Source organism: Homarus americanus, unplaced genomic scaffold (assembly GCF_018991925.1).
Source record: "Homarus americanus isolate GMGI-L3 unplaced genomic scaffold, GMGI_Hamer_2.0 scaffold25860, whole genome shotgun sequence".
NCBI classification, from domain to species: Eukaryota; Metazoa; Arthropoda; class Malacostraca; order Decapoda; family Nephropidae; genus Homarus; species Homarus americanus.
In genome coordinates, this window is record NW_024724693.1 from 1,033,514 (window position 1) to 1,148,513 (window position 115,000).

At 46.6% G+C, this 115,000-nt stretch overlaps 3 protein-coding genes across 8 annotated transcripts; 2 read left to right on the forward strand and 1 right to left on the reverse strand.

The window, feature by feature from the left end:
• The first annotated feature begins 6,412 nt into the window (after nt 1-6,412).
• LOC121864487 lies at nt 6,413-40,750 on the forward strand. 4 transcript variants are annotated; one of them, XM_042363523.1, is made up of 4 exons: nt 6,413-6,939; nt 11,014-11,168; nt 40,168-40,283; nt 40,535-40,750. In XM_042363523.1, the coding sequence occupies exons 1-4, from the start codon at nt 6,840-6,842 to the stop codon at nt 40,692-40,694; spliced, it is 531 nt and encodes a 176-aa protein (XP_042219457.1). In that variant the 5' UTR covers nt 6,413-6,839; the 3' UTR covers nt 40,695-40,750. The 4 variants fall into 4 exon arrangements, with proteins under 4 accessions (XP_042219457.1, XP_042219454.1, XP_042219455.1 ...); XM_042363520.1 differs by lacking the exons at nt 6,413-6,939; nt 11,014-11,168 and adding exons at nt 13,420-13,459; nt 14,085-14,552; XM_042363521.1 differs by lacking the exons at nt 6,413-6,939; nt 11,014-11,168 and adding exons at nt 13,439-13,459; nt 14,058-14,552.
• A 2,422-nt stretch (nt 40,751-43,172) lies between these two features.
• LOC121864485 (beta-1,4-glucuronyltransferase 1-like) lies at nt 43,173-53,365 on the reverse strand. 2 transcript variants are annotated; one of them, XM_042363516.1, is made up of 6 exons: nt 53,092-53,365; nt 46,359-46,514; nt 45,303-46,022; nt 44,917-45,114; nt 44,525-44,641; nt 43,173-44,085 (listed from the first exon to the last, which is right to left on the reverse strand). In XM_042363516.1, the coding sequence occupies exons 1-6, from the start codon at nt 53,137-53,139 to the stop codon at nt 43,888-43,890; spliced, it is 1,437 nt and encodes a 478-aa protein (XP_042219450.1). In that variant the 5' UTR covers nt 53,140-53,365; the 3' UTR covers nt 43,173-43,887. The 2 variants fall into 2 exon arrangements, with proteins under 2 accessions (XP_042219450.1, XP_042219451.1); XM_042363517.1 differs by having other exon boundaries at nt 46,359-46,528.
• Nucleotides 53,366-61,989: 8,624 nt separating this feature from the next.
• On the forward strand, nt 61,990-71,529 carry LOC121864488. 2 transcript variants are annotated; one of them, XM_042363524.1, is made up of 4 exons: nt 61,990-62,069; nt 64,394-64,841; nt 65,130-65,318; nt 68,100-71,529. In XM_042363524.1, the coding sequence occupies exons 2-4, from the start codon at nt 64,512-64,514 to the stop codon at nt 69,555-69,557; spliced, it is 1,977 nt and encodes a 658-aa protein (XP_042219458.1). In that variant the 5' UTR covers nt 61,990-62,069; nt 64,394-64,511; the 3' UTR covers nt 69,558-71,529. The 2 variants fall into 2 exon arrangements, with proteins under 2 accessions (XP_042219458.1, XP_042219459.1); XM_042363525.1 differs by lacking the exon at nt 61,990-62,069 and having other exon boundaries at nt 64,692-64,821.
• Nucleotides 71,530-115,000: the final 43,471 nt, after the last annotated feature.

The following is a 115,000-nucleotide window of genomic DNA, read 5'->3' on the forward strand; positions in this document are numbered from 1 at the left end:
TAAAGAAACTAAACTTGCATTCCTAGAAAGACGAAGAGTGCGGGAGATATGATAGAAGTATTTAAGTGGGTGAAAGGAATCAACAAAGGGATATAGATAAAGTTCTTATAATATCCGATCAGGATAGGACTCGGAGCAACGGATTTAAGTTGGATAAGTTTAGGTTTAGGAGGAGATAGGAAGAAACTGGTTCACAAATAGGTGGTGGACGAGTGAACAAGCTTAGCAACTTTGTAGTAAGTGCGAACTCGAAAGTTTCAAAGGAGGCTAGATAGATTCATGGATGATAGAGGTGGTTGTAACTCTCGACAGGAGCTGCCATGCACAGGCCAACCGGCCTATTGAAGACCCCTTATTTTCTTATGTTCTTATTACCACCACCACCACCACACTCACTACCCATTACCACCACCACCACTACTACCACATTACCATCATAACAAGTACTCCCTCCCTCCTTCTCACTCCCTTCTTTCCCTCCTTTTTTCCATAGATAAAGAAGGGGTGAAAGATCAGAGGTGGGGAAGGAAGTAATTCAGAAATTGAAGAAGTTTAGAGGAGGTAAGAGAGGGCGGCCTAATGGTGTGTTAGGGTTGTGTCATGGGTTAGTTATTGTCTGTCGGTACAGGCACTAGACATCCTACCCTGTCCCATATATGGTTGCTCCTCCCTCCTTCCCTCCCTCCTCCCTCCCTCCTTCCCTCCCTCCTTCCTTCTCCCCGTCCCTCCACTCGCCTCTTGTCTTAACGGTCAACTGTTTTTGCTGTTCATAACGCTGTTGCTTGTTGGGAGCGTACCTTCATCCTCTTCCTCCTCCCTCACGACCCTCCTCCTTTCCTCCCTCTACACGACCCTCCCTCTTCACGACCCTCCTCCTTTCCTCCTCCTCTACACGACCTTCCTCCTTTCTTTCACGACCTCCTCCTCCTCTTCACGACCTCCTCCTCCTCCTTCACGACCCTCCTCCTCCTCTTCACGACCTCTCCTCCTTTCACGACCCTCCTCCTCTTTCACGACCCCTTCCTCCTCTTTCATGACCCCTCCTCCTCCTCTTCACGACCCCTCCTCTTCCGCCTACCCAAGAACGAGGACATCGCTCCAGGGTATAGATACGTCCCAACCTCACAAAATATATCCATTAGTTGGTAATCTTCTTCAGACCGCAGGATGAGGGGAGAGAGGGGTGGGGGGAGGATGTTTGGGACGACAGATGGGGAGGGGAGGAGAGAAGGAGGATAAGATGGGGGAGAGAGGTAGGGGAGGAGGATATATGAGGATAAGATGGGGAGAGAGGGGGAGGGAGTTGGGACGACAGATGGGGAGGAGGAGAGATGAGGATAAGATGGGGAGAGAGGTGTAGGGGGAGGGAAGGTTGGGGACGACAGATGGGGAGGTGGGGGAGGATATATGAGGATAAGATGGGGAGAGAGTGGGGAGGGATGTTTGGGACGACAGATGGGGAGGGGGAGGATATGAGAATAAGATGGGGGGAGAGAGGGAGGGAACTTGGAGAGAGAGAGAGAGAGAGAGAGAGAGAGAGAGAGAGAGAGAGGAGAGAGAGAGAGAGAGAGATGGAGGTAGACTCACATACTTATGGTCAGAGTCCTGCTCGTGCACTAGTGAGGGCCGCACCCGCCAGTGTCTTGCACGCCGGGGACCAGAGGTATACTGTAGTGCTCAGGTGGTGTCTTGGTGACCAGGTGAGGTCTTGGTGACCAGGGGGAGGCTTGGTGACCAGGTGGGTGTCTTGGTGACCAGGTGGGTGTCTTGGTGACCAGGTGGGTGTCTTGGTGACCAGGTGAGTGTCTTGGTGACCAGGTGAGTGTCTTGGTGACCAGGTGAGTGTCTTGGTGACCAGGTGAGTGTCTTGGTGACCAGGTGAGTGTCTTGGTGACCAGATGAGGTCTTGCACCAGGTGAGTGTCTCAGACCAGGAGTGTCTTGGTGACCAGGTGAGTGAGTGTCTTGGTGACCAGATGAGTGTCTTGGTGACCAGGTGAGTGTCTTGGTGACCAGGTGAGTGTCTTGGTGAACAGGTGAGTGTCTTGGTGACCAGGTGAGTGTCTTGGTGACCAGGTGAGTGTCTTGGTGACCAGGTGAGTGTCTTGGTGAACAGGTGAGTGTCTTGGTGACCAGGTAAGTGTCTTGGTGATCGTGTGAGAGCCTTAGACAAAGTTAATATAAATAAATAACATCGTTCAACAGACTTCCTAACCTGACCTGGCCTAACCTAACCTAACCTAACCTAACCTAACCTAACCTAACCTAACCTAACCTAACCTAACCTACACCACTACTTCACTACCACACTAACACCTACACTACCACTCATACAACTTCACAAACAGCACGGGACCCAGCAACTAATCCTGCAGCCAACCAGAGAGTCAATAACTTTTTGTTTACCTTTTCCCTCCCTTAACCTATCATTTAATCCATTAAAGTTAGGTCAGGTCAAGTTAGGTTATGCTTAAGTGGTTATTGAAGTAAGTTTTTTTTTGTAGAGATATCTGTGTTGTGTTTATCAGCCGAGTGTTATAGTATGGCCCGTGTGTCTCACTCTCTCTCTAACTCACACACTCTCTCTCTCTCTAACTCACACACACTCTCTCTCTAACTCACACACTCTCTCTCTAACTCACACACTCTCTCTCTAACTCACTAACTCACACACACTCTCTCTAACTCTCTAACTCACACACACTCTCTCTCTAACTCTCTAACTCACACACTCTCTCTCTCTCCAACAATATCTCCCTTGTTCTGTAATCGGGACGCTCTCGTCTCTGTTGCAATGTTTTATATATTTTGAACTGATAACATTTTCCTACCACACATGTACTCTCTCCACTTACCTGCCAAAAGTGCGCGTGTGTATGTATAATAATAATAATAATAATAATAATAATAATAATAATAATAATAATAATAATAATAATAATAATAATAATAATAATTAACGGTTTATTGAAAAAGTCGGCTGCCCGAAGGCTGAAAATATACATTGGACAAAAATGACTTATTACATACAAAGACATGGGGTGGGTGGGTCGTTTAACAAAAGCTTTCATTACTGAAAGAAGGAACAATGATTGAACATACAAATTATTATAGTTTACAGTTAATGGCCCGGGCCTGGGCTGATCATAGAGACACCGGGTGGTGTGGTGTTCAGGTGGTGTAGTAACTCGTCCTCGGGTGTTGATATAAGAACATAAGAACATAAGAATGGAGGAAACTGCAGCAGGCCTATTGACCCATACTGGGCAGTCCCGTTTACACCCAACCCCTATTGCTCATATGAGCATCCAACCTATGTTTGAAGCAATTCAGCGTATTCGAGTTAATGATGATATTTGGTAACTTGTTCCATTCATCCACTACTCTGTTTCCAAACCAGTGTTTACCTATTTCAAGCCTAAATCTAAATTTGTCTAATTTAAAATCATTGTTACGAGTTCGCTCCTGGTTGGATAGTTTGAGTACCTTTGTAATATCCCCTTTGTTTAGCCCTGACTTCCATTTATACACCTCTATCAGGTCGCCCCTCGCTCTACGTCTCAAGGGAGTGCAGATTAAGATGCTTTAACCTGTCTCTATACTCAAGGTTCCTAATGCCCGGGATTAGTCTTGTCATTCTCCTCTGAATTCTTTCCAAGGATTCTATATCCATTCTGTAATACGGTGACCAGAACTGAACTGCGTAATCCTGTGTGGTCTCACTAGAGCAAGATACAGTTTTAGGATGACCTCGCTAGTCTTGTAACTAACACTCCTTTGTATGAACCCAAGTACTTTATTAGCCTTGTTACGAGCAAAAACACATTGTTTACTTGGCTTAAGGTTCCTACTTATCATTACTCCTAAATCTCTCTCGCAGTCGGATTTCTCTATGGCATCGTTGTTCATCTGGTATCTGGTTTCCCTGTTTACATCTCCTATACTGAGTACTTTACATTTGTCCACGTTGAATTTCATCTGCCATTTTTCAGACCATTCGAAAATTTGTTTAGATCTTCCTGTAGTTTTGCTGAGTCCTCGTCAGATTTAATAACACGTCCTATTTTAGTGTCATCAGCAAATTTACTTATGTTGCTGTCTATGCCGATATCTATGTCGTTTATGTATATAATAAATAATAATGGTCCAAGTACTGAGCCTTGGGGAACTCCACTTGTGACGTTGCTCCAATGGGACTTAGTGCCGTTAATGCTCACTCGCTGTTTCCTGTCCTGTAACCACGCCCTAATCCATTTAAGGATGTTACCTTTGATGCCATGAGCTTCTACCTTTCTAATTAGTCTTTCGTGGGGGACTCTGTCGAAGGCTTTGCTAAAGTCGAGATATACCACATCATAATTGTGCCCCTCGTCCACCGATTCGAAAACTGATGAAAAGAATGTTAATAGATTAGTTAGGCAAGAACGCCCGCTTGTGAAGCCATGCTGGGAATCATTGATCAATCCGTGCTTCTCCAGGTGATTTCGAATAGAGTTTGAAATGATTGCTTCCAGTAATTTGCCTACTATTGATGTTAGACTGATTGGGCGGTAGTTAGAGGATAGTGATCTATCCCCCTTCTTGAAAATCGGTATTACATTCGCTATCCTCCAGGATTCTGGTACTACACCTGTTTTTAATGACATGTTAAACAACTTTGCTAAGGGCATACTAAGCTCTTCCTTACATTCCTTTAATACTCTGGCAAATATCTCATCGGGACCAGGTGACTTATTAGGCTTTAGTTTGTCTATTTGCTTACTAACATCGTTACTAGTCACTACTATCTCACTTAATTTGTTTTCTTCACTATCTCTGAATAGAGTCGGTGCCTCGGGTATCATGTTTAAATTTTCGGTGGTGAAAACTGTTGAAAAATATTTATTCAGATTATTGCTCATTTCTCCGTCGCTATCAGTGAGCTCGCCGGAGTCTGACCGTATTGGTCCAATCTTTTCTCGTGTTTTAGTTTGATACATTTGGTAGAATCCTTTGGGGTTTGTCTTCGCCTCCCTTGCTATCCTTACCTGGTACAAAGAACCACTTATTCTGGAGCAGTTTGGAATGTTATTGTTTATCGAGTCTTGTGGGACGGAGAGTCAGCAACTAGGGCTGGTACCGTCTCATCTGCCGGACCCTGGAGTATGAACCAGGTATTGTATGGGATAAGTTTGACATCCATCAGTATTTCTGACTCGAACCCCGAGCCCCTGACGTGGTGGGGGCGTGGATGTGGGAGCGTGTGGAGGGTGTAGGAGTGTGGGAAGTATATGGGGATGTGTGGGGGTGTGGGAGTGTTTAGGCAAAGACCATAAATCGAAAACAGGAGAGGACGATAAAAATGAGTCATAATCGCTATTTGGCACCTCCATCTAGTGTGACGTCTGTGCATGGTGCGTGACTTTGTTTATAATGCTTAGTCATGTTCACCTTATGTCTATCTTGAGTATGACAAACTGTCTACTCAGGCAACATGAGAGGTTAGGTCAGTCACAGTCTAGTGTGATGGCGGCACACCTCGATGATGATAATTCACATTTCTAAGCTACTGTAAGTGTTTGTAGTAGGGTTGAGCTGCATGTGCTGCCTCTACCGCACTGTACTGTAGAGCCAAATTCTATTTAACTTGACATAAAGATTAAAGTAATGAAGGTAATCTCTAAGAATGTTTTCTTTGTTTACTCAACGATGTTATGAAACTAAACATTATATATTTCATAGATTTGTTTGAAGACAAGACTAGAAAAATAATTGTGATATATGACACTTAAATCAGTTTTAAATAGAAGATGTAGGATGTTCTAAAGAAACAAATATTATAAAAAAATTCTCAAATACTGTAATTCATATTTGTAGGTTTATAAAAGATTGATAACTATAATACAAGTAAATAGTCTTCTTAGTATTGAAAAGCATCGATGACATCATACATTACCTCTGACGTCAGAAGTAAGCATGGACTATGCCAACAGATGGCGCTATTATTGAGGTATCTGGTATCTATAACGCCTACCTTCGATTCAGTTACTCTAATTAGAACGTTCCTCTCTTCCATTTATAGTCTTTGGTGTAAGGGCATGTAAGGGTGTGGGCGAGTATGTGGGAGTGTGTAGGGGCGTGGGAGAGAGTGTGTAGTGTGTAGGGGTGTGGGAGAGTATGTGGGGTGTGGGGTGGGTCAAGGATATTCAGTAATGTACACCACACCTCACACCTGCCGCAAGAGTACCTCACACCTGTTCTGCCCTGTATTGAAACCATAAGATAAATCACAATACCTAACCCATAAAGCGAACCCCTGAGACGCACCCCTATATTGATACCCGAAGATGAACCCTCTGAAGCCCATAACACTTAGCTCGCAAAACAAAATTATTTTATCTTTTTACAACAACTTTCTCTTCTCTCTTTACAGGTGAGAGGAAGATTACGGAGGTGAGGAGGAGGAGGAAGAACCCCCCAACCCTAGCCAGCCTCACCCTACAACACTCAACTTCTCCGATATCAATTACAACTCGGTGACATGTGATTGTAAACAGCGAGAACCACGAAATTAATCAAATACATCGGTTTATGTTTATTTCGTGTACCTCAAGTGCATCCGACATACTTAATTTATAGTGATGTTAGAAAATACGTGAAATAAGTAGTACTTTGTTTCAATATTTTCTCAATACTACAATTGGTTCACTTCCGTTTTTATTGGTGATATGAAAATAAAAAGTGAACTGATATTATTGATTTTATCCTATGTATCAAAAAGTGAAGTGAAATAATAACCTGGCAACACAAACAACTACCAATAGTGATATATTACCACCCCAGTGTTGAAGAGGAAGAAAAATGGATGTTTGGTGGTTGTGGTGGGGGGTGGCGCTATCCCCGGCCTTCCTCATCGATCAGTGCCAGGCAGTGTTCGAAGATGCGGAGATAGAACTAGGCGGTAAGTGGCACTCCTCCTGGTAGTTTTATTGACGTCACGACATCCTGGCACTCGTACTAATCATAATATCTCTGGCATTTTACTAGTTTCAAGACCTCTGGCCCTCTTACTAGGCACAAAACCTGGCCCTCTTACTAGCCACAAGACCTGGCCCTCTTACTAGGCACAAGACCTCTGGCCCTCTTACTAGGCACAAAACCTGGCCCTCTTACTAGGCACAAGACCTCTGACCCTCTTACTAGGCACAAGACCTCTGGCCCTCTTACTAGCCACAAGACTTCTGACCCTCTTACTAGGCACAAGACTTCTGACCCTCTTACTAGCCACAAGACTTCTGACCCTCTTACTAGCCACAAGACTTCTGACCCTCTTACTAGCCACAAGACTTCTGACCCTCTTACTAGGCATAAGACTTCTGACCCTCTTACTAGCCACAAGACTTCGGACCCTCTTACTAGCCACAAGACTTCTGACCCTCTTACTAACTAAAAGACCTATCTGCCTTAAGTGACTGTATCTAGGTAGGTATAGTCTAAGTAGTAATTGGATGTAGCTCTTTGTGTTACACTGTAGGCAAACTTGTAGTACAGTCTTACAGTGTCACGTATCAGGAATGTTTGAGAATCATGTCCTCGTCTTTTCACTTATTTCGTCTTTATTTTTTCGATATTTTACTTTACTTTATTGAGATTTTAGTCAGGTTTGTTATTAGATGTAAAATTCACAATATTAAATGACCATTATGTAAATGATGTATGTTTGCTCGTCTTGAAATATTGTTCTTTACATTTGTATTGAATACGTCTTGTGACACCCAGGGAAAAGTGAAACATAAACAAAAGTATAATCTCGTGGTTAAGTACTGTGTCTGTATTCGTTCCATGTTAAAATTATAATTAAGAAAGAAATCTGTGGTTTATATGAATGATATCTAGTGATTGAGTGACAGTAGTACCAAAGGGTTGTCTTATCTCGACCAGTGTGTGTGATACATGACGCCTGGACTGATTCATAAAACCCATGGTATATTAAGCCGGGCTAGCTTCATTGTCAGGGTAAATCTTCATGTTTACTTCTGGAGTGAGTCAGTGAGGCTGAATCCAAATATCCACGTCAACAGCGTCTTTAGTAGTGGTTACAAATGTTTATAAGAGTTTCCCTTGAAGACCCATTTAAAGAAAATGGTTTCTTTGCGTGGTGTAACTCAAGCCTTTGTTGATAAGACATTATACGCTGAGAAAATGTTTGTTAAATAGGTTTAAACTATCGAGAGATGGTTCTGTATTATAATTTAGCCCACAAGATAAAGACTCCACGAGTAAAATAAAACTATCTCCGCTAACTTCTTTGGAGTGAGAGTTGTGAGGTGTTGTAATAACCTGCCAGAGAGTGTTGTCACGGCACCATCTTATTTAAGATCAAACTTGACCAACACTGGCGCAGTTACAGATATATTCTAGAGTAATTGAATAGCGTGTAGTGTCACGTGTGTAGATGTGCCGTGCTGGGCCTTGCTAAGAAAACAATTGTCATTCGAAACATTTGAAGACTTTAAGACTCGGGCAATGAATTAATAATACCACCAAAGTTATCCTGGTGAGACACCGAGTAACACCAAGACCAACGCACTACAATAAGAAACAGGGATAATGAACGAGAGAAAATCAATGACCTGGTAACTCGTGCATCACAGGTCACCGCGGTGCCAGGTCATCAAGTCGTGAAGTTTTAGTGTGTTACAACAACGGTAACAGCGAGAGTTGTATCGTGGAACATTAACAGTGAGGTAACTGAACCAGTAAACTGAAAACGTGTATTATAGGCACCTGACCCCTCCTGGACCACGCACCCCCCCCTGGACCCCACAAACCCAGGAACCCACCCCCCAGGACCCCACACCTCCTGGACCACGCACCCCCTGGACCCCACAAACCCAGGAACCCACACCCCCAGGACCCCACACCCCTGGACCACACACCTCACACCCCTGGACCACACACCCCCGGACCCCACACGCCCTGGACCCCCAGGAACCCACACCCCCCTGGACCCCACACAAGGAACCCAGGAACACACACCCAGGAACCCACACCCCCAGGACCCCACACCCCCTGACCCCACCCCCTGGACCCCACACCCCCTGGACCCCACACCCCCTGGACCCCACACCCCTGGACCCCACACACCCTGGACCCCACACCCCCCTGGACCCCACACCCCTGGACCTCACACCCCCCTGGACCCCACATCCCCTACCCCCCCCCCCTGGACCCCACCTCCAGGACCCCACACCTTCAGGACCCCTCACCCCCTGGACCCCACATCCCCAGACCCCACACCCCTGGACCCCACACCCCTGGACCCCACACCCCTGGACCTCACCCCTGGACCCCACATCCCCTAGATCCCACCCCCTGGACCCTCACCTCCAGGACCCCACCCCCCCCCACACCCCTGGACCCCACACCCCCCTGGACCCCACACCAGGGACCCCACACCCCTGGACCCCCCACAGGACCCCACACCCCAGGACCCCACACCCCTGGACCCCACATCCTGGACCCCACACCCCCCCCACTGGACCCCACCTCCAGGACCCCACACCTACACCCCTATTAAGAGCGGCTGACACCCCACCACCTCTACCACTAATTTAATTGATAAGTCACTACCTTAAGGGATAAATGAGTGTTTACCCATAAGCTGGACAAAAACCATTAATTATGATTAATTATCGAACAGTGGAAGAGGTGGTCGGGGGAGACGGAAACTGTTATTAGCTAAGCTTAGAAACAACGTAATGAACCACCAGTCAAACAGATCCTGAGAAATGTGGTTGACTTTGTAGACGAGTTGTACATCACAAGTGTAGAGAGACTTGGTCAACGCTCAGTCCACAGGAGGAGATACTAAAGAAGGCACAGAACCTCGAGAGAGTAACAGTATAGTTGTGTGTACATAATCCCTGTACTGACAATTCACCAACAGCAATAAAGAGCTCGGGGACAATTGGCAACAACACGAGGATATTTGGGAAGATAACAAGTCAAGAGGATGTCAAACAATGCAAAAAGACCTGAATGAGCTGTTTAAACGTGTCTCGAGAATGGTAAATACTCTTTAACATTACGAAATGCAAGACCCTACACGTAGGATACAACAACCCTAATCACAACTATTCTGTTAATAAACTTTCCTGAATACTGTGGATGAGGGTTTGGTAGCGTCCTCATAAAACTCTTAATAAAATCCTCTGAAAATATTACATCTGCTCCGAGAACCAAGGACAGGCGGCAGTAACCATCACCTCCATGAGACCTGCAGGAGAGATGCAGCCTCCTGAGGTCCCTCGCACTAGGGCACTCGACCAACATGTGTTTCTTAACGAAGGACACCATGCAGTCGTCACATGCTGGCTGTTGCTCTGTCATTAGGTGGCCATGTGTTAGCCTACAGTGGCCATGTGTCAACCTAGATGGGCCAGAGTTAAGCCTAGGTATCTGGGCCAATAGGGTTATCTCAGGTGTTTACCCGACTGCTTTAGTTTAATGATCGAGATAGACTCCTGCATCTTGTGTTGTGGCACAGTCACTGCATCAGGATGTTTTGGATCCAATTTAATACACTGTCAATTATGGCTGTCTGTCTGTGGTCCAGTTCAGAAGACTGTCAAGTGACCTGAGGCGGAGTATAGTTGGAAGGGTCACATTAGCAACAACTATGCTGACTGCTGAGTTATTATCACACTTAAGCAGCATAATGAGGTGTTGTTTTTGTTGGCGCCATTAATGACGGTGAGAGGAGCAGAGTGACCACAACTTGGCGAGCTGCTGGTAGGAGGGAGTGGCGCTCTCTACGGGACAACTTGGCCTCCTTCACCATGGGAAAACCACGAGATAATACTTTCGTTTGAGTCTGATTAGTATTATTAATTTGAACTAATCAATAAGTTTTACATCTCGATACACTATGCCAAACACCTTCTGTATAAATCCAATAATACACAATCCACAAGACGTATACAGGTTAGTCAGGATATAAGCTGTAACCATAAACATCTCGTCTCATCCTCAGATTTCGTCGACTTCGGTAAGCTGAATTTGATGCAGTTTAGTCTGGTAGCTGTGTCGACGGTGGTGTTCGTGTTGATGTGGGCTGTGGGCCTCATTCCCATGAACATCAACCTCGGACGACGAACACGACGACACCCACACACCCTTCCATCTACGGTGAGTACTGACTGTAAACACTTCTGGCTCTCCCTCTACCTAACACACACACACACACACACCCTCCTATCTACGGTGAGTACTGACTGTAAACACTTCTGGCTCACCCTCTACCTAACACACACACACACACCCTCCCATCTACGGTGAGTACTGACTGTAAACACTTCTGGCTCTCCCTCTACCTAACACACACACACACACCCTCCCATCCACAGTGGTACTGACTGTAAACACTTCTGGCTCACCCTCTAACACACACACACACACACACACACTCCAGTGAGTACTGACTATAAACACTTCTGGCTCTCCCTCTACCTAACACACACACACACACCCTCCCATCTACAGTGAGTACTGACTGTAAACACTTCTGGCTCACCCTCTACCTGGCAAAAATATTATGGAAGGCTGAAGACGAGGAGGAGGAGGAGGAGGAAGAGGAGAGACTGGTAAGAATATTGTGGAAGACTGTAGAGGAGGAAGGGGGGAGAGGAGGAGGAGGAAGAAGGGGAAGGGAGGGGGTTTGTAAGGCTTCCAAGAACAATTTAGTGCCTACAATGCCCCCATACACGTGGAATTTACTTAATAATAGCGTGGAACAGGAGGCAAAAAATACGTTCCTGTCATCCATGGAGGCCAGATCAGGAGTTCCGTCAGGGTGGAGGTAATAGGAAGGTATACACGTCAGCCGTGGGTGTTTGGTGAAAGCCTGATGACAGCTGTGACAGATGATACCAGCTCCAGGTAGCGAGGCTTTGTGTGTTGGGTTGGTGTTGTTATGGTGGCCCTAGTACCCGGCCCTAGTACTGTATCCTTGTACGCTGATCCTGCACCTAGTACCCGGCCCTAGTACCCGGCCCTAGTACTGTATCCTTGTACGCTGATCCTGCACCTAGTACCTTGACCCCTTGAGGACGATGACTTGACCCCTTGAATGTGATAACACACACACACACACACACACACACACACACACACACACACACACGTAATATAGGTTCTGCATAACGACAGAAAACCAGAAATATCGTTGAAAGTGACCCATAACTACCATTACTGTCGACAAGGCTTCATCTCACAAACGCCACACTGACACCACAAACGCCACACTGACACCACAAACGCCACACTGTTATTAGTAGACTCACGTTGCAGTGAGTCTGAAATCCTGAATACACAAATACAAAATAATTAATAATCGGTTCATTTTGTATTTGTAATGTATTGAAGGTAAATATGAAGTGTTTTAATGATGCGCTGTGACTATTGTCTTCCCTCCTCCTCTCACCTCTTCCCTCCTCCTCCTCTCACCTCTTCCCTCCTCCTCTCACCCTTCCCTCCTCCTCTCTCTCTCACACACACACTACAGTACCAAAGCTACACCATGCATCCCCGAGGTACAAGCAATCAAGAGGTACCGCCAGTCACACATCTGGACCACCACCTTGTACCGGGACCTACACACGCTCGCTTGGTTCCGGTTCACATGATAAATATATCGGGGAGTGAAATGCAAGAATACAACTAACTGCTTCATTTAACATAAAAACACAATAATAGTTAACATAATCTTCGACTGTATACAAAGCCTATCACTCGTTAACTATATCCCGTTACTGGGTGAATTTGGCTTCGATAACTTAGAGAATTAATAAAGAAATACTCAAAAAAATTATATTCCAAGTTGGGCAATGATGGTGGATTTTTAAACAACACTTCGGAAAAACACCTCTGTGATTTTTAACTTTGGATACTAATTTTTACATACGTGATTACTGTATTCTACGAGACTATGACCCATGACCTGTGTTTTTGACCTATGACCTGTGTTTTGGATCTGTGTAGGGATCATGGACCGTCATTATGTCGTCATAAGGTCACAATACTACATAGTTCCATTGATATTTTATCCAATCAGAGCTTAGTAATAATACCGTAACGTCATCAAGCCTCTCTCTCTGCCCATTGGTTGGTGTGTTGAATACAGAATCATGATGCAATATGCATACGTGATTGGCTGTCATCCTGTATACAGTGCCTTCAGTATATTTGTGTGTATATCTTGTATATTTAACACACACATGGAGTCAAATACTTCCAGAATACATCAAACTTGTTAAGATTTAGATGAAGATATACGCTATACACACACAGCGATGTATATATGCGTGTGTGTGTGTGAATCATTACGCGCAACGTTGCCCGCGCCGGAGACGCTAGTTGTGTTGGAGAGGCTTCAGTGTGTGGTGAGCGGCGGTCGTGGTTACAGTGTGCTGGGTGGCTGAGTTAGTGTGCTGGGTGGCCGAGTTAGTATGGTGGGTGGCTGAGTTAGTGTGGTGGGTGGCTGAGTTAGTGTGCTGGGTGGCTGAGTTACAGAGTGGTGGGTGGCTGAGTTACAGTGTGGTGGGTGGCTGAGTTAGTGTGGTGGGTGGCTGAGTTACAGTGTGGTGGGTGGCTGGCTGAGTTAGTGTGCTGGGTGGCTGTTACAGTGGTGGGTGGCCGAGTTACAGAGTGGTGGGTGGCTGGTTAGTGTGCTGGGTGGCCGAGTTAGTGTGCTGGGTGGCTGAGTTACTGGTGGTGTTAGTGTGGTGGGTGGCTGAGTTACAGAGTGGTGGGTGGCTGAGTTAGTGTGCTGGGTGGCTGAGTTACAGTGGTGAGTGGCTGAGTTGCTGGGTGGCTGAGTTACAGAGTGGTGAGTGGCTGAGTTACAGTGTGGTGGGTGGCTGAGAGTTACTGTGCTGGGTGGCTGAGTTACAGTGTGGTGGGTGGCTGAGTTACAGAGTGGTGGGTGGCTGAGTTACAGTGTGGTGGGTGGGTAAACCGATCGAACTAGGTGGTCGACTACTATGTCCGTGTAAATATATTTGTGGCGTCAAATTTCAGAGTTTTTGTTGACACTTTTTGCTACAGGTGAGAGATCGAGAAGTGAAACACCAACACCTCGCTGTCTTAAAACTTATCTCGGACGACACTTGAAGCTATTACAGGTAGTTTAAGTCCCCGTGGAAAAGCTAAAACTTTGAGAGAGAGATGAAGGGTGACCGTGGACTGTGGACGCTGTTGTTCCTGGCCCTCTTCCTGGCACTATGGGAGGAACCCGCTGGTGGAGTGATAACTAGTGTGTCCGTCACCCCCAGCAACACACTCGGGTTCGCCCTAGGTGAGCTGTCGGCGGCACAGATGTTTCTCCTCGCTATTGCTTTCCTCAAGATCGTGATACTGTATGCTGGTGGGGTCCTGCCCATCCCTGTCGACCTGAACAAAATCTGGAGTCCCTTTATTTACCTCATCAAGGGCTTCGGCAAACAAGAAGAAGAAGACCCTTATCTGCAGTACGTCGAGCTGCCGGGCGCCCACTACGGTCGAAGCCTCCAAGACGTAAGTGTGATCAGTGACAATGTTTTGTTTTTTTTATTACTTGTCATCCTCAGTTCCCAACACACACCGACATCCACTCACACAACCCCGCGAATTCCATTTCTAATTTATGTAAGATTTCTTGCACCGCTTGGCCTCATTCCTCCCTACACTCGCCTGAGATATGTTGCAGTATTTTACTTGTGATGAGGGACACTCTTCTTGTCATGGCGGATCGTCTGTTTGAGGTCTAACTCTACAAGGACGCTACAGATGATGTCTCCTGTGTACACTTGCCGCAGCATCGATACAAATATATCTTACTAAACATTACATCACTACATGTATAGAGGAGGAAGATAGACGGAAGATCTTGTGTTCAGAGCAGGGGTGCACGAGCAAGCAAGAACGTGTGTCTGGCAGGTTGTCGACACCCCCAGACCGCTGGTAACTGCACGACACAACTGAGATTCTGTGGCCCCTGCAGACCTTCACTATTTTTTTTTCTATTTTTTTTTACAGGAATTAACCCACCCGGGCACAGGTCAAACGAACCATAACAGGCCTGAGGGGCGAACAAATAAGAACAGAAAGAAATTGAAAATAGAGAAGAAAAAGGTTATACTGTGTTAATCTACACCACAAAGATGCCGGAAAACCAGCTTTTTAAAGTGAGACAGTTTGGCTGTGTGAGGAAAGAAGGATGTACAGGGTACTATAACAGGTTATTCTCGTGTAACCGACATCCACAGAGAAACGGTGGGCACCACGATCAAGACGTGTGTTACGAGCCCACGGCCTTGCCGGCGGTACACAGGATGCCAAATCCACCGAGCACTGCCCGTTAAAGTACCTGTAAAAGAGAGAGAGTGAAGCAACATTGAGGTGAAGAGAAAGGGAAGAAAGATTATCAACTAAAGGAGGAGAGTTAATAAGATCCTATCTAATAGTTGGACAGAAGAAGAGGCATGTGAGAGCAGTACTCTCCTATTTTATCGTAATTGTTGTGTTATAAATCCGCATTCATCGTGTTCCCCAATTCCTTGACTCTGTGTTAGGGCTCAGGGACCCGGGGCTACATTACACCAGCCATTGCTAACCCCCAGCAGTGTATCCCCATCAAGGTTCCCCCAACAGGCAGGTAATGTCTTAATACTTCTACTTCAACAAACGAGAAATGGCTTCAGCTATTTACGACCGAACACAACCTCCCTTTCTCAAAGTAATTTTTCTTTGGCGGGTTACGTGAAGTTTAGACACCCACAGCTTATTTCACCTGATGACTAAACACCCTAACACAAGCGAAAGGGTGCGATACCGCCACTGGTGCCCGAACTTATCATGACATGCTTTAATCAATGCCTCCTGCAACCTTGGCGGTAATGCTGGCACCGCTCTCCATAGATTCATGCCTCCCTTCTTCCAATACCACACGGCTTCCTCCTTAACTATCAACGACTGCCTCACTCGGTACAACCTACGAAAATCATCATCTTGAAGTTCCACCTGTGCATCTTTCTCCTGAAGTTCTCCTGCCATCCATCTCCATATCTCTTTAAAACACTCTATGCTTTATTGTTCCCTACACAGCCCATCTACCGTCCACAGTTCATTCCTTCCAGCTACAGTCTCCTCCACGACATTCATTGCCGTGTATTCCTCATCACTCTTTCCTTCCTGTTCCGTAGGGGTCATAGATAGAGTATCTGCCACCGTGTTGCTCTTTCCCGTCTTGTACTTGATAGTGAAATCAAACTGTTCTAGATCAGCATTCCACCTACTTTCCACTGTCCCTAGCTTAGCATTCACTCTGACTAAGTGGGTTGCTATCTGTATAGACAGTGAAATGTTTTCCCGTCAAGTAATCCCTGAACTTGTCCACTACTGCCCATTTGAGTGCTAACATCTCTAACTTACATGAGCTATAGTGTGTCATATTTCTTTCTGATTTCGTAAGGCCACGGCTTCCATAGCACACAGGATGAAGCTTGCTATCCTTCATCTAGGACAGCACTCCACTTAGCCCACTGAACCTGACATCCATTTCTAAGATGGAGGTGAAATCTGGACAGGCCAACACCGGCGACTGCGTCACCACGTCTTTCATCTTCTCGAACACCTGTTGCTGCCTCTCTCCCCACTCACCACCTACTAGATCCTTAGACTTCCCATGCATCAGTTCATATAATGGAGCAGCTATTTGGGCAAACCCTCTAACAAACTCCAACAAAATGATGCGAATCCCACAAAGGACCGCACATCTTTCACTGTCTGAGGGACTGACCAGTCTTTTAGTGCCCTAACTTTCTCTGGATCAGCTGTAACACCTTCAGCGGACACCTTGGAAGCCATGATTTCACACTTTTTAGGTTTAAATCTTAGATTGTTCTCCCTCATTCTGAAAAACAACTCTTAATCTGATTACATGCTGGTTTATTGTACTCGAAAACACCATCACATCGTTAAGGTATACAGGCAACAAGGAGAAGATCTTATCACTAGGATCTGTTCCACATATCTCTGAAAGGTCCCCGGACAACACCAGTGTTAATCGCCTGTACTCATTGTCCGAAGCTAGTGCTGAAGACGGTCTTCGGACGGTCTGGTACCCAGCTGCTAGATCGAAAGCCGAGAGAAACCGGGCCCCGTTAGAGATTCTAGGTCACATGTATGGTATGTATGTTGTGTATGGTATGTGTGTATCTTATGTATGGTATGTATGGTATGTATATGTGTGTGTGTGTGTGTGTAGGTCAGACACCGGTGTGTATCCCTACCAAACTTTCTGTACCTGTGACGTGTCACTTAATCACGTATCACCGTCTTGGGCACAAGGAGCTTCTCCATAAGTTATTCGCCGCGTCATCTTGGTTAGCGCCTTGATCGTATTCACAAGTAACTAGCGGGAACACCGTCCACAGAATTACATAGTCCCCATCCAGCTGGTGTCCAATACGCTTAGTTCCTGTTTAATGGAGGGACACCAACCAATCGCTCTTCTCTCTGTCTATGAACTCTTTCCATTGTGTGTGTGGGAGGGAGGAGCACCACACGAGAAGGTGTCAATACTTTGAAGTGTGTGTGTGTGTGTGTGACGCACCGAGCTAACTGTACGAGTGCATCAGCTTTGGGGGGTGTAACTGAGTCCTCCACCTGCCACCTAGGTACGGCGACTACATGACACAGTGGCTACATGACACAGTCAGTGGCTACATGACACAGTCGGTGGCTACATGACACATGACAGGGCGAGAATATTTTTACCTTATAAAATGCAGAAATTTTATCGAGAAGGAAAAAAGAAAAATATTCATTGTAATATCGCGACCTGACCTGACCTGACCTGACGTAAACTAACCTAAAGTTGGCCAGTCGATGTTGTCTTAAGGGTATCAGTGTGAGGTGTATGTGGGGGGTAAAGGTAGGTAGGATTATGGGAGAGAAGATCTTCGTCTGGCGGAAGAGTATCGCCAGGCAGGTGTGTTTGGGTTGTTGTTCCGGATGAGATCAAGGAACAGTTTGATGATGGAGCAATTTTAGGAGCAACACACACACACACACACTCACACACACACACACACACACACACATACACACACACATTCTTCTCAGTATTAACACAACAACAACTTAAATCATTGTTGACTCGTCCACCATAGCAAATCCCAGAGTGAGGTGAAAGGAGGGAAGGAAGGAGAGACGGAAGAAGGTTGGATATAGGGAGGGAAGGAGAGAAATATGGATAGAGTGAGGTAGTGAGGGAGAGGAAGGGAGGAAAACAATGATAGTGAGGGAGAAGGAAGGAGGGTGACAGTAAAGTGAGACGGAGTGAGGAAGGAGGGAGAGAGATGAATGAATTGAGAGAAATAATAACAGAATAAACAGGTATTATCTAATGAAGAAACTGAGTTACCGGTAAAACACTTCAATCTCCGCTGCAACAACACCACAATAACAACACCACAATAACAACACCACAATAACAACACCACAATAACAACATCACAATAGCAACACCACAACAACACCACAACAACAACACCACCACCACATTCCTTCTACCTTATCCCTCACGCCGACAAGGTTATCACTGGGGCCACTCTTACCTCGATAACAGGTTAACACATTCAGTTATCTTGATCTAATAATACGATAAATCCCTTAATAATTACCAATTGTGTTAGGGTCTGTCTGTCTAATGTCTGTATATTAGTGAAATCCGGCCCAGGTGTACCCAGGCGTGAGGTGTAACTGAAATGTGTCGCCAGAGGGCTTATACACACTCTGATACACCTCTCTGATCCTCATAGACTTAAAGGGGATGTGTGTGTGTGTGTATGTGTTGATTAAAAATGTGGTGGAGAAGGAGAGGGTTCTGTTTGTCTCTCTCTCTCTCTCTCCACCAGCGACCTGTATGTCTCTACTCCACCTCTGGGTCGTGTTGCTGCTGTTGTTAGATGGTTCCTGGTGTATGTAATATATTAAATAGTGATTATTATTAAGAACTATAATGCATACTGAATATCCTAAGACCTAAATCAGAAGTCCTTGTGTTTGGGTGTTAATAGACGATATCCTCTGCCTGTGTTGGTGTCCAAACCTGACAAGATATACACAATACTATTGAAGAAAGAGAGCAGTGACGTAATGGGACCTTGGTAGTCAGCTCGTTCATGGAACATAAGAACATGTTAATCATTCATAGCTTTGTTTATTCTTGTTTATCTTCCGTGTGTTATATCATGTTTGTGTTATGTTATATTTGTGTTATGTTATGTTTGTGTTATATTATGTTTGTGTTTTGTTATATTGTGATATGTATTGTTGTCGGTGATATAAGATATAGTTGTACTGTAAATTATGCGTTACTTGTGTCAATGTTTACGTCCTTGTAGTGAGTAATAAACAACCTGGTAACTCTAGAGGTTAGTTGGTATGGCTACCAGCAGGTGTGACCAACTCGCTACTCGAGTTTCCTGGTGTGTTCTGATCTGATCTGTGTACACGTATCCGGTGTCTCTGAGCGTTTTGTGTTTGTGCAACTGAGTGGTCACCTCACAGCTAAGTTTACTTTGTTTATTTGGATTAGGATTATAATTATAAAGCATATTGTGATCGGTAACACTTATGAAGATTAGATATTTATGTCTTTTATCCATGTTGTTAGTTTCTCAGTTGTAGTTGGGCTCTCATTTTCACCTTTGTGTATATAGTGTAAATATGTTTAATACTTAATATATTATAACCGTTTATAGTGTATTATGAATATTGCTGTTTATCTTCCCTTGTGTTGTGGAGCATTACAATAACCCCTAGACCAGTATGTCCCGTAACAGTAATGTTTGGGAGGCGGGCGCTCTACTCTTAACCAGACCCTGAGCAGACGTAACCCTTGAACCCTTTGAGGACGATGATTTAACCCTTTTTTGAGGACGATGATTTAACCCCTTTTGAAGACGACGATTTAACCCTTTTTAAGACGATAATTTAATCCTTTGGGGACGATGGTTTAACCCTTTCGTCACCAGAGGGCCAAAATAAAAAAAAATCTGAAACTATCTGAGTAAAAAACAACCTCAAACTAAACAGCTGAGGCGAATGGGTGTTTAAATTACATGGCTAAGAGGTAGTCTAGATATAATGTCGGTCGGTAAACACGCACAGTGAGCCTGGAGAAACAATTACTTCCCGCTACACCAGAATCACTCAAGCTGAGGTCTGCGGTAAACCTTCAGTAGTTTGTAATGTTTCCTTACTTATAAAAAAATCTAGTTTAATCGTCAGATTTAGGTATCCAGTGCAGGCACTAGCGCACCCAAGGGGTGGGCCCATGGGGCCTGGACCCTCCCTTTAAGCACACGGTTCCTTAACCGTCCGTGGTCAGATGCTGGAATGCTGTATGTCACCCCCTGGTCAGGCAAAGCTGATTTTTTTTCTGCCTAATAGGTCCCATTTGGTCCGAAAAATAAAGGAAATAAACCTCAATTTGCTCGTAATTGTCAATTTAAAGCTCCCGCGCGCGCCCAAGTTGCCAAGGCAGGCCTCTGAGGTGACGTCCCGCGGATTTCCTTACCACAGTGGTGCCCCTGTTACATGTTTTTTCGTGTTTCCCGCATTGTTCTTATTGTTGCTCCTTACCTAATTCACTTACTTTTATAACTAACTAGCGGAATCGCCGCCCTCCGGGCGGCTCTTTCGCTAGGCCACGGTAGGACGCCACCTTCCGGGAGGCTCCACATTGTCTCACTGTAGTGCATTAAGGTAGACCACATTTTTGGTTTTGCCATTAGCAGCAAGTATGTACAGATTTGTGCCAGTTCCCACTCTGGAGCATCCAACATAGAACTGTTCATGAGAGAACAAAGGAAACACCAGGTTTAGGCCAACCATCTTTAGGGACTGTCCCTGGCTTTTGTAGATGGTCATGGCAAAGCTCACTTTAACCGGGAACTGAAGTCGCTTGAACTCAAATGGCAGGTCAGTGGTGTTGAGAGGTATCCTTGGTATAAAAACGTCCTCTCCTTTCGCTTTTCCTGTCAGTATTGTAGCTTCCAGTACATCATGTTCTTCACCACCAGTCTTGTGCCATTGCAGAGGATTGGTGGTTCAAGATTTCTTAAGAGCATTATAGGAGTTCCAGTCTTGAGAGTGAGGTGGTGAGGAGGCATTCCAGCGGGCTCCAAAGAATTAAGGAATTCTGCAGGGTACTGGACTGCTTGGTCCTGGTCGATTACTGTATCAACAGATTTGAAAGAGGTCTCACTGCCTGGAAGCTGTCTGAGTAGAGTCATGTTGATTTCAGCCACATTTTCATTATTTGGTGCCAGAATTACCCGTTCACGCAGCCACTTGTGATCCTTGTAGTGGTGGATAATGTTTGGGTAGACCATGTTAGTGAGCTCAGTTGAGGACTTTACAACATTTCCACATCCTTGAGGAATGATTATTTGTCCTTCTGAATCAACAGGGAAAGTTCCATTCCCAATCTGTAGTAGAAGGTTTGCAAACCGTCCAGTATCCTGATCTCCTTGTAGATGTACTCTCATGTTTGTGGGTAGGGTGAGTGTTCTTTTCACTTATTCCAGGAGTGTCTCGAATCACCTCTATCGTCATTATTTTCATTATTAGTCTCTGCTTTGATTTTGTTTATATTTACAACGTTTGATTTTAGTATTAAGATAGTTTTGTCACGGCTGAGGTCATCGAGTTACATCAATCTGCTGACGAGAGCCTTTATTTAGATTACAATCTAGAAAAGGGAATAAAATAATAGTTATTCCTCTATAATTATCGTTTTCTCTAAGTATTTTAAGAGAAAATGTTACCGTTTTGGGGGTAACTTTTTTGTCCATCGCTCCTCCGTTTTCTTTCTTTCCACGTATACTTTATCATCTTTGCCACTGATCTGCCTGTTACCAATTTGGGCGGTCGGTCACGTCTGTTACACACTGCTTGCCTTCAGTTTTCTGAACTTGTGGTTTCTTCATCCTTAAGCTTGACCTCTAGTGGGGCGGGCGTCAAGCAGTCCAGGTATGACCACGACTGTGTAAGGTGAAGCGCTTAAGCGTTTACAGGGAAGCATGCTAAGTTCGTGCTTGCCTTTGTTTCGTGAGTTAAGGGCGTAGAAGCCTGAAGAGTCGATGTTTTTTGGCATCAAGTTATTGGAAGTTCCAACAACTTTCCCTGAATACAAATTCGCAAATTTCGATTTACACCAGGTACCTACTTTACTATTAGGTGAACAGGGACTAATGGGGGCTAGGAAGTATGTCCAAACACCTTCCACCGGCCCGGGAATCGAACCCGTAACATCTCGCTTGCGAGGCAAGAACGGTACTGCTGTACCACCAGCTCCCCCTCGACTGAGTAATGACTTCTTGAGATGTTTATAAACTTCCATTAAGTCACCCCTTGCCCGCCTATAGCACAAGCTAGGCAACCGCAGGCGTTCTAATCTCTGGGTAACTGAGGTGCTGTAGTGCAGGCAACAGTCTGGTGGCTTTCCTTGGACAGTCTCTCGAAGAGCGTTACGAGGGACGAATCGTCTAAATATCTGAACGACCTTCTTATAAGACCTACTGGTTTAGTGGCTTGATTCACCTTCTTCTCACAGTGCTCCGAGAACTTCAGATCGTCGTCAACACACACACCCAGGTCCTTTTCACATTTCGTCTCTGTTAATGATGTTTCTTGGTTCCGTTGGAACATATTCGTGCAGCAAAGGAGGATCCCGCCCCTTTATCATATTTTAAATACATAAAAGTAGCACCTAAAGTCACGGACAACCAACACGTTATGAGCGCTGTAGAAGTGATAGAGGACAAAAACTAATTTCATGTTTAGGGGGGGGGGGGTGTTAGAGAAAAAAGAAATTAAAAGTGGAAGAAAAACAACTAAATTAATCTACACCACGAAGATGCCGGAAAACCAGCTTTTTGAAGAAAGACATTGTATGAGTATTGAAACACAGAAGAAGGCACAGCATTCCACAGTTTGGCTCTGTGAGGAAAGAAGGATGTACTATAACGGGTTATTATAGTGTGACCGACATCCACAGAGAAACGGTGGGCACCGCAGGCAAGACAAGTGTTACGAGCCCATGGCCTTGCCGGTGGTACACACGTGGAGGTATTCTACCTTCATGAGTACACAGGATGCCAAATCTACCGAACATTGTCCGTTAGGTGAAAGAACAGAACCCTGTGGGACACCACTATTGGTAGAGAAAGAGCGAGAGATCGATCCCTCGACAACTGCCATGGAACGGTTCTCAAGGAAGCTAGAAATTAGAAAACAAAGTTGGGGAGAGAAACCATAAGAGGGAAGTTTAGAAAGCAAAGACTTGTGCCATACCCTGTCATTTATAAGAGCTGCGTTTCTCCTAGTCTTGTCTTTTTTTTATATCCCTGTAGTTAATTTTTAAACTCTTCAACCTGGTTTTCTCTTAATTTCTTACTTCATTTATTTTCTCCATTAGCTTTGTCTAGTTATTTAATTTCATATAGTTACTCCATAACCTCTGACCTTTGGTAGAGTGGCTCGAGGGTTATGACACGTGGGTACATTGTAATTCTGGTATCAATCTGGTATCTGGTGTCCTTATTATAGAATGGACATAGATTCTTTGGAGAGAGTACAAAGAAGAATGACAAAAATGATCCATAATATTAGAAACCTTCCATATGAAGAAAGACTGAAAAGCTTAGGCTTGCATTCATTAGAGAGGCGTAGAGTTAGGGGAGATATGATAGAGGTGTTCAAGTGGGTAAGTGGGATTAACAAGGGTAAAATGGAAGATGTTCTGAAGCTCAGTAATAACGAAATAACTAGAACAAATGGCTTTAAATTGGATAAATTCCGATTCAGAAAGGATATAGGCAAGCACTGGTTTGGTAATAGAGTTGTGGATATGTGGAATAGGCTACCGAGTGCTATAGTAGGATCGGGGACGCTAGGGAGCTTCAAGACGAAGTTGGATAGGCACATGGAAGTGCTGGGATGGGTGTGAAAGGGATCTGCCCTGTATGGGCCAGTCGGCCTCCTGCAGTATCCCACTTTCTTATGTTCTTATGTTTATGTTCAAGCAATGGGAATGAATGACGGTAAAATAATGCAGGTAAATGATACTCCTAACAAACAAATAAAATGGTTTATTAAGATTATAAAATGGTTTATTAAAATGAAGTTATATTTTAAGAATAATTTCAGTAACACTCAACTACAGGGGTCAACTCCCTGGCTTTACTTATTTTCGACTGTTAAACCTAGGTACATTCTCCTCTTACACCATGACTGGGTGGACGTGTACAAGAACACACACACAATACTCTTACATAGCTCCTTTGAGCACCATTATTACAAGTGACGATGATGCCAGCTACTCTTGCTGACTCCAAACACTCATACAATTTAGGTGAGTACATACAGGTGTACTCGGAGGAATAACACAGCCACCATATAGCCCTACTGAGTAGTGGACTCGTCCATAACAATGATGGGGGCTGGCAGTGTTTGCTCGGCCTGTGATATCAACAAGCTGGACAGTGAACGCGTCAGATGAGCGACAAACAGCGTTTGTAGGGGAGAATTCCACTACACGCTGTTAACACTAGTTCTCCCAACATAAGCGAATTTCTTACTTAACAAGTGTTTTGATAACAATAAAGACAGTTAAAGCTTTCAACATCACTCACAAAAGGATCTTGTATGCTTTAACTGTAATCGGGCATATCTAAGTTGACTCAGAACAATGGTGTTTTCTCTCACATTCAGGTTTACTTTATAGAGAGGTTGGGTTCAGGAAGTAAGAGAAAATGGGAAAACGGGGGACTCAGGCGTCTTGAAGTGGTGAGAAAACGGACGCCTCAGAGGGGAGACTCAATAAAGAAGGCATAGCTACATGTTTTGTGGGATATTGAGCGTAATATGAATCGTCTCATTTTACGTTAACTAACGTGTATGACCGTGGACATTACAGTGCGGTGTGGCAGCCCTGTGTTTTACTTTAGACGGAAGGAAACTCGCAATAGTAAACAAACTATGAAATCAGATTAAAACCCCATTAAAACAAATATATCAGACAGTGTATTGTGATATATTTATGACAAGCTCCTGTAAACTCACTAAAGGGGACTGTACATTTAAGAGCGTGTTGGCGCCCAGTGCCTGCCAACACCGAGAAGTTACCGACCGGCCAGTAAGGTGATGAAGATGACAACTACGTCCAGTACTGTTCCTCGGTGTAGTAAACTGAGTGATATAGTTTTCTTACCAGATAGAATTACAATTACTATACAGTGTATGGAAGAGCGCCTTGACCTGTGTTATCTCAAGCTCTGTGAACAGAATATATCTCCCACTGACGACTTTAGTGTTGTCGTTGTTGTATCCTTGGTGTGTTTCTTGACCACCAGTTTGGTAGTCCTCTCCTCACAACCTTCCATTCGTCATTCACTGGCTTTCCATGTCTCGTTTCTTCCTTCATCCTTGCCATCTCTTCCATTAATTTCAAGTTTTCTTCCTCTAATTTCAGTTTTTTTTCCTTGGTATTCTCTAACTCTGCCCACAGAAGGGCATAACCCCATGTGCTAGCCAGTTTGTCTCTTTTATACATTTCGTCAGCGCCATCTACTGAATGAATCGTTAAGGTGCATTGCGTGACGGTGATTGTTGATAGTAATGTGTTGTGAAAAGTAATGAACGTAGGAATTAAGGAAACTGCGGGTGGGGGGAGGTGGGGCCCAGCCTTTATCAGTTGTTTTATTTAACTTGTATTTGTAGTTTTCCAGCGAGTTTGACTTGACCTCTTGAGTGCGGTGACTTGACCTCTTGAGTGCGGTGACTTGACCTCTTTAGTGCGGTGACTTGACCACTTGAGTATAATGAGTATAATAATGGAGGGTCACTCATAAGGCTCACTTATTATGCTAGGTAACCCACAACAGACACACCCATGATTTAGTAGGTGTACACCCATGATTTAGTAAGTGCACACCCATGATTTAGTAAGTGCACACCCATGATTTAGTAAGTGCACACCCATGATTTAGTAAGTGTACACCCACACCCATGATTTAGTAAGTGCACACCCATGATTTAGTAAGTGCACACCCATGATTTACACCCATGATTTAGTAAGTGCACACCCAGTATTTAGCAAGTGTACACCCATGATTTAGTAAGTGTACACCCATGATTTAGTAAGTGTACACCCATGATTTAGTAAGTGTACACCCATGATTTAGTACACCCATGATTTAGTACACACCCATGAGTTTGATTTAGTAAGTGTGTACACCCATGATTTATGTACACCCATGATTTAGTACAGATTTACACCCATGATTCACCCATGACACCCATGATTTAGTAAGTGTACACCCATGATTTAGTAAGTGCACACCCAGTATTTAGCAAGTGTACACCCATGATTTAGTAAGTGTACACCCATGATTTAGTAAGTGTACACCCATGATTTAGTAAGTGTACACCCATGATTTAGTAAGTGTACACCCATGATTTAGTAGGTGTACACCCATGATTTAGTAAGTGTACACCCATGATTTACACCCATGATTTAGTAAGTGTACACCCATGATTTAGTAAGTGTACACCCATGATTTAGTAAGTGCACACCCATGATTTAGTAAGTGTACACCCATGATTTATTAAGTGTACACCCATGATTTATTAAGTGTACACCCATGATTTAGTAAGTGCACACCCAAGATTTAGTAAGTGCACACCCATGATTTAGTAAGTGCACACCCATGATTTAGTAAGTGCACACCCATGATTTAGTAAGTGTACACCCATGATTTAGTAAGTGTACACCCATGATTTAGTAAGTGTACCATTCACTCGTAACTTACCTGGTCTACGTGGTAAACAGATCACCTGAGGAGTAACCACCTTGATGCTATCATAACATAAAACATCATAACATAGCATAACACAACATAACACAGCATAACACAGCATAACACAACATAACACAGCATAGCATAGCATCCCCAGGTAGCGTTAGGGTGTTTAATCATCAGGTGAAATAAGCTGGTGGTCTAATCTTCAGTAAAGGAGATAAAAGCTTATTCCTTCTGTGGTTTAAGCTTAATTTGTATAAAGCTGACTGTAAAAGCTGCAGTTTAACGTATTTCATGAGCGTTACTACAGAACTTAAGTACAGTGTGACCTTCTGAACTTAACTGTAACCCTTAACACGACGAAGTGCTATGACTGCGTGTGTTGGCAGGTAATTGTCACTCCACACAGAGGTCTGAGGGCTACTTGCATCTCTCACCTCCCAAGCTATATTCTCTCTCACTTATGTAAGAATCTCTAATAACTCGACCAAATGAAGGAAATGTTTGTTAATATCTTAGCTTGAGGGGTGAATTAGGTCACATTCCCCGCGGACGTCCCACCGTAAAAAAAAAAAACCCTCCCCTAGGTGCTTCCACTCACTCTTGTTCATGTTGTATTTTCCATATTACGAGTCTTTCTTTTATATCTGTATTGTTGTTCCGACACTGTTGAGTATCCTACAGGTTCTCATAAATATTCCTGTAGATATCCTCAGGCGTGGTTGGGTTCAGTAAATAGCTGGGAAATAATGATTGGTAACACAGTGCGTGTCGTCTCGCCTCCTCCCGCCAAGTTAACGGTTCGGCGTCGGAGGTAAACACGAATTATCGATGGACAGTAGGAATGATTGAAACTCTTATATGAACAAACTTCTTTAAGTAATGTGGTAGTGGTAATTAGTAGCCAGAAGTGTAACTGACAACCAGTGTAGTTTGTGTAGGTTAGTAGGTCCAGGGAGTCTGTGGAGGGGCGTAGAATAAGGTCAACAGGAGACTAGTTTTTGTGAAAAGTCATGTGTTTAAACCCCTACAAATAAACCTCTTACGAGATTCTGCCTGCTGCCATCTCTTCCTCCTATGTCTTCTCCTCCCCATGGCCACCTCTACTGCCCACTGTACAACTAGGGATGTAAAAGTATGCCAGGGTAAGGAAGGATACTTGATTAGTAGTTATGCCGGTGTAGAAAGAGGGTTGATAGGCAGCCCAGGTACTTGTGTAGAGGTTTCCAGAGAATGTTACTGAGTTTTCTTTTGTTTCTTCTCGTTTGTGTTTACCAGAAGAATAATTGTTACTTAAGAAACCGTATTTATCGTAAACACCATAGGTTAAATGATCATTTTAGCTGATCATCTCGATAATCTTGGAGGCTAAAGAGAGACAAGACAAGTGTTGCAGGTGATCGACCTTCACTGGCTGCCTCTCCAGTACCCCGTGTGAGAATCCTGCCAGCCCGGCCCGCATCAGTGACCACCACGCCCTCGCCACCTCTCAGCTCAGTCTAGGTCCTCGCCTCCTGCCCGCTGGGTAACGTCTCACACTACCACCGCCCGCTCTCCCTCTCACACCCATATTACTCTGGTGTGGTCAGAACCTCGGTGATAACACAAGTTAAAAAAGGATAATTGATAAAGTTAATCGCATCAGTGTATGGTGGTGAAAGAAGTGATATTTGGTGTTATCAGTGATTAATGTACGTCAGGGCCCAGGTCACTCACCATCCCGCCCTCTGATGGGAGACATGTGTGGAAAGCGCTGACCTCCAGCTGCTGCTCACGAGGAAGCTGCCGCTGTAGCAGTTGGTGCAGCAGGATAACTCGGGCAGCATGTGGGGCAGCGGGCGGGCGGGCGATGTGCTTCCGCTGCTGTTGGGATGCACGTGGTTGACCCTCGTCCAGGCTGTAGTTGAGGAGATCGAGGTTGACCCCAGCAACACCAACGGCTTCGAGCTGGGAGAACTGTCCTTCCTGCAGTTCGTCCTCGGCTGTGTTATTTTCATCAAGATTGTGGCACTCTACGCCGTCGGGGTTCTCCCCATCGAGGTTGACCTTGGTTTCAACAGCGACAGCTTAGCCAGCAGGAGGACGTTCACTGGTAGAGACGTGAGTCACTCTTTCCCTCACTGTACAGCTCACTGGGCAGCACACTGGGCAGCCGTAGAGTTAGTTACAGAATAACAGGGAAACCCGTATACAATTGAGTTAATTGCAACAAACATTTGGGGCATCTCCTTGTTTTTGTGACAGATTGACGCACAGTACAAGGTAAAGGTGTGTTGTGATGGGTCATAGTCAACTTAACACATCATGGATACAAAAGTAAAAAATACATTATATAACTGTATGAGTTACATGTGTGATGTGTATGTTGTATGAAGACGCGAGAGAGAAGGGACGTCCATAAACGAGGAATGGTGATGAAATACGAGTTGATGGAACTTACGAAAGAGGACACCATCTTCTTCCCTTTATTCTTAATAATATTAGATACAATGTGGTGCCAAGAGATTATATGTAAGCACTGGTGGCTGTATGGTGGCACTGGTGGCTGTATGGTGGCACTGGTGGCTGTATGGTGGCACTGGTGGCTGTATGGTGGCACTGGTGGCTGTATGTTGGCACTGGTTGCTATATGTTGGCACTGGTGGCTGTATGGTGGCTTTGGTGGCTGTATGTTGGCACTGGTGACTATGTTGGCGCCAAGAACAACATGAATGAGGAGGTTGAAGACAGATAACATCCGGTAAACTAAAACATGAGGTCAGAGATGAAAGATGAAGTTAAACAGATGGAAGTTGTAAACACATTACTAACACACTAATAAGATCACGGGAGCTGTCTAGAGGAGGGGGGGGGGAGAGATTACCCCTCTCCTCCACCCCTCTCCTTTCTTCCTTCCTTCCTTATTCCCTCCCTTACCCTCTACTCTTCCTTTCCTCTCTATCCTTTCTTCTCCATCCTCTCTACCTATTCCTCTTTTCCTCCTCCCCTCTACCCCCCTTCCTCTCTTACCTCTCCTCTCCCTCCCTCCCTTCCTTCTTCTTCCCCTCCCCTTCTTCTGCCCCTCCCCTTCTTCTGCCCATCCCCTTCTTCTTCCCCTCCTCTTCTTCTTCCCCTCTTCTTCCATTTCTCTTTCCCCTCCCATCCCTCCTCCACCCATCCCAACTTGATTGAAGAAGAAGTACGTTGTGATGACAGACTAGGGAAATAAGTAGGGATATAGACGATTATCTGGGGATTTTGTGTGTGTGTGTGTGTAACAATGTGTGTGTGTGTGTGTGTAGCAATGTGTCTGTGTAGCAATGTGTGTGTGTAGCAATGTGTCTGTAACAATGTGTGTGTGTAACAATGTGTGTGTGTAACAATGTGTGTGTGTAGCAATGTGTCTGTGTAACAATGTGTGTGTGTAACAATATGTGTGTGTGTGTGTAGCAATGCGTGTGTGTAGCAATGTGTGTGTGTAGCAATGTGTCTGTAACAATGCGTGTGTGTAGCAATGTGTGTGTGTAGCAATGTGTCTGTAACAATGTGTGTGTGTAACAATGTGTGTTTGTAACAATGTGTGTGTGTGTAGCAATGTGTGTGTGTAGCAATGTGTCTGTGTAGCAATGTGTCTGTGTAGCAATGTGGCTGTGTGCGTCTTTGTCTATCTGCAAGTTATGAATAAGTTATATATGAACCAACATATATCTTTATAAATTAACCAAAATAATGACATAACGAAAGGGTGACGTAACGAGAGGTTTGGTTTATATAGGGCAGATGAGTGACGTTGTGAGGCAGGTAAGCCACGTACTTCAGGTAGGAGGGGCCAGTGATAAGAGGCGTAGTTGTGTGGTTTTGTGTTAGTTCCTGTAGCCATTGAATTACGTCTGTAGGGTTTGAGTACGATGACCTAATTCTCTTGAGTACCAGGACCTTAACCTCTTGAGTATGACGACTTTAACATTTTGAGTACAATGACGTAATATCCCCTGGAGTAAGATGACTATAGTACTTATGGTTATCGTACTCAAGAATTTGGCATCCATACTCAAGGGGTTATCGTACTCAAATAACTACCATCATATCAAAAAGCTTCCCGTCGTACTCAAGGGATTCCCACACTCAAAAGCTCCAGTCAACACAAGATTCTTTTCACTTAAATGACACCTAATATATAGTGACTGACTTGATGCTCTGAATATCCTCCTATTGTGTCTATTGTAGGTTTGTGTAAGACTGGGTGTATCATAGCCGAGGAAATGTGTATTACGTGAGCTATGTACGTGTCTTGAAAGTATGTATTTGGGTATATTTGTGTTGCAACATCCAGTATGTATAATCTCTGAAGGGTGTTATAGATATTTTGATTAGTTACCCATAAAATTTGTTTGTCAAGTATCCGTTTTCTTTGATTTGTGTTTATGTTAATCTGATCTAGTGTTATTATGTCCTATTCCGTGTGAGTTTATGTTCTCAGTGTTATTTTATTCTCGTTCCTGCTGTTCTTAGTGTGGTGGAATGGGCAATTGTAAAACTCGACGTAATTCTTTTTTACTTTTATCCTCTCTAACACTGATAGGCTCGTTAGCCGTTTGGGCGGTCGGTTACGTCACTTGTTACACACTGTTAGCAATTCTGGGCATGCACCGGCTCTTGAATATATCGGAACCTGCTCCTTTGTTGGTTAAGTCTGGTCTTGAATGAGCTCACACTCGGTGCAGTTGTAGTGGATTCCTCCCCCACAAACGCCGTTTGTCGCTGAGTAGCCGACCCTCTTCGAATTCCCCAGCCTGCGCGTCGTGGTCAAAGTCGGCAACCAGCGCCGCCTTACATAGTGGAGGTCAACTATCAAGCCACGCCTACCCCCGCTATATAAGACCTCACCTCGTGGTGACCTACCTCTTTCTATCTACAGCCACCAGCAAGCAACACCTCCTTCTCCGCTCCTGCCTGGTGGCCCTCGCTCCCGCCGGCGACCATGGCGACGCACAAGCTGCTGTCCTCCTCTGAGCATCCTCACCAACCAGCTCTCACTACACTCACGCTTGAACTCATGCTGCCACCCCCCAGCACCAAGCTGCATTGTACATCCAATACAATATGTATACAGAGAGCACATTGTGAGTTTCCTTTCTCCAACCCATCCTGAGTGTGAACCAATATCTCATAACCCCACAAATGGTGACCCCGGAGATTCACACTCCCACAGGATGGAGGAGAAACTCATAACCCCACACCGTCACAACACTCTCTAGCAGATTGTTCCAAGAGTTCATAATTCTCACTCCGAAAAAGTTCGCCTCACAGTTTTCTGGACTTTTGGCTTCTTCAACCTTGAGCCGTGACCCCTTGTGGGCCGGACGTCCGCCAGCTCCAGGTATGTACATTCAATCGAGTAGAGCCCCTGAGATGTTTATATACTCGGATTTGGGCGCCCCTCGCCCGCCTGCAGTATAAGCTAGGTAGTTGTAGGCACTCCAATCTCTTCCAGTAACTGAGGTTCCGTCGAGCAGGCACCAGTCTGGTGGTTCTCCTTTGGACAGTCTCTAGCATACTGTATCTCTGGGACCAGACGGGGTGACAATACTCCAGACGGGGAAGCACTTCACTCTTGAAGATCGTGACGAGTGACGGACCATCTAGATATCTAGATGACCTTCTTATAAGACTTAACAGTTTCGTTGCCCGATTCACCTTCTCAATGGTCCGAGAACGTAAGTTCATTGTGGACATACACACCCAGGTCCTTTTCACATTCGGACTCCATTAATGCAGTGCCTTGCTATTGGTGCGATCCAGGTGAAGCCTCTTACACTTTATTACATTGAATCTTAGCAGCCATTTCCTCGACCATTCTTGAAGCTCATAGATCTTTCTGCAGCTCTTCACAGTCTGTTTGGTTTTTAATTTCGCTAAATAGCTTGGCATCGCCCGCAAACATCTGTACGGAGGAGTGTATAGCATCTGGCATGTCATTAATGAAACTCAAATAACAACGGGCCCTGTGGTACCTCGTGTTGCAGGCCCTTAACCATTGATTCTTAATGAGTTAATGGAACCTGAACATGTAAATGTTGGTTGGGATTTAGTAGCGAAACCCAAGTAGTCCTTTTCTTAATTTATTTATGAATATATATTGTATACAGTTTCAAGTGTATATCATCGTAACTTAAACACTGTAGCTACGAGTGTTAAATGAGGACGGAGGCTATAATAAAGTAGCTCAACTAAATATGTCCTATTGGTGTGAGAGTTGTAGTGATAGTCATCGCTTGCCGGCTTCTTCACAGCTGACTTAGCATTTTAAAGCCCCGCCTCAAGGGTGGAGCTTACCCATCACGTTATGTGACCATGTCCCCTCATAGCCAGTGGAAAGTTACAGGGGGTGATATGATTATATAAACTTAATGTACTACCCCACATTTATATAAAGATTAACGGGCTGATACATCGCTCGGTCACCACCTTCCGAGCTTCTACTAGCAATTAACTAGTCTCGCAAGCATTGTGGGTGCAGGGTTGGGATGAGTAGTTTCAAAGCTAGTGCCTGTGAAAAGACTTCTTGAATCATTACATACAGCCAAGACGAGTTATCATTTAACTCTAATTTTCACAGATCATGAGGTAGAATATTATTACCCTCTGTTGGAGTCAACTCCCACACACAATGCTATTCTTATCCACATACCCATGCTAGGGCAACGCAAATTTAATGCATGGCATTTGGAACCCTTCCTTTTGTATTTTAATGACACACTGTTTACTCTGGATAGACCAAAAGAACTTTTGCTAATTGATGAAGATTACTCCTTGTTAGCATTGGATGATCCTAGGGTATTATCACGGAGTAAATCTTCATATTTACAGTTACATGTATGTCCAGCATATGTATTCTCATTTATTCTTGCTGTAGAAGGTATATGTGAATTGGCAGTCATACAAACTAACATACGCACAGCGTACATGACAAAGATTAAGGGGCTAATACACCCGCTTGTCACAGGCATACATGACGATTTCGCACCATTTATCACCACACACTGTTTGCGGTCATGCAGTAAGTGTCGATCCACGCTAGAACACTTCCCCGATTCCCATAGCCTTCCAGTTTAATTCTCGGCCTTTCATGGGTACACTGTCGAAAGCCTTGGCATTACTACATGTGTTGTGCTGTGGTGTCAGCTTCCCACGTTTAACTGCAGCGCTAAACAGGTGACCATTTTTTTTTACTAAACTGGGGACACTAAAAACTGGGAACACTAAAAACTGGGACACTAAACTGGGACACTAAACTGGGACACTAAACTGATGTGTTCGAGGTTTGAAAGGACTGTTGTAAGCGACCTTTTCAGAATGCAGAGGAGAGAGCACCCTGAGTAACGGAAGGGCTTTCTCTCTACACACGTTGTCCGCCATACTCACTATCTGGAATAACTCCACACACACACACACGTTCTTCTACATGATGGACTCAGGTGCGATCCTGTGTCCGAATTCCGGTTCTCTCTCTCTCTCTCTCTCTCTCACATATCTCTCTCTCTAATGTTATCTCGCCCCCATTTAACTGGCTTCCTGCGCCCTCGGTGAAAATAACATCAAATTGTAACTGGTAAACAGTCTCTGTCAGTTAGTCTCTCATTCCCAGTCGGAGAAGAAATGACTGTAGACCCTCTCCCAGCAAGCTAGAGGGAGTACACTGGTTCCCACCCCTGCCATGTAAACAGACAACAGATATGCACTGCTAAAACGACAGCACCTGATTGGATGATTCGCTAACCAGTTAAACGGGGGGAAATATCGTGTGTGTGTTCTGATAAAATGAAATCTATAATATAAACTGATTATTGGTTTACTAGAGAAGGGTTGTTTAGCCAGTCAGACTCGTCGATATGAATAGACCATAGCTGTTGTGTCTGAGGTTGAGAAGCGGGTACCAGCCGAACATGCCTGATGAGGCGAGCATACCAGCTGGCCACACACTGTACCTACCTACCTACCTCCTTCCCTCCCTCCCTTCCTCCTTCCCCCCTCCTTCCGTACCTACCTCCCTCCCTACCTCCCTCCTTCCTTCCCTCCCTTCCTCCTTCCCTCCCTCCCTTCCTCCTTCCCTCCCTCCCTACCTACCTCCCTCCTTCCTTCCCTTCCTCCCTCCAGTATCACAGACCTCCGTGTTTACATAGCGGGCCGTGTCTCAGACCTTAACACTACGTGACGTGTTCTCTCTTAAACCAGACTTGTTGATAACTAATGTATTTGTTAATGTATAATACGTGATTAAATTTGTTGAAGGAAAACAGTGTTATTATGTTAAATTACTTACTGGTTAATGTGTGTGATCAAGAGAGGAATTATGTTAATGGTAACGATTATGATAATTACAATAATTGATGATAACAAATATTAATAACTAAAATATTTGTTTTTCACCTGTGAGATGATGATGTACACACACACACACACACACACACACGACTGTCACCTGAAGGCTAATGAAACAGACAGGTCACCTACATACACTCACACTATCTAGGTCAAACTTCTCTACACGACACTCGAGCATTATACACTGATGAAGAACAAGAAGAACAAGAACAATAATAAGAAAAATAAGAAAATAAGAAATGACAATATTAAAACTAGGAAAAAAGATATTTGACCAAAACAGACTCAAAGTACCGTCCCACATCCTAAGCAACAAGTACTGTATATTATTACCCAAGTCTTATAAACTGTACAAATAATATCAGTAACATTCAGAATTAATTTATATGAAGTTGGGTGTCGTTAGCAATACATGGGGTTTGGGGTTCAGGATTCGGTTTTGGGTTCGGTTTTAGGATTCAGGTTTCGGAGCTCGGGGATCAAGAATTCAAGAGTGACATTTAACGCCTGAATAATCTCACTTGATTTCTCTTACCACCGGTTTAAACTATTTTTCTCCGATTAATCCTTCATTATCCACTGCAAAAATTTATTCATTGTTTTACACCCGTTGTTCAGATGTTAAATTGTTTTCGTCTTTTAGTAGGAGAAAGTTATGGCCTGAGATTGAGATAAATTCTTTTCTTCTCAGTCTCGGGCAGTTAATCAAGGTGTAAAAAAACTGTGTGGCGCGTTAGGTGGACTGTGTGACGCGTTAGGTGGACTGTGTGGCTCGTTAGGTGGACTGTGTGACACGTTAGTTGGACAGTGTGGCGCGTTAGGTGGACTGTGTGGCGCGTTAGTTGGACTGTGTGGCTCGTTAGGTGGACTGTGTGAACGTGTTGGTTGGACAGTGTGACGTGTTAGTTGGACGGTGTGGCGCGTTAGGTGGACTGTGTGGCGCGTTGGTTGGACTGTGGCGCGTTAGGTGGACTGTGTGGCGCGGGTGGACTGTGTGGCGCGTTAGGTGGACTGTGTGGCGCGTTGGTGGACTGTGTGGCGCGTTGGACTGTGGCGCTGTGTGGCGCGTTAGGTGGACTGTGGGCGCGTTGGTTGGACTGTGTGGCGCGTTAGTTGGACTGTGTGGCGCGTTAGGTGGACTGTGTGGCGCGTTAGGTGGACTGTGTGGCGCGTTGGTTGGACTGTGCGCGTTAGTTGGACTGTGTGGCGCGTTGGTTGGACTGTGTGGCGCGTTAGGTGGACGTGTGGCGCGTTAGTTGACTGTGGCGCTGGACTGTGGCGCGTTAGGTGGACTGTGTGGCGCGTTAGGTGGACTGTGTGGCGCTGTGTGGCGCGTTAGGTTGGACTGTGGCGCGTTAGGTGGACTGTGTGGCGGTGGACTGTGTGGCGCGTTAGGTGGAGCGTTGTGTGGCGCGGTGGCTGGACTGTGGCGCGTTGGTTGGACTGTGTGGCGCGTTGGTTGGACTGTGTGGCGCGTTAGGTGGACTGTGTGGCGCGTTAGGTGGACTGTGTGGCGCGTTAGGTGGACTGTGTGGCGCGTTAGGTGGACTGTGTGGCGCGTTGTGGCGCGTTGGTTGGACTGTGTGGCGCGTTGGTGGACTGTGTGCGCGTTGGTTGGACTGTGTGGCGCGTTAGTTGACTGTGTGGCGCGTTTGGACTGTGGCGCGTTAGGTGGACTGTGTGGCGCGTTAGGTGGACTGTGTGGCGCGTTAGTTGGACTGTGTGGCGCGTTGGTTGGACTGTGTGGCGCGTTAGTTGGACTGTGTGGCGCGTTTGGACTGTGTGGCGCGTTGGTTGGACTGTGTGGCGCGTTGGACTGTGTGCGCGTTGGACTGTGTGGCGCGTTAGGTGGACTGTGTGGCGCGTTAGGGACTGTGGCGCGTTGTGAACTGTGTGGGTTAGGTGAACTGTGTGACGCGTGGCGCGTTAGGTGGACTGTGTGGCGCGTTAGGTGGACTGTGTGGCGTTAGGTGAACTGTGTGGCGCGTTAGGTGAACTGTGGCTCGTTAGGTGAACTGTGTGACGCGTTAGGTGGACTGTGTGGCGCGTTAGGTGGACTGTGTGGCTCGTTAGGTGACCTGTGTGGCTCGTTAGGTGAACTATATGACGCGTTAGGTGGACTGTGTGGCTCGTTAGGTGAACTGTGTGAAAAATCCATCTCAAATGATCCCCAAATAGACGCTAAATAGTATTGTGTAGAGGGAGTTTTGTTCCTAACCTGACCAGTTAACTTATTATTTGTGTCAGATTCCGATGATAAACAAAACTGGTATAATTGTCAACGTGTTGTATAATTTACGTAAGAATGAACCAGTTAGGAGAAAAAATATATTGTGAAGTGATGTTTATAGATAATTGGTTGGAGATGATAGGTGTTGGTGAGGGGAGGAAAGAACTAGTAAGAGTCATCCAGTTTTTATTTGTCGTTACGGAAATGGCTGTCAGGTATGCTGCCAGATGACGTCACTTGTATTTCTACGTCAAGCGATGATAAATAATAAATACATGAATGAATAAATAAATAAATTAAGAAATAAGTAGAAAATTATATCAATAAGGTAATAAATGAAGATAAGTGAAGAAAATAATGAAGTTTGTGGGTCGTCTGTGTTGAGGACTAGACTCGTCTCTGTTACGGTATAAACAGCTTCTTCTTCCTTATCAGAATACTCAAGGTTGACAACTAAGACAACAAGTGAGATCTGAATCACCGTTATCTGAGTAAAGACCCACCCCCCACCTCTCCCCCCGCCACCCCCGCTCTCCCCACCCCCTGCCCCACCCCAGCCACCTCCCCCAAAGAATTAGAGGTTGGTCACACATTCGGGTCAATTTTATATCTAGTCTTATAATTCCGTGGAATTGAATGTATATAAACTTCTAATTCATATATCTATCCCATAGATACAGTACACCCACAGACACACACACAGACACACACACACACACACACACACACAGAAGCACAACTTAGGAAATCAAACCTCCATCTGATTTTATCCTGGAGTTGACAGTGAAAGTGGGTTCCATAGTCATGAGTAGCCGTTAGGGACGGTGAGGATATAGCACACTGCATACTAAGCCTTCGGTACACAAGGAGGCAGCATGGCCGATACTGCTTTCCACCGCCTTCACTTCCCCAAGCTGTGGACTTAGGTACCCACTTACAGCTGGATGAAATGGTAGTGCCTGGGGATCGAACTACCGACCTCTGGAACAGGAGGCGAGCGATTTAACCACTCGACTGCTACATTCCTTTAATAGTAAATAAGTATGACAAGATGCCAGTAGGTCAGTGGTTACATTACTGACGCCAGAAGATGCTTGAGGTGAATTAATACCTCGCCTCCGTCCCTCGAGAAATGAATCCGGAAGTTACCGGTACTGACTGCCATCCCCCACCGCCCTCCCCATGCACCGCCGCCCTCCCCAACACTCAACCACCATCCGCCTCCCCCACCCACCATCCGCCGCCCCCACCCACCTTCTCTCTCCCTCCTCGAAGCAGTAGACACTGATGCATTATTCTGTTCATAATTGTTTCGGGTTCACGAGTCTGAATCTCGGGGTTCGGGTGGAGAGGCGTTTGGACATTGACCATAATTATGGAGGTTCTTCTGGCTAAATAAACTGTTTCAATATCGATACAGGATCATGTAAGGTGTTGAAGATGGCATCCGTCCTGATGTGTGTTTGCCGAGTCACTTAGCACTCGATTACGATGTAGGAAGATTTGTCGAGTCTCCGGTTACCTGTTGGTGAGGCGTGTGTATGACCACCTCCAGACAGGTGAGCTGTGAGCACATCAATAACCAGTGCAGCAGAAGCTACACTTGTGAATAATAAATACAAGAGTGTCCCCAGTGCCTGTCCCGGGGTATTGAGAACAGTTGGACGGGAAGCGCTGTGAATAATAATAATAATGTTACGTTTTAAATGCAGGAAAGTAGTTTTCTTACCGTAGAACTCGGATACCTTCACACTGGTTACTCACCCAAGAGATTATGGTGTATCACTACGTAGAATTTCGCTCTGCTTCAAGCATTCAATGAGTTGTGTACTTGATAAATGATGATTTAATTAATTCCATTAACTTCCAACATCCATCTACTGTAAGTTATTGGTTATACTTTGTCATAACCAATCAGTCATTACCCTTGGTAATAATAATAATAATAGAGGGATCACAGATACGGGCAGATGATTGCACTTACGTTTATTTGGCACAATTCCATACACTGGAAATTATAATTTGCATGGATAGGTCAGTCACTCGCATTCACGCCACAGTACCGTAAGTTATAAGGGAGAGTTTGTCAGCCTGGAGAATTAATCGTTTAGATCTATTAGGCCGGCCTGGAGTGCTCTTGTAGCAACAGGCCCTCACCATTGATCACTTCCTTTACAGGGTGTGTTAACTTGTCGCTGGACTTAACAACAATCTCGGGGATTTGCACAGACAGACCCGTAGCACTGGTAGGACTGTATGGCCCCTGTTCTTAAGTCCGCGGAGCAGGAGGTCTTCTCTAACCCAAGGTCTAAAGCCCACTGGCTAAATTGGTTTTTTGAGGCGTGAAGTGATGAACAGTACACCACTGTCTCACTGGCCTGCCCCCCCCCCTACATGTTCCAGTCATGGCTGGCCGGTTACTTTATCTCTACCGTAAACAAACATTTGGGATGGGTTGTGCGGGAGGCCCAACGCAACCCATGACAAATAATAATAATGATAATAATAATAATAATAATAATCATCCCGAAGCCATGCCGGAGGCCTTTAACACACCCTCAGAGTCTTGAGATCGCTACAGTTAGCTTACGACACCGTGTGCTGTATCTTTGGGAGTTTACCATACACTATATGTACAGTATGGTTCACCACACACTAACACCCTGGTTCACCTCCACAGATGGACGCGTCAACATTCATGCTGGACTGTCCAATGCAATTTGTATGTGATGTTGACGCCTGGGCGAACAGAGACCACCAACACCTCACAGAGAGACTCATCGCTTCTTGGTTCAGGTAAGGGTCCCCCCTGCTACTGTGTTCCGGGTTCGATCCTCAATCCGGGTTACTTTAGGTTAGCTTTGGGGTGTTTAATCATCAGGTAAAATAAATTAAGGTGATTAATCATTGGGTGATCCTTTAGTGAGTTAGAAAGCTGGGAGAGTATTTGATGTACTGTTGGGTTCTAGACGAATCCAAACAACCGGGAACACAAAGCTCAGTCAAGATTTTGTAAGGGTAACATTAACTCCTCCTACCTCCTGCAGGAATCCCAACCACACATGGACGAAGCCCGATGCCCAAGTGTTCGCCGGCGTAGGAACCTGCAAGGAGATGTACCCATGCCCCTTCAACGTGCAGGACGTGGTAGGATTTCATATTCCCGGTACCAACCAACTTGCCAATACCCAGGAGGACGCTTTGTGAACCATCTAACCAACATAAAGGAAAAAGGAAGTCCAGGTTCTTCTGCTGAGTGTGTGATGGGGTGTTGATACACGTCATACCTCTGGCCTCACAACAAAGTCTTCCACCTAAGGATAACAGTATGACTAAAACAACACCACTGAGACCATACTGTACCTCTGGTGGCTGCAGTGGTGTTGTGTTGTGTTGTGTCGTGTCGCCACTCTTGGGCATTTATGCATTTCTCACTGTGGTGTAAACTCGTGTTCGTATTCCATGATCTGTTCTGTAAATTCTATTTATTATTTTATTTTTTCAACAGAGCAACTATTTATTATTCAATGTAGTGTAGTATATATTATAATGGGTGCGGTGGTCGAGTGGATGTGGTGCTCGACTCCAGTCCTAAGGGACGCTGGTTCGTACCCGGGGCACCCCCAGTACACCCAGCTGTGAATGGGTACCTAACTCCATAGTTGGGGAAGTGAAGGTGGTCGAGTCAAGTGCCGACCTTTAATGTTTCTTTGTGTACCGAGAAGTAGCCTTCCGTGTGCTGTACCCTCACTGCCCCTCACTGGTCTAGAGGAGTAGCCTTCAGTGTGCTGTACCCTCACTGCCCCTCACTGGTCTAGAGGAGTAGCCTTCAGTGTGCTGTACCCTCACTGCCTCTCACTGGTCTAGAGGAGTAGCCTTCAGTGTGCTGTACCCTCACTGCCCCTCACTGGTCTAGAGGAGTAGCCTTCAGTGTGCTGTACCCTCACTGCCTCTCACTGGTCTAGAGGAGTAGCCTTCAGTGTGCTGTACCCTCACTGCCCCTCACTGGTCTAGAGGAGTAGCCTTCAGTGTGCTGTACCCTCACTGCCTCTCACTGGTCTAGAGGAGTAGCCTTCAGTGTGCTGTACCCTCACTGCCCCTCACTGGTCTAGAGGAAGTAGCCTTCCGTGTGCTGTACCCTCACTGCCCCTCACTGGTCTAGAGGAGTAGCCTTCAGTGTGCTGTACCCTCACTGCCCCTCACTGGTCTAGAGGAGTAGCCTTCAGTGTGCTGTACCCTCACTGCCTCTCACTGGTCAAGGAGAACTACTTTCACTTTTCTTAATGATTAATACGAATATATATTTAGCAGAGGCTGGTAGCCCTGTGGTACCTGGGTGTCAGGTACAGAGGTTGACAGTCCTTGTGTTTACGTCTTGTGTGTTGGTCAGGTCTGTCACCACTACACAACGCACGCGGCAGGTCACGGAGCCATGATTATAAATTACTAAAACTTTACAATATTTATAACACGTCACTTAATATCTAGACCCGAACAAACAAACATTTCATCTGGACTTAGGAGATGGAAATTCATGGAAAACTTACAAGACGAGACATTTCTCATAGTCCAGGTGACCTAATAATAAAATAATAAATACTAATACTAAAGATAAATAATAATACTGTATAAACCTTCAGAAAATTCACGATTCGTTACTTAAAAAAAAGGCTTCATTATCACCGCCAATGGTTCGCGGTTCCAGGGATTCAGGGGTTCGGTAGTGGGTGTCAGACTTGAACTTGTACTGCGCCAGTGTTATTTCACATCATCTCTCAAGCTCAGACGGGAACTGTATATAGAGATGTGGCTCTACTCTGAACTGCATCAGTCAAGTCTATCAATACCATTACTGGCTGACTCGCTGACTACTTTGCTGACTGAATCACAGACTGGCTTTCTCAATTACGGACTGACTCGCTGACTTCTTCACTAACTGATCGACTTTCTCACCGAGTGACTGACTTCCTCACTCACTGAATGACTAAAACTCGCTCACTCACTAATTTAATAAATAACTCGCTGACTGACTAACTTATTGACTGACTTCTTCACTGACTGTCGTAGCTTATACTACATGTACTTGTTATCCTTCATATTTTGTGTACGTCTCTATTTATTAACTTTTATACCACAAAAACAATAAATAATTATCATATTAAGTACTTTATTTTATATCCTTGAGTACATTATCTTATAGCCTTTTTAGCATTGTGTACTTTATAGGAACCGTGGCAGTTCCTAGAAGCTGATTGATTTCTGGTAACTAAGAGACAGGACATCACATCAGCGAAGACTTTAACAATGTATACTTTGATAATAACTCTTTGTGGTGCAGTGGTGTATTGGCTAGTGCATCAGAGTACCACTTTATGGGATGAGGTACACTTCCAGGTACTCCAAAAATTCGATTATAGACGAAAAAGATGATTAAATAACAGAGGTGTTAAATTTTATATTTCTTATATTTCAACGAAACCAAACTTTTATATAATCTTCTATGATATAAGATTGAATAAATAAAGAGCGTCAGGTAAGGTGTGATAGAGGTAGCGTATATTCATTTTAGTTGATTTACTGCTAGAAGCTATGACGTTTTCTTTTAAACAATTGTAGCATAAAAGAAAACGTAACGCTTTGATGCGAAACGGTTCAGTACCAGGAAAGTTTTAAGCATAAACTAAATTATTTTTCCTTCGTCCTTCAATTTATTGGTTTCTGATTATACTCACTTTGACATAAATTATATAAATATATTTTCCAACTGATGGTGTAGATGTAGAGCAAGATATAAACGAGTTACACCCCAGCGTGGAATTCTTCAAAGTTTACAGAATAAATTTCCCTAGTGATTAAGGATATTACTAACCTTTTACTTTTATTTGACTTGACTTGACTGAAGATAAAAACACATGAGCCAACGATTAACAATCACATCAAAATAATAGCTTCCAATTAAACAACATTTATTTAAATTTCCAACTAGTTATGGTACGAAACTAACATTACAAACTTTCTACATAATTTACATGTTAATTTTGCCTCCTGACAGGTGCTACGTGAACGTTTCTGGTTACAATAGAGATTTTGTGTAATTTTGATGTCATTTTTTACCCTAGCCTCTGTGTTTAATCTTAAGTCAACCAGTTAGATATGTTCTCACACTTCCAACGAGGAAGAATATCCATCGTATGAACCTTGAGCCGTGGTCAGAAGCTTCAACAACCAGGGTCTTTAAGCACTGTTCACCAAGTCTTAGTTTATTCACTTAGATAGGGACTTATAAGACCACGCAAAAGGCACTGTTATTTTTTTATCGTGTTCAGGTACTTCAACGAACGGGGTCTTAGTCTTAGTCTTAGCCTTAGTCCCTTACACTAGACAACTTGACTTTAAACGCTCAGTGATCTTCTTTTGTTTTGCTTTGGTCAGCTGGAGGTAGTTTCCTAGGGGAGGAGATCCTGGTGGTGTGGTGAGAGCGAGACTTGTGGGCGAGGAGCTGCTGACGGAGAGGAGGTCCTTTCAGTGGTGACGGTGGTGACAGGCCGAGACTGGCGTGTAACTCTCTCTTGAACATCTGGTAGCGCACTTTGTTGATCTGTGTATAAGGTAAAAATCTTAGGCTCTTCAACACCATTTTGTTTCTATTTATTTCACACTAATTTGTCTCGAGTTCACGTGATTGTTATTGAATTTGCGTAAATCTACCTTAATTTTACGCGAATCTGTCTTAATTTCGCGAAACTACCTGATTATACATAAAATCTACCTCCAGGAAAGAAAAATAAAACACCTCTTGAGTGAGAAACGTGCAGGTCAGGTCAGGTGGACACTGAAAACTACATTAATCACTACAGTTATACATGACGAAACTGATCATCTTGCCAATTATGATACTGTACAGGGATCTGAAGTACTAGTAGTAGGAGTTGAAATGATAGTAGTACAATGACAACCGTAAAAGTAGTAGTTTTTGTAGTAGTAATAACAATAATGTACTACAGCAACAGGAAGTGGACAGTGCAGTAACAACAAACCTCAATCTGGGCGAGGCGAGTCGGGGGGTAGTTGGAGGTGGTCTGGAAGTCTCGGTGCGTGAGGAAGGCCTTGTCCAACACATGAAACTGGAACCCTCGGCAGTGCATCTCATACACCTGTGGCCCGGGGGAAAGGTGGGGGGAGATATATCACACGTTAGTCTCACTCTCAAACCCACGTCTAAAACCTGAATCCTGACACCGAACCCGGAATCCCGTAGAAAGATGTTGCATTTATTTATTCTTGTCAGTAAGTAGTATTGTTTATAAGACAGTGCGGGGGCAGCCTGTGGGGAAAGAGGAGGAAGGAGAAGAAAAAGGTAAAGGAAGAAGAGAAGAGGAGAAAGAGGAAGGAAGAAGAGAAGAGGAGAAAAAGAAGGAAGAAGTAGTACCTGGCTGCTTCTGGTAAAGCCGTAGCCTATAAAGCGCTCATCGAAGAGAGGCGCTGTGTAGGGTAGGACCATGATGGGTTCCCAGAACTCCTGGTAGGTGGTGATGTTGTAGAGGATGTTGTAGTGGCCGGAGTCTGTCTCACGAGGCTCTATCTCCCACTTCTCCAGGTGAGAGTTACCCTGATTCTTGACATACACCTGAAGGAATGTCAGGGATATAGTAACACAAAGGCCCACATACTGTACTTAACCTAACCTCTGAAAGCAAAAGCAACGTTTCAAGTTCTACATTTTTTATAATAGGAATAGTAGTTAAGACTCCTGAGACTTGGTATATGAAACACTTATTAAGGAAGCGTTATGAGTCGAGGATAATATTATGTTACCTTAAGGTGGAAACGTCGCGCGAGGCCCTTCAGTACAAGCCTGAGCAGCTCCATCTTGTCCTCCGGCGGGTAAGTGACTGTGTTGTGCAGCTCGTATACGGGCACGACGAAGGCACACTTCCAGCACGGCTCTCCACTCCTCACGCCGGAGAGGAAGCCGGTGAGGTTATCGGCCATATAGGGCGGCGTCAGCATGTCAACGTCGACAGTGATGGAGTACTCACAGGGGCAAGCTCTTCTCGCTATGTTCCTCATCAGGTTCTGCGGGTAGCGTCGCTCCCTCGGCTCGTTTTTATCCCTAAGGGACAACAGGACGTTATTAGAGTCTTCGGGCTCTTCACAGGTGAGGTGGAGCATCTCTAGGTGTGGAGATGATCGGGGAGGCCGCGTCCTGGTGTGCACCAAGTGAAAGGACACTCGCTCCTGGACGCTGGGGAAACACCTCCTCAGGTAAGACACCATAGCTGCCGCCACGGCGTAGTCAGACCCTGGCACGAAGATGGACACAGACATTGGTCCCGTCCAGGTCTCCGCCTGCCACGCCACCCAGAAGAGATGTTCCACGGAGGCTTGGGTGGCCAGACACACGCGGGACTCGGCAGTGACGACATCCCACTCCTGTGCTGGCCACACAAAGGCATACGTTGTGTAGTTACCGCTACTGTCCATCACCCCGTACGCCGAGGGCAGCACACCTCCAGCACCCAGCGGTGACGTCGACTGTCCGCCAAATAAAACAACTGTTTTGTTTTAATCACGGCTCGTGTTTGACAGAAAAATTCAGTAAACACACCTACCAGCCATCCACCAGCTCAGCCTTACACCTCCTGCTACAGTTACTCAGACCAAGAACTGAAAGTAGTCACGTAGATAGATAGCCCAGCGGCTTAACTCGCCGGAAGAATACCATAAAAGTTAGTAATGAACTGTGAATATATGTAAAGAATAACAGACAGAGGAGCTTTAAAATAAAGGGGAGGATTGTAACTCGACTGACATCACTCTTACTTCCATTCAACTCCCCATCACTCACCAAACTCAGAGAAAGAGACTCACCAGGGAGACGTTGCCAGCATCTATGGGGAAGGTGAGGTAGTGGTGACGCCTGAAACTGGTGTTGGTGAAGGCAGCAATGTTCACCAGGATGCCCAGACCAGCGTTTAGGACCACCACCAACACGTTCACCAGCAGGAACTTCTTCTTTGAACCCAGCTGTTGACAAACATCTGTTACTGCTCATTTGTGATGTATCGTTACCCTAAGGCTGTGTCCCATGTGCCAGCGTCCTGCGGCATCGAGCGACCACACGAGTAAACGAGCTACATTAGTGTAGCGGACAAACATGTTTCTCTAATGTGTCCCACGTAGACCCGTGAAGCGTTTGCGAGCAACCAGGAAGAGGGAACTAGACACGCGACCAGGAAGAGGGAACTAGACGCGCGATCAGGAAGAGGGAACTAGACGCACGATCAGGAAGAGGGAACTAGACGCGCGACCAGGAAGAGGGAACTAGACACGCGACCAGGAAGAGGGAACTAGACGCGCGATCAGGAAGAGGGAACTAGACGCGCGATCAGGAAGAGGGAACTAGACGCACGATCAGGAAGAGGGAACCAGACGCGCAATCAGGAAGCGGGAACTAGACACGCGACCAGGAAGAGGGAACTAGACGCGCGATCAGGAAGAGGGAACTAGACGCACGATCAGGAAGAGGGAACTAGACGCGCGATCAGGAAGAGGGAACTAGACGCACGATCAGGAAGAGGGAACTAGACGCACGATCAGGAAGCGGGAACTAGACGCGCGACCAGGAAGAGGGAACTAGACGCGCGACCAGGAAGCGGGAACCAGACGCGCGACCAGGAAGCGGCGATCAAATATTCTGATCTTTGCTTCCTCAGTCGCGCTAATCCTCGTGTTAGGAGCAGACGGTCATCCACCCACGGTCAAGGATTTTCTTGAATCTTTGATTACTGAAATATTTCAGAGACTCGTTTTGATTATAACATCTTGGGTAATATAGTCCTAGGCCTGTTACCGAAAATATCAAGGTGATCATAACTATCGAATAAAATTAGGCAGAAAAATGTTTAGTACCCCTGGCGGTGGATTATTGGCAAGGATGCAGTCAACCGTAGTGGGATACTTTCTGGCGTACTCATGAAACTTTGGATCTTGCCGAAGTTTCTCGTAGAGGTGGTGAGACTCGCCTACTGCCTGCCATCCTCCTCTGATATATGGGAGGTTTTCTCCTGGGCACTTCAACACGCTGGCAGGTGGGACACAGGGTCGCTTTGGAAAGTAGGTGACGCGTCTACGCCCTGGTCGCTCGATGCCACAGGACGCTCGCACATGGGACTCTGTGTATCGTGAACCTTCAGTGTTGTCTACCACCAGTACGGAGGAGTTATAGCGTTATTCATTTCCTGTCTGACTGACTGTGTTTGCGTGTTAATGGTCACTCATTAACAGCGACGGGTGCACTGACGCAGTCCTCAAACATTTCCTCACACGTGCGGGATATTTTTAGTCCACGAGCTACAGTAGTTCCTGTACGGGCCTCAGTCAAAGTGTTCTCTCAACCCTCACCACGTAAAAGATTTGACTGTACTGTATTATTCTGTTCCGGTAGTCCTTCCTTCTGTGTCCAGTAGCCTAGACTAACTCCTACACCCTGATAGCTGCTGCAAGTACTGGCTCTTGTATTCTGCACCATAAATTTATGTTTAATAATAATAATAATAATGTATTGTTATTTTTTTACCCATTTAACCTCACTGTTTGGCATAACTGAATTGTGTGGTTTAGTGATTCTGTACCGGACAGCTGCCAACTGAACTGTTTTAATTCACATCAAAATTATATTACAATAAATATATATTGGCCTTCACTACTTTGTGTTTTCATCTAATTTATTCTGGTTACCGCCAGATGATTTTTTTTTTCAGCTGGGGAAGTTCCATCTCGTGGTCAAGGGGTTAAACTTGGTTCCTTCTACAACACATCAATATTCAAACATATCCATAATCCATTTGCTCATAAACGCCGCTTTACAAGAGAACACACAACTTAGAACATGAATTCATCCTATTGTAAGTAAATTATTTTCGTCTGGTAGAATGGTGCTGGACGATTACTCCCCGTTGAGGAAATCCTGTTGTTATTTTTTGTCGAAGCGTTTATCTGTATTGTAATCTATCCCAACTGATCCACACTTCCTCCGACCCAGAACCTTGACCCCCCTCACAGAACATATCTACCCCTCCCCCCCCCTCTCCCTCCTGCTCACTAGTGAATGCTGTGAATTCGCACTTTAAAGTTCACACCGCAGGGAGAGAGAGGATTGGTAACGCTAAGTGGTAAACGCAGCAGTGGAGCCAACTGTACTCTAAAGTACACAGCGAGGTCTACATACAGTACACCTTGCTGTACAGCACATAGGACAGGCAGCTCAGCTCGGGTGAAAATCCTAGTTGGCAACATTTTTTTTTTACTTTGCTCCCCCCAAGGGCCGTTTTTCTTACCCAACTTTACGGGAAGAAACGCAATAAAATGGATAATTTTCACACACACACACACACATATATATATATATATATATATATATATATATATATATATATATATATATATATATATATATATATATATATATATATATATTTATTTATTCATTAGGAAATATACTATGTACAGTATATTGTGAAAACGATAAAATTTGTGAGTTTTTTCTGACAATGGAAGTGTCAAGATTATAGAAAGTAAAGTAGAAATTATAATAAAAACTTTATTTATTATGTAAACTATGAGTCATTGTTATAGTTGAGATGGTCAGTCTTGTTATTAACACTACACTCAGGTGACCCCACACGTTGGACCCCCACTACACTCAGGTGACCCCACACGTTGGACCCCCACTACACTCAGGTGACCCCACACGTTGGACCCCCACTACACTAGGTGACCCCCACACGTTGGACCCCCACTACACTGAGGTGACCCCACATGGACCCCCACACTGAGGTGACCCCACACTGACCCCTACTGCTGAGGTGACCCCACACACTGACCCCACTATACTGAGGTGGCCCCACACACTGGACCCCACTACACTGGGTGACCCCACACACTGGACCCCCACTACTGGAGGTGACCCCACACTGACCCCCACTACACTGAGGTGACCCCACACACTGGACCCCCACTACACTGAGGTGACCCCAACACGCTGGACCCCACCCACTTTGGGGTGACCCACACTGGACCCCACCAAACTGAGGTGACCCCACTACATTGAGGTGACCCCACTGGTGGATCCCCACACTGAGGTGACCCCACACACTGGACCCCCACTAAACTGAGGTGACCTGTTACATTGGAGGTGACCCCACTACATTGAGGTGACCAACACGCTGGGACTACGTGAGGTGACCCCACACACTGACCCCACTATACTGAGGTGACCCCACACACTGGACCCACTACACTGAGGTGACCCCACACACTGGACCCCCACTACACTGAGGTGACCCCACACACTGACCCCCACTACACTGAGGTTGGACCCCACTAATTGGAGTGACCCCAACACGCTGGACCCTCCCACTACACTGAGGTGACCCCACACTGACCCCACTAAACTGGGAGGTGACCCCACTACATTGAGGTGACCCCAACACATTGGATCCCCACTAATGGTGTGACCCACACACTGGACCCCACTGCGAGGTGGAGGTGACCCCCACTACATTGAGGTGACCCCAACACGCTGGACCCCCACTACACTGAGGTGACCCCAACACGTTGGATCCCCACTACACTGAGGTGACCCCACACACTGGACCCCCACCATACACACACACACATTAATAAAGGTCTAAAAATAGCCACTATATTAACGTTATGTTTTATATCATAATAAAAAATAAGTCTGGGGGAACATTTTTATATATACCCTTAACTGAAGCTATAAAGTGAAGTGCTGCGTGTTTATTACATATAATAAGTTAATTATAAACCAAGTCAGTTCTCATAGGAATATTTATATATAATAGCCACGTCACCTACACATTTATATTCCGTAATACATATAAAGATTTTCCCAAGTTATTTCGACTTATGAGTATCATCGTCTTCCTTATTTTGTTTACGGTGTTGGAAATAATTCACTGACCTGATCACTCTTTAAGTGTTTAACCCGACCACTGACCTGGGATAAGTGACTACTGCAGACGACCCTTACCGCTCTACTACTACTACTGCTACTTCTGACAATAATAGTATAAATGGTGTGACGTCAGCAGGTGATTGGGTTAGGTTAGGCTGCTAGGGTGACAAAGTTACCTCGGCAACAGTGGCCGACCTCCTCACTGGACCAAAGCCAACAAGAGAACAAGACACTGTTTACTCAAGGCTGTCTGTCACCTTATTCTCTGAGCTCTTCTTATGAATGACTCCGCCTCCCGGTGTGTGTGTGTGTGTGTGTGTGTGTGTGTGTGTGTGTGTGTGTGTTCCTTCGTTGTAGAGACGAGATGAATCTAGTGTGATGAAGAGGTAGAGTCTACAGCAGGTCTTGTAGTGGTTTAAGTTAAAGGATTAATCTCCCTCGTAACCTAACCCCGTAAACCATGAACACACAAGTAAAGTACACAACAAAACCTTCATATCCCAACTGTTTAACGTCAGAGTTGTGATAAATATCACACACAAAAACTCTTTTTGGCAACGTTCTCAGCCAGTGTAAACAGACGATACGCTCCCAGGATATTTGGCGAGCGGGAGGGAATGCAAACTGTGTGAAGGAAATTCTGCTGATACTTCGACCTGCAGATCAGCTTTTACAATCACGTGACTGATCATTGCAGTAAGTGTATAATTAATAATAAGTCAGCTCTGGCTTATTATTGATCAGGTACTGTTAATAATGATAATAATAATGCAAAATATCCTTACACATTACTGTGCAGGCTCATATCTATGACCTTTAAAGAGAAAGGGTAAATAATTTCTTGAGTAACTCCACATCGTTGATAATGAATATATTTTTCTACAATAGATATTCACTAATGTGTCTCTTGGATACACGAATGCGCTGTCATTGGTCACTGCCTCTGTGTCTGCATACTTGGGGGACTGAACACAACTATAGTATTACCGAACTTTGTGTGATATTCGCTAAAACGAGCCACTAAATACTGCCAACGTTAGATCTGTTCCTTCTAAAATCATATGTACATCAGATCTACCTGTACGCTTATGTTATATAACCAATGTATTACGTAATACTTATTTTCTGATTATTATTACTAGGCTAAATGGTTTATTTTGGAAAATATATGAAGATTTTCCCCGTAAACGGGTACAATTTTCCTACGTTGCTCTACCACTTTTACTGATTGATGTACGGCAGGTTCATGGTAACAATATTACTACTTATGGGACGTAAGTTTCTAATATTTTCCACTGATGTTGAGGAAAAAACAAATTGAGTGTCTGAGGCTGGCTGGTGGTCTACCATAAGAGGTGAATTTCAGCTACGATGCCTCACTGTTTAATGTCAACAAATACATCGCGATTATATGATTAAAATATTACTTCCATCGAGATTCTCTGTTTGTGATATTTTCTAGAACAATTATCAACTAATGGTGTAAAGAAAAGAAAATTAGTTTCTCATGTGGTGGGATTCTGGCCGTCAAGTTCGTCAGTAAGGCGACTCAACAGGTGTCAAACAGCTTCTTAGCGGAGACAAAAAATGTTCTAAACTCAGTGTAAATAAAAGCACTCTGTAACATACAATTATTATAAATAAAAAGTATACGTAATTTTATTTATCTTCGCTATTCATAAACGTTCGTTAGCAGAAGTGAGCTCAAATACAGAACGAATTAAATTGTTTTATTTTTTAACTTTTCTCGGGTACTAAAGCTGGCGGTAACCAGAATAAATTAGATAAGAAGGCCAACATATTTATTGTGATCCAATTTTGATGTGAATTAAAACAGTTCAGTTGGCACCTGTCCGGTACAGAATCACTAAACCACACAATTCAGTTATGCCAAACAGTGAGGTTAAATGGGTAAAAAAATAACAATACATTATTATTATTATTATTATTATTATTATTATTATTATTATTATTATTATTATTATTAAACGTAAATTTATGGTGCAGTTATGGCGAGAATACAATAGCCAGTACTTGCAGCAGCCATCAGGGTGTGGGAGTTACTAGTCTAGGCTACGAAATTAGAAGAAATGTGAATGTAAAGACTTAGGTAGTTTGTCTCTTGATAGCGTCAAGTAACACCCGAGAAGGGGCCCAGTCGCTGTGAATTTCACCACAAAATATTTGGTAAAATACTCGTATACACATGAATATCAACAAAGAAACTGAATTCATATTTAGCAATGAGTCAGAAAATACTAGTCCTAGGTGATGGAAAAGTCCTGTGCACCTGCAATAACTAACAGAATAGTTGTTTCTTGTTATACACACTTTTGTTATATACTTTGTTCTATGCGTTATATCTCCACTCCCACCACTCACTGTGAGCATTACTAAGATTTACTGTCGGTGAAACAAAGTAAATATCTAGATTATCAATTACTACAGGTGCATAGGGACGTCTTGGTCGCCTGTGCCATACAATCACTGACATTCTTCTCAGCTGTGACTACAAAATGGGACGGAGGTTGATTGTCTTAAGTTATCTTACCGGTGAGATTGATTAGGTTAAGTTATCTAATAGGAGAAGTTGACACGTTGGCTCCGGTCATATATATTTACCTTTCTAAGAAGGGAACAGTGGCGGAAGGCGGTAGTCAAGCTGGCCATTTCCCTGATCGTGTTTAGGGCAGGTGAACACGCGGCGCTCTGTCTGGTCTACGTCGATGTTGCCCTCACACTATGTATTCTCACACCTGCCTTCACTCCCGTACACCCTCCACGCTGACGCCACCACATGGTGTTTCAACACACGCACACTAACACACCAACCCAGAGAAGTGTTCCACACCAGAGCACATCAGGTTCCCCCACTGCAATGCCACGCACTCACTCTTGGAAGCCAACTTGGCACCGTGTCTTGGGGTGGGGTGTGGCACGGGTCCCTCCCTCCCTCCCTCCACATTTTACCCCCCTCCTCTCCGTCCAACACCTTGTCCCTCCCTCCCTCTCTCCCTCCCTCCCTCTTTACACACGTCACCCTTCCCTTCCTCCCTCCTTCACACCCTGCCCTCCCCCTCCCTCCCTCCCTCCCTCCCTCCTCCCCTCCCTCCCTCACCTCCCTCACCTCCCCCTTCCTCCTCTCTACTTCTCTCCTCCCTCCTTCCACAGGTAATATAATGACAGGTGTCCATCATTCAAGGTAGTCTCAGGTAAATGAATAATCTCAGTGTCAACAAAGAAGAGAGATTAACCATAATAACTGTAAAGGCGTCTGTGTGAGGCGCGTCTGTGTGAGGCGTCCAGATGAGGCGTCTGTGTGAGGTGTTCAGATGAGGCGCCTGTGAGGCGTCTGTGGAGGCGTCCAGATGAGGCGTCTGTGAGGTGTCCAGATGAGGCGCCTGTGTGAGGTGTCCAGATGAGGTGTCTGTGTGAGACGTCCAGATGAGGCGCTCTGTGAGGCGTCCAGATGAGGCGTCTGTGTGAGGTGTCCAGATGAAGAGATGAGGCCTGTGAGACGTCCAGTGATGAGGTGTCTGTGTGAGGCGTCCAGATGAGGCGTCTGTGAGGCGTCCAGATGAGTGTGTGTGAGGCGTCCAGATGAGGCGCGTCTGTGTGAGGCGTCCAGATGAGGCGTCTGTGAGGCGTCCAGGATGAGGCGTCTAGAGGCGTCCAGATGAGGCGTGTGAGGCGTCCAGATGAGGCGTCTGTGTGAGGCGTCCAGATGAGGGTCTGTGTGAGGCGTCCAGATGAGGCGTCTGCGTGAGGCGTCCAGATGAGGCGTCGTCCCGTCTGTGTGAGGCGTCCAGATGAGGTCTGTGTGAGGCGTCCAGATGAGGCGTTAATAATGGGTCACGAAGATTAGCCACCCCCCACTTATTTAACTTCATTAAACACCCTAACGTTACCTATGGGGGGTTAGGTTAGGTTAGGTTGTTGTATGCTGAGACGTCTAATTATCAAGTATCTTGTGGTACTGATGAGAGCTGTGTGGCAGGTGGTGTACGAGATGTTTACTGCCGACCTGACCACAGACACAACACAGACGAAGCTCCTGCACACACACACACATGATACGATGATATGAGTTATTAAGGATGTCACCTTCGTTGGTGAGTTCTGAAGTGACTAAAGAGGCCGATACTGCACCGGCAGAGTCGATCACAGATGTTGCACGTGTGGAGGGCTGCATCTACTGAGAAAGGGGCGGTGGCGGCAGCCGGTTTTCCGGCACTGACGCTTATCTGCGTCGGTTTGCAGTCGGGCAAACACGCACACACATCATCTAGCACGGAGGAGAGATAAGGATGGTGATACTGAACAACATTTAAAGGTTATTATTGTAACTTTAGATGATATTTGTACTCCCTCCCTCCCTCCGCCCCCTCCCTGAGCATCACGGGGGACCTGCCTAGTACTCTCTGTGTCACTGTCTTGGATATTACTGACATTTATGGATGTAGGAGAGTGGATATCTTTCATGAGTCTTCTTCGTTTACCAAAAAGGGGTTTCTCGATCTCCTTTGACACCATAAAATAAGGCTTCTTGTCCATCTTGGGTCCTGAATGCTTCTTGTCCATCTTGGGTCCTGAATGATTCTTCGTCTTCTTGATGTTCGAACTCTTAGGTTAGGTTAGATTAATCTCGCTAAGTTTAGATTAGACAAAGTTAGATTCTAAATCAGAATGGGTTAAGTTGAGTTCTAAATTAGAATAAGTCAAGTCTAAAATTATAATAGGCTGTTAGGTTTTAAAGTTGGGCAGACGAATAATGTTGAGAAAAAACCGAGCTGAAGCACTGAACTCTATTAAAAAATCTGATAATTAATCTTATGGAAGTTTTAATTAGCACAGTTTAAGATAAATCTACATACCTAAAAATATTTAAATTGCACAACTACTGTACACTGCGCATCGAAACCGCTTTTAATGTTTGAATTACGAACATTATCGTTAGATTTATTTGAATTAAGTCGAATTCATTTCATTTGCCTCTGTATAGTTATGGAAGGTTCTTACCGTCACCACCCCTCCCCCTTCACCACACCACCCCTTCACCACACCACCCCCCTCCCTTCACCACATCACCCCACTCCCTTCACCACATCACCCCACTCCCTTCACCACATCACCCCACTCCCTTCACCACACCACGCTACACTAATGGTGGCATGAATTTAATCACAGTAACCAGAAATAACTCATTAACCACAGTTTCAGGGATCTTGTTACGATTTATCCACACTACTGTACAAGTTTGGTGACAATCCTCTTATGTGGTAGAGGGATCGTGGTCACAACTGCAGGACAAGGGCGGGGCGCGGCAAACATGGATTCCTATAGTCCTTCTCCCGTGACGGTGGGGGACAACAGGCAAGTGTGTGAGTGTGTGATGTTGGGGTAGTGTGTGGCGTAGGGGTAGTGAGGTGGTGTGTGTAAACAATGTGTATTTGCTCGAAACAAGGCTAATGAGTTCTTGGGTTCATACAAAGGAGTGTCAGTTACAAGACATAAGAACATAAGAAAATAAGGAGTCTTCAATAGGCCGGTTGGCCTGTGCATGGCAGCTCCTGTCGAGAGTTACTACCACTCTCTATCATCCATGAATCTATCTAGCCTCCTTTTGAAACTTTCCAGCGTTCCAGCACTTACTACAAAGTTGGTAAGCTTGTTCCACTCGTCCACCACCCTATTTGTAAACCAGTTCCTTCCTATCTCCCTCCTAAACCTAAACTTATCCAACTTAAATCCGTTGCTCCGAGTCCTATCCTGCTCGGATATTATAAGAACTTTATCTATATCCCCTTTATTGATTCCTTTCACCCACTTGAATACTTCTATCATATCTCCCCGCACTCTTCGTCTTTCTAGGGAATGCAAGTTTAGTTTCTTCAAACTATCCTGATATGGAAGGTTTCTAAGTCCCGGAATCATTTTCGTCATTCTTCGCTGCACCGACTCCAGTGAATTGATATCCATTTTATAATAAGGGCACCAGAACTGAACCGCATAATCGATGTGCGGCCTAACTAGCGCAAGATATAGTTGCAATAAGACCTCTGCACTCTTATTACTTACACTTCTAGATATAAAACCCAATACTCTGTTTGCCATATTTCGAACATTAACGCACTGTTTTCTAGGCCGTAGGTCCGGGCTTACAAGTACCCCTAGGTCTCTTTCACAAGTCGACTTCTCTTGGTTGATGTTGTTAAGGCTGTATACATTATAAGTATTTGTTCTTCCAATATTAAGTACGCTGCACTTGCTGGTGTTGAATTTCATTTGCCATTTTTCAGACCACCCCTGCAGTTTATTTAGATCCTCCTGTAATGCATTTGCATCCTGCCCTGAATTAATCTGCCGCCCTATTTTGGTGTCATCCGCAAACTTGCTTATGTCACTGCTGATCCCAGTATCTAGATCGTTTATGTAGATTATGAACAAGAGTGGGCCTAGTACTGACCCCTGGGGAACCCCACTGGTTACACAGCCCCACTCAGATTTAACACCATCTACGCTGACCCTCTGTGTTCTGTCGGTGAGCCATGATTTTATCCAATTTATAACTTTCCCCTCGATACCATGAGCCTTAATTTTTCTCAGAAGCCTCTGATGCGGTACTCTATCAAATGTTGATAAAGCTAGCCTATTTCGATAAGATTAATGGATATACAGGTAGATAAACAATAATCCAGGGAGTTTAAGAATTGGCTTACACTTACCAATTTAACTTATGAAATATGTATAAACCTGAAACAAGGCTAAAAAAAAAAACATGAAATTATCCCCTCCTCTCCTGACCTCTTGTGACCTTCCTGGCTAAGGGGCACCATCTGACTCTTGTATTTAATTTAGTAAGTCTTATTCTTGGTGTTAAAGTGAACGATCCCGAACATACACATAATCATTTCATCATTTCTGGGTTAAAAATACATTCCTATAAATTTAAACGATCCTTTTTATTTTATATAACATGAAAACATCAAAATTAAAACCTTATCCTAAAACATCCAAACATCAGGGCTAAACACACTCATTATATAACATAAAACATTTGTATTCATGTATATCAAAACATTTCAACTGTATCTAATAACTTTAAACCATCGTATAAAATATTTCAGTATTATCTAATATTTCAAATGACATCTTTTATAAAACGCTCCTAAATTAACTCATATTACGATCATATTCAAAAAAATTCCTTACAACTCAAAAAAATTCCTTACAACTCAAAAAAATTCCTTACAACTCAAAAAAATTCTCATATACTTTAAATACTTTTGAGACTTTTGTGTACCAATACTTTTCATACAGGTCATGGCTTGGATGAGACGCGGTGTGGAGAGGTTGGTTTACGGCGAGGGAGGACGAGAAGTGTTGGTGGGAGGTTGGGGAGGAGAGATGGAGAGGGGTGTTGGAGGGAGGGAGAGAACGATGGAGATATTCTTGTCTTGATTTTCTTATTCTACAGCCTCTCTTCCTACCACCATCACCACCATCAACCATCACCTGCTACCAACATCATTAATCATCAACAACCATCATTTGCTACCATCATCACCCTGACCAATCACCATCATCACCCACAATCACTAATCACCCAGTTCCCTCTCACGGTATAAGTACACTTAACATAATCCTAACTTGTCCTTTTACGTGAATTACTATACGCTCTTAATGTGTGTGTGTGTGTGTGTGTGTGTGTGTGTGTGTGTGTGTGTGTGTGTGTGTGTGTGTGTGGTAATGAACAAACACACTGGTTCTCTCGTTAAACAAAAAAAATAAATTAAAACAAAAGCAAAATACGTGTGTCTATACCGAGAACTTTGCTAGCTCTTGGAGGAGGAATGACTCGGTGGAGTGTTTATGTCATAAATATTGAGTAAATTTGCTTCAGGATAAGTCTTTACTATGGAGTAGGTGAGTGATGGAGGCAGGTCCTTACACACGACCCAGAACCTGTTGTGTGAGGCCAACACAGCCAGCATGGGTCGAGCGGTCTCCACCACCTCCACTGTCTTCTCTACGATGTATGTCAAAGCGAACAACATTTTCCTCAGGTTCACTAAAGTCACAATTCTCTTAAATGTTGGTTTATGACAAGTTGCATCCAGCTGTGAGGCGAGTTCGACCATCTGTTGCCAGGTGGTTGCGTAGCTGCCGACTACCCTCTCCCTGATGTGGGGCAAGAGATAGTCCTGGCAGAGGGTCATGCTACAGGCGAACGACTTAAGAAATAAGTATCTAGTATAAAAAGCAAATCGAGACTGTTCATCACAAAATGTGAATATAATTTTATAATATTTTTTCACATGGTGGAACATCGACCTATCTCTCCTTCCCCAGCCACCTAGTCTCTTCATATCCACAACGTAAAGCACTATGTCTCTCATCATCTCCCTCACTGTTGTTATCTCTTTTGTAAACCACTTACAAAACCTCTTCTCGACACACTGTATCGCCCTCTTTCTCTCGTCGGCATAATGGTACTGCCTGTTAAGGATGCTGGTGCAGTGATCCACGTCGAATGGTGTTGCTAACTGAGTCACTTGATCCATCCAGCGCTCATACACTCTATCCTTATAGAAACTAGCCTCACATCTGAAAGTTTAATTATTTTTACTTATGATAAATCACTTTTTAATGACATAACACTTATAAACGTTTTCCTCGCATAAATAAACCTCAGTTCTGATGATGTGATTATGTAGAGTATTGCTCATGATAAGTACCGCTCCCTGTGTTTACGTCGGAGCATCTCATTGTTCCGTTGTGTACGGTACAGCCATTCATCTAAGTCTTAATGAATAAAGCCACAATATAAATTTAAAAGTTAAAAATAATAAACTGGTGGAATATATATAGATCATCAAAAAAGAAGAAGAACAACAGCAAAAGCTAATCCCTAAAAAGGAAATTAACCCAGGAAGTGAATACTGAAGAACATTAAGTTAGCATACTGAAGGGGTTAAGTCATCGTCCCACGGGCAGCCTCCACCCACTAGTTACCGAGGACCAGTTATGGAATGTCCTGTAGCGCGGTGATCCGGTACGATTATTAACTCCTCTCCTCCTGCACTCACTCGTCTGCCCCGTATCACCACCCGAGTATTAAATGAAATTCACCCCAATATAATATAATACACACACACACACACACACACACACACATATATATATATTCGTACACATAACAATTGTCACGAATTGTTTGCCTCACCAGTCTCGGCACAACCCTCGCACGGGCCAGTTAGTCACAACAACTCAGGCCTCAGCTGGCAAATTCCCCCAAGGGCCATACCTTCAGGAGGTCAGTGTATCTAAACACTGACTACCGACTAGGGACTCGTCACGCCTTGCCATAAATAAATATATTGTATCGAGAATCCTCCCCCACACACTCATCCTGTCACTACGTGTAACTTGCCGATAAAACCCACGGCCTTTCAGGCATCTACGTCCTTGAATGTATCAGTCGAGAAGGCAAACATGAGCTCCGCATTCCTCCCTGTTGAGCACTGTAAACGGTGTGGAGCTTCCCCTTCCACAGGATACAAGGGGGTGCCCATTAGCCCCCTCGCTGGGGAAGGGGGGGGGGCAAATTGACTACCGGTTGGCTAACAGCTCTAGGTGAGGTGACACCTCGTAGGTGAGACAAGCTTAGAGCAATGTAACACTTCCTGGGAAGATAGATAAAAGGAGGTAACATCTAGTTAAGACAGAAAGCTTAACTACTGAACAGGGAAGTGCCTCATTTAACTAAGGGCAGTCTCCATGTGTTACTGAGACTTTTCCCGAGAGGATTCCCAGATCTCTCAGATCACACCAAGTGTACCGAGTGAATAAACAACAGAAAATACTTAAGAAGTGTTTGCCTAAAGAGCCTGTCACTTAAGACGTTAATAGTTCCAGAACTTAACTACAGTACAATAATTTATAACAGACACTCCAACAACTCGGCATGTGTGTGTGGACCGATCGTTTGACGCGGCGCGGTACTATGGACGTGGAGCCTAGTGGCCCTAATCAATAAGGTATCTTAATTATAATGACATCTTATTCAGCTCGTATTTCTTGTCCAGTCGTCGCTCTAAGGTCAACACTTATGGCAGTTTAAACACCAGAAAGCTTCCGCGTTTGTCACACAATGGCGCGTTGCATCTCCGATCATTGTAGAATATTTAATTTTTTTTTAAAAGTTGAAAGTAGCAATGAAGGAACAGGAGTTAATGGTGCTGCCAGATATTGGAGACACTAAAAAAAATAATAAATGCCTCAGAATGACATCATGCAAATATGACTAAACAAACTCGTCAAAAATATTAATGATGTTTTTCCACATACTGTACTGAATTCTGATTATCTGAGGAAGACCTTTCACTCAGTACAAAACATCGTATATAATACTTACTGTTTCTGCATTTCCAGTCTTGTTAAACCTTCTCTCATGTGAGCAAAGCCATGGTCGTCATCCATCTGCCGTGTTTCACCTTCTCTCATGTGAGCAAAGCCATGGTCGTCATCCATCTGCCGTGTTTCACCTTCTCTCATGTGAGCAAAGCCATGGTCGTCATCCATCTGCCGTGTTTCACCTTCTCTCATGTGAGCAAAGCCATGGTCGTCATCCATCTGCCGTGTTTCTGCTGCCTCTGAACATATAAACACACATTACCTCATAGTCCTTCACTTCCTCAACATCTTTAACTCTGACAATAGAGTTCCCTTCATTGTTCTATCTTTCCATCAGCCTACAGCTCTTTAAACCTGTACAAAGCCTAGGCACACACGCACACACTGTTCTTTCCTACAGTGTAATAAACAGGCCTCATTTTAATACTAACAAAATAAATAACTATGATATAATGAAGTAATAATAACTTACCCTTAGTTTCCTTAGTACCCTTAGTTGGAGCATCACGGGGGACCTGCCTAGTACTCTCTGTGTCACTATCTTGGATATTACTGACATTTATGGATGTAGGAGAGTGGATATCTTTCATGAGTCTTCTTCGTTTACCAAAAAGGGGTTTCTCGATCTCCTTTGACAGCATAAAATAAGGCTTCTTGTCCATCTTGGGTCCAGAAGGCTTCTTGTCCATCTTGGGTCCTGAATGCTTCTTCGTCTTCTTGATGTTCGAACTCTTAGGTTAGGTTAGATTAATCTCGGTAAGTTTAGATTAGACAAAAGATTCTAAATCAGGATGGGTTAAGTTGAGTTCTAAATTAGAATAAGTCACGTCTTAAATTATAATAGGCTGTAAGGTTTTAAAGTTGGGCAGACGAAGAATGTTGAGAAAAAACCGAGCTGAAGCACTGAACTCTATTAAAATAATCTGATAATGAATCTTATGGAAGTTTTAATTAGCACAGTTTAAGATAAATCTACATACTTAAAAATATTTAAATTGCGCATCGAATTCATTTCATTTGCCTCTGTATAGTTATAGAAGGTTCTTACCGTCAATATAAATTTAAAGGAGGGACAGTGTTCGTGGTACTTCTTCAACATGGTCTTGACACTTTGTAAACAAGTCCACCTCATTGATCAAGACAAAACGAAGGTTGAATTAATCGTTTATATTTTAATGTCACAGGTGTGTATTAAGTGTTTGGTGACGCATATAAGTTGACCAATAATGAGTACAATTATCTAAAGTGTTTGTGAAATTATTGTTATAAAATTGTCTTGGGGTGTAGACTAAGGGTGTAGACTAAGGGTGTAGACTAAGGGTGTAGACTTAAGGTGTACACCAGGCATGTGCTAACCTAAGGGTGTAGACTAAGGGTGTAGACTTAAGGTGTACACCAGGCATGGGCAACCTTTCCTCAGTCGGAAATTGGCCTTTTTTTCGATTTTTTGGGGGTGGGTCGTTCTCCGAAAAAAAAAATAATGGCTAAGCTAATACAAAATACACCAAGAACACTATAAAAACATAAACCTGACCTGACCTAACCTAACTGACTCTCACCATATGATGGAATCACTTATTTCTTACCTTATTGGCCTGGTTCTCGTTCTTCGGAGTTACCACAATGCCACATATGTTGGTCTTGACGACATTTACATTCGTTCTTGCACTTAGGACACTTTACTGAGGTCAGGAGAACACCACGAGATCTAAAAATGCTAAAGTTTCTTCGTTTTTTCCCCCAAACTCACAATCAGCTCCAGATGATTGAAGTGACACCCATAGCAAACTTCCATGGTCGGAAATGAATTTGAATTTCGAAATATGAGACCTAAAATAAAAATCGAATTTGATTGGGCCAAAAATACTGCAAATTAAACCACAAATAATTTTAATTGGTTGCAAAAAAAAAAGAGCTTTTGATTGGCCGTGTGATGTGTACGGGAACGCATGTGTGTGATGTTTTATGAAGGAGACACGCAGTGTGGGAGGTGAGGTAGGCGATAATGGCGGAGGATTAATGGAAGAAAATAGAGAAAATTTTGGATACACTATCTCCATTATTATACATTTCCGCCGGTAATGTAAGAGATGAAAATTATCTTATAATTAGACGTCTTATTAGAATATGATAATAGATTAGGGGTAGGAATGTCCGGTGCAAAATTACAATATTACCAACAATTATTTCCTACCTAACCCAAAAGTAATGTTAATATTGTATTAGCATGGACAGTGAAGCAGTTTATCATTACGTCCACCTTAAGATATTTTCAGTTCACAGTCTTCTTCCCATTTATGAAACAAATCCATCATAATAATATTTGAAGTAATATATTAATGTTTCTTGGCATTTCTTGGGTGAAGCAGCCTGTGAATACATTGATTTTCTTACAGTTAGAGCATTTGTCTCATGAGACACACCCACCAGAACAATGTCAATGTTAATCTTGGTGCATGAGGAACTACAATGAAACAACCTAACACATCTAATCAGACAAGAATAAATAGAAAGAACAAACGGCCAGGCATGACGGGTGAAGCACTATGGAGAGAGACAGTCTGTCAACAAGGAAGAGACCTCTACCTTTGACCACTGCCCGTGACCCCACTTGGACTTACCCAACCTTAGTTAATTTACAAGTGACCCACTGCCACATAGCAGCTAATCCATCAAACAGACAGCGCCAAACTTGACCCATAAACTCACTCAAGTTAAAATGTTTATATTGTTGACTATATATATTTATTTCACTGTTTCATTTTAGGAGTAGGTTTTTGGAAGCATTTGTGTGGATGAGATGAAACATCTCGGGCGTAAACAGTGGACTCGGCTTCTAAAATAATGTTTGAAACGAAAAAGATAATACTTGAGTTAAGGGCCAGTCAGTGTTTACCTTCTCACTCCACCCACATAAAGTTTTCTCGTAGATTTTTAATGTTTTTCTCCTCTGCTCCCAGATTTACAAACTTTTCCATAAATTCCCCAGGCTGCAATGAGAGGCTTAAGGGTCTCTAGCTTGTGCAGAATACCAGACTCATTATTGGTCCTCCCAGTACAGTAGTTCAACTCCCATGTAACCAGTACTACTGTAAGATTCTATATACAGTGGGATATGCTATAACGAACGGATCTACTACGAATATTCCTATAACGAACGGTTTTACCTATAAAATTGAGAATGCTATAACGAACGAAACTCCTACAACGAACATAATTTAATTTTTTTTTTTTTTTTTCTAATTTATTGTTTTATTATTACAAATATTAATGATATTCTTTATTTCAGGGGTTTAGATGCATATTTATGCACTTTTTTACAATTTTTACAATTTTATATTATATTTTTCAGTGTTAAGTGGTTGTATTTGGTGGCCTGGAACGGATTAATCCTATAACAAACGAATGCTATAACGAACAAGGTTCCAGAACCAATTAGATTCGTTATAGCATACCCCACTACAGTGCTGTACCCTAGTCACTTACCTACACTGTATATTATTCCCAGTGCTGTGAGATGGGTCATGAGCCACTGATCAAGGTGTCTGTGCCCCCAACATGACCCTGAGAAGGTGCAGTTCCCCAGCACTCAGCACCAAGACCAGTAAACAGTGACAGCAACAGTCATGGAGTCACAGCTGCCTGGTCCTCGCACCACACCAAAAACACTGCAGGAGCTTGTGATCCTCCAACTGGCCCAGAGGCTTCTTGACAATGTTGTTCCTCCAAGTCTGAAGAAGGAGTACCTGCCTTTTATGAATATGTTTGATCACCTGCAGTTGTCCACCACAAATTCCCACATGAACCTTGTTGAGGCTTCAGCAAGTTGCAAGCTTTGTAGGTTTACTGAAGAGGGATTAGGTGCCCTTAATAGCTGTGATACCACCATAGACGATATTATCTTGGCAGGGGAAGAACACTGTGAACATCTATTAGGTAAAAAGAAACTTTTGCTGGTAAGTTGTTACCATAATTGGCTGTTCCTTAATAGAGAGACAAGAACATTACTTTTGGTTATAACTTTAGTAAATTTTTTATTGTTATTTTTATTTAGAAGAAAAATGTATATCATTGAGTTTATTCATCTCAAGTAACCTCAGTAGAAAAGTTGACATAAAATTACTAAATTGTACAGTAGAGTCCTGTACTGGTGTAGTTGTAATTATTTGTTATTTTCTTAAGTTCCATGAATGTATGTATATAAGTATTGTTGTGTATATAATAAATTGTACTGTACTGTACAGGAACACATGGTGAAGGTGAAGCAGTGGTGGGATGATGAGGGATGGTTTGGGAAACAGGAATCAAAACTCCGCACGCTGCTTCGGGGCGGCTGTTCTTACACGCTGGAGCTCCTCAGTCAACAGTGTGTGTGCCCGATACTCATCCTTACACTCGAACTGATGTTCTCCACAAAAGCTGGGTTTAGTAAGGTAAGATGGTGAACCAAGTCCAGATCAGAATCTCCCTCACAACTGCAGTACAATATCAGGTTAATGTACTGTACTGTAATCAGTAATTTGGTTATACAGTACAGTACAGTATAGTCCATTACAGTATACCCATTAGCTTTGCCTTCTAGTTGAGCTTGTTAAAAAATATCTCCACTGCTTTGGGAAGATGTACAGTCACCTGCACTTATATCTGGTACAGTGGCTGGTGGATTTTGTGAGATGTGGCAACTGTGTGGAATGTTAACCTGACTTGTATTCCTTGGGGCCATTCTGGGAGTTTTAATGCAATGTAAAAAAACACAGTGGTATCACGTCTCACTAAGTATGCAGCCACTGTGTTGACTCTTAATGTACTGTATTGCGGAGAGAGGAAGTCATTGAGCACATGAGAGCAGCTACACAGAGTTGTAAAAAGTACCAGACTTTGTTACTTAAGTAAAAGTATTGTTACATTGACAAAATGTTACTCAAGTAGAAGTAAAAGTATCCAAAGATCAATGTACTCAAGTAGGAGTAAAAAAGTATCTCATTCATAAAGTACTCAAGTACTGAAAGTAAAAAGTAATGACTTATTATTTGTTTCAAATATTAAAATTAATCTACAGTAAATTATAAAAAATAGTTAACTAAAGATAAACACAAAAGACACACAACATTACACATGTTTATTTGAAAATCTTTCAATTAAGATTAATTAATAACTGATTCTCCAACTGATGGCTGTCCCATCAGGATGTTTTGGGCCTAAATATAAGCCCAGCATGACCTACTGAAAGAGAATAAGTTCAGCCGCTCTTCTCCCATCACAGGGACGGTGAACGGGCTGTAAATATATCCACCCAACACTATGATCACTTTCTTCCTTATCCACACAAGTATCGTCAACGTGGACTTATGGACATGTTGTCTCTGCTGGCATTAGGTTAGGATACAGACCTATCTGAGGTGGGGGGATGACCTGCACTTGTAACTGTCCCAACACTAACACCCTTCAACACTGTTGTCAGGGACCTCCTGCCATAGTCACTAACCACTATAAGTCACCACCTACTTATTCATAATAGTTTAGTTTAATTCTTGTTCACTACCCACACTTTGGTGGGTGTTACCTCCCATTGTCCTTAAATCATATCAATATTGTCTCCATATCACAAGTCGTAGTGAGACACGAGTACCAATGTATTAGCGTCCGGTCTTGTGACCGGGCTTGTCTCTTCCTGGGGCGTAATAAATGAATTAAATAACAAGCAATAAGCACAGCGGGACTAAATAGACGCTCACAAGCAGCAGATGCTGGTAGTGGGGTGTTAAGATAAGTCACACAATGTTGGGAAGGACCTCAGTAGCTGCATCTCATCCCCTGGGCATGCCAAGTAGCTCTCAAGCTCCTTCAGTTGTGGATGATTGTTGCCTCCATAGTGACTGAGTCTGACTAAGACTCACCGTGAACTGTTCCTCTAATTGGGGGTGTGGCTGTGGTGACGTCACTCTTAATTGATGAGTGGCCGAGTTTTACGCACCATGTAATATCTGGCAGGTGGTGGGGGGGAGGCAGTGGTACTTAGTTAATTGAGATAATTTTGAATACACCCTGTCCCACACATATGTATACAGTACTTACTAAATTGCTTTACATAATTCCATTTTAAATGAAATTATGTCAAGCATTTAAGAATCACAGCCTCTTTGAAATTCATTTTAGGTACAGGTATATGTAAAGAGCAACTGACTTCTGACAGAACGGTGGGGGAGAAGAGAGGGGATTTGATGGGGGAGGGAGGGAGGGATAAGGCGGGTGTCCATGGCCACTGCCACCTGACCTGATCTGACGTCACCTCACGAGGCCTCCAGGTATGTGACCGCGTGGTGTCTCCCCACACCGTACCTCTCCGCCCACACCGTACCCTCCACCCACACCGTACCCTCCACCCACACCGTACCCTCCACCCACACGTGCCCCCCCACCCACCCCCCCCACCCACTGCCCCCACCCACACCGTACCCCACCCACTGCCCCCACCCACACCACCCTCCCCCACCCACACCGGCCCCACCCACGACCCACCCACCCCCCCCACCCACACCGTTTGCCCCCACCCACCCACACACCCACACCCACACCGTTACCCCCCACCCACCCACCCACACCCCCCACCCACACCGTACCCCCACCCACACCGTACCCTCCACCCACACAACTCTTACACCATTAGTTTCCACACACATCTTAAATAATTAATTAATTAATTTAAAAATATACCATTAGTTTGCCACACACATTAAAACTCTTTGTTTGGGTCAGGTAACGAGTAACGATTTTTGTTTTTTTCAATTGTATTGAAATAAACGTATTAGATAAACATACTTGAGTAAAAGTATTTTAATTTTTGAGTACTTTTTAAAAAGTAGATACCCAAAAATGTACTCAAGTAACATTTATTTTGTAACTTTACAACTTAGGATGTTGGGGTAAAAAGCTGTGTGTTACTGTATGTTACATTGATTTGCTTACAGTGTCAAGTATTAGATGGTACAGTATTACAGAACCATCAGCATCAGTTTATAGAAGTGAAATATTATTTAATAACACTGGTAGGTGAAATGAGTGACCTCACTAGTGTTGATGATCAGTGATTGTAACTTTCAACTGGAATAATGATGAAGTGTTTATGAGAGAGAGAATCCCAGCATGTGAGACTAATGATGTTACTCCCACACCAGTTTGTACATTTAGTTCATTGTTTCTTGTTTTCCTTTCAGATCGAGAAACCACACCCACACCCCTACCATATAGTTGATAACTTAAATGGTTTTCTTTTAAACCTTCAACCTTTTGGAATAGAAAAATTATATACAGGTGAGTTACAGTTTGATTGCCCATCTCTCATAGGTACTATCTGTAAACTTTCTCCCCGTTTAAAGTGGATACATTTGAAAATAGAGTTTGCTAAGGGAAGTGTTTTACAGGAGATAGGACACACTGCCCCCAACATTGAAACTGTCATTATTGCCGTCAGAGAATGTGAACTGTATGAGACAACATCCTGGACCGTAGAGATTGTCATTATGGGCGGTCAGGGCCTCGAGGAGAACTTGTACGCTGGGTTTTTTGACGGTCTGGACAAAATTGCCGTAAATCATAAAATTCAGAATGGTGAAAATTTAAAACTTTCTTTCCCAAAATTGAAATACATTGATGTAGGAAGTCATCGAGATGTGAGGGAGTTCCTACACCACCTCTTATACTCTTACCCTGACATCAAAAGCATTACCTGTGACTCAGAAAATTGGGTTCTCAGCAAGTATTCTATTGACTTTCCTGTCATAACTCCTTCTACTTTAGGCAATGGTCCAATATCCCTACAAGGACGAACGGTCACGTACAACCTGAGAGACATGAGCTTTTCTTCATTTTGTCTTGCTTCAAAGCTTCATGATATTATTGCAAGGTTCAGGAAGTTGGAGCATGTTAGTTTACATTTATTGAAAGGGCCATGGAAGATTAAGTCAACTAGTGAAAATGCTAAGGAGTTACTCACTACAATTAGTTGCCAATATTTAACAATATGTGTTGATGTGTACATGAGCAAAGAGGATTTACTGAGTCTGTACACACCGTCGCTTCATACAATTGGTTCTTCCCTTAAGATCTTACAGTTTCACCTCACCAATGAAGTGAATGTTGGAGTTTTGTGTCAGCTCATCAACATGTGTCCGTGTGTGGAAGAGTTATCCTTAGTAACATCGTGTGAGAGGTGTGAAGTTGAAGGAGAGGACGATCGAGAGATTCGCTTAAATGAGCTAAAACACCTGAAATGTTTAAGTGTTTCTAGTCAGTATAATGTTACTAATGCTCTTTATGTATTGTCATGCAAACTTATCCTCTCTGCCACAAACTTAACCACTTTAGAGCTTGATCTTGGTGGGAAGAAAGACTTGGTAGATTGGCTGCTCAAGATTGCCACGAGTGGGGATCTTGCTAGGCTGAAGATCTTTCGCCTAAATTTTCCGGAATGTAATTTGCACAAAGTGGTAATGACCGACTTCCTCTTGTCATTGATAAATGCTATGCCTCGGCTCTCGTGCTTAATGGTAGGCAGCGTCTGTTACTGTGTTTTAAACGCAGTGAGAGCGAGGTATCGGTGGTCTAAGTTGAGGATTATCTGGAGGTCTTCATCGTATGTGGCGTTCAGAAATCTTTCTTCCAGATGTTGTTGAAGAGATATACTTTATTTTTATTTTTTATATATGTTTGTAAATGAAGGACACACACACACACACACACACACACACACACACACACACACACATACATACATACATACATATATACACACACAGGGTGCACCATAAGTTCCTTTCTTTAAGACATTGCACAGAATGGAAGAAATAAACACTAAAAAAATAACGATCAGCATCGCATAGAATAAAAAAAAAGGCTAAACGGTTTGCTTTTTTTTTTTTGTGAATCCCATTTTCTGTGCAGTATTCTTTATAAAGTGACTTATACCACAGCCTGTATATACTGTACTGTATAGTGAGTATTGTACATTTATTTCACTCTTGTAAACCATTATAACAGGGTGGCCAAGAGAAACACAGCTGCATGTGTTTTACTGTGATGTATAAATAAGATATTGAAGCTCTCAGTACAGTGAGTTGACTTAAACTAGACATTGTTAGTGGGTAGTAGTGGTGGCTTCTGGTCACATGTGTCAGAGAGGGACGTGGATGCTAAAGGAAAGTGAGTAAATGAGGAGTCTACACTGAAGGTAACTCATGAGGCAGATACAAACAACTGATCCATTTAATAAGAAACTTGATCTTACTTTAGCAACGGAAGAATTTGTGACCTGAGTGAATAAAATACATCATTCTTTGTTTATTGTGTCGTTATTGTAATGTATTTTGTTTATGGTACAAATATTATTACCTGCCTCAGTAACTTATAATTCATGAAGTGTCATTGTACAGTAATATGGTAATAAAGATATATTCACTGTATCTAGATTATGTAACCCATGACCAGCAAGAGAGTGTGATGGGGCACTATGATGGGGCAGGACACTATGATGGGATGGGGCACTATGATGGGGCAGGACACTATGTTGCGATGGGGCAGGACACTATGATGGGGCAGGACACTATGATGGGGCAGAACACTATGATGGGACGGGGCACTATGATGGGACAGGACTCTATGTTGCGATGGGGCAGTAAGATGTAACAGCTAGTGGTTATGGGGATCATTCTTACCTGTATATAAACATTCCATACCTGTGTCAAGTTATACATAATGCTGTAATATATCCTGATGTCTTGATAAGGTTAAGAGACAAGGTTTATGACCACTTGTATACAGGTCTCCTCTATGATGAATACATGTATCTTGCTTTAACCAAATAGAATATTAAATGTGGCATCCCTGTAGTGAAGGGGTTAGTGCACTCAGGTGAAGGAGGAGGGTGGAGCCGAGCACAACAGATATAGGTGTGGGGTGCTTGGTCCCCCTAGATGAGCCTTCAGATGTGCACCCCTACTGATTTTTGATTACCTTATGTAAACTGTGGATTAATATACTGTGCTGTGCTGTACCGTGCTGTAATGTGCTGTGAGAATTCATGCAGTCCATATGTAACTGTATACTGTACTGTGGCTTCATAACTGCACTCATGGTAATAACCCGTGTGTTTTATCAGTACACAAACACAGTGAAGGTAATGTTATTGAAACACAACTTTTTTAAGGTTTATTTTTGAAGTCCTGTGGTCCATAACAGTTACTTATTAACAAACATAATCCGTTCACTTTTCTTAACTTTTATTCACTTTTGTTCACTTTTCTGAAATTTTTGTCGTTGTTTTTACTTTGGAATGTTTATGACAACCTAAATTGCCTTTTGTTGTTATCTCTCTTTTATTTATCACATTCAACAATGTTCTCATAACAACTACTGTACTGTGTTTAAGGCATAACAAGGTTAATATAGTTATCACAACAACTACTGTAATGTGTTTAAGCCATAACTAATTACATGAGTCCATCAATAATAAAAGAACTCTCACCACAGTACCTGAGCTAACCTGTTGTGGTACAGCAACTGGTGGTCACTGTGGGGTCAACCTGCCCAGATGATGTACACACTATATATTTTTTGTATTCTAAGTGGAAATAAATCTCTTTGCTCCTGTGATTTCTTTCTTTATACTCACAACATGTATGGTTGTGGTCATGGTGGTAGCTACTGGGGAGGTGTGAGTGTTGACAGTAATGGTAACACACTTCAGTTAATTTTATTTAATTATCATCCTCATCCGTGTTAGGAATCACATCATTAAACCACTGGACACCTTGTGAGTGAAGATCTTTGTGTTTGTGTGTTCGCTCCCGACCTTAAGACTTACTTTACTTAACTTCACCACTGATCTGCCACTGTTGGCAAGTACTGGGCAAGAACTGGCTCTGAAATGTACCGGTGCCAGTGTTGGTCAGGTCATGAGCTCACACTGGTACCATCATATCACTCTCTGTCAAGAGCAACAACTGGTGCCTGGGCCTGGCTGGCTGACTCAGGTAAGACCATCATGCTGTCCACATCATAGTACAGTAATTGTGTATACCTGGTGTTAGGTCATGATGAAGCTGTGACTGCTTGTCATCAAAACTGACTACTGTATAGTACAGTATTTTAGTTAGTTAAACTGAAAATTTTCAGAAATACTTTGCATATTGTAACATAACTTAATTAATTGTGCATTTTTTCTTATTTTATTTTATAAGTACATACAGTAGGATGATATTTGGGTAACTGCATAATTTGTCTAGTACAATATGTACTCCATAATTATAGTATAGGCACCATAATATTTGTTAATATTATTATTCACAAATGAATATAAGAGCAAAACAAATATACTGTAGTGGAAAGCTGTGAGCCCGGTGTTAGGTGCCACTTTCCTTACTTCATACTTATTCCCACAAGCTGCCAGGACTTGTAAGGGGCGCTGGTTTCCTCTTCATATCCTGTTCTAGTTATATTCTAAACCATGAATTAGTCTGGGAAACCATGTCATTATTATTATAACACTTATTACTTACAACGGTAGCCTGCTAGCGAGCTTCTAGGCACGTGAGTTACAATAGTTATTTTCTGAGAACCAACGGGTAGAAGGAATAGAACGGTGATACTCGTAATTTACTAATTTAATATTTATTAACATATGGAGTGAACAAGATGTTAATTAAGTACACCCAGACCAGACTGGACCACTTAGGTCTTACTTTACCATTCATAAAATAGATCTTCAATTACTTATTTCATCATTAAACAATTGTTGTACTATTTCATTGTCACTACAGATGGTTCTATGACACACTTGACAATATCCCAAATTAACTTATTATTTATAATATCATGTTAGTTCGGAATGAACAACATGGCACTTTTCCCTCAATTGCTGTACTCAACTCACACAACATATTAACTGATACATCAATATTTATGGGTTCACTACTGTACAACAAAAATACTTTGGCCCATATAACTGTAAGGAGTGCCCCAGGGTGTCACACTGGTTTCACCACAACAAACGAAAAACGCTGTTAAGGTGGGTTGAAGTCCGATACACTGCGAGGGAGTTCGGGCCTAGTTCCCAGGGTGCGGACTCACACAGTTTAATCCTGCCAAATTAACGACATCTTCCAATACAGCCAGCTGGTATGCAGCTATCGGTCCCCTGGTGACTGTTGGGTACTCAGCTAACACACACACTGTGCCTGAGATAATGATGGAGAAGCGTCAGAGATGTAAATAATAACTGAATCACAAACAATCTTTTGTCCAGCAACGACAGACGATATTTACGTTACATTAATTCTTTCTCTGGGTAAATGACAATATCCCTGTTACAACATGAACATTGATATTCACAAAATTCACTGAGTTAAACTGGCTTGATATGGCGGGCGGAGAATCGCACACATACTTGAGATAATGATGGAGAAGCGTCACAGGTGTGGCGCTCCTCCGTCCACGAGCTTATATACGGCTAACTGGCAACTCAGGCCTGTGCGGAACACATCCCAGAAAGGCTAATCACGCAATGACAGAAATTACATTCAACTCGGTCACTGTACATTTAACTATGAAAATCAATGCCATGGGTCAGGTGAATTTCTTAAGTCTATTTATATAATCTAATCAGAGATTGAACTTGCCAGGAAAAAGTGGCATTACACACGCTGTTACCACTAGTTCTCCCAACATAAGCGAATTTCTTACTTAACAAGTGTTTTGATAACAATAACGACAGTTAAAGCTTTCAACATCACTCACAAAGGATCTTGTATGCTTTAACTGTAATCAGACATATCTAAGTTGACTCAGAACAATGGTGTTCTCTCTCACATTCAGGTTTACTTTATAGAGAGGTTGGGTTCAGGGAGTAAGAGAAAATGGGAAAACGGGGGACTCGGGCGTCTTGAAGCGGTGAGAAAACGGACGCCTCAGAGGGGAGAATCAATAAAGAAGGCATAGCTACATGTTTTGTGGGCTATTGAGTGCAATATGAATCGTTTGATTTTACTATAACTGACGTGTATGACCGTGGTCATTACATTACATAGAAAGAAAGCCTTCAATGAAGAGGTGATTTATCCTTTTGGAGCTGATAAGCTCTGCCTATACAGTAGTATTTATTTAAGTATGGAAAGTATGCTGCTAATGTTGTGAGCAAGTCATGAGCTTGACAGACAGCCATCATTGGCCATCCTTATTTTATCAGGATTAAGGTCAACCCTAGGATAATTATTGAAAAGTGATTAATAATTTTAATGGTGACACCGATAAGTTATATTGTAGTGGATACCTCCCCTACAAACGCTGTTTGTCGCTGAGTAGCCGACCCCGCGAATTCCCCAGTGTATGCCTCGTGGTCTAGGTCAACCAGCGCTGCCTTACATGACGGAGGTCAACTATTAAGCCACACCTACCTCCGCTATATAAGACCTGACCTCGTGGTGACCTACCTCTCATTCTACCTACACCAACCAGCAAGCAACACCTCCTCCACCCCGCTGCCTGGCGGCCCTCGCTCCTGCCGGCGACCCACAAGCTGGTCCTCCTCTGAGCACCCTCACCAACCAGCTCTCTCTACTCAACGCTTGTAACCATGCTGCCTTCCCAGCACCAAGCTGCATTGTACATCCAATATAACATGTATACAGAGAGCACATTGTGAGTTTCCTTTCTCCATCCCATCCTGAGTGTGAACCAAACATAACGTACCCCACAATATAACTGATCATACAGTTCTCGAGAGTAACTCAATTATACTTGATATAACTTTTATATGGATGTACAGTATATATCTGTTTTGAATAAACTGATGTCAGGTCTTGTCATGCACCCGCCCTTCTGGAAAAAATCCTATGGATGCCCATGCTTGCCAACAGTGTAGCAGAGAGCCAGTAACATGTCCACAATAACAGAGATGTGAAAGACTTCCCAAGCAGCTAACAGGCCGATCAGTGGCCAAGAGGATCAAATTAAATAAAGTACACTAAAGTAAATAATTGCTGTATCTTACAACCATAATAAAATAAGTTAATGTCTGAGAACAACACTACCACCGATGTTCTTATAATTTTATAAATATTTTAAAAGAGGTGACATTTCCTAGAACCTAATAAAACCTGACCAAACCAACCAAAGAAACCTACCTAATCTTACCTATCTTCCCAGCCATATTTAACATAAACTATTTACTTTGATATCTGGTACCAATGAAAGCAACTTTGTTGAAGCGTCATGGTGCAATTTTTTGCATTTTGATTTACGTGAGAGCAGATTGATTGTAACGAAATAGACAAATACGGTGACTCGGTAGATATTTTGGAGGAGTATTTATGGTAAATAATTAATTGATTCACATACAAAGATCGTGCAAACATCATTTTAGTGTTATATGATAAGTTTTCACCGTGTTTCACCCAGCAATTTCCCTCATCCTTCATGCCCTATAGATGATTTATAACCATATAGATAAAAAAAATATATTTATAATTAACATTACAAATTATCGCCTCTTTTTAAAATACTTACTATAATAATACGAAAGTTTGTTAACAAAAATAGCTAAATCGAACAACTTCCATAGGAATAGTGTTCTCCAAAAATACTCAAACTAAAGAAGTTTCCCCATAAATAAGTTTCATTTTCTTTCATTTTGCATCAGAGAAAACGGACGTAAATAAACTGTCATGAATGAGATTAAATGCGGGACTTAAATAACTTTGAATGAGTTTAAAAGTCTCTCTGTAGTATTAAATAAACCAACCGAGTATCACTTTAATTAAATGGCTAATAATAACAATAACAATAGTAAAAATACAGGTCATTTGCGAGGGAAATGTCATAGAAGAAAAGTGTCTTAGAATTGTCCGAATTATTGATTACAAAGATAAAATTCTGGAAATTCGATTGATAATAATAATAATAATAATAATAATAATAATGTATAGAATAATTATCATGTAGTTAATTAAAAACAGCTATATTACATAAATTAACCTCAGCCATGTACATTTTAATAACAAAAAGTTCACTTAATGGAACTTTAGTAAATTTTTACCAAATTAGTTTTACGTTGCAGATTTTTTTAGCTTAAAGTTGATGGGAATAAATGGATTTCGGGATAATTAGGAACCTTAATATATTGATTTGGTTAAGTTAGATTAGGATAGATTAGGTAGTTAAGATTAGATTAGATTCAGTTTGGTATGGTTAGGTTAAATTTAGCTTTGATTAGATAAAATTTGGTTTGGTTAGGTTGGATTAGATTAGATATTGTTAGGTTGGATTAGATTAGGTTTGGTTAGGTTGGATTAGATTAGATATTGTTAGGTTGGATTAGATTAGGTTTGGGGTGATTTTTTTGTTGACCAGCCGGCGATTTTTTTTTATAGAAAACGATTATAAAAACGTCGCTTTTCACTGTTTTATAGTGTACATTATCCTGCTATATTAAAGAAAATAGTGATAGTTAATGTCAAGGAACTTTTAATTAGATCAGTTTCGATAAGTTTGCGTACTTAAATGTATTAAAATTGCACAGTTAACTACGCTGCACATCAAGACCAAGTTTGTTAATGTGTGAAGTCCGTATTTCATGGTGTCGATATATTAGAACTTGAATTGAGATTTTTATTATTAAATTGTTTTAATTAAGTTAGATTCATTTCATTTGCCTCTGTATAGTTATGGAAGGTTCTTACCGTCAATATAAATTTAAAGGGACAGTGTTCGAGGTACTTCTTCAACATGGTCTTGACAATTTGTAAACAATTCCACCTCATTGATCAAGGTTGAAGACAAAACGAAGGTTGAATTAATCGTTTATATTTTAATGTCACAGGTGTGTATTTAGTGTTTGGTCATGACCTGGGTAACATATATATGTCGCCTCTGGTCCATCTATCTTGTGCACCAACCACCTGCAACACGATTTTGAATTTAGATTAATCTTAATTAACCTTAATGTATCAATCCCAATACACAACATTTACTTCAGAATTTCTTGCAATCTAAACTTGCATCCTTACGTATATCCCTACACTCGCACCCTCCTGTACCATGAGAATCATCCTTCCTTATGGCTGCAGCAGTCTTCTCAGGCATCATCCACCCCACATGCCTTCACAGTAGATAGATTTCTTACATGCACTCTATTGACCATTGTATGAGCATACCACCAGCCATGCAGGAGTGCCCTTCCACTGTACGAGAGCCCTTCCACTGTACGAGAGCCCTCCCACTGTACGAGAGCCCTCCCACTGTACGAGAGCCCTTCCACTGTACGAGAGCCCTTCCACTGTACAAGAGCCCTCCCACTGTACAAGAGCCCTCCCACTGTACGAGAGCCCTCCCACTGTACGAGAGCCTTCCCGAGCCCTCCCTGACCCACTGTACGAGAGCGAGAGCCCTTCCCACACAAAAAGTCCTTTCTCCCGAGTCTTACTTCCAGTAGTTTTTGGGGATAGCCATACTAAGATACATAACTTAACTGAGGAGGCTGAAGTACTAACATGCTATACAACACACTAAGTCCTTCCCTCACTCCTGCAGTATATAAGTTTCAATTAGAATACAATAACTGTTTATCTGTATGTAGTGTTGTCAAGTAAGAGAAACAATTGAGACCCTGCAATTGTGTGTAAATGAGGCAGAAAGTCAGATCATCAACCTGGGACTTGGTCACATATGGCAGCAGGGTCTACCATTAGAAAACACATTATGCTTCCAATATCTTCCCAGGCGGTAGTACCTCCCTGTTTGGTAGCTATCTATCTATCTATCTATCTATCTATCTATCTATCTATCTGTCTGTCTGTCTATCTATCTATCTATCTATCTGTCTGTCTGTCTATCTATGTCTATCTATCTATCTACATATCTATCAGGGTGAGACTGACAGCATCAACCAGATCAATTAACCAACACAGATATTAACAATTGATCCAACAACAACCACACAGATGAACTTAAGTCATTGCCGTCTCCTATCACACAGGGGCTCGAACCTGTACACCCGCGACCTGTACACCAACAACTAGTGGCCAGATAGGACGAAAATTCCACTCAATAACTATAAGGATCGGTGGCGCGTGATTGTGCGTGATTGCGTGTGATTGTGTGTGATTGCGTGTGATTGTGTGTGATTGTGTGTGATTTTATGAAGTTGAGGTTTGTTTTATAATATTTGAGACGGTGTTTGTGTTGTGTGAGGTAAAGCAATAGTGATGGCTATGTTCTTTAAGAGGGTGAAGGAGGGAGGTGAAGGAGGGAAGGAAAGGAGAGAGGAAGGGGGGAGGAAAACTGAGGAGAGGGAGAGAAGGGAAGGTGAAGGAATGATGGAAAGTAAGAGAGAAGAGGGAGAGAGGGAGAGAGGGAGGGTAAGAGGCAGTGAGGGGAGGGAGGGTGGGGAGAGGCAGGGAGAAGGGAAGGTAGGAGAGGCAGGGAGAGGAAGGGAGGGGTAGGAGAGGCAGGGGAGAGGAAGGGAGGGTGGGAGAGGCAGGGAGAGGAAGGGAGGGTAGGGAGAGGCAGGGGAGAGGAAGGGAGGGGGGGAGAGGCAGGGAGAGGGAAGGGAGGGTGGGAGAGGCAGGGAGAGGAAGGGAGGGTAGGAGAGGCAGGAGAGGAGGGTAGGGAGAGGCAGGGAGAGGAAGGGAGGGCAGGAGAGGCAGGGAGAGGAAGGGAGGGTAGGAGAGGCAGGGAGAGGAAGGTAGGAAGGCTGGGAAGGGAGGGAAAAACAGGCAGGGAGAGGAAGGGAGGGATGGAAGAACAACAGAGAGAAGGGACTCACTACAATATTATGGTCTATACTCTACTGTACACTTCTCAAGAGACACACTTGTGACCCGAGAGGACCTGGCAGGGGTATGCTGTGTATTCCTGCGGCTGAAATGAACTTACCCCCCCAAAAAACTTAAAACTGAGCAGAAGTCATTAAGTTCTGTGAGGGGAGTAACGGCTGAGTGGATACATCGCTCACCTCCTGTCCTAAGGGTCACTGGTTCACGCCCCAGGCACCCACCAACTATGAATGAATGGGCTTTATGGTTAAGGAAATCACTTCACTGCCGGCCATATTGCCTCCTTGTGCAGTGTGTTGTGGTCGTCAGGTATACGGGACCCATACTGAGAGAGCCATAACAACACCCGAGAGAGAGAGAGAGAGAGAGAGAGAGAGAGTGAGTCCTCTTCTCTCGCTCGGTGTCAGTGAGTCATGTGGCCAACATCACCCCGTGTACCACCAGTGAGTCATGTGGCCATCATCACCCCGTGTACCAGTGAGTCATGTGGCCACCATCACCCCGTGTCCCACCAGTGAGTCATGTGGCCATCATCACCCCGTGTACCAGTGAGTCATGTGGCCACCATCACCCCGTGTCCCACCAGTAAGTCATGTGGCCACCATCACCCCGTGTCCCTCTGGCCATCAAGGACTCGCCTCCTAGACAAATACCCCGAGTCATGTAGCGGGAAACAACAGTGTGAGGGCGTCTTTCTGCAACACGGGGTTCAATATTGTTTCCAATTTCGGGTCAACAAAGTGTGTGATGTAGCCGGGGCCACAGCGGTGAGTAATGAGTGGCTAACTGGATCTGGGGCCCAACCACGCGAGGAATAGACTGCTGTTCGCTTTTGTGGTGGTGATGGTGAGGGTGTTGGTGACTGGTGGTGGTGGTGGTGACTGGTGGTGGTGGTGATAGTGGTGACGGTGGTGGTGATAGTGGTGACGGTGGTGGTGATAGTGGTGACGGTTGTGGTGATAGTGGTGACGGTGGTGGTGGTGACTGGTGGTGGTGGTGGTGATAGTGGTGGTGATAGTGGTGACGGTGGTGGTGATAGTGGTGACGGTGGTGGTGATAGTGGTGACGGTGGTGGATGGTGGTGGTGATAGTGGTGGGTGGTGGTGGTACGGTGGTGGATAGTGGTGACGGTGGTGGTGATAGTGACGGTGGTGGTGGTGACTGGTGGTGGTGGTGATAGTGGTGGTGGTGGTGTGGGTGATAGTGGTGATAGTGTGACGGTGGTGGTGATAGTGGTGACGGTGGTGGTGATAGTGGTGACGGTGGTGGTGATAGTGTGACGGTGGTGGTGATAGTGGTGACGGTGGTGGTGGTGACTGGTGGTGGTGGTGACTGGTGGTGGTGGTGATAGTGGTGACGGTGGTGGTGATAGTGGTGACGGTGGTGGTGATAGTGGTGACGGTGGTGGTGGTGACTGGTGGTGGTGGTGATAGTGGTGGTGATAGTGGTGACGGTGGGTGGATAGTGGTGACGGTGGTGGATAGTGGTGACGGTGGTGGTGGTGACTGGTGGTGGTGGTGGTGGTGGTGATAGTGGTGGTGATAGTGGTGACGGTGGTGGTGATAGTGGTGACGGTGGTGGTGATAGTGGTGACGGTGGTGGTGATAGTGGTGACGGTGGTGGTGATAGTGGTGACGGTGGTGGTGGTGACTGGTGGTGGTGGTGACTGGTGGTGGTGGTGATAGTGGTGACGGTGGGGTATAGTGGTGACGGTGGTGGTGATGGTGCGATGGTGGTGGTGGTGATAGTGGTGGTGATGGTGGTGACGGTGGTGGTGATAGTGGTGACGGTGGTGGTGATAGTGGTGACGGTGGTGGTGGTGACTGGTGGTGGTGGTGACTGGTGGTGGTGGTGATAGTGGTGACGGTGGTGGTGATATGGTGACGGTGGTGGTGGTGACTGGTGGTGGTGGTGATAGTGGTGGTGATGGTGGTGACGGTGGTGGTGATAGTGGTGACGGTGGTGGTGATAGTGGTGACGGTGGTGGTGACTGGTGGTGGTGGTGATAGTGGTGGTGGTGGTGGTGATAGTGGTGGTGATAGTGGTGACGGTGGTGGTGATAGTGGTGACGGTGGTGGTGATGGTGGTGACGGTGGTGGTGATAGGTGACGGTGGTGGTGATAGTGGTGACGGTGGTGGTGGTGACTGGTGGTGGTGGTGACTGGTGGTGGTGTGATAGTGGGCGGTTGGTGATGGTGGTGACGGTGGTGGTGGTGACTGGTGGTGGTGGTGATATGGTGGTGGATAGTGGTGACGGTGGTGGTGATAGTGGTGACGGTGGTGGTGATAGTGGTGACGGTGGTGGTGGTGACTGGTGGTGGTGGTGATAGTGGTGGTGGTGGTGGTGATAGTGGTGGTGATAGTGGTGACGTGGTGGTGATAGTGGTGACGGTGGTGGTGATAGTGGTGACGGTGGTGGTGATAGTGGTGACGGTGGTGGTGATAGTGGTGACGGTGGTGGTGGTGACTGGTGGTGGTGGTGATAGTGGTGGTGGTGGTGGTGATAGTGGTGGTGATAGTGGTGACGGTGGTGGTGATAGTGGTGACGGTGGTGATAGTGGTGACGGTGGTGGTGATAGTGGTGACGGTGGTGGTGATAGTGGTGACGGTGGTGGTGGTGACTGGTGGTGGTGGTGATAGGTGGTGGTGGTGGTGATGTGGTGGTGGTGGTGGTGATAGTGGTGGTGATAGTGGTGACGGTGGTGATAGTGGTGACGGTGGTGGTGATAGTGGTGAGTGGTGGTGGTGACTGGTGGTGGTGGTGATAGTGGTGGTGATAGTGGTGACGGTGGTGGTGATAGTGGTGACGGTGGTGGTGGTGGTGGACTGGTGGTGGTGGTGATAGTGGTGATAGTGGTGGTGATAGTGGTGACGGTGGTGGTGATAGTGGTGACGGTGGTGGTGATAGTGGTGACGCCCACCACATACGTCAAGTAACTCACTGAGACTCCACCACACACGTCAAGTAACTCACTGAGGCTCCACCACAAACGTCAAGTAACTCACTGAGGCTCCACCACACACGTCAAGTAACTCACTGAGGCACCACCACACACGTCAGTAATCTCACTGAGGCTCCACCACAGGCTCCACCTCGAGCTAGTAACATTATCGGATGTTCCAGACGAATACCATTATCAATTTAGAGAAGCAGGCTCCCTAGTGAGGCTTCCAGTGAGGCTCCCTATTGAGGCTCCATAGTGAGGCTCCGTAGTGAGGCTCCCCGTCTCCCACACGCCCACTCCCACTTAACTTTCTTGACAGGACGATTTCCATCCAGCAAGGCGGTCTACCCCCCAGCGAGGTGGTTCCCAAGCGAGGTGGTCCACCCCCAGCGAGGTGGTTCACCCCAAGCGAGGTGGTCTACCCCCAGCGAGGTGGTCTACCCCAAGCGAGGTGGTCTACCCCCAGCGAGAGGTGGTCTACCCCCAGCGAGGTGGTCTACCCCCAGCGAGTGGTCTACCCCAAGCGAGGTGGTCTACCCCCACGAGGCGGTCTACCCCCAGTGAGGTGGTTCACCCCAGCGAGGTGGTCTACCCCTCCAGCGAGGTGGTCTACCCCTCCCAGCGAGGTGGTCTATCCCAGCGAGGTGGTCCACCCTCCCAGCGAGATGGTCTACCCCCAGCGAGGTGGTCTACCCCCAGCAAGGTGGTCTACCCCAGCGAGATGGTCTACCCTCCACGAGCGGTCTACTCCCTAGCGAGGCTCTACCCCACAGCGAGGTGGTCTACCCCCAGTGAGGTCTACCCCCAGCGAGGTGGTCTACCCCAGCGAGGTGGTCTATCCCCAGCGAGGTGGTCCACCCCAGCGAGGTGGTTCACCCCCACAGCGAGGTGGTCTACCCCCAGCGAGGTGGCTCCACCCCCAGCGAGGTGGTCTACCCACAGTGAGGGTTCACCCCAGTGAGGTGGCTCCACCCACAGCGAGGTGGTCTACCCCCCAGTGAGGTGGTCTACCTCCCAGCGAGGTGGTTCACCCCCAGCGAGGTGGTTCACTCCCAATGCAAGGTGGCTCCACCCCAGTGAGGCGGTCTACCCCCAGTGAGGTGGTTCACTCCCCCAGTGAGGCGGTCTACCCCAAGCGAGGCGGTTCACCTCCCAGGGAGTGGTCTACCCCCAGTGAGGCGGTCCACCCCCAGTGAAGTGGTCTACCCCCAAGCGAGGTGTCTACCCCCAAGCGAGGTGGTCTACCCCCAGTGAGGTGGTCTACCCCCAAGCGAGGCGGTTCACCCCCAGTGAGGTGGTCTACCCCCAAGCGAGGCGGTCTACCTCCCAGGGAGGTGGTCTACCCCCAGTGAGGGGTCTACCCCAGCGAGGTGGTCTACCCCCAGAGGTGGTTCACCCCCAAGCGAGGCGGTCTACCCCCAAGAGGTGGTCTACCCCAGTGAGGTGGTCTACCCCAAGCGAGGTGGTCCACCCCCAGTGAGGTGGTCTACCCCCAAGCGAGTGGGTCTACCCCCAGTGAGGTGGTCTACCCCCAGTGAGGTGGTTCACTCCCCAAGCGAGGTGGTCTACCCCCAGTGAGGGTCTACCCCCAGGAGGTGTCTACCCCCAGTGAGGTGGCTCCACCGCGAGGTGGTCTACCCCCAGTGAGGTGGTTCACCCCCCCAAGCGAGGTGGTCTACCCCAAGCGAGGTGGTCTACCCCACAGCGAGGTGGTCTACCCCCAGCGAGGCGGTCTACCCCCAGCGAGGTGGTCTACCCCCAGCGAGGCGGTGGTCTACCCCCAGCGAGGTGGTCCACCCCAATGCAAGGTGGTACTCCCCCAAGTGAGGTGGTCTACCCCCAGTGAGGTGGTCTACCCCCAGTGAGGTGGTCTACCCCCAGCGAGGCGGTCTACCCCAGCGAGGTGGTCTACCCCCGAGGTGGTCCACCCCCAGCGAGGCGGTTCACCCCCAGCGAGGTGGTCTACCCCCAGCGAGGCGGTCTACCCCCAGCGAGGTGGTCTACCCCAATGCAAGGTGGTCTACCCCCTGGTGGTCTACCCCCAAGTGAGGTGGTCAACCCCCAGTGAGGGTGGTCTACCCCCAGTGAGGTGGTTCACCCCAGTGAGGTGGTCTACCCCCAGCGAGGCGGGTCTACCCCCAGCGAGGTGGCTCCACCCCCAAGTGAGGTGGTCTATCCCCCAGCGAGTGGTCTACCTCCCAGTGAGGTGGTCTACCCCCAGCGAGGCGGTCTACCCCCAGCGAGGTGGTTCACCCCCAGTGAGGTGGTCTACCCCCAGCGAGGTGGTCTACCCCAGTGAGGTGGTCTACCCCCAGCGAGGCGGTCTACCCCAGCGAGGTGGTCCACCCCCAGCGAGGTGGTCTAACCCCCAGCGAGGTGGTTCACCCCAGTGAGGTGGTCTACCCCCAGCGAGGCGGTCTACCCCCACAGCGAGGTGGTCTACCCCCAGTGAGTGGTCAACCCCCAGCGAGGCGGTCTACCCCCAGCGAGGTGGTCACCCCAGCGAGGTGGTCTACCCCAGCGAGGTGGTCTCCCCCAGTGAGGTGGTTCACCCCAGTGAGGTGGTCCACCCCCAGCGAGGTCTACCCCCAGCGAGGTGGTCTACCCCCAGTGAGGTGGTCTCCCCCAAGCGAGGTGGTTCACCCCCAGCGAGGTGGCTCACCCCACACGAGGTGGTCTATCCCCAGCGAGGTGGTTCACCCCCAGTGAGGCGGTCTACCCCCAGCGAGGTGGTCTACCCCCAGCGAGGTGGTCTACCCCAGCGAGGTGGTCTACTCCCCCAGCGAGGTGGTCTACCCCAGCGAGGTGGTCTACCCCCAGCGAGGCGGTCTACCCCCAGCGAGGCGGTCCACCCCCAGCGAGGCGGTCTACCCCCAGCGAGGTGGTCTACCCCAGTGTGGTCTACCCCAGCGAGGTGGTCTACCCCCAGCGAGGCGGGTTCCCCCAGCGAGGCGGTCTCCCCCAGCGAGGCGGTCTACCCCAGCGAGGCGGTCTACCCCAGCGAGGCGGTCTACCCCCAGTGAGGCGGTCTACCCCCAGCGAGGTGGTCTACCCCCAGTGAGGCGGTCTACCCCAGCGAGGTGGTTCACCCCAGCGAGGCGGCCCACCCCCAGTGAGGCGGTCTACCCCCAGTGAGGCGGCGGTCTACCCCCAGTGAGGCGGTCTACCCCCCAGCGAGGTGGTCTACCCCCAGCGAGGGCGGTCTACCCCCACTGAGGCGGTCTACCCCCAGCGAGGTGGTCTACCCCCAGTGAGGCGGTCTACCCCCAGCGAGGTGGCTCCACCCCAGCGAGGCGGTCTACCCCCAGTGAGGCTCACCCCCAGTGAGGCGGTTCACCCCCAGTGAGGCGGTCTACCCCCCAGTGAGGCGGTTCACCCCCAGTGAGGCGGTCTACCCCCAGCGAGGTGGTCTACCCCAGCGAGGCGGTTCCACCCCAGCGAGGCGGTCTACCCCCAGCGAGGCGGTCTACCCCCAGTGAGGCGGTCACCCCCAGCGAGGTTCACCCCAGTGAGGCGGTCTACCCCCAGCGAGTGGCTCTACCCCCAGAGGCGGCTACTCCCCAGCGAGGCGGTCTACCCCCAGTGAGGCGGTCTACCCCAGCGAGGTGGTCTACCCCCAGCGAGGCGGTCTACCCCCAGCGAGGCGGTTCACCCCCAGCGAGGCGGTCTACCCCCAGCGAGGCGGTCTACCCCCAGTGAGGCGGTCTACCCCAGCGAGGCGGTGGTCTACCCCCAGTGAGGCGGCTACCCCCAGTGAGGCGGGTCTACCCCCCAGCGAGGTGGTCTACCCCCAGTGAGGCGGTCTACCCCCAGCGAGGCGGTCACCCCGAGCGAGGCGGTCTACCCCCAGTGAGTGGTCTACCCCCAGAGGTGGTCTACCCCCAGTGAGGCGGTCTACCCCCAGTGAGGCGGTTCACCCCAGCGAGGCGGTCTTCCCCCAGCGAGGCGGTTCACCCCCAGTGAGGTGGTTCACCCCAGCGAGGCGGTCTACCCCCCAGAGGCGGTCTACCCCCAGTGAGGCGGTCTACCCCCAGCGAGGTGGTCTACCCCCAGTGAGGCGGTCTACCCCAGCGAGGCGGGTCTACCCCCAGCGAGGCGGTTAACCCCAGTGAGGCGGTTCACCCCAGCGAGGTGGTCTACCCCCCAGTGAGGCGGTCTACCCCCAGCGAGGCGGTCTACCCCCAGCGAGGCGGTCTACCCCAGTGAGGGTGGTCTACCCCCGAGGTGGTCTACCCCCAGCCAACTATTGTAGCTTCACTTCAACAAGATTAGGTGTGTGTTGACGTGGAATAAACCCGATGGCGGGGAAGGGGGCGGTTTACTCCGGTTTGAGGGCAACCTGCGCCATTCAAACCTGTTGGAGGGGTGCCTTTCCCAGGACACTAGCGGGGCAGGGAGGATCAAAGACGGCAGGGGGAAGCTGAGGACTTAAGGGTACATCTCTGCCCCTCCTCCTCCTCCCCCCTGAAGGATCTCAGCTCGGCACGGGATAGACACCAATTAATTATGTTGGTTAATTGAGGGCATGTTAGAGACCGGGGAGCTGTAGACCGGGACCTGTGGACCGGGGAGCTGTAGACCGGGACCTGTAGACTGGGACCGTAGACCGGGGACCTGTAGACCGGGGACCTGTAGACCGGGACCCAGACCGGGAGCTGTAGACCGGGACCTGTAGACCGGGGACCTGTAGACCGGGGACCTGTAGACCGGGACCTGTAGACCGGGACCTGTAGACCTTATTACACCTGATGACGAACACCCTAATGCTACCTGGGGGAGGTAGAAGAGGTTAGGTTGTTTAATCTTATGAACGGTGAGTGGTGAAGAGTGAGCGATGAGTGGTGAGGCGAGTGAGTAGTGAGGCGATTAAGTGGTGAGGCGAGTGGAGTGGTGAGGTGAGTGAGTAGTGAGGCGAGTGGTGGTGAGGCGATTAAGTGTGAGTGGTGAGGGGCGGAGGGAGCGGTGAGGTGAGGGAGCGGTGAGGCGAGTGAGCGGTGGAGGCGAGGAGTGGTGAGACGAGTAGAGTGGTGAGGCGAGTGAGTGGTGAGGCGCGTGAGCAGGAGGAGGTAAGGAGTGAGTGGTGAGGCGAGTGAGTGGTGAGACGGGTGAGTGATGAGACGAGTGAGTGGTGAGGCGAGTAAGTGGTGAGACGAGAGAGGCGAGTGAGTGGTGAGACGAGTGAGTGGTGAGGCCAGTGTCACATCTGTGGGGCCGCGATATACCTCGAGTTATGAGGGAAACTTTCCCTGTTGTGGAAGAGCGTAAAGAGTGTTCTGAGCCGCGGCCTGCCAACACCGTCACGGCCCTGCCACCTCTGTCCTCTTTATGGTTTGGTTAGGTTAGGTTACTCTCTCTCTGTCTCTCTCTGTCTCTCTCTCTTCCACACACACACATTACCCTCTGACATGACATAACCTATGGGGCGAGACATACAGACTGATGTATCGTACGTCCGCCAGGCAGCCACCACTGATCACCTCTGGGTAGCACGAGGGACGATGATTCCAGGAAACTGTCAGTCACCCCATGCCCGAACTGTCGTACAGGAGAAATGAGGGAGAGAGAGAGAGTGAGGTGACAATGGGGCGGGGAGCAGTGGGGTGAGAGGGATGGGGCCAGGTGGGGCCAGGTGGGGCAAGGCGGGGGAGGAGTAGTGGGATCAAGTGGGGCGGGGGGCGGGGGGGCAGTGGGTGAGAGGATGGGGCCAGGGGCAAGGCGGGGGAGGAGTAGTGAACTGGGGCCGGGAGGCAGGGGCGAAGTGGGGCAGTGGGTGAGGATGGGGCCGGGGGGAAGCAGTGGGCAGGAGCAGTGGAGTGGGACGGGCGGGCGGGGCAGGGTGGAGCGGGTACACGATGGATGGCGTAAGACACTCTCCCAGGCGGCTCCATCAGTCTTTCACGCCTCAAGTGAAATCAAGAACATTTTGTAACCAGTGTGTGTGTGTGTGTGTGAGCACAGCCATATCATAACAACAACTCCCTCTCCCCTTCATCCAGCCCTCACACGCCCTCATCCATCCCTCTCACCCCCATCCCAGCCCATCCACCCCCACACCCCCTCATCCATCCCTCATCCACCCCCATCCCAGCCTCCATCACAGTCCCCATCCACACACCCCCCCATCCCATCCATCCACACCCTCATCCATCCTCCACCTCTCATCACCCCCACACCCTCATCCAGCCCACCTCCCATCCACCCATCACACCCCACATCCATCCCTCACCTCCCCTCACACCCCACATCCATCCCTCACACCCCATCCACCCCACACCCCCTCAATCCACCCTCACACCCCTCATCCACCCCACACACAGCCTCATCCAGCCCTCCTGCCCCATCCATCCTCCCTCATCCATCCTCACACCTCATCCATCCTCTCACATCTCACCACCTCATCCCCCCCACACACACTCACCACCCCTCACCACCCACACCTCATCAGCCCTCACACTCCTCATCTCATCCCTCACCCCCTCATCCATCCTCCACCCACCTCTCATCCCTCACCCTCATCACCCCACCCTATCATCCACACACCACCCTCACACTATCCCCCTCACACTCCCCCATCCATCCCTCACACCCCCTCATCCACTATCCTCCGTCGGGGTGGATGCCTCTGTTCTCCTGTCGGGGTCGTATCGTCGCCTCGTAAATCTTGTCTGAAGAAAACAACGAATTTTCTTGTTTGTTTGTTTCTTGTTTTTGTTTTCCTCTATTTATTTTTCTATTCATTATCAAGAAAATAAACAATAACAAACATATGACATAGATACAGACATTAGCCGTGTGTGTGTGTGTGTGTGTGTGTGTGTGTGTGTGTGTGTGTGTGTGTGTGTGTGTGTGTGTGTGTGTGTGTGTGTGTGTGTGTGTGTGTGTGTGTGTGTGTGTGTGTGTGTGTGTGTGTGTGTGTGTGTGTGTGTGTGTGTGTGTGTGTGTGTGTGTGTGTGTGTGTGTGTGTGTGTGTGTGTGTGTGTGTGTGTGTGTGTGTGTGTGTGTGTGTGTGTGTGTGTGTGTGTGTGTGTGTGTGTGTGTGTGTGTGTGTGTGTGTGTGTGTGTGTGTGTGTGTGTGTGTGTGTGTGTGTGTGTGTGTGTGTGTGTGTGTGTGTGTGTGTGTGTGTATGTGTGTGTGTGTGTGTGTGTGTGTGTGTGTGTGTGTGTGTGTGTGTGTGTGTGTGTGTGTGTCTGACATCTCATGACAATTTTTAATCTAAAGCCGTGGTAAGGTGTAACTTCTCGTCAGATAACATCAGCAACCAGCCGTGCCTCAGTCAGACGTGCCCATGTTACTCAAGCTACCATGGCCACACTAAAACACCTCCATGGCCACACCGACACGTCCATGGCCACACAAATCTGACATATTTTCCAACCAACTCATCCAACCAATTCTGATTCACAATAAATTTTTTTACTTTCACTTAACACACTCGGAGACATTATCCAACTAACTCACAGTGCCACGCCCACACAAACACAGTGACACGCCCATAAACACAGTGACACGCCCACAAACACAGTGACACGCCCGCAAACACAGTGACACGCTCCTGCAAACACAGTGACACGCCCCTACAAACACAGTGACATGCCCCTACAAAACACAGTGACACGCCCCTACAAACACAGGACACGCCCCTACAAACACAGTGACACGCCCTCACAAACAGTGACACGCCCACAAACACAGTGAAGTGCCCCCGCACAAAACACAATGACACGCTCCCCATAAACACAGTGAAACGCCCCTACAAACACAGGACACGCCAGTAAACACAGGAAGACGCCCACCAAATATAGTGGCACGCCCACCAAACACAGGGACACGCCAACAAACACAGTGACACGCCCACAAACACAGGAAGGCCCCTAACACATGACATGCCCCATAAACACAGTGGGCATATTCCACAAATACAGTGACACACGCCCACGAAAAACACAGGGATATGCTAACAAACACAGGAACACGCCCACAAACACAGGACAGCCCACCAAAACACAGGGGACACAGGGACACGCCCACCAAACAGACACGCCCCACCAAACACAATGACACGCCCACCAGACACAGGGACACGCCCATCAAACACAGGACACGCCCATCAAACACAGGACACGCCCACAAACACAGGACACGCCCACCAAACACAGACACGCTCCGCACGTTCCTTCCCCACAGCAGGGCCCCCATAGTGTCCTCCCCACAGCAGGTTCCTCCCCACAGGGCAGGCCCCTCCCCACAGCAGGTTCCCTCCCCCCACAGCAGGTTCCCTCCCCCCAGCAGGTCCCTCCCCCACAGCAGGCCCCTCCCCCACAGCAGTGCCCTCCCTCCACAGCAAGGCCCCTCCACAGCAGGTTCCTTCCCCACAGCAGGTTCCTCCCTCCACAGCAGGTTCCTCCATGGTGCAGGTTCCTTCCTCCACAGCAGGTTCCTCCACAGCAGGTCTCCCTCCACAGCCTTGGTGAGTCTATTGGTCGTACTCCAAGTGTGACCTACGCCAACATGGAACAATATATGGCACCTTTACGCATCTTTAGTGGAAATCACCCAAGGCTCAGCAGCGTGAGTATCCGTGCTTCGTGCCTCACTCGACTGATGGAGGAGCTAAAATATGGTAATTTTCACTGATGAAGTCACCTGTCACCTGTCACCTGTCTGGACGAGTTACCTGCTATAATGTATGACTATGGAAGTGTGTAAACACATATGAGTCTTGTCAACACATCAGTGGTAGTCCAGAACTTAATGTTTGGTGTTGACTCGTGCATCGTACACTGAAAAGCTAAATTTTTTCTTTATGAGCAGACTATCTCAGGTGAGCATCTTGGCGTGATGGCTAATTACGGGGTCCCCAGGTGGAAGGGTTACAGACACGTGTTATTTTTTCACCACTGGAAGTTTGGTGAAGCGTATCTACCTTGGCAAGATCTTCCCTGGTAATTGTAATACAAATTTAAACACAGGAAGAAGACTTTGAGTACACGTCGTGACATACAACACAAATCAAGAAAGACCTTAGCTACATGTCTCACCACACGGAACACGTCACTCACCTCAAACATGGAGCCACCTGGTGAAAATAATCGCCAGGGTGGGGTATGTGTGGGTGGGGTGGTGGTGGAGGGGGCTAAATGGGGTGGGGGAGGGGGCTTGGGGCTGAGGGAGGGGGTGAATGTCGAGAAAACTACACACACACATATACGTTAGTTTGGCAGTAATCCATCACGGCGAGGTAAACACGCCTCAGAGTAACACGAAACACAACACTGGAGGTATGTAATATCTCCAGGACCTTCTGTTGCTGTTCTACTAGTAGGGAAAAATGTGAGGTGTTTGTCGTAGGTTTGGTAGTGGTGGTGGAGAGGGTACAGGGTAGGTGGAGGTGGTAATGGTGGTAGTGGTGGTGGAGAGGGTACAGGGTAGGTGGAGGTGGTAATGGTGGTAGTGGTGGTGGAGAGGGTACAGGGTAGGTGGAGGTGGTAATGGTGGTAGTGGTGGTGGAGAGGGTACAGGGTAGGTGGAGGTGGTAATGGTGGTAGTGGTGGTGGAGAGGGTACAGGGTAGGTGGAGGTGGTAATGGTGGTAGTGTGGTGGTGGAGAGGGTGCAGGGAGTAGGTGGAGGTGGTAATGGTGGTGAGTGGTGGTGGAGAGGGTGCAGGGTGGGTGGAGGTGTGGTGTGGTGTGGTGTGGTGGAGGGGTGCAGGGTGGGTGGAGGTGAGTGTGGTGGTGAGTGGTGGTGGAGAGAGATTTGGGGTGGGTGGAGGTGTGTATGGTGGTGGTGGTGGTGGAGGTACAGGGGTGGGGTGGGTGGTAATGGTGGTGATGGTGGTGGAGAGGGTACAGGGTGGGTGGAGGTGGTAATGGTGGTGGTGGTGGTGGAGATTTTGGGGAGTGGGTGGAGGTGGTAATGGTGGTGAGTGTGGTGGTGGAGGGGTGCAGGGGTGGGTGGGTGGTGTGGTGGTGGTGGTGGTGGAGGTGCAGGGGTGGGTGGGTGTGTGGTGGTGGTGGTGGTGGAGGTGCAGGGTGGGTGGGTGGTGTGGTGGTGGTGGTGGTGGAGAGGGGTGCAGGGGGTGGGTGGAGGTGGTAGTGGTGGTAGTGGTGGTGGAGAGGGTACAGGGTAGGTGGAGGTGGTAATGGTGGTAGTGGTGGTGGAGAGGGTACAGGGTAGGTGGAGGTGGTAATGGTGGTAGTGGTGGTGGTGGTGACAGTGGTGGCAGTGTAGTAGTGGTGGTAATGGTGGTAGTAGTGTTGGTAGTGAGGGTACAGGGTAGGAAGTGGTGTGTCTATAATGGTAGTTTCTCCTGTCAAGATCGAGTCGTCAATATTACTTCTACTGTTTCTCCTCCTCCTCTTCCTCTTCCTTCCCCTCCTCTTCTTCCTCCTCCCCCTCTTCCTGTTCCTTCTCCTCCTCTCCCTGCTCCTCTTCTTCCTTCTCCTGTTCTCCCCCTTCCTCTCCCTGCTACTCCTATTTCCCTCCTCTTCCTGCCACTGCTTGTCTTCCTTCCCTTCTCCTCCTCCTCCTCCTGTTCCTGTTCCTTCTCCTCCTCCTCCTGCTCCTGTACCTCCCCCTCCTGGTGTCACTGTTTTACTGCCGCTGCTCGTGAGGTGAGATGACGTCATATGGTCACCCCTACCGTGGAGCACAATGACGTCACGACCTTCATTTGTTTTTGTTTGTTTACATTCGGGATACCTGGTAGACCCCCCCCCCTCACGTATAACTTACAACACACCAATAACTTTCAACCTAAATAACAACTTTTGGGATTATAATTAAACAGGTAGAACAGGTATTAAATTATTTGACTGTAGATGAAGTTTATTTCATTTAGTTTACGTCAATAACTAGTTAAGGCCACAGTTTATAGTGTGGGTTGTGTTGGTCAAGTGGGTCCTGTTGTTTACACCCATCACACCTGAAGATTAAACACCCCAGCTGAGGTGGATGGTTGGATGGGTGGCTGAGGTGGATGGTTGGGTGGGTGGGTGGCTGAGGTGGATGGTTGGATGGGTGGCTGAGTTGGATGGGTGGCTGAGGTGGATGGGTGAATGGGTGGCTGAGGTGGATGGTTGGATGGGTGGCTGAGGTGGATGGTTAGGTGGGTGGGTGGCTGAGGTGGATGGATGTAATGGCCCCTGTCTCATCAACAGAAGTATTATATAAATGGGTTCTTACATCTGACTTATATTCAAATTCACCTCCTGTAACTTTCCACTAATTATGAGTAAGACATGAACTGATCACGTGAAGGGTAACTTTCCCCAGAGGGAGAAGCCCATATGTCAGCATCTATGTCAGAGCGCACCAGTGTGATTCCTTCGTCAGCCACCCACACCAACTTTTACATAAACGCTGTCCTCTTTCTCACTCACTCACAAATAGTGGAACTTACGGTTGATCTACACTCAGGAATTATAGACATAATCCTTTATAATAAAACAAGAAACTTTAATTAGGTTTCGTTACCAAAAGCCCAATTATATTATATGTGTTACCAACCTGGTTAACTGGGAATTAACCAACATAACATATAGGTAACATGGTTGGGTGGGTGGAAGACCATATAAAGTGGATAGTAGTGTATGAAGGACAGAAGAATAGACGGGTGAATGGCTGCGTGTGTGGGTGGCAGAGCGGAAGAGTGGGCGGCTGAGTATGTGGGTGGGTGGCTGGGTGGTACAATGTGTCTAGAGGGAGGTGCGGCCTTTTGAAGTTCTCGGGGTGGCTGACAGGATTCTGGACCAAGGGGGTCAGAGTGGTAACAAAGAACGTGGGGGTTGAGTGGTGGGGGGTAATGGTGGTAACATGGGTGGGGGGGGGGGTAGTGGTGATAGGGAGGGAGAATTAGTAGGTAGAATTGAGTGTGAGTAGAGAAGGGTGAGTGGTAGGTAGGGGTGAGGTGAGTAGAGAAGAATTGGTGGTAGAATTGGTGGTAGAGAGATTGGTGGTGGGTAAGGAGTGGTGGTGGAGAAAATTGGTGGTAGTGGTGGTAGGGAGGAGGGGTGGTAGTGGTGGTAGGGAGGAGGGGTGGTAGTGGTGGTAGGGAGGAGGGGTGGTAGTGGTGGTAGGGAGGAGGGGTGGTAGTGGTGGTAGGGAAGAGGTAGTGGTAGGTAGGGGTGGTGGTAGTGGTGGTAGTGGTGGTAGGGAGGGAGGGGTGGTGATAGTGGTGGTAGTGAAGGGCTGAGGACAGGGTTTTGTTCCCACACAATGCGACCCAGATCTACCACCGCCCTGGAGGCCCCAACACAATACAACCCGTATCTACCGACTCGAGAGTATCGGGGAGGCAGACCAGACCATCTACTCAACTTAAACAAACTCACAATATAATCACTCAGCTTACAGTCGCCGCTACACAATACAAATGAAATTGCGGAGCACAAAATAATATCCCTCGTTTCTGTACACGATGTTGTGGGATATTTTTTATAATATTTCATTTTTTTTCATAAATTAAAGTTACCTCGACATAAAGGAAGAGAATGTGAATAAAAAAGTATATAATTTTTCAAGGCAATGTTGTTGTATAAGGTTTCAACATTTCTTTGACAAATTTTAAATAACTACAAATGGTGTGACCTGAGTCCTTGACGCGTCCACTACGTGTTCGGTCAGCTGCCTCGTACTATACATGACCTGTACAGTAATCTAAATATGGTTTAAGATGTAATAATTTTTTGGCTACACAAACATCAATATCCATAAACCATTCAATACATTGTTATGCAGAAATAAGACGCTTTAACAGTGTAATACATTGTAACTTATTTAACAGTAACCACCACTATAAAGGTTCCGGTTATGGCCGGTTATTTTACCCAAGCTCCGGCCAGAAGGAAGGAAGGAAGGAAGGAAGGAAGGAAGGAAGGAAGGATATAGTTAAGCGAAAAACAATTCTCAGTAGAGGATGACAGAACTAGCCTGACGAAGGGAGGAACAGTTTGCCGGAGTTAACAAGAGTTCCGCCTCAACAACTCCCAACAACCTGACCGTAAACAGAGTACTTGTGTCGGTAAGGAAGAGATCAGTCTAGGGATGCCACACGAGACATGCCATCGTCAGGGTGGTAATGCTCGAGAATTGGCACTCTTCTGAGAGGACTACTTGGGATTTACCGGCCAATTGTAATCAGGTGATTCCCTCGAGTAGTGTGTGTGTGTGTGTGTGTCCTGCCATGCAACAATCACAAGCCCCACCACTCCAACACAACCCCCACCTCCAACACAGCCCCACCTCCAACACAACCCCCACCCTCCAACACAACCCCCACCCTCCAACACACCCCCCACCTCCAAAACAACCCCCCACCCTCCAACACAACCCCCACCCTCCAACACACAAACCCCACCCTCCAACACAGCCCCCACCCTCCAACACAACCCCCACCCTCCAACACAACCCCCTACCTCCAACAGACTATATACCCCGTAAGACTCCACTCGACGCAGATCTTACACAACGAACCAAACTCGACCCCAAAAAATAATACCAAAATAATTATTAAAACCAAAAAAATTACGATACACTGCAAATTGAAAGTCAAATTTTACCCTTGTGTAGATAATCAAAAAAAATACTCATTACCTGTTATTACCTGTCGCTATTATCAGCTTGTATTTTATGCTTGATTAATATTATAGAACAGGTAACGGGGAGAAGAGAGGAGTGTAGACCTGGTACACCTGTGGTAATTAAACCCGTGTTATTGGAGGTGTGTGGCTTAAGAGTTTGTTTATGTTGTTGTTGTTGTTGTTTATGTAGTGTTGCCATGGTGATGAGAGAAGTAGAACGAGAGGCTGTGATGAGAGAGAAAAAAAAAGAGAGAGAGAGAGAGAGAGAGAGAGAGAGAGAGAGAGAGAGAGAGAGAGATTTGCCTCAAGGGGAGTTTATGTTATTGATATGATTGTGTGTGTGTGTGTGTGTGTGTGTGTGATACCATTTTATTTCTTCACAAGACTCACCATCACCTGCTCTACACACTCACAAACTCACGCACTTACACACTTACACACTCACAAACAAACGCATTCATTGACTCACAACCACACACGCAAAATTTCGCACACTCACAAACCGTCACAAACACATACTTATAATCTAGTTCACTCACAACAACAAATGATGAATGAATAGTGACAGGTTATAGTGACAGGTTATAGTGACAGGTTATAGCACAGTTATAGTGTTATAGTGACAAGTTAGTGACAGGTTATAGTGACAAAAGGAGAAAGACAAGTTATAGTGACAAGTTATAGTGACAGGTTATAGTAACAGGTTATAGTAACAGGTTATAGTAACAGGTTATAGTAACAGGTTATAGTGACAGGTTATAGTGACAGGTTATAGTAACAGGTCGACCATCACCACATGCACTACCACCACCTCCTCCCCACTTCTTGATGGATAGTGATGTATTATTATAACCCGCCCCCTCACCTCCCCACCCCCCCTCACCCCTCCTCACTCACCCTCTCACCCCCTCAACCCTCACCAACCACTATACAAGACAATGGTTAATACAGCAGGCAAGATGGATGGTGTAGCTAACATTGTGCATACTGCCTCACCACACTGTCCCCCCCCTCACACCATGCCTCCCTCACCACACCCTCACCACACTGGCCCCCTCACCACACTGCCCCCTCACACTGTCCCCCTCACCACACTGCCCCTCACCACACTGCCCCCTCACCACACTGCCCCTAGAAAGAATCCAGAGGAGAATGACAAGACTAATCCCGGCATTAGGAACCTTGAGTATAGAGACAGGTTAAAGCATCTGAATTTGCACTCCTCGAGAGACGTAGAGCGAGGCGATATGATAGAGGTGTATAAATGTCAAGGCTAAACAGAGGTGATATAACGGTATTCAAACTGTCCAACCGAGGAACTCGTAACGATAGTTTTAAATTAGACAAATTTAGATTTAGACGCGAGATAGGTAAACACTGGTTAGGAATAAAAGAGTAGTGACGAGTGAACAAGTTACCAAACATCATCATTAACTCTAACACGCTGGATAGCTTCAAACACAGGTTGGGTGGATATATGAGCGATAGGGGTTGGGTGTAAACGGGACTGTCCAGTATGGGCCAATAGTTACTGTTTCCTCCACGGTTATGTACTGACGTTGTGAGGTGAGGTAAACGACACAAACGTTTCCCAAACTACACTACACTCACACAAACGTTTCCCAAACTACACTACACTCACACAAACGTTACCCAAACTACACTACACTCACACAAACGTTACCCAAACAGAAAACACTCAGTTAACGCTGTTACATCTATGCTCTTACCGTTTACCCGTTTAATGCTCTACAACAGTAACAGTAATACTCTCGGGCCGACAGTAACAACGTGTGACCTGACCCTCTCCCCCGACACCGACAGAGTTAAACCGACAGAACGAGGAAATTCAGTGGAAACTTCTGTCTCTTGTCATCCCGTGGAAAGTCCGTAATGGTGGGACGTTGGTGACAGCAAGTGGGGAGCTGTTTACCTTGTGAGTGAGGTAGAGGTGAGGTAGAATGGTGTGTGTTTGTTTTGTTGGGCTGTGTTTATTTGGTACGTGGCTTATAATACTATACTTGCGCATCTGGTGGTGGTATTAGTGGTAGTAGAAGTGATGGTGGTAGTAGTTGTAGTAATGTTGGTGGTGGTGGTAGTAATGTTGGTGAGTATGGTGGTGGTATTAATGGAGGTAATTGTGGTAGCAGTGGTGGTGATAGTAATGGTGGTGCTGGCGTTGGTGGTAATGGTATTAATGATGGTACCAATGGTGGTGGTGGTGGTGGTGGTGGTGGTGGTGGTGGTGGTGGTGGGTGGTGGTGGTGGTGGGGTGGTGGGTGGTGGGGGTGGTGGTGGTGGTAATAATGGTTAAGTCATATAGCCTAGGTACAGTCCCCTTCACTAGTGTGTTTACAGGGGCTCGTCAGGTTTTGTGCAGTGTGGCATCCCTGTGTTTGTTTACATTCGACAGAAGGAAACTCACAACAGTAAACACACTATGGGATCAAAGTAAAGTAATAGTAAAACAAATATCTCAATAATAATGATTTGTGACATGTTTATATGATGAGCCCCTGTAAACACACTAGTGAAGGGACTGTACCTAGGCTATATGATGAGCCCCTGTAAACACACACTCTGTGAAGGGACTGTACCTAGGCTATATGATGAGCCCTGTAAACACACTAGATGGGGACTGTACCTAGGCTATATGACGAGCCCCTGTAAACACACACTAGTGAAGGGACTGTACCTAGGCTATATGATGAGCCCCTGTAAACACTTCTGTGAAGGGACTGTACTCAGGCTATATGACGAGCCCCTGTAAACACACTAGTGAAGGGACTGTACCTAGGCTATATGACGAGCCCCTGTAAACACACTAGTGAAGGGACTGTACCTAGGCTATATGACGAGCCCTGTAAACATACTCAGTGAAGGGACGTACCTAGGCTATATGACCAGCCCTGTAAACACACTAGTGAAGGGACTGCACTAGGCTATATGACGAGCCCCTGTAAACATACTAGTGAAGGGGACTGTACTAGGCTATATGACCAGCCCTGTAAACACACTAGTGAAGGGACTGTACCTAGCTATATGACGAGCCCCTGTAAACACACTAGTGAAGGGGAAAATTCCTAGGCTATATGACGAGCCCCTGTAAACATACTAGTGAAGGGACTGTACCTAGGCTATATGACGAGCCCCTGTAAACACACTAGTGAAGGACTGTACCTAGGCTATATGACCAGCCCCTGTAAACATACTAGTGAAGGGGACTGTACCTAAGGCTATATGAGGCCCTGTAAACATACTAGTGAAGGGACTGTACGAGGCATGACGAGCCCCTGTAAACACACTAGTGAAGGGACTGTACCTAGGCTATGATGCCCCCTGTAAACACACTAGTGAAGCGGACTGTACCTAGGCTATATGACCCCCTGTAAACAATACTAGTGAAGGACTGTACCTAGGCTATATGACCAGCCCCTATAAACACACTAGTGAAGGACTGTACCTAGGCTATATGACCAGCCCCCTAAAGAACAGACCAAGCACGAGCCCCTGTAAACACACTAGTGAAGGGACTGTACCTAGGCTATATGACCAGCCCCTGTAAACATACTAGTGAAGGGACTGTACCTAGGCTATATGACCAGCCCCTGTAAACACACTAGTTAAAGGACTGTGCCTGCTGATATTAAAGTGAGTGTATTGTATCCAGTAACACTCGCACACTGCTGTCAGCTACACGTGAAGGTGTTATTTAAAGTGTGATTCTAGATTCAGTTTGTCCGTCTCACAGTTAAAGTAAAAAAGAAAAAGAAACGAAAAACAGAGAGAGCGGGTCGTTTGTTTCAGCAGAGGAGCGGTGAGGCGCGCCGAGGACTCGGCGCCAATAAGAGCCGATGATTAGCGAGTAAATCATCATATATTGACGTCTTCAGGGTGAGTTATCTGCCGCCAGACTCTCCTGGGGTTGGCACATCACTGAGAGGGAAGACGGATATTGTTCTCTGTTATCTGCACCACCAGTCTCGGCTCACGCCTCCAACTCTTACATACATACGAGTAATATATATATATATATATATATATATATATATATATATATATATATATATATATATATATATATATATATATATATATATATATATATATAGTTGTAATTCATAAGCAAAAAAGAAGAAATAATAAGACAATATCTTCACTACACTTGTACGTCGCCTGGCTGCTCGTCACACAAAAAAGAATTTCAGTTTATTTCTGGGTTGAGCTTCGCCTGTCTGGCTGTTTTAGCTAACCTCACACACCTTGTAAAAAGATTTTCTTTGGTGAGAGTATTCTGGCGGACAACACACTGGGCGGTGACGGTACGGGCCGGGGTCTCAGCACTGTGTTCATCGTCTCTGGCAGGTTTTTTATTTACGGCTCAGCGCTGACCAGCACGACGCTCACGACAGGACCAGAAGGTGAGCGTGTCTCTTAGGCCAGCCGTCCCCGTACAGTACAGGTGACACGTCCCGTCATCTCACACTATAGCTTCAACAATTTTCGCTTCTCTTACTTCCTTCTTCATCATCATCATCAAGGTCAGACTGAAGCGGCTGACGGCCTTCAGCGGTGAACCTCCTGCTACAACACATCCACCTGACGAAGGCTCAGATCTTACTACCACCGTGTGTGTAGGGAGACAGCCCACTGAACCAGGCGGCGGAAGATGACAGTGTTCTGGAGGTGTGATTGGTCGAAAGTCAACTGAGAAACACACTCTCTCAGTACCTATTAACACACCCTCTCAGTACCTATTAACACACTCTTTCAGTACCTTAACATCTCGAAGACACTAAAATTACACGAAAGAAATACCCCAGTTATTGAGACCCCCAGAGTAGGTACATGTACGACTCTCAACATGGGTTTACAAAGAGAAAATCTTGTCTTACAAATCTGCTGACGATTTTTAGGAAAGTCTTCGAGGTAGTAGATAATGACGAAAATTACGATGTTATTTACTTCGTCTTTAGCAAAGCGTTTGACAGTGTACCGCATCAGAGGCTTCTGAGAAAGTTAAGGCTCATGGTATCGAGGGGAAAGTTTTAAATTGGATAAAATCATGGCTCACCGATAGAACGCAGAGGGTCAGCGTAGATGGTGTTAAATCTGAGTGGGGCTGTGTAACCAGTGGGTTCCCCAGGGTCAGTACTGGGCCCACCTTGTTCATAATCTACATAAACGATCTAGATACTGGGATCAGCAGTGACATAAGTAAGTTTGCGGATGACACCAAAATAGGGCGGCAAATTAATTCAGGGCAGGATGCAAATGCACTACAGGAGGATCTAAATAAACTGCAGGAGTGGTCTGAAATGGCAAATGAAATTCAACACCAGCAAGTGCAGCGTACTTAATATTGTTAGAACAAATACTGTCAATGTATACAGCCTAACAACATCAACCTAGAAGTCAACCTGTGAAAGAGGCTTAGGGGTACTTGTAAGCCCTCCCACAGGTGAGACCTCCCACAGGTGAGACCCTCCCACAGGTGAGACCTCCCCAGGTGAGACCTCCCCAGGTGAGACCCTCCTACAAGTGAGACCTCCCCCAGGTGAGACCCTCCCACAGGTGAGATCCTTCCACAGGTGAGACCCTCCCCAGGTGAGACCCTCCCACAGGTGACTCCTAGGTGAGACCCTCCCAGGTGAGACCTCCCAGGTGAGACCCTCCCACAGGTGAGACCCTCCCACAGGTGAGACCCTCCCCCAGGTGACTCCTAGGTGAGACCCTCCCCCAGGTGACACCCTCCCACAGGTGAGACCCTTCCCAGGTGAGACCCTCCCCAGGTGAGACCCTCCCCAGGTGACTCCTAGGTGAGACCCTCCCCAGGTGACTCCTAGGTGAGACCTTCCCCAGGTGACTCAGGTGAGACCCTCCCCAGGAGACCCCTCCCCAGGTGAGACCCTCCCACAGGTGAGACCCTCCCCAGGTGAGACCCTCCCCAGGTGAAATCCTCCCCAGGTGAGACCCTCCCAGGTGAGACCCTACCCCAGGTGACCCTCCCAGGAGACCTCCCCAGGTGAGACCCTCCCACAGGTGAGACCCTCCCACAGGTGAGACCCTCCCCCAGGTGAGACCCTCCCCAGGTGAGACCCTCCCACAGGTGAGACCCTCCCACAGATGAGACCCTCCCAGGTGACTCCTAGGGTGAGACCCTCCACAGGTGAGACCCTCCCCAGGTAAGACCTTCACAGGTGAAACCCTCCCCAGGTGAGACCCTCCCACAGGTGAGACCCTCTCCCAGGTGAGACCCTCCCCAGGTGAGACCCTCCCAGGTGAGACCCTCCCCAGGAGACCCTCCCCAGGTGAGACCCTCCCCAGGTGAGACCCTCCCCAGGTGAGACCTCCCCAGTGAGACCCTCCCCAGGGAGACCTCCCCAGGTGAGACCCTCCCACAGGTGACTCTAGGTGAGACCCTCCCACAGGTGAGACCCTCCCCAGGTGACTCCTAGGTGAGACACCACAGGTGAGACCTCCCACAGGTGAGACCCTCCCAGGTAAGATCCTTTCGGTGAGACCTCCCCACAGGTGGGACCCTCCCACAGGTGAGACCTCCCCAGGTAAGACCCTCCCACAGGTGAGACCTCCACAGGTGAGACCCTCCCCAGGTGAGCCCTCCCAGGTGAGACCCTCCCACAGGTGAGACCTCCCCAGGGTAAGACCCTTTCACAGGTGAGACCCTCCCAGGTGAGACCCTCCCACAGGTGAGACCCTCTCCAGGTGAGACCCTCCCACAGGTGAGACCTTCCCCAGGTGAGACCCTCCCCAGGTGAGACCCTCCCCACAGGTGAGACCCTCTCCCAGGTGAGAGACCTCCCCAGGTGAGACCCCTCCCCAGGTGAGACCCCCAGACCCCCTCATCCCCGCCTCCCAAACTCACTTACTTTGGTTCTGTGTCTCAGGGAAGGTCTGTGTCTGATGAGGGCAGGTGATGCCCGTGTAAGGCATTCAAGGAGGAGGGAGAGAAGGAGGGAGAGAAGGAGGGAGGAAGGAAGGGTGTAAGTGAGAGAGAGGGAGAGAGGGCGGGAGGGAGAGGGGGTGAGAGAGGGGAGCTAGGTCTTTAAGATTTTCCTTACGACATTTTATAGACTGTAAATGTGTGTGTGTGTGTGTGTGTGTGTGTGTGTGTGTGTTGTGTGTGTGTGTGTGTGTGTGTGTGTGTGTGTGTGTGTGTGTGTGTGTGTGTGTGTGTGGTGTGTGTGTGTGTGTGTGTGTGTGTGTGTGTGTGTGTGTGTGTGTGTGTGTGTGTGTGTGTGTGTGTGTGTGTGTGTGTGTGTGTGTGTGTGTGTGTGTGTGTGTGTGTGTGTGTGTGTGTGTGTGTGTGTGTGTGTGTGTGTGTGTGTGTGTGTGTGTGTGTGTGTGTGTGGGTGTGTGTGTGTGTGTGTGTGTGTGTGTGTGTGTGTGTGTGTGTGTGTGTGTGTGTGTGTGTGTGTGTGTGTGTGTGTGTGTGTGTGTGTGTGTGTGTGTGTGTGTGTGTGTGTGTGTGTGTGTGTGTGTGTGTGTGTGTGTGTGTGTGTGTGTGTGTGTGTGTGTGTGTGTGTGTGTGTGTGTGTGTGTGTGTGTGTGTGTGTGTGTGTGTGTGTGTGTGTGTGTGTGTGTGTGTGTGTGTGTGTGTGTGTGTGTGTGTGTGTGTGTGTGTGTGTGTGTGTGTGTGTGTGTGTGGTGTGTGTGTGTGTGTGTGTGTGTGTGTGTGTGTGTGTGTGTGTGTGTGTGTGTGTGTGTGTGTGTGTGTGTGTGTGTGTGTGTGTGTGTGTGTGTGTGTGTGTGTGTGTGTGTGTGTGTGTGTGTGTGTGTGTGTGTGTGTGTGTGTGTGTGTGTGTGTGTGTGTGTGTGTGTGTGTGTGTGTGTGTGTGTGTGTGTGTGTGTGTGTGTGTGTGTGTGTGTGTGTGTGTGTGTGTGTGTGTGTGTGTGTGTGTGTGTGTGTGTGTGTGTGTGTGTGTGTGTGTGTGTGTGGGTGTGTGTGTGTGTGGGTTAGTGTGTGTGTGTGTGTGTGTGTGTGTGTGTGTGTGTGTGGGTTAGTGTGTGTGTGTGTGTGTGTGTGTGTGTGTGTGTGTGTGTGTGTGTGTGTGTGTGTGTGTGTGTGTGTGTGGGTTAGTGTGTGTGTGTGTGTGTGTGTGTGTGTGTGTGTGTGTGTGTGTGTGTGGGTAGTGTGTGTGTGTGTGTGTGTGTGGGTTAGTGTGTGTGTGTGTGTGTGTGTGTGTGTGTGTGTGTGTGTGTTTATTTATTCTTTACTTATAAATTATCTCTTTTCATTTGCTTATTTATTATTTTGTGATATTTTAAGCGGTTAGCGCTAGGTTAGGTTAAGTTAGGTTAGCACTAGGTTAGGTTAGGTTAGGTTAGCGCTAGGTTAGGTTAGCATTAGGTTAGCTTAGGTTAGCACTAGGTTAGGTTATGTTAGGTTAGGTTAGGTTCACTGCTGTACAGACCTACGGCAATATATTTATAACAAGCTTAGCAGCTTTGTAGTAAGTGCGGGAACTCTGGAAAGTTTCAAAAGGAGGCTAGATAGATTCATGGATGATAGAGAGTGGTAGTAACTCTCGACAGGAGCTGCCATGCACAGGCCAACCGGCCTATTGCAGACTCCTTATGTTCTTATGTTCTTATGTCTCACTCACACACACATACACCTGACCTGACATGACCTGACCCCACACATACCTGACCTGACCTCACACCTACCCTGATCTCACTACCTGACCTCACCTCACCTCACCTCACGCCATCACCTTAAATAATTCCCTCACGGTAAAAGTCGTGAATAGCTAAACCTGACGTTGACTTAACTCCCTTACCAACATAATGAACCAATAACATCACCACTACCTGTCTGTCTGTCTGTCTGCCCGTCTGTATGTTCGTCTGTATGCCCGTCTGTCTGTATGCCCGTCTGTCTGTATGTCTGTATGCCCGTCTGTCTGTATGCCCTCTGTCTGTATCTGTCGATGTATGCCCGTCTGTATGCCCGGCTGTCTCCACGATACATCTTGTCCACGTAGTAACTTTCATAAGACTCCGAGGATTGGTCTGAGACTTTGTACGCTATTAAGTATTATGATTATGGTAATTAAGTTAGATTGGCAGGTAATTTGACCTTTAATTACCTTAGTTATTCATACACAGTTTATATTACCCTCGATACCTGTCTGGCTAATTATTCGTTTTATAAGTTTTTACCTGTAATTTTGTGCCTTTGTCAACAGGTAATTAAGACTTATCAAGTGTGCTAAGGACGCCGGTTGCTGGCGACGCCGGTTGCTAAGGACACCGTTGCTAAGGACGCGGTCGATAGGTCACTCGAGCCAGAACGAAGGGAAGGATTTTTTACGTCATCGAGCGAAGGAAAGTCAGCGAAGAAGAATTGATTAATTAATGGGAGATAATGTAAAGATAAGAGAGAGAGAGAGAGAGAGAGAGAGAGAGAGAGAATCCTATTCTTATTCCGGCTATCAAGTGTTTCATAAAAAATATTCTCTCTCCTCTCTCTCTCTCTCTCTCTCTCTCTTCCTTCCCTCTTTTCTCCTTAATCCTTTTCCCTCACGCCTCTTAGCTCATTTCTCTCACACCTTCATTCTCCTCTCCTACTTTCCTCTCAGACGAGAACCATTGACGAGGTAATGAGGCTGATATGTTAATGTCCATCAGGAGTGGGGTGAGAGGAGAGGGGTGAGGAGAGTGGGGGGTGAGAGGGAGAGTGGGGGGTGAGAGGGAGGGGTGAGAGGAGAGTGGGGTGAGAGGGAGAGTGGGGGTGAGAGGGAGAGGGGGTGAGAGGGAGAGTGGGGGTGAGAGGAGAGGGGTGAGAGGGGGTGAGAGGGTGAGAGGAGAGTGGGGGGTGAGAGGGAGAGGAGTGGGGGTAGAGGAGGGAGAGTGGGGTGAGGAGGAGAGTGGGGGGTGAGGGAGAGGGGGGGTGAGAGGGAGGTGGGGGTGAGAGGGAGAGTGGGGGGTGAGAGGGTGAGAGGAGAGTGGGGGGGCAGGTGGATGGTGGGGGGCAGGTGTGATGGTGGGGAGCAGGTGTGAAGGTGGGGGGGAGCAGGTGATTGTGGGGGCAGGTGTGATGGTGGGGAGCAGGTGTGATGGTGGGGGGGCAGGTGTGATGGTGGGGAGAGGTGTGATGGTGGGAGACAGGTGATGGTGGAGACAGGTGTGATGGTGGGAGACAGGTGTGATGGTGGGGACAGGTGATGGTGGGGGGGGCAGGATGGTGGGAGACAGGTGTGATGGTGGGAGACAGGTGATGGTGGCAGGTGTGATGGTGGGAGACAGATGGTGGGGGACAGGTGTGATGGTGGAGACAGGTGTGATGGTGGGAGACAGGTGTGATGGTGGGGGACAGGTGTGATGGTGGGAGACAGGGTGATGGTGGGAGGCAGGTGTGATGGTGGGGGGCAGGTGTGATGGTGGGGGGACAGGTGTGATGTGGGAGACAGGTGATGGTGGGAGGCAGGTGTGATGGTGGGGGACAGGTGTGATGGTGGGGGCAGGCGTGATGGTGGGGGACAGGCGTGATGGTGGGGTGTTATACCTGGGATGATAATGATTGGTTATTTCATAGGATAACCTGAAGATTACGCAGCTATTACACCTTTAAATCAACCACCTGAATGCTAACCTAACCTAACCTAACCTAACCAAAGTCCCACGAATCGATTTTTCTTTATACTCTCTCTCTCTCTCCTCTTTACACCAGCATACATCATTCTGGCTAGTGAACACACACACACACACACACACACACACACACACACACACACACACACACACAGGCGGGCGAGGTGGTTCTTGATCCAAAAGCCTTAGACGAGACGCCCATCGGAATGACAGGCGCTCCAGCACGGCAAGAGGATAAACCTGTCAGACGATTGTAGGAGAGGTGAGGGGTGTGAGAGGGTGAGGGGGGAGGTGAGGTGGCCCTGGACTGCTGACACCCAGGTATTGTGTGGTGGAGCTTCATCTCAGTAAAACACAGCAGTAATGCCCTACCTGGAAGCTACACCGCTCGCCCCGGCCATTGTGAGGGGGAGGGCGAGCATCAGACGGCGCGGGGAGCAGAGTCTTTGGTGCCACACAAGGAGGCTGAAATATTATACTCAACCTCGCTGTTTAAGGGGGTGACGTCCTGGCTTATACCTCACCTCTCCTCCCTCCCTCTCCTCCCTCTCCCTCCTCCTCCCCTCCCCCACCCTTCCCCTCCCTCCCTCCCTCCCTCCCTCCCTCCCTCCTCCCCCTCCCTCCCTCCCTCCTCTCCTCTCCTCCCTCCCTCCCTCCTCCTCTCCTCCTCCTCCCCCTCCTCCTCTCCTCTGCCCCTCCCCTCCTCTAAGAAACCAACCCAACCTAACCCAACCTAACCTCGGTGGTAGTGCAAGGAGTGATCTTACTGTTGGAGTTAAGTGAGGGTGTTTCACTAATTTGGGAATGAAATTGAGCCTGATAGCTTCTTCCAGAGGGTGGAGGAGGGGTCCGATATCATGATAGTGCGCATCAGGTAGTTCCAGCAATGCTTGACTCCATGGGTGAATGCCGCAAAAGCCGCATGTGGCTCTGTGTTAGCAATCTCAGACAGAGCTTGGATTTCCTAACCCACTCATTCACCTTTCCAGTTACTTACTCGGTCTTGACGTCCGTCGTGCCGATTACTGCTGCGCCTAGGTGTCTTTTGGCCATCCTTGTTATTTTCACTTAACTTCCACCGAACACCTCCATTGCTCGTTCATAATGTTCTGGCTTCACAATGAGGAAGGACTTGCTGGCGTTTGGGTGGTACCCTATTTGTGGGCCTCGTGATGTTGGCCTGGTGTCCCACCACTTTTGATGTGTCCCCACTTTTCCTGCTCCTGTAAGGTCATCAGCATATGCTACTTTGCTTGACCTCAGTTGTTTCAAATTTTATTGTGTGTTGGAGCACGGATAGAACCTATTGAGTACATTGTTATTGCAACAGGGTGCCCCAAGTTGTTCCTCGGTTGACTGTGGCGATGGTATCAAATTCTCTATAGAGCCTTGTTGTTTACTATATAAAGGTCTGATGGATTCCTATAGGAGTTTTCTGCAATATACATTGGAAAGCTTGACACTTGATCTTGATGTTGTGCAGTGCGGCCTTACGGTTAAGTATATGTTGAATGTGTTTAGCGCCCACCAGATAAGTGGCTCACAATCGCGCTGCTCAAATACCGCTCCTCATGGCGTGAATGGCAGCTTCTCCTCCAGCCTGGTGGCCAGCACAAACTTGCAGGTTCCTGCCGCTGCCCTGTCATCGTCTTTACCACCTCCATTATGCATTTTCCGATGATCCGCTCAGCACTTCCCCCACCCCTATAGGCCTACATCTTGGTTTTTATCCAGGGGAATGAGGCGGCAGGCCGTCAGAGCCTGGAGGTGATGGCAGCAAGAGGATGCAAGCTTTCTTGCAAGGGCGGCAAATGGCAGTGCAGAGATCACTTCCTACGGGGCCAACCCCAGTTAGTGCTGAGGATGACTCTCCTCCAACCGTTTGAATCCAGACCTGAAGGGTCGGCTCCTCCCCGAGTCTTCACAGTGCCTTTTTCCCCACACCATCTCCTGTTATTTTCTCGAACAGGACAGCACTTCTGGTGGGATATAGTCACCCGGGAACCTGATGCCATCGTCTTCATTTGCAGGGGATTTTTTCTTCAGTCGTTTTAATGTCTCTGTTTATTGGCAGAACCCCACCGGAGGATTCCTCTCTTACCGCCAAAGACACACTTTCCCCACACGCATTTTGTTTCCAAACTTTCTTGCAACGTCATCGGTGTTTTGCTTTCCGTCTCCTATAAATGTTTGTCTCCCCTGCAGTGTTCTTTGCTTCACATAGGGAGATCATCAAGAGGTCCATTCTGCCACATTGTCAATCTTCTTCATTGCTGCCGCATTTTCGTTGTGCTTAGTCTTTGTGTGTCCTCTGACAGAATAGATGTGGTATTATTGCCAGTATTTGAAGAGCCAAAGGCAAGGAAGTGGTCCTGAGTGTACTAAGTTAAGAGGCTAATCATATCCCGAATCATTTCTTGGTGGCCGCACACTTGGGTGGTTCAAACAGGCTAGCTGGCGACCACCTGACAATTTCTGAGTAAGTTTCTTTAACCCATATGTCAGCATTTTCCACGATACATGCCATTCCACTGTGGTGGCTGCCCTCATTCACCTCGTGGACATCTGCTACTATTGGAGCAGCGTTTATTGGTACTACATTTTCAGGTTGAGTAGACTCACTACTTTCATTTAGGATATCATCGGGCGGTTGGGTCCCGGAGGTATCCACTGTGGCCTCCTGTGTCGGCTCCCTGCCCTGTGGGTTCCGACAATTGTTTCCCTTTCTGCAAACCACACATGGTCGGTTGTTTCTCGCACACTCACAGCTAGTGCAAGTTTGGTACTGGCTAGCACAGACTCAACAATGTCTGTTACCCGGCATAGTGTTCCGCTCCTCATGACAGTCACGTCCGCCTCCGACATCTGCTTTGGTTCCATACAGAAGAAGAAACTAGTTCTTGTGAGTAAAGGGCAGAAAGGTGACTGGCTGGACTGTTGTGCCCGTGTAGTAGGGCATACGTGCGCAAGTGTGGGTGTAGGCCACTCTGTGGGCGACAATTCACATCAGAATGATACACTGGGAGCAAGAATTGTCACACCTTACATTTTAGATCAGGAGGACACCCTCCACACCCATCACTAAATACTAAGTTAATACCTGTATAATACCCGTATAATACCTGTATAATACCAACATAATACCTGTATAATACCCGAGAACACGTCCTGAACTGTGGCTATACTGACACCTAACCAAACCTATCGCTAACCTATCGCTAAGCTAACCTAACCTAACCTAACCAGAACAAGAGCTGTGAGAGAGACACTGTTTTAGGTGAGGGTGTTGCTGGCAGGCACACACGTCATCAACCTAAATGGTGATGACCCTATCTTGACTGACGGCGGCTGTGGGTGGTGGTGACCTGGTGTGGTGATAGTGCCGTGGTGACCTGGTGTGGTGATGGTGACCTGGTGTGGTGATGGTGACCTGGTGTGGTGATAGTGCCATGGTGACCTGGTACAGTGACCTGGTGTGGTGACCTGGTGTGGTGAGCTGGGGTGGTGACCTGGGGTAGTGATAGTGCCACGGTGACCTTGGACCTGGGTGGTGACCTGGGGTGGTGACCTGGTGGTGATAGTGCCATGGTGACCTGGTGTGGTGACCTGGTGTGGTGACCTGGTGTGGTGAGTGTGACCTGGTGTGGTGATGGTGACCTGGTGTGGTGACCTGGTGTGGAACACACACCACACAGTGACCGGGTGGTGACCTGGTGTGGTGAGCGGGGTGGTGATCTGGTAGTGATAGTACCACGGTGACCTGGTGTGATGACCTGGGGTGACTGTGACCTGGTGGACCTGGGGTGGTGATAGTGCCATGGTGACCCCCACCTGACCCTCCCCTTAGCTACCCCCCTTGACCCTCTCCCTTGACGTCACCCTCCAATAAGGGGATGCCCACTCACCAAAATAATGGCTCCCTTTTGTCCAGCTAAATGAAGTAAGTTGTCAGTGCTCTCCATCTAACACTTCCTCGACACCTTAGTTTGTTGCTTCAGTGCTTCACCAGGGATGCTTCAGTGCTTCACCAAGGATGCTTCAGTGCTTCACCAAGGATGCTTCAGTGCTTCACCAGGATGCTTCAGTGCTTCACCTAAGGATGCTTCAGTGCCACCAAGGATGCTTCAGTGCTTCACCAGATGCTTCAGTGCTCACCAAGGATGCTTCAGTGCTTCACCAGGATGCTTCAGTGCTTCACCAAGGATGCTTCAGTGCTTCCCAGGATGCATCAATGTTCCTTTCACCGCCCTATGACTGATGACTGACCCCTCCCCTTATGAGTGATGACTGACCCTCCCCCTTATGAGTGATAGACTGACCCTCCCCTTACGAGTGATGACTGACCTCCCTCCCTTATGAGTGATGACTGACCTCCTCCCTTATGAGTGATGACTGACCCCCTCCCCTATGAGTGATGACTGACCCCTCCCCTTATGACTGATGACTGACCCTCCCCTTATGACTGATGACTGACCTCCCCTTTATGAGTGATGACTGACCCCTCCCCTTATGAGTGATGACTGACCCCCCCCCTTATGAGTGATGACTGACCCTCCCCTATGTGTCCGGAGTGATGCTGACCCCTCCTATGGTGATGACTGACCCCCCATGAGATGACACCTCCCTCCCCATGAGTGATCACCTCCCCCTATGAGTGATGATGACCCCCCATTGATGACTGACCCCCCTAGTGATGACTGACCCTCCCCTATGAGTGATGACTGACCCTCCCCTTATGAGTGATGACTGACCCCCTCCCCCTTGAGTGATGACGACCCCTCCCCTTATGAGGATGACTGACCCTCCCTATGAGTGATGACTGACCCCCCTCCCTTATGAGTGATGACTGACCCCTCCCCCTTATGACCGATGACGACCCTCCCCTTATGACTGATGACTGACCCCCCTTTATGAGTGATGACTGACCCCTCCCCTTATGAGTGATGACTGACCCCCTCCTTATGAGTGATGACTGACCCCTCCCCTTATGAGTGATGACTGACCCTCCCCTTTGATACCCCCATGGATGACTACCCTATGAGTATGCTGACCCTCCCCTTATGAGTGATGACTGCAGCTCGCTAATGGAGACCTTACCATAAAGTTTGAGGAAATATTTATCTTACTTGAGAAAATGTGGGACAGGCGACCGGCTCTCACGCTGATGGTGCTTGACTGACACACACACACACACACACACACACACACACACACACACACACAGGTAGGGTCCCCACTATCTGTTTCAACCACTAAACTGTATCTCTTTGGTTGGAGGTGGTGAGGAGGAAGAGGGTGGTGGAGGAGGTAAGAGGGGTGGTGCAGGAGGTAAGAGGGTGGTGGGGGAGGGTAAGAGGGTGGTGGAGGAGGGTAAGAGGGGTGGTGGGGAGGTAAGAGGGGGTGCAGGAGGGTGAGGGTGGGGAGGGGTAAGAGGGGTGGTGGAGGAGGGTAGAGGGGTGGTGGGAGGAGGATATGAGGGGTGGTGCAGGAGGGTAAGAGGGGTGGTGGAGGAGGGGAAGAGGGGTGGTGCAGGAGGGTAGAGGTAGAGGGGTGGTGAGGAGGGTAAGAGGGGTGGTGCAGGAGGGTAAGAGGGAGGGTGGTGGAGGAGGGTAAGAGGGGTGGTGCAGGAGGGTAAGAGGGTGGTGGAGGAAAGAGGGGTGGTGCAGGAGGGTAGAGGGTGGTGGAGGAGGGTAAGAGGTGGTGGAGGAGGTAGGGTGGTGGAGGAGGGTAAGAGGGGTGGTGCAGGAGGGCAAGAGGGGAGGTGGTGCAGGACAGGGGGGGGCGGTTGACAGGTACTGGACTGCAACTGTCGGCACCAAACAGAAGAGAGAGAGGCAGGGATGCGCGGGCTTTGTTCAGGGAGGCAGAGCACTGAGGGCACAAGACGGCCCCACATGGTGCTCAACTCTAGTGTTTTGGGCCTTTACCTGATGAGCAGTAATTGTCGGAGTGGAGGGGAGGGGGGGAGGTGAGAGGGGGAGAGGGAGGGGGGGAGAGGGAGGTGTGGGAGGGGGAGAGGTGAGGTGGGGAGGGGAGAGGGAGGGGTGAGGGAGGGGGGAGGGGAGGTGGGGAGGGGGAGAGGTGGGAGGGGAGGGGGGAGGGAGGGGAGGTGGGGAGGGGGGAGGAGGTGAGGTGTGGGAGGGGGAGAGGTGAGGTGGGGGGGGGAGGGGAGAGGGAGGAGGGGGGGGGGGGAGGTGGGGAGTGGGGAGGGGGAGGGGAGGGGGGAGAGGTGGGGGGTGGGAGAGGGGGAGAGAGGTGGAGGGGTGGGGAGGGGAGGGTGGGGGAGGGGGAGAGGGTAGGGTGAGGGAGGGGGGGGAGAGGTGGGAGGTGTGGGGAGGGGGGGGGGAGAGGTGAGGTGTGGGAGGGGGAGAGGAGGTGTGGGAGGGGGAGAGGTGAGGTGGGAGGGGAGAGGTGAGGGGGTGGGGAGGGGGGAGAGGTGAGGTGTGGGAGGGGGAGAGGTGAGGTGGGGAGGGGGGGAGGGGGAGGGGGGGAGAGGAGGGGAGAGGGAGTGAGTGGAGACGGTGGGTGGATGAGGGAGGAGGAGAAGGTTGTGGGTGGGGGTAAGAGGGAAGGGGTAAGGGTGAGAGGAAAGATAGGTGAGGGTAAGTGAGGGAGGAGAGGGAGGAGAGAGAAGGAAGAGAGGAGGAAGAGAGGAGGAAGAGAGGAAGAAGAGAGGAGGAAGAGAGGAAGAAGAGAGGAGGAAGAGAGGAAGAAGAGAGGAGGAAGAGAGGAAGAAGGAGGAGGAAGAGAGGAAGAAGGAGGAGGAAGAGAGGAAGGAGAGAGGAGGAAAGAGGAAGAAGGAGGAGGAAGAGAGGAAGGAGAGAGGAGGGAAGGAAAAGTGAAGAAAAAATATACGAATTTAGAAAAGATTCTCTGTTCTTCCTTTCCTCTACTCAAGGGGTTAAAGTCTCAGTACTCATAAGTTAAAGTCTCAGTACTCAAGGGGTTAAAGTCTACGTACTCAAGGGGTTAAAGTCTCCGTACTAAAGGGTTAAAGTCTACGTACTCAAGGGGTTAAAGTCTCCGTACTCAGGGGTTAAAGTCTCCGTACTCAAGGGGTTAAAGTCTCCGTACTCAAGGGGTTAAAGTCTCCGTACTCAAAGGGTTAAAGTCTCCGTACTCAAGGGGTTAAAGTCTCCGTACTCAAGGGGTTAAAGTCTCAGTACTCAAGGGGTTAAAGTCTACGTACTCAAAGGGTTAAAGTCTACGTACTCAAGGTTAAGTCTCCTAAGGGTTAAAAAACGAAAAAATAAATATGAATAAATAAAAGAGAGAGAGAGAGAGAGAGAGAGAGAGAGAGAGAGAGAGAGAGAGAGAGAGAGAATAAACAAGGAACAAGGAATAAGTGAGGAAACACGTAAATACCTGAAGAAGGAGCAGGGAACAAAGAACATCTAAACATGGAACAAGGAACAACTCGGAATAAGAAAACAAGCAACTTAAAACCTAAACAAACAAACATAAAAATCAAGCACCAAGCAACACATACAACCTAAACAAACAAACAAACAAACGGAACACATAAGGAACAGGAACAGACAGACTTGCCCCGTTAGCAGAGAGGTTGAATCGTGTGTTTCTCTATGGCTCGACAGCTTGTATTGTTGTCCTAGAAAATATAGTATTATATAGTACAGTTCCTGCCTATTGTACCACACACTGACACCATTCTCGAAAGGACCCTAAGTGAAATTTTATCTTGTAATTGTGGCTACATAAACGTAAATATAGATAAAGAAATGTAAATGAAACTACAAAAAATTTATTCAACTAAAGTTTCTTCACAAAAATCATTTCCAAGAAGTTCGTAAGGTTGAATTCATCTCGTAACTCATCATCTTAAGCCACGACACTAAGGTAAATTCTCAAAGCCGTTAGGTTGAATTCATCTCGTAACTCATCATCTTAAGCCACGACACTAAGGTAAATTCTCAAAGGCTCGTTAGGTTGAATTCATCTCGTAACTCATCATCTTAAACCACGAGACTAAGGTAAATTCTCAAAGGCTCGTTAGGTTGAATTCATCTCGTAACTCATCATCTTAAGCCACGAGACTAAGGTAAATTCTCAAAGGCTCGTTAGGTTGAATTCATCTCGTAACTCATCATCTTAAACCACGAGACTAAGGTAAATTCTCAAAGGCTCGTTAGGTTGAATTCATCTCGTAACTGGACACATAAACCATAAAGTCACTGATTTTGAGGATTCCTGAGACGGGTTGTAGAGCAATAGGTCCCAATCCCGACCGTTTATAAACATTACTCTGGTGAACTTAAAAATTGTCAGCGTATTTTAGGTGAGTCTTGACCATAAGTGATTAAAAATGTATTAAGTGTTTGTTAGTGTTTGTTAGTGTTTGTAAGTGTTTCTTATAGTGTTTCATAGTGTTTGTTAGTGTTTGTAGGTGTATGTTGTATATAAGTGTTTGTTAGTGTTTTCGTATCATTCTCCTTAGGTTGACATTAATGTCATTTGGTCTCTCTCTCTCTCTCTCTCTCTCTCTCGCTGTGTGGGTGTGTGTATGTGTGTGTGTGTGTATCAGTCTTTCCTAACCTCCTCTCTCCCTCCGTCTGCTAATAGCGTGCACGATAAAGAAATAGCTGGTCACAATAGGTGGTGCAGGGAGAGGTTGACGACCCCTGGGCTGCACAAATGGTTCAGGTAGTGAGGGTGAGGCGACAGGTGAGTGATGGTCAGTTGGAGCTGTTTCTTCCCAGGTAAAGTTGTTGAGGAGAACCTGGTACCTGGAGCCTTACCTGGTGCCTGGAGCCTTACCTGGTGCCTGGAGCCTTACCTGGTGCCTGGAGCCTTACCTGGTGCCTGGAGCCTTACCTGGTGCCTGGAGCCTAGGCTGACCTGGTGTCTGGAGCCTAACCCAAACCCTGGAAACTAAACCCTGGAAACTAAACCCTGGAACCTCTAAACCCTGGAGACTAAACCCTGGAGACTAAACCGGAAGCTAAACCCTGGAAGCTGGATCCAGGAATATATTGAAAGATAACGGGGAGAAATTCTTAAGACAAATTGTTGTAGTTTATCCGTCCGACATATTGGTAAAAGTATACATAGCACGGGTATACACATAGCACGGGTATACATAGCGCAGGTATACGTGTAGACTGGCACGGGTATACATGTAGACTGACCGGGTA

Excerpts from the sequence above, each read along its gene's own strand:
- LOC121864487 (XM_042363520.1), top strand. The coding sequence starts at position 14,205 with ATGAAGGGTGACCGTGGACTGTGGACGCTGTTGTTCCTGGCCCTCTTC. Across the intron at positions 14,553-40,167 it reads ACGGTCGAAGCCTCCAAGAC|ATGGACGCGTCAACATTCAT; the intron begins GTAAGTGTGATC and ends TCACCTCCACAG. Across the intron at positions 40,284-40,534 it reads CTCATCGCTTCTTGGTTCAG|GAATCCCAACCACACATGGA; the intron begins GTAAGGGTCCCC and ends TACCTCCTGCAG.
- LOC121864485 (XM_042363516.1), bottom strand. The coding sequence starts at position 53,139 with ATGGCCAGCTTGACTACCGCCTTCCGCCACTGTTCCCTTCTTAGAAAG. Across the intron at positions 46,023-46,358 it reads ATGCTGGCAACGTCTCCCTG|TCGACGTCACCGCTGGGTGC; the intron begins GTGAGTCTCTTT and ends TTTGGCGGACAG. Across the intron at positions 45,115-45,302 it reads CGCGACGTTTCCACCTTAAG|GTGTATGTCAAGAATCAGGG; the intron begins GTAACATAATAT and ends ACATTCCTTCAG.
- LOC121864488 (XM_042363524.1), top strand. The coding sequence starts at position 64,512 with ATGGAGTCACAGCTGCCTGGTCCTCGCACCACACCAAAAACACTGCAG. Across the intron at positions 64,842-65,129 it reads GTAAAAAGAAACTTTTGCTG|GAACACATGGTGAAGGTGAA; the intron begins GTAAGTTGTTAC and ends TGTACTGTACAG. Across the intron at positions 65,319-68,099 it reads CAAAAGCTGGGTTTAGTAAG|ATCGAGAAACCACACCCACA; the intron begins GTAAGATGGTGA and ends TTTTCCTTTCAG.